The following is a 144,179-nucleotide window of genomic DNA, read 5'->3' on the forward strand; positions in this document are numbered from 1 at the left end:
TCTATTGTAATTACATGTATGTAATGAATCAGATAACGGCTCCCTATAGTCCCAATAATAGTTCATGTATTGCAGTGTTAAGCCCATTTAAAATCTGCCATCATTGTACACATTCATACCTAGAATATATGTATTTGAGCTCAACTGTGCTAAATACATCAATGGCTCTAAGAGTTATAATCTGAAGATTCTGTATTGGTAAAATAAAGCCAGAAAGACTAGCAGTATGCAAGTCCCAGAGTCAAGCTGGCTCTTGTACATTACACTTGTACATGTAAATACATAGAATAAACTTTATCAGAGACTAAGATACTTTGGGAATTATGTAATGTGCATGTGTTTGTTTTCATAATGGTTTTCATAGAGAAAATTTGACAAAATAAATGAGTACTGTTAAATGTTGCCTGCCTGGCAGAAGGGCCCTAGCATGAAATTTAAACCCTTAAATCAAATTTTGGTTTGTGACATAATTCAACAGGTCATGAAAGCTTTTTCATACGATGATACCACAATTTCTTTTTATTTTTTGAGCAAGCAAGCCTTAGGGCCCTTCTGCAGGGCATGCGACAAATTATATCCAAGTCATTCTCACTGTGAAACTTTTACTACCGTATATATGCCTTTGTATGTGGGCATTAGTGCTTTCTTTGTACATGTAAAGTTCCTAGCTGTTGTGTACAGTTGAAAAGGATACATATGACATAGGTTTGTACGCACAAATTTCACTTGTCCTTGTACCTTGGGTCAGTGCATTTCATAAAATAATGGTTGTACTGCATGCTTGTCTGTCTTTCTGTACTACATAAGTCAACTACTGCTTCCACTAGACATGCGAGTTATCACTTCAGTATGGTATCCGACATGCTCAGCATTTTATAAGTTGATCTCTTTCTCTATAGAAATGCCAAGGCATTGCGTTGTAAAAATCGGCCCAATTGTCAAGATATGACTTTTCACGATCTATACCATGTGCATTAATATCCCAACATGCCAATATTGGATGCATTTTAAGACAGCTGTAGTATTTATCTCATGAATCATTATCCTTGGATATACATTGTATAATTATATTATTGAAATGTAAATGGTGTATTACCATCGTATAATCAATTCACAGCATAAATAATGTATGAGCAGTGAGGGGTTTCTATTATACATAAAAATGCCTGCAGTGACGAGTACAATGTACAGGGAGAGGAGAAAATAAACCTTATTTTAAATTCATCAATCCCCTTGCCCAACCGCCATTTAAAATACATACACATTGACTAGCCTGATTTAAGGTATCCACATGAAGCCTTGTTGTTGAGTGTGTTTATCTCTGTTGTTTCAGGAAACTGACGAAGAATGTGTCATTTGTTACCATCGTACAAATCACACTACTTATATTTACATGTATTGCACTAACGGAATACCACGGCAAACATTTTCCCGTAATGTCATTTTTGGATACATGTGTGACATGTTACAAGTGCAGTACTATGAACAAAATCCATTTCTGCTACCATCTGGGAGTTGGGAAACAGTAGTTGACATTAGAATGCTGTAGGTTGTTGCAGTTACGTTTGAGGTTAGACAGGCCAGCTAAAGCCTTAGGTGATTACTTGTCCAGCCAGATACGCACTGTAAAAGCATTCACAAACACAGAGGACTACCTGATTTATGTTACTATGGCAGTTTACATCAGGGCCCCATTTCATAAAAAGTTGATATGATAGCAACTCTTGCTGGAATGGCAATTGTCATAGTAACGACAAGAATCCAACATCCTGATTGGCTGTTGCTATTGGAAGTTGCCATTCCAGCAAGAGTTGCCACCCTAAGATCTTTCATGAAATGGCCCCCTGATCTTCATTTCTTTTCAGCAGCTAAGTGGCAATCTTAATATTGAAACAAAAATAGAAGCAAGTGGTTTTGTGTTGGTAAACCAGAAGTTAATTTGAATGAAAAGTTGGTTCTGAGTATCAAGATATTAATTAGTACTAATGGATAAAACTTGAGTGGAAAAAGAGATGTGAAGCACAGGGTGATGTTATCTTTTTTTTTTTTTTTTTTTTGGGTTATCATAAATCGGCCATCTTGCTAGCCCACCAGTGGCCTGTGATCAGCTGGAGAAAGTGTGTGTGTGTGTGTGTGTGTGTATGCATGTGTGTCTGTGTGTGTGTACAGCTGTATGTGTGTGTTCAGACAAATCAGCAGCACTAATTGCTGTCCAATAAATAAAGTGTACCTTGGTATCTGCATCTATCCAAACGATCATAAATCGGCCATCTTGCTAGCCCACCATTGGCCAGTGATCAGCCGGAGAAAGTGTGTGTGCGTGTGTTCAGACAAATCAATCAGCAGCATTAAAGTGAATGCTATTGTAGATCCAATACATCCAATATTCAAAGTATACCTACATCTGTCCAAATGATATTTTCCCAGAGTATAACACCATGGTTACAAATTGTACAGACGTGTACTGGAAGATAACATTTAATGTAGTTTGAAAGTCCTATGAATAGGACAGTAAAGAAAATTGTGTTTGTTTGTTTGTTCATTTCACTGTAGCTGCAGTCACCAGCTGGTCCAGCAATACTGTCACTCTAATTCATGGATGGACATTTTTGTGTTTTTTTTTTACCTGATAGTTGAAAGACGATAAGGGCACAAATTCAGTGATACATTGCAGTTACAAACGTCACAAGTTGAGTATGACAAACCACTGCATTGTTTATAATCATCTCCATGTATCACTGTAGAAGAACAAGATCCAAAGCAGTGTTTGAAATTCCTGATGCTCTCACCAAAACTGTACTAGCGCACTGATTTAACTTTTGTCATGAAATAAACACGTCTGTTGTATATGTGAAATGTTCTAGAATTCCAATGCACTTTTTTCAAGCAGTGATACAGAATCTGATTACCATGGAAATGATGTCTATGCTATTGGATAGAATGGGTAACCTTTGTACAGCTCACAATTAACACACCCGGCACACACAGAAAAAAATGTGTTTGAATATTTGATCTTTATACATATTTACTGCTGAGATTTACATGAATACATTAATTTGTACGTGAACAAGTATGCATTTCTGTACAAGATTAGAAAAATGTACATGATAGGACAGTGATGATAGAGGCACACGTGACACACTGCTTGCCCTTACGACGTCCATGCCCATAAACACATTATTAATGATATCTGGCCATTGGGACTTGGTTTCATAGCCCTGAATAAAAAAGAAAACCTTCATTCATTACAAGAAAACTGCACATTCATGGTGGTTAGTGAGGGTTGGGTACAAGTAGTACAGTGCACTTCAAAGTGAAATATACACATGTAATCCAAGAGTTCGTCCATGGTCAGGCTCTTGGTGCTGGAGTAATGATCAAGACTAATGGTGGGACCATAACTGAAACAAGGTCATATATAGCAAGATAACTGATAGAACAAGGTAAAATTTCAGTTTTCATGTCCCTTTTATATTCTTTTGTTTTCATCCCTGCCAAAATGAAATACCTGATACGAGGAACTTTCACTGGTCCGTAGCAGTTCATTATAACAAGGTTCTACCCAAACTAAAAACACTTGTCTGTCTTTGATCGAATCACTGTGTACTGTTCTTTATAGCAAGCTGGAACTGGAATTATCATCTATATAGGACGTTTTAGCTGCGCATTGAAAATGTTTTTTTTGTATTGTTGTCCGCGCAATTTTTACCGTTCAATATCAGAGCATATTGAACGAAACGCATAGGCCAATGTATTAATTCCCCATTGGCTACCGTTGTTACTTGCCGTTCAAGATCATACCATATTCAATACGTATTCTGTCTCATCTATTGCGCGAGCGCTTGCTGAATGCGCAAACGCTTGCTACTAGTGCGCGTCGTTTTTGTTACAATTCACAAGCGCGCAAGCATCTTCCTAGTTGTTTGTTTCATGTACGTAGTTTTAGGGGCTTCCCCTTTTCAGCGCTGGGATGTGACTGGCAGTCAACTTCCAAGACGAGTAGAAGCCGGGTAATTTTGTGCAGTTTATGCTTGCTGTACTTGATTGTATAGATGATAATAATTATATTGGATGGCCTTGATTCATGGAATACCAGGGAATATTGCACTCGTTAGGGCCAATATTGCACTCATCTTCGATTCGTGCAATATTGGCCCTAACTCGTGCAATATTCACTGGTATCCCATTCATAGCCATCCAATATAATATAAATGTTCCACTGCTTTTGAGCATTGCACGAGAAAATCACATTTCTGATTTATTTATTTCATTACTTCGGGGGGGGGGGGGGGGTCATTGTGGACCATCTTTACAGACTGTTGTAACATGAAGGCTAACCATGTACATGCTGTATTGACATTGAACACATAATCATAATTACGCACATATCAAACTATGACTGCCTTCTGTTTTTGAATTTGTTTTTTTTTTTAAACACATGAATAAGATCTATAAATCAAAGCGCTTACATTATGTATTCAAAAACTGAGGCCAAAAATATTTTGGCTTCAGTTTTTGAAAAACATGTACAGTAATATAGTCTCAACAATGATAGTGAGAAGTGGCTTCAGAATAGCCATTCTTGACCCTGTAAACTTGTTTGCTTGTTTTATAATTTCAATAATGGCAAGTTTATAGTCTGTGTGTTATCTAACAAATAAAAGAGCACATATTTGCCACTGTAAGAATGAACACATTAACAATCATAACAATCATATTACAGGCATCATATGAAAAATAACAAAGATGACTAAAGTAGCTGAGAAAACTACAATGAACAATGATTACAATTTAATCACTGCAGTACAAAAACATTTGTACAGTAGTGTATACTATGCAAGATATACAAAGTTATTTCATTATTCACAAAGGCCTCCAATTTTTAGATGAGACTCGTTTCAAGGTATTCATTGAACAATTTTAAAACAAGGACTCCATTTACAAAATATCAACTTCTATATACAAATCTATATCAATCAGCCTCTATAGCAATGCCAAAATTTCAGTAAAATCATTTTCATAATACATTATCATAATTGCTATGACAGCTAGACTAAAATCTATTTGAAAACTATAAACACAGACTTCTTTTGTATAAAATGTTCTACAGTAACTGTAACGTACGAAGTAAGATATCACTACAGGATATGTACATACATGTACCTTTGTACGGGTAACTATAATTATGTACAATATGCATTCAGATAAAGAAAACTAGTTTCCGTGTACCATGTATGCATATTGACACATCTTACATTATCTAATCATCTCAATTCTACGTTTATTCAATTTCACACATGATTTAATTTCATTTCAACACTACAGTGTATCGTAATTAATAATACTCCTGAAATACTTGCTTTGACACAGCACTCACAAGAGTAAAAACATAAATAGTAAAAAAAAAGAAATCAGTTATAAAACATTTCATGAGAATCATCTTTCATAAAAAATCTACAGAGATGAATTATGTGTTACAGCAAGGCTATCAGTTGAAAATGCAAAAACACTAATATTCTGTCACAGTTCTTCAAAATCTGCTCTTCTTATTTCTACCGATTAAACTGTGACAAATGCGATAAAAAGGTTGCATGGTGCCACTCATCTGCACCTTACAACCCCATGTCACGTTGGAAGTTGGACACGTTTAACTTTGAGTTCAAGTACAAGGGCCTTCCGTACCAATGCCTTTGTAAAAATTTCAGTATCAACCTCAGAAGTATACTTTTTGCATGTTAGAGATGTTTATATGAGAGAGGTACTGTATCAGGAAGTCACAGCTCCGGCTAAAAACGATTCGTCACGACATGGTCCAGACACCCCTACTAAAACCTTCACACCACCTCTCCTCTTTAGTACTGTTCGTTCGAACTCAACCAAATTACCCGGGTAAATCTTGCACGACAAGCACCTCTTTGGTAGCATGTGAAAGGAGACAAATGGCTATTAAAGTACACTACCGTGGAAGTCAAAACATTTGTCATTATTTGCTTTCATCACCATATCCCCTCTGGAAGCTGAATATTCACACAATAATAATGATAATAAATCATTCCTAAAAGAGGATATTTGCATGTAAATTACTTGACATGCTGCAATTGAAGAATTTGACCACAAAATGAGTTAAGCGCCATTTTTAAACATTTTAAAGTAAGTCCATCATCAGATAGAGAAGAATAAAATATTTCCAGCAATACCTCACTTGTTACATAACAAGAAATAATCTCGAAGTAATGATTTAAAATATCCCATATTTTCTCATTAGTTTCTCTGTTTTTGAGCTGCTATAAGTGCTTTAATCGCAAATATCTCAAATTAACAGGAATGGAGTTCAGTCATATTGCAATCGAACTCAATCAATTGATTGAGCAGAATGGCTAGGTATCCATCCGGCAAGATAGTAAGGTGTCTCAATGAATAAGATACGGAATGCTGACTAGGTTATAACATAGCACATTGATTACACTGCATTAAAAAAGAAATGTTATGCACCTTCATGTAGTTCAATAAAAAATTCAACATGAATATAAATTTAGGAATGCAATTGAAAACACCAGACTTCATGTTCAACAGACCAAGTGGCCATGATTTACTCAAAGACCACGCACTTGTCAACATTTATGTGAGGGAGAAATGTGTATTTCGATCAAGATACAACCAAATACACCACAGGGGTAACTAGGTAGGCACTCGCATTTGGCAATATTGAACCATATTCTACAAGCTGACAGGATGCCAACATGGGCCTCATAAGGTCACTTGTGCCAGGTGGAAGAAATGCATCTCATTATGGAGGAGTTTATTCTTTAAATAGTAATGCACTGTGCCTGAACTTAAAACTCTCACTCTAACATTCCTGATGGAATTAAAAACAACAACATCTACCACCTGACAAGCTTAAACCACTTCCCACAGGGTTGGAGAATCACTGCTGTTGTTTGCTTTGTTTTGTTTTGTTTTGGATTTTTGTTTCCATGCTTTCAGCATCTGACTATCACAGTACAGTCTTGAGGGCCTCCAGTGCGGCCTTGTAGCAGAATACATACTGGTCCTGTAATACAACAAAGGTATGTGACAGGAGAAAAATTAATGAGTTACTTTTCTTGGACATCTCCATACATGTACAACTGTAAGTCCATTTCATTTTTCTGAACAGTAGTCATGACTGTTAGGTCTTTGACCACTTCTGAAACTAAGGAAGGAGATGATATAAGGGAAGAACCTACAAACTACAAATTCGATAGGCACACTGAGTACATTGGTACAGAAGTGGGTGTATTCACTTGTGCGTCTCATAATTTTTTGTCTATCCACTTACATTTAATGTATGACAGTGTTTTAATTGGTATCCAAGGACTAAAAATTGAATGTTACTCATGATTCCTTTCACATGAATACCAAGGAAGAAATTAATGCTTGTAAGCAAGCAGCCTTAACAACTACAACTTTAACAGGCAGGGAGAATAAAGTGCCACGCCCAGATGGCCCATGGTCCAGAAAATGCTAATATCTCGATTTTGGTTTTGTTCTAAGCCACCACATTTTGACAGTGGGTGGAAAAAAAAGAAAATACTCTCTCAAGTACGACATATGTTTAAATTTGGGTTGGTCAACCCAAAAGAAAGTTTTCGTCCATTACAGATAATCCTAATTTGCAACTTTTTGTGGGTTCCAAGCTGGACGGTAACACCTATGATTTTATTATTATTCAATAAATGTTTCCTGCCAACTGCATTTTCCTGCCAACTGCATTTTCCTCTCACCTTGGTCTGGATCATGCCTTGGCGCTGTTTCCTCAGACTCTTCACAATGTCCATGACCTTAAACTGCAAGAATGAAGTAAAGGAGAAAAACAAAATCAGTGTCTTGGTCAACATCCCTTGAAAAACTCTGGCAACACCTTTTTGCAAGTCCTCACAGCAGCTGACAAATTTTATTAGAGGATGACATTGACAATGGTATTAATTGGACTTGTAATCGTCTGTCTGATACTACCTAAGGGCTTCACAGTGAGATATGGATGTACACTTTTAATTTCTTGTGGATGTTTGAGGAGTATGTGAATCATCATTGGATGTGTGCTCTGCACAAAAAGGACACAACCTGACATGCTTCCGTTTTACCTCAAACAAGAAGTAACTTCATGTAAATCAGACGAGTGGTCATCATTAGCTCATTGATGTATCCCAAATGCGAACTAACACATGCAGAGGGTATGTCATGTCAATGAATGTTTTCTATTGGCCATCTCACCTCTTCGTCTCGGTCGATCAAGCCAAGGATGTTGTCGATGGTGATGAGGGTGCCGGTGCGCCCGATGCCAGCACTGCAGTGCACCACTATCGGAAGGCTGGGGTCGTGGATGCGCCTCATGTAGCGGGCAAAGCGGAGGAGGGGCAGGGCGGAAGGGGGCACGCTGTGGTCGGGCCAGGTGGTGAAGTTCAGCTGGGTTACATGGTGGACTTCATTGGTCTGGAAGAAGATGTGGAAGATGTCGAAAAAGATAAGTTTATTTACCAGTATATGCTTTGATTCAGTTGTTGACAGGTGCAACAACATATTGTGGAACAGACATACAGGAGACAGCATATCATGGTGCTAAAAGTTTTTATTACAACACGCCTTCCTTTTGGATGACTGGGTCGACCAGGTGAAGCAAAACAGTCATTAGCAAAGTATCTGGTCTCTGTAATTATAACCCGAGTATAGTTTCCTTTGATTCAATCATATCTTTGTTATTCGGATAGCTGACTCTTGACATCTCTTGCAACCACAATAACTCTCTGAATTAGATTAATTGACAGATTACGCTTTGTGCAAGACTGATGACAAGTCGGACTGATCTTAATTTGAAAGTTTTTCTTGAGATTAGAACAGTCATATTTGAATTTTTCAAGGTAAGATTCCCACTAGATGAATGACAAAAGCTGGACAGGCATGCATTATGAATCTGTCTCTTTAAAACATATTTATCTTCTAATATATTACTTAACACAAGGGCAAAAACCAGCCTTTGAATTACACCTTTCTACCTCCAATTCAAAGCACTTTGTTCCAATTATTTTATTGGTCTTTGGCTTGGAATGTCTTACGTTTAGCTGGCAAGCACTAAAACTCTGTCTACCACCTTTCCTTTTCTAAAGATGTTCATCTAAAATGAAACCTAACACAGCAATGACGACACTGATCACAAATTATCGGACATCTCATTACCGTCGCAATTATACACGGGAAACATCTGCTTATTCTGACTCCCCAATATTGCCTCTCAAAGTATGACTATCCACCAGTCAGACATCACATACTCACCTCAGTGTCGATCATCAGTATCCTGCGGACGCCAAAGTTCTCCAGGATCTGGTGACCCTCGAGGCGAACCTCAATCCTGCCGTACACCATGAGGGAAGACTTGGCAGATTCTGGCCAGTAGCGATGGCACTTCACCTGGTGGAGATGTGGAAGACAGTGGACAGGTTTAAACCACCCGTAAATACTTATACAACATCCTCAAATCTTATGCAACATCCTTCAAAAGCCAGCACCATGTTGTGCAACATCCTCAAGAATTTGCAACAAGCTCAAAATAAAATGTATTAAAACATGTGAAAAACATGCGCAAAACATAAGAAACATCAAACTACCTGGTACTTGGATATTTGTGTGCAAAACATGAGAGAGAACATTGAATGTAAGCAGCACAAAGAGAGATAAGCTGCAAAATATTGCTTACTACGTTCTCATGATGTGCGCGGAGCGCACCTACAATTTCTGCAATATTCTCAGATTCTCAGCTTGCAAACATACTCAAATTTCAAGTTGTGGGCCACCCTGCATACTCCTTTTTGTCTCTTTTCCCAGACAAACCTGCTAAGGGCAAACATACTGCTATTTCCATCTGTCTTCTTCAGATACATGTATCCAGCGAGAAATTAAGTGTTTCCTAGTCTCAAAGTTTGCTATTTTCTCTCTTTCTCTCACTGCACTAATGTAATCAGAACAAACTCCACCTTTCTATTTCTTTAAAGTATATAAAGAGCATTGCACAAAATATATACTCGGAGAGTTATAATGTGCACAACAACGACTCTACTGTCACATTTATCTTGTCTTTCGTGAACAATTTGATCTCCTAAAATATGGAATATTATTTCAAGCAGCAAAAACCACCACGAACCTTTCCGCTCTCCATGTCCATGGTAACCATGGCAATGACATCCGACCTCTGCTCCCAGACCATGAGCCAGAAGTCTTCAGTGGTGTTGGGTAGGGGTCCCTGGCAGGCGACGTACTCGTACGTGTCCTTGCCCACCCTTGTCTTGATGTGGCTGGCATTGATGTAGTCGGACGGACCACTGTCCTCCAGAATGACTCTGGTCTTGTCATCTGCAATGTTGAACGAAGGAATGCATCGCAAAATTTCATGGGATAACGAGTTTGTATGAACACCACATCAACAGATTCCCTAATGTACTAAAAATTGATATTATATAGTGGCATTTTGTGAAAATTTCATGCTGCGAAAAAGGCCATCGGCTCCAATTCTGGAGAATTTCATGCTGTGAAAATTTCTTGCTTTACAGTATATGACCAGCCACAGTATCAGAAACTTACGCATTTCTTCCTTTTGTGAAATGTGCAAGAGAAACCATTCAAAAAAGAAATAATCTACCCATCGTTTTGCTTTGTAATGCTGTGTGCTAAAACATCAACCTCTAAAAGAATTTGGTAAACAGCATCTTGATAAAGTACAGTGTTTGCAATCAATCAGCTGTTGACTGTGGAAAGGATATGACCAATGCTCTGAATGAGATATACAATTAATCCATTTACTTGGATATCAACATGAATTCTACAAATGCACTGCAAATATGAGCTGTCAGGTTCCACAGAGCAGCTTTCTTGTTGGTGGGATGGAAAATGTCAACTTACAAGGCAAGACGTTGCGAAATCTGTTTTTGTCCTTGTTCTCTGCCTTCTTGGCCTCCTCACAGTTGTCAATTGCCTTCACCTGGCGAAGAGTCTGTTACAATCAATGGACAAGAATAAAGAAAGAGTTGTGTCACATGTCTACCATCAATTCTTAAGTGACACTGCCATGACACCATAAGGTGTCACAGCACTTTGTCAAACTCATTGCCTACGCCTTAGGATTTGTTGATTCCTCTGCAGTACATACACCTCTTTGGTTTGTGTGACATTGTCACAAAGCACAGGGTCCCTTTTTTGTCATTGTTGTCACAGTAAATTACAATTATTGCAATTGTATAGCGCTCTCACAAACTGTAACTTGTTTCACAGTGCTTTACATCGAATCATAATCTAAAGAGCAGCTGTTTGTTGTTGACTGTGCAATTTATTTGTGTCTGATGATCATCTGTCTAAACATTGGGAAAGAATGAGGTGTGTTTGGGGTCTAGCCATGCAATATGTGGGCATGTGAACATGCAGCCATGTAATCAAGTAATGGATCAAGTGTCATGATATGATTTTAAATGAGGGTAAAACCAGCTTAGATGTGGCCATGCTTCTACATGATGACAAGCTATGTAAGCGAAACTTCGCGAAACTTTAATGTCGCAAATACATCATGTTTTACAGTATGTAAAAATCTGTCAGGACAGTGGTCCGTCAGTCAGTAAATCTGTCCCACCTTGAACTCCTCGGCGGGATCTTGCTTGTCGATCTGCTTCTGGATCTTGGCGATGCAGTTTCTCAGTCCCTTCCCAGCGTACCGCCCACCGGCGGCAGGACGCACCACCGAGAGTCTGGACAGCTCCGCTTCCGTGATGTCCTCCAGAATCTTGGTGCTTGGCGTGCCGCGGAGGGCGCTGTTGGCACCGCCCTCGCTGACGTCCCTGTCCGCATCGTCCAGTGGCAGGCTGTCATCACTTCCCCACGAGAGGGAGTCGTCATCACTCTCCTGTAGCCCACTCTTGCGATTCTGAACAAAGTCAATTAACCAGTCAAGGAATGAAAGTCAGTCACAAACTTCAAGAATGAAATATATTTTCAATCCTACAAGATTACCTGGGTTGGTTTGCTTCCTGGAATGTACTGCAGAAGAACATTGCATTATAAGATAAAGTTAAAGTAGGCAAAAGAAAATCACACAAATGGTAATGTTTTAAAAAAGAGCTCCAGTTATAGCGTTATGTCACGTCCATCCCATTTTGTCCACGGTGGCCTGAAATGTGACTGCCATGGCCATCCGGACCATGGTGTACACACCGCATACAATGTAGCAATTCTTAAAACTAATCAAGAAGACAATTCTTAAGATAATAGGTAATACATAGGACAATCAATGCAAATTTTTTTTTTTTCACAATTCAAATTCTCACCTGCAAAGCTTGTCCCACTTTCTGAGCTGCAAGAAGACTGGCCGATACTCCCCTTGCTGCACCTTGACCGCTGGGCGACACAGGTCCGTCGAGGTCGTCGGGAAGGTCAGCCGTGGAATCAATGTCACTGTCTGTATCTTGCTCTGTGTGGTGATGGGCATTTGCCAGGCATGCATTTTTACAATTGAGAAATGAGAGTAGGCAAGTGAGTGCCTTGCATATGTGGATGGAATCAAAATTGGCTGAACTTCTATTGGAATCACTCATCGCATGCAGAATATACAAGAATAGACAAAGGTGAATATATGTGCTGCTTCATAATATGTACTTGCGATACACTGCAAGGATTTGATAACTACAATGCAATTATAATCAGGCTCACTTAGAGGGTGCCAGTGCCAAGCATACATATATATATTAATTGTATATAATTATATCTGTCAGTGATTGGGTCATCAGAATACTACAAGCAGGTATCAGGTACTTGTATTTCACACACTTTTGGAAGTTTTGAGTATGAATTAAAGAATTTAGAAAAATACTCTTGCTGCATGCATACTGCAGAGAGAAGTTAAGAATCGTCACTGCAGGCATAAATGAATAAGCACTCAAGTTCTCCATTTACCGAGGAAGAACATGTCAACAGGAAGAATGATGATCTTGTCCCCTTCACAATAATTACAGTCAATGTGGCAGAAATGGAAATGGTGAGGAAACACCTGATATGGTTTCACTCTTCTATCAAGATCATGAGAATTTTCTTTTAAAAACACTGTTTCGAGCTTTTGTTGAGGGTGCAAGGCCACTCAAAGTTGAGGAAGTGATAATGTTTTCCTTCACCCATTTCTTGAGACATAAAATGATTTTTAAAAAATCATGTTTTTGCTCAATAATGCACCATTTACCAATCTCTTTCCTTTTAAAGTCATCACTGTGAAGTTATCACATGATTTGATCTATTCTAAGGATACAATTTGTTTTCACATCATTGCAAGAATGGAAATTTAGGGATATGTGAGCATGCATGTGAGTTGGAAACTTTTGAGGCCAAGGCAACTTCATTTAAGCTAATCTGCATATGCAGTGGTAACCAACTCGTACATGGAAGAGCCTTGCACTTAAAATAAGCCCTACACGTCACCCCAGTCTCTGGAAGGAGCAAATCACAATGGTCTGACTTTTCTCCCTCAAAATCTTGAATCTGTCTTATCCAGATTTACATGTATGCACTGACAGATGGAGACAGAAGAAGTGTCATCTGTATCTCAAGGAATGATAACAAGTTTGCAGATTTCAAATCTTGTATTCAATTATTTTGTTTCTCGAGTAGGTCTGGGCCCTGTTTTCGGAAGAGTTATAATTGATTACTTAGTTGATTTCTATGGTAAGTCTATGACAGCCTGTGTGGCAAGGAAATTTAATATCGATTATATCTTTTGAAAAAATGAGGCAAGAGTTTGATACTTCATCAGTATTTATAAACAACCATAACAACTCAAACATTTGTTGTTGTTTTTCTGCAAAATTGAATGTCATGTCAAAGTAAGCTTGTGATACAGTACACTTTGCTTCAAGTTTAAGGGAAACAAAATGCATCTCTGACTTTGTTTTCATTCTATGTAGAAATAGGATATGTCACAAGATTGCAAGAAGATTCATAGATACAAACGATCAAGTTTCTTTTGAGGCTATTACATAATGAAAGTGAAACACAGCATGACCATGATAATTGCTTTCATGCATAAAATAATGAAACAGCTCAAAACCAGATATAACGTAACAGCCATTCCAAGATTGCAAAAACTGTACATACATCCACACGGATTAATAGTAATTGTAGACTGTAGATAAAGTCATAGAACAGCTGTAGACATACATGTTTAGTAGAAGTAGTAGTAGCGGCAGTGGTAGAAAAAGTAGAAGTAGCACTCTGTGTCAATTTGTGCAATTACCTGTGTAGCCAGCCCTGAACTCGGGTGGCGGTGGGGTTATCGCCATGCTCCCGTAGTTACGGGAGCTCGGTAGCCCCGCCAGGCTAATGGGGAGGGTGAAGGACAGGGAGGAGTCAAAGGTCACGCTACCGGTCAGGTCCTCGCGGTCAGACACGTCAAAGTCTGTTCCATTTGGATTTTGTGATTTGGATATTTTTATGTTTGTTCCAGTTTTGGGTGGTTTTGTTGTTTTTTGAAAAAGAGATTTGATCAATGCAATTTGTGCATGAAGAAGCATTGAATAATCATTCATTTGTTATGAACACAAAAATCACAGTTTGGATCGTGAATGCATAGTTTGATGTTTGAAGGGATAAAATGAGCTTGGCATAGCGTTTGATTGTATCAGTATTTTCCCACAAGTTTGACATCATTTTCAGTCAAAAACCAGTCAATACAGTGTATAGATTGAGCAGTCCAGATTGCAAAAATACAAAACAAAATGCCCAGCTCAATGGGTGTAGTTATCGTATTGGGGAATAGAGGTCAAGGTACAGTTTTTAAACAGCTTTATCAAAATGTGGTCAAAGTTGTAAGGGTCAAGTTTAGAGCGTCCAAACAGATGCAGGGTGATGGTGGACAAGAGGTTTTGTGATGGTGAACATGCAAACATAAAGCCAAAAAGGAAGTGAACATCACAGGGCAGTGGAGGAAAGGTGAATGGTGTGAGGTGTGAATGTGTAAAGAAGAAGAAGAAAAACAAGATCAACAAAATTAACAATCAAATTAAAAATAACACAAAGTAGTAAAATGTGTGGGAGGCAGGTAAATTCTGTCTCCACTGTGAGTCAAAAAAAAGAATAGCGAAAAGATGTGATGTGACAAATCATGCAAACAACTTGTACTGTGCTGGCAACAACAACAACAAAAAATCATATCGTATCACAATGGCCTTATGATCGAGTCTATTAGCCCAGGACTCTCCCTGGTTGGCCCTAACAATTTGCTGTTTTACATATCTTAAAGAGCATAGTCTGAAAAGTGTAGAAATAAATGGAACAACTCTATTCTATGCAAAGATATGGAAGAAATTGTACGCACTGATCACTGTCTCCATAAAGTGGGATGAAAAGTGTCTCTAATGACATGGAAAAGGCAAACTAATCTAATTTGAAAGAAACTAAACTACTGAATAAACATTTTGAGCACTACAGATGGATGGAGATCAATAAAAAGAAAACTGGTAACACGTATACCAGTTGGAAACTGCCCTAAAAATTTTTGAGGCCATCATAAAAGAAAAGACATCAATTTTCCAATTGACATTCTACTGCACTGAATTTGCACTTCCGTGTGTCTTCTGGGTGCAGGATGTAGTTTCCAAAAGTTTACTGTAACATTGCAAAAATTCTGGGGACACCAAGGTTGTTTATGTCGTGAGAGAAGCAAACTTATCACAAAGCCATCAAACAAATAAGAAGCGATCTCTATCCACACAATAGCGCAAATCACACAGTGCAAATGAAACGGCATTATCACAAAGCTAGAAACAGAATCCACATGCAAACAAAAATTTGTTTGGAATAACCTGACGAGTCCATCATCACAGTGCAAAAGTGAGAACAAGAAAGCACACCAAATGGCATGGGTCAACATCAAGAGACAATCCAAACTCATTTCAACAAATTTTCCACTTAAAGATGAAAGTTGGCATCAAAATGGCTTGTATCACATTTCAGATCCTAACCTCCTGTGTTTGTCCTCAAATCATGTACAATTCATTTCAAACCCCCTTCTTTTCCTCCTTAAGAAAGCAGATTATCAAACAGAACCAAGGTGAGTTCTACCAAATCAGTTTTCTACACATCATGGGCCGGGTCAAGATCATTTTACACACGACTTTCTCACTCTAGTATGTTCCCATAAATACACCTTGAAAGAAAATGAGATGCTAAAAGATATTTTGCTAAAAGGCACAATTGTTATGCAAGATCTACAAATCAGCACCTTCATATGCCAAGCCAAGTCTACAAATAAAAAACAAAACAAAACAAACAAAAGAACAACTTAAAATCAGAAATATCTCATTTCTAACTCCCTAGTGTTTTATGTACTAAATATATTCTAGAACATTTGACCCATGTTTGATGTTTTTTCATGAGAAATTTGGACAAAATTTGAAGAGACTAATCTTGATTCAGTCGGACACAACAGGAGGAACTCAGATCTAAGGTGTGCGACACAGCCATGTTCTCAAACCAAAAACCATCTACAAAACTGGTGAAATTCCATCAAAGAAGTGAGGGTTAGCACTCCAAAGGAGCAAAAGAGAAAATATGGACCGTTCTGTCCATCAATGACCACTAACCCTGAGGTTGCCTGTAGCCCGCATCCCTGGCAGATTCGGTGTAGGACTCGGCTACCGACAGCTCCACATCGCTCCCAGCTCCCTCCGTGCCTTCCTCCACGTCCGTGGCGGTCAGCCGGTCGTTGACGTCCGAGGACGCTCTCCGCTCCTCCGTACCCACACGGCTAGCGGGCCTGGACAATTGCCTGGGAGGGAAGTGCATGCAATTACACTATCATGGTCCATCCAAACACTTCAGTAAATCATACATTCATCCATGATACTAGTTTTATTTGCCAGGTGTGTTTTCACAGAAATTCACTTTCTTTATCATCAGGCAGCAAAATATGATGTCTGGAAAATTACTAGATATAACACAACAACAACAACAAAAACAACAACAACAACAACAACAACAACAACAGCTAGAATCATCTCCAGCTTGGTACATGTATATATACACTTGTATATGGGGTATACAAGTACAGGTACCTCAAAAATATTGTTTTGATAATTTTTGTTATAAACACACAAATTTGCTTGATCTAACCATCATTGTGCATACTCAATAAGGTACATGTACATATAAGAGAAAGTAACTGGACACAAGGCTAATATGCAAATAAAGGAGATACAAATATGTCGACTGCAGACATCTTGTCTCATGTCATTCTATTACAAAGCGTGAACTAGAAAGATATTACGATACCAGAAGAAAATGAAATTAACAGATCAAAACAAAACACTTTCCTAGAATACATGTAATTCATTTCAGACAGAATTTTGCACAATCTATCTTGCCATTAAATACTCTCTCAGATATCAGCTGCATAGATCATGAAAGAATGTATTCCAAGTTTCCACTGCTGGGAATGGACAAGAGATGTGTAAACATGCAAGGCATGAGCCAAGCTTGAGTGGTAGCTTAAACCACGTTGTAATCTTACCCTGTCACTGCCAGTCTCACCAGCCCTTTGCATTTCCTCAGAATGGTGATGACTTTGTTCTGGGTCATACCCACAAGGCTCTGACCATTCACCTAGAATGTCAATTGAGAAAATGGTAACATGTAAACTATATTATAGCATAGACTACGGCATCTTGGTCTTTTACATACAAACTATTATTAACATGTTGTGACTATACAGCACTTCTTCTTTTTTTTCCATATGTGACTTTCTGTCAATGAAATGCAATGCAACACAACTGCAACAAAGAAGACTTCCCATTCTGCATTATTGGCAAACTTTAGATGAGCATTTTGTCTACGTGAGTACAGTATCGAAGTTCATAATACTTGGTTGGAGTCATCACTACTTTCATCATCACTATTACCATCACCCTCATCACCATCCTACCATCATTACTATCATCATCATCACCACCACACTTTATCTTCATCATCATCATCATCATCATCATATCACAGCAGCATTATTAATTTCAATATCACAAATTTCATCATAATCATCATCATCGATTCTCATCTCTTCAATACATGTCACATCTTCACTCGGCTTCTACAATCCGTATATCTCACCTGCAGCAGCCTGTCTCCAACTTTCAGCCTCCCGTCTCTTCCAGCCACACCGTCGGGGGTGACAGTCTTAATAAAGATGCTCGTCTTGCCCCCCTTCTCTGCCCCGATGACACTGAATCCGAGTCCTCCTCCTTCCGGTTTCTCAAGCTCTATCCACACAATTCCACTCTGTAATAAAGGAAGTCATCATGGGTACAGATAAACAAGTTAACAATTACTAAATATGAAATAACATTGAAGTAAAGTACTAAGTAGACAACACTGGTCTTGCAGATCTACTGATTTATTGTTGCTGTTTTGTTTTTTCTTAATAGCGGTCAATGTCGAGGTTCTGAGAAACGTAAAATTGAGTTGTTATTCACAGCTGCTTTGAGCTTTATTTCAAGTGGAATCACATGTTTCAATGACAACCACACGTGCATCAATGCAGCAAATATTAGCTGTTTCTTAAATGGTAACAAGTTTTGCATACATGTGTATGGTGATGGAATTTGAACTTTTATTGCTGTGTAGGATTGAACGTGCACATAATTTCATGTCATACACTGTATTTCTTAATGTAAAATCTTCTCTGTATCAAGAAGTGAATGATGTATTGGAACGTTGATCATCTAAAGAGACAAATGAAGCTGGTCCTCACTTCACCGATGCTGAGGTTTCCGGCTTCGCTTCCCTGCGCTGAAGGGGGTCTGCCGGTGGGGGTGCCTATCCTCACAGAGGTGGAGAATTCGCTCCCTATGGGCGAGTCTCGGGTCAAACTCTGCCTCTTCAGGGCATCAGCTGCCGGTCTCGATCCCGTGGGCGTCGGGGGCAGCGCGTCTGCCCCGTACGCCTTTCCGGTCGGCGACGGGGGCAGACTGCCGAGGTCGGAGTCCAGTTCCCGCTCCAGGGAGTCGGGCCGCGAGCGCTGAGGCGAGCTGTCGAGCTTGCTTGGGCTGGACGAGTCCCACGGGGTGGTGGAGGGGGAGAGAGCCTCCTCTTCCTCCTCGCTGGCATCTTGGGCGATGGACGGGGAGGTGGGTGGCTCGGCGAAGGAGAACCGCGACTTGACGGTGGAGGGCAGGGTTTGCGGGGATAGTGGACTGAGGGGTGAGGAATTCATGGAGGTAGGAGATGTTGGGGACTGGACTGAACGGGGACTGGTCACGGATTGCTGTAATGAGACAAAGAACAAAATCCCAATCATTCACATATCCATCCCAACACCTTGATGCATCCTATGTTCATCAATTCATAGATATTACAATCAACTCGTGGTCAATGCTTGTGGTACAGAAAGCAATGATCATACTGCTAACAGTTAACCACTTTGGTGAGGATTTGTGTATTTCCTTACAAACCTAGCCAGTAGCTTATGACAGGTGGTATGTCGCAGTAAAACACAATCATGAATGCCACTACCAATAAGAATATTTTACTCTTCACTGCAAGTAATGATTAGTTACTTTCACAGAAAATGAAGCTTAAGATATCAATGATGAATTACACTGCCAAAAAACATAAAATTGTTATGTTCTCAATATTTACTTTGAATGAGAAGTTTCTTGTCAATTTTCATCATACATATGTAGCCATATGCACTCAAAATCTATGTGATACATACAAATTTGTATAAAGTGCTTTTGCATAATGAGGAAACAAACCAACAAGACACTGATTACAACTTTGTCTTAAATCACTATAAAATCACTTTGTTGTGTGCATAACCCAACACTTTCATACATTGTATGTAAACAGATAAAAAAAAATTCTGTCTCGTTCCATTGCTTGTTTGCTTTTTTAACCTCAAAGAAGTGTAGGGAATGTGCAAAAAAAGGGTCATATTTACCGCCTTTTCTGCCTCCGACATCTGAGGGGTGTACCCTCCATGGTGCTTCTGGAGATCCTTCATGATGTCGCCCACCTCGTCCAGACGGCTGGGCTCCTCTTCGCTCACCGACAGGTCCTGCAGAGCAGAGAGGACAAAAAAAGTCAAGTTATGCTATTATCTCAGTCAAATCTTCTACATATTCAACTACCATACACCACATCTAGTGTGGCTGACTGGCATATTAGTAGCATTAAATTCAGTTATTTGAATTCTGTGGAGTGCAGAAATCATCTTAAGCCTATTTCCTACATGTACAGGAGGGGGTGGGGTGGTGGTGATAGGGGTGGGGTGGTGGTGATAGGGGTGGGGTGATAGTGTTAGGGGTGGGGAGGTGGTGATAGGTTAAGGGTGGTGGTGTTAGGAGTGGGGTGGTGGTGATAGGGTGGGGATGGTGGTGTTAGGGGTGGAGTGGTGGTGATAGGGTGGGGGTGGTGGTGTTAGGGATGGGGTGGTGGTGTAAGGGGTGGGGATTCCCCTCATCTGTCTGTTTCTCTGATTCTAATTCTAATTCTACTGTCCAACATAAAACAATATATCATGGTGGGCAGAATCATTCCTCCCTTCCACATTACCATTCTTTTTTTATGGTTTGTCTGAAACCAAAAGCAGACCTCCCAAACTTTCTGACTGAAAAATATGGATGATTTGGCTCATACAAAGGGAAATAAAGAGCAATTCCCATAGGAGTGTGTAGTAAAATTACCACACAAAACAGAAACTCCTATCAAAACAAGAGCTGTAAATAGTCAAAATTCAGATTCTTTCCTCTAAATTCAGAATGGTTTGGAGGTCTGCAAAAGATATTTTGTGGCTTGTTATTCTTTTCATAGCTACTGTTTTGTTGGGCTTTGTTTGTTTGTTTAGTTATTGGTCCATTTTTCTTTTATCTCTTTCCTGCCTACCTCCCAATCAGAGTCTTCCTGTGAGACATCGCCAAGGTCCAGATCAAAGCCTGCCACCTCCGGAGATGACTTCTTCCCCCTCTCCACCTTGGGCGGAGGAGGCTCTGGGGTAGCTACCACCTGCTCGCTGGAATCCGACACCCACTCGTCATCATCTTCCTCTGCATCGTCGGCTATGAGATGACCAGCTTCCGTCTCTGCCTCTGTCCCCATCTGCGTCGACGTCGGCGTTTGAGCTGAGGATGCCCTCTGGACCACAGGTCTTCTATATCTGAAAATTTTGTGCACCCAAACAAAACAGGTGTAACTCCATGGCACTGCTTGACAGCAGCAATGATGGCAAGTTTGTGAATTAAGATCATCATGGATATACACATACGTGAACAAAAATCTTCGAGCACGTTTAAACTATGCTTGATGATTGCAAACATTAAGCACTCTGAAATATTCTTGGAGAAAAAAAAATTAGCTGAGAAATAAAACAACAAAACTAAGGAAAATTTTCATTAACTTCTGATTTATGAAATGTGGGTTGGTTGTACCATCTATTGGTGGCAAATATTCACCTTCAAGCTGCCATTTTGACACTTACATGTATTGATCTCTGTACTACAACATCTTAGCACGATCAATACATCTGACTGCCCTTACCAAAAAAAACAACAAACAAACAAAAACAATAATATGAAAACCACAATGTCTAGACATCAAATACCTTAGGTATCTTGTTTTGAAACATTCTTTGACAGCAACACCTTTTTGGTTCCAGAACCTCAGAAATGAGGGTTGGTACCTGGAACAGAGAACACTAACTTACCTGGTTGCCTTGATTTCAACAAGAGAGGGCACCCTTCCCAGCAAGGTCTTTGCCTCCTCCATACCAATCCCACTGGTGGACTGGTTGTTGATGGCGTGGATTTGATCGCCCGGCTGTATGCTGCCATCTAGAGCTGTCGGCAGGCCAGACACCACGTCCTTGACAAACAGCCCTGTGCCATGGCCCCTGTCCTCTACGCATAGGAGGAGGCCAAGTCGACCCTCAACGTTCTTCTTGATGGAGATCACTGGAAGATCTTCCGATTCAGAGGTATCCTGATTGGCACTCGTTTTGCTGCTCTTTGACACTTGACCCTGGACAGTGACCCCTTCATCTGGTTCATCCAGGGCAAAATTTGGTTTGGACTGGACGGTCAGCACAGTCTTGGGGATGATGTGTTCATCGTCATCCAGCACAGTCTTGGGGATGATGTGTTCATCATCATCCAGCACTGGTGAGGTAGCAATGGCGGTGTTTGCGACAGACTTCACTGGCGATGGCGTCGGAAGACTGGACTTGGCTGAGGGGTGAACGACCTTGAGTGACACCTCCCTCGGAGTCATGCGCAGAAACGAGACAGCATCGAAGTGGCTCATGCCTTGCATGCTGCGACCATTTACCTGGATTTGAAATAAAACGTAACAAAATTAAACATTGTTCCTTAAATCAATCATTTCTTTCTGCCTAGTACGTGAACCAATCATACTGATAATGTATTCTCGACTGTTTTCTAATGTTCTAGTCGAGACGGATGGTGTGGTACCTGGAAGATATCAAACAAATGCCCTGCCTATTTCTACTTTGAATTAAGTGAATACTGACAAGTTTAGCTGTCACATTCTCTATCAAAGATATAAGAGCATATTTGAAATTTCACAGAGATACCACTGATGTTATTCAGTTTTCTTTTTCTATTTTACTGAACAACACACTTCTATGGTACAGATTTGTTAGGTTATTTTTTTTTTCCTGGTTAAGAAAATATATATGTTATTATCATCAAATAATCAATTGAAACTGATTACACTTTACTAAAAAAAATAAATCAATGAAACCTATGTATTACCCCATCCACTGGACAGTACAGTGACCTTTGACCTAGATTCAGATTACGCTACCTCCAGAATCTTGTCGCCCTTTCTCAGTCTGCCGTCGGACAGGGCGGGGTCTTGCAGTATGTCCTTCACGTAGCATCCACCGGTGTTGGCTCCGCCCGCCACAGTGAACCCCAGTCCCCCACGGGCCGGCTTCACTAGATGAACTTCAATCACTTCATCCTAGTAGAGCAAAAAATTTGATTTACTACCACTCTCTTAGAATTGATGTATAGAAAGGAAATTCCAGATTTCTTTTTCATTTTGGTCTTTATCAAATTTTGTTCTGAAATTGTCGCTTTCACATGAAATGATATATCATACATTGTGTTTCACATAAAAGTATTGTGTTCATAATTCTTCTTTTTTCATCTCGTGCATCCATATAAAATTATGGGATTGCCTTTTACGATTACTGTACAGTACATCAGGCTACTTCTGTACAGATGTTGCTTACCTACATGAATATATCTTTTTAGAATAGAATCCCATCTGCAATCTTAAATCTGCTTCCTCAACAACACACATCCAAGCTTCACAAATTGATTTTGATGTCTAGCTTTCTACAATTATTGCATACAGCAAAACACCTACGAGTCAATGTGTAAAACAAATTGAATAATTGCTTAATTAGATTAGGTGCATAAATTCCATAATTCAAGTAACATGACACTTGCATTCGCAACATTATACTTGTCCATATTTCCATGAGTGGTTTTTGTTTTCAGACTAAAACTGTGGGAAAGGAACTTATGATATTCACTTTAATCTCTTAAAATCTGCAATATTCGCGTGAGAGTATTTCATATGACATTCAATACCAAATTACAGCTCTTGAACATCTGAGGTTTTTCCCGATAGCATGTGACTGAAATATAGCTGGAAATAGATTAAAGAGTAAAACAATTTTTCAGAAATGGACACAAGCAAGATAATTGAGAGAAAGAAAGACAGAGAAGTATAAATGTAACAAAATGCACCATAGCATTTTCAATCAGTGTTGTACGTGCAGAGTTGTCATAATTTATTGTTGGCTGTGAACCAAAAGGATATAAAACACACTGCAATATTAATGGAGGTAATGACCTTCTCCTTCTGAACTAATGAAATACAGTGTAATGATTGCAGGATGCTCACCAAAAGAAACCTTTACCAATCCTAAACTTACAAGTATTATTGTCTTGTCCGATGGCTGCTAAATACAGAGTAATTACGCAGTCTCACCTCGTCAAAGTCAACTGATGTCTCCGTGTTCAGCTGTCTCCTCCGTGGAGAGTCTTCAGCGCTTGGTGTTGGGGCGGGAACCGGGTTTGCCCCCACCCCCAAATCCTGCGACTTGCACTTCGAGCTGACAGGAATCTTCGACTTCACCTCCACTGCAGTCAGCTTGGGCAATGCGGCCGACTTGGGTGAGGACAGCATCCCTGCCACCTCCTCCTCCTCCTCCTCCTTTCTCACATCCTCCCCACCATCTTCTGCCCCGGATGACGGGGGCGACTCGAGGGGCAGGGGAGGCGGAGGAGGAGGAAGCTCCTCCGAGAAGGGGAGGGTGCTCTGGGAGGGGTCCCGGTTGTCCGGAGAGAGGGGCGGGGAGCTGAACGGGCTGGACAGGATGGAGTGCTGCTGGCTGGTGTTGGGGATCTCCTGAGATGAGAGAGCATCGTCCGTCTTGCTGGGGGACTCCTCCACCTCATTTTTGGCTGCATCTCCCTGTCATTTCAATACAGGAATCATACAAATCTCTTCAATCTTGCTACTCTTATATCATAACATTTATTTTCAAAGAATCCTTTTCTCACCCAGCTATTGTTGAAGAGTCCACTCCCTCCCCCCCCCCCCCCCCCCCCCCGCCCAACAATCAAAACCCAATTAAGTAATTTTATGTGTTCTTTGGGAATGTTAATGAATGAATGAATGAATTAATCAATTAATTAATTAATTAATCAAAATAATTAATCAAAATTTACCAACTCAGATGTTTCATCAAAATACAACTTTGTAAATGAGAATGTACATAGCAAAATGTGGGGAAATATATGAGTTCTTTAAACATCGTTTGATTTATGAAGGAAGCACATGTAGGATCTCACTTGACATTCATACATGCTCCCACAAACTGTACATACAACTGTACACACAAACAAATAAATCAAGGAAAAAAATATACTGTATACTACAAATACAATATACTATAAACATGATATAATGAAGAGCGTAACACCATACTTGCTTACAATTCTGATTGTTATGATGTTTTTCTATATATATATACTCTTTGCATGCTCAGAACTACCATGGCAGCTATTGAACACACACACAGCTATTAATAACAGGATCATGTCACATAAACATTGGATCATTCAAGTACATTGTTTGTTTGGTTTTTTTTTTACTGGGCCAAATTTAGAAAACCTGGAGCAACATTCCCTGTTAATAATAGTGTCATAGTACAAATGACACTGTGCAATGTACAAAGCCATTGTTTGCAAAACCAACAGCAACACTCCCTACTGAGGTGCCAATTAGAGCTATAATTTGCAAGAGATATTTCCGGACCAGATCCTTGGCATAATTCCTCTTCTGAATAACAACCACAAAGCCATACAGTTTGCTGTCTATCATTTTAAAAAAACAACAACAAGCAAAAGAAAAACAAACAAACACAATGAAAAACAGATTTGTTTCAAATGTTCAGCAGCACATGACATGGCTTAATCATGTGCTGTTTCGGAGGAAACTCGATCACCAACAACCTTGCATTTAGTTTATTAATAACTGGTGTTATATTTCAGTACCTAAATTCAGTCTTCCTGATATCAGACACTCATATGGTGATGCTGTAACATATATCTAATATTGTTCTCTTTATGGGAAATGTAAGAGGGAAGTTTTATTTCCCTTCACGCCGATTTTTATTCTCAAACAAGAAGGAATTGAACTGACTTGAAATGACCTTTTTCTAAATTGTGGTTATGGAGGGCATAGTGTATTAATTCATCATTGTAATGAAATGCCCTTTTTTTTCTATCTTCTTGAAACATAAGAAGATAAAACAGTAACTGTCTTGTACACACCTCAAAAAGTCATTAGAGGAATGATTTCCATTTACAATGCACACTTATGCCTCAAAAGATTGAAACTTCTCCAACTGGATAATAAACTTTGTTTTAGGACCCTTTTAATCAAATTTTGCACAGCGCCACATACCACTTCAAGAGTGCTCTTAGCATTGAGCACTGTTTTTTCAGAGTTTAGAATGCTTCAAGAGCACTCCAAAAACTAGCCTCGAGAGGGGCGTAACTTTCGAGCACTTCAGAGCCACTTTGTCTATTCTTTCAAAGTTTAGAGTTCTTCAGGAATGCTCCTGGAACCCTCTAAATGCCCTGTATAGATGAGATGACTGCATTCATATGAGTGTTACCTGTGTCAGGAGCCTCTTCAGCTCTTCCTCACTGGGTCGGCACAACAGCAGCTTCACATTTTGTTGGGCACCTCGTAACTTGGCAACCGTTTCCTGTTTCAGGGCAACAGAGTTATATATATTTATTGCATGTAGTGGATAAAATTTACCAAATGACGATAAACAAATATACACACAAGGAAGATCAAAAATTGCTATTACTTAAAGCCCAAACAAAGTTCTGGTACGCCTGCAAAAGTTGTCAAATTTCGCTCCCAAATGTGAACGTATGCTTAGGAAATGTGCAGGATAACGATGTTATTGCAAGATATTCGATGGGTAACGACGAAAATGCGAAATATTAGCCAAAAAGGTTCAGTCTCAGTACTTACCCGAACGGGGTCAGGCTAAACTCGGACTCGGGGATAACTCGGCTTCGCTTTTGACGGCGGGATGAGTTTTAATGGTTGTCCCTCTGATTGTACAGTGTTGTCCTATGGGAGCGGCCTGTATAAACTGTGTTCTGGCTACTCGCAGTAATGGTCCGAGTTGTTACAACGCGCGCATCAAAAACCTCTTTTGCGCGCACGCAAAATTAGTGTGCGCCTATCAAGCACCTCTAAAACAATCAAAGGCGCTTGATAAACAACAACAAAAACTCCAAAGACCGCGCGTCTCAGCAACTGAGGACCGCGCGCTGTCATTTTTGTTTTGTTTTGTACAGGATTACGTTAGCACCTGTGGTTAGCACGCACTTTCCTGTCCATTCAGTTAGGCCGCATTTGGTATTATGCAGTGGCCGGTAGAATGTGGCGATCACTAACTGCGTGTGAATTGTCTGAAGTAGGGTCGAATTTTTCCCGAGACCGAGTTAGTCTGGAGCCTTCTGGAATAAAAGTCGGTTTTCCTACTATTATTATTTTTCTCAAAATACTCCAAACCGACTCATCATTCCGGCAAACCGCATCAGCCAGGTAAGTTTCTTAGTGGACTCTTTCGATATATTGCAAGCAAAAATGAAATGGTGCTAGACGGGTTCTCAAGCACTTACCGAAACTTAGTTTTCACTTTAAGAAAGGTTAGTCCATTGTGCCCTTGGCAGCTTTCAAATACTGATGATGTTGCTACACGTACATTATGGTTGATATCACTTGATGTGAACTGAATAGAATGCACACTAAATATTCACACACAAAAGACATAAGCTTTCATGGAAAAGAAACATCATTTTGGGCTGCTCTGTTTTTTGTTTTTGTTTTTTTCAAATGGCAATGATAATGTGAGGGCACATTTTAGTGCTGATATAATGCATGCTCACTGGCAGTAAAAAAAGTGACTGCTGTCAGTGCTTACCTATGCATACAATATGACTTAAATACGTGTCATATCACCACTTGGCACTGACATATTACACTTTATCCTACGAATTCCACAATGATATCTCTATCATAACCTTAAAAAGTTAAAGACATTCTGTTATCAAATTTTGTAATTTTAGATTAAAAGCATCACAACCATCAAATTCTATCACTCAGACATATTTAAAGTAAATATAAAGCAGTTTCAGTGATATCATTTGTAGATTTTTTCTCTCACCTCTTCTCTGTCATACGGTGATGAGTTGCGCATTCATATACTTTATTCTTATGTTTTATTTTTGCAATGAATGATAATATATCTGAATATATGTTCTCTGTCCCATTCACAAACACACAACACATTGGCGAGTATGTCTCAGTTGTATGTAAATTCCTACACATAGCTGTTGTTTTGGTATTTATCAGAACACATGTATGGGAAAATTTCTTTAATATCTCCTGTCTCAAGATATTAGTTGACTATAAGATGATTGCTGACACATTTACAGTCAATCTTTATTCAAAAAAAAAATGAGAAGAACAACAGCAGCAACAAAAGCAACAACACACACCCTAAACAGATAATCCCTCTAGTTGTTCCCCCATTTTCACATAGTAAAATATGGCAGATGGGATGAAACAAACACTTACTCACACCTTTGAGGTCAATCAAACTACCCTTACAGGGAAAGGCAGGTGTTATGATTCAAAGCAGATCATGAATACTAGTAATCCCAAGATCGTTAAATTACAGACAAAGCCTTGTATCAAGGGGCATGCAGTTCCTACATGTACCTTCTGCCTCCAAAAACGAACCAGCAATTCCACTGACTTCATTGAGAACGGCTCTCAGGTCACGTCAACCAAGACGGGACAGTATTCAGGAATAGCTAGCATGCACAGTTACACAATGCACAAATACACAGCTACACAAAGTGTAGCTAGTCCTCTAGAAAGTTTGCAAAAGCAATGCCGTCCTCTCGTACAAAAGTCCCAACCCAGAATCCAGACGACCATCCCTTGATAGATGCTTTGTTCAGAAGCCTTGACTGATATTATCCATGGAAATCCAGTGGAAACAAGTGTAGATGATAATCTTGAGCCTCCAAAGCTCTCGTCTGAAGGATACTAAACACTACAGAGATTTGCATCAAAATATCATCTGCGGTACGTCATCTGAGAGAAAAAGCGGACAGTCAATTGCAAGATCCCATTTGATGGCCACTGACCATCTCTCAGTGATCTTGAAGCAGTTGCAGATATCAGCATGCATCAGAGCTCCAACACGATCCTCAAACTTGGTTTCCACGCACGACAAGGCCACAGCCGCACGAGAAAAATCAGCAATTTTCTCGTTCATCACAGTCACTATGTCCTACCCGAGGAATTCCTGTACGTGGCCATCCTGTGTTTGGTCTGCTGCAGGCAGCACAATTACACGACCAAGGAAGCTGTATTCACTGGACTATTCGACAAGACACATATGAAATCATCACATTTCATCTGAACTACTTTCTGATATCTCTCCCGGTGCATCAAGGACTTGTTCTCTGGGAGCAGTGGATGTCGCTTGTTCCGATCAACTCAGAAAAGTCTCGGTGCGGCAGAATTCACATGAAGCATGGATGGATGACACACAAGACAATGTAGACTTCCTGCCCCCTCGCATTATGAAGCACGCCTCAAATCAACAATTTGATCCAGAATATCCCATAAAACCACAAGATTCCCGTACACCTCAGCAGTGATTCCTCCCCCTAAGAATGGTGAAGGTTCGTGTGGAGGGTGGGGCTACTAGGAATATTCCTCTTTTCTGATGTCGCCTTATACAAAATCTTTTTCATTAAAATCTACATGTACAAGGACAAGGTGAATGTGCAGTGTACCACATACATGTACATCTTCTCTTGTGTTTCTGATGGCAGCCAAGACTACAACTGCCAAGTTGTGGAATATTCTGTTCTGTCTCCTGTCTCTGATTGACAATTAATTTGTTTGACTTTTCAATGCATTGCTTGAATTGGCCTTCATTTTAATCAGTCTCTCACAGCAGTTTCTCAAAATAATGCTGTCTGCAGTTGGAGTTAAAATGTTAGATGGTACTTGCAAAAGAGGCAACACACACATATAATCCTGATTCATATTACTTCTCTTCCAAGATATGTCAAAATTGTAAAACCACCCCAGAAATGTCAGAATCTCTGAAACGGCGAAAGCTTTGGGGCGCTAAAAATATCTCGAGCAAAATCCCCCCTCATAATCTCCCCTTACACACTAAGGCAAAGTTCCCCCCTCCCCACCCTACCAGCGCACGTCTGGACGGTAGGGCGCTAGCCGTGTCAAGAGAGGAGAGACGGTATCACTCTCTCTCGCTCTAATCCTCCTTCAGACATCCAACGGTCTCGACTTCCAGCTCCAAAAACCCAGCGATAGGGTGCAAGTTATAGCCTCATACAAGACTTTGGAATGTCAAGTGAAACAACATATATGATGATTTGAACCAAAAGAGGAGGTCAACGTGCACACAATTTTCTCCTTTAGGCATCCCCCCCCCCCCCCCCCGAAAAAAAAAAAAAAAAATCTATGTGAATACTAAGCAACATCTTCATTGGTGTACAGAGTAGTTAAAAAATATCAGACACATGATGTCTAACCAAAACAGTCTCACAAACTTCACTAGACAGAAATGAAGAAACAACACACAAAAAAAAAAAACAGTACACCTCATCTTGCATTGAATAGGGTCTGAATATCACTTCTATCAATGCCTTTAATTACCGCAAACAAGGACAGGTTCAGAGATGTATGAGGAATAAGATTGTGGGAGGGGTTGTTAACAAGCAGATACTTCCAAGGATCTATCAATTATCAACTTAATGGGGGGAAAACGAGGGCCCACATTGTGAAGAAGTGTAATTCTGAACATGAAATTGATACTTTGTTCCAGTTTGAGTAAACAGGAAATGTATCATAATTGATTGTGTACGTTGCCTCCGCTGTGTCCCCATTCTACTACTGGTGTTCCTTCACACAGTCAGGTATCAAGTGTGCGGCGACTGCCAACATGTAGTCTTCACACCTAGACCCTTCCAACTTTAGAAATGGCAAGCTCAAAGGAGATTTCATAAAGAATGGAAAATCATTTTTTATAAAATATCATCAATAAAATTTGAGCAGGCATACGACATGCTTGTTTACAAAGTCATTTTACTCCTATTAGATAAGACATGACATCACAGCATCTGAAAGCATCCCAACATCACATGTGCCCTCGACAGCACATGATAAACATCTTCATTTGAATTTCAACACTGCATGACAGAAATTACCAATTTTTACCATGTGCTCTGCACGAATTCCCCACCCCCATCCCCCCCCCCCCCAAAAAAAAAAACTTGAATAACAGAGATGTACAGTGTACATAATATAAAACAATTAATCATGAGCTACAGTAGGTTATGAAGAGGCAACAAGACATACTTTTAAGACTACAGTACATTTGTGCACTACATGGCATAATTGCCATGCTTGTACATACTTTTCCTTCTAACACTTTATGTAATAAGACGTGCATCAACTATGTACTTCTGTAACAATGAAAAATACCAGATATCATGTTAGGTATTCCCATATGCGTTTTTATTCCAAATGCACCACAATATTTCATATGTATGGTTCATCAATATGGGTATGAGAGTATGTAGAAAAAACATCCAAGAAATATCTATAATAACTACAAGATAGATGAATTGATTAAATCGCATCTTCATCAGAGACACTGAAAGTTGTCAAATCCACTGACTCCCCTCCTGCCCCCCCCCCCCCCCCCCCCCCAACAGGATGAAGTGATGTCCTTCCCCTCTCTATCTATGTTTATCAAAATGCTCTAGTTGCTCCAAACCACATTACGGTTCTGAACAAAAATACAAACAGGCACATTCTCACATTACAAAACATCATCTGGATGTGATATGCACATGAAAACGTCCCCTTCCCCCCCCCCCCCCACACACACACAAAAAAGAGAGAACAACTTTATCTTGGAATGCACACACACAAGCTTCTCGCCACTCCCTCTCAGCTAATCTGTGTTTTTCGCTTGATTCACTACAAACAGGAAAGGGAGGATATGATCGTCCCTAATGCTGCCTTCTCTCTAAAGTCGCTTCATTGAATTCTATCCTAAACGGTTCTCTGCTGAGAGCGTTTCAGAGGTAAAGCAAACGTGATGACAAATATCGGCATCTTTAACAAACACACTACATTGAAAAACCCACTATGTTCTTGTGTCACACCATTACACAGTAGTTTAGGATGTCGGTATAGCAAACATTCAGTGCAATTTCCCAACAAGACAGCAAAGGGAACTGGTAGGCATGAATGAATTTTGTAGCAATTCTTGCTTTCTCATAAGCATACCAAATTATCAAAACCATTCAAATAAAATGACATTACTCCATGACTGTGAATGTGATATCCCAATGCCAAAAATACTAAATCTTTTTCTCTGTCTTTATAAACATGGTTATTAAAATGCAAAAGTATGACATCATAAGGTACTTTCCAAACTTTACCAACAACACGGGCTATATTATTCATTACCATTAAGATTACTTGGTGGGTTAAAAAAAAAAAAAGATCAAATTTTCATCTAGTTTGAATTAACGCAGACTTTTTTCACAGTTAGATTTCTGTAATCATACACAATGTTGCACAACACATTGCTCAAACAAAACAATTCATACTGCCTGACAGAATGACATCACACAAGAAAACATACACACAGACAAGCTAACAAGAGAGTCTGACAAAACATAGTCACACATTAACTCTGTCATCACCACTGCTAATCTGCAGGCATACAATGTCTATAGCCTTTCAGGATCATGGTCCTTAAAGGGTTTACAAGATACCCAAATATCAAAAACATATGCAGCATGAAACTCTTGCGAATTGGAGCCGACGGCCTTTTTTGCAGCATGAACCTTTTAAACACTGCCACTGCCATTCAATGCATTCTGTAGAAATAAACTTTCATGAGCATTTTATTTTTGCAAATCTTGGTTCCTCACAAAATTCGCAAAAGTTTCGCGCACGCCAAAATTTCCGGTTTTACAGTAAAAATATGCAAGTAAATAAAGGAAACTGTCACTCACTGGATGTGTGGCATTGTGCACTAATTCCCCGTTGACAGCTAGGATGATATCCCCTTCCTCCACTAGGCCACTCTGGGAAGCGGCCTGGCCCGCAAACAGCTTCTTGATGCGGATGAGGCACTTTCTGGGGTCGTCATGGCTACCACGGCCCCCCATCACGCTGAAGCCCAGACCCTGACTTCCCTTTGTGAGGTCCACTTCAAATGTGTTTTCTGCAGTCGCAAAATACAACACTTGGTAAGCTTATTCAACTTATCTCTTTTGAGTGCATACACCCATTATCGTATGTTAAAATCTTCATTCTTTATCCGTTTGTTGTGTAGATTTACTGGATATAATGTCTCCATGTTCCTTTTCAGCTTACTATGCAAGTGTAGATCAAATGTACCAATATTTTCATATTTGTTTCTGTGTTTGTTTGTTTGTTTGGGGTTTTTTTGGGGGGGATGCTAGCACTGGATATCATGGATAAAGGTGATATCAAAGAGCGCCTCTGATTTCCACCTGTATTCTCTGCCATCCACAGTTATCTCATTACAATCTGATAAAACAGCAAATCAGAAGAAAACACACCAATAATAACTGTACAGATACACGCTCTTTTTTTCTTGAATCTCAAAGAAGTTGGGACAGGTACCAATACTTAATATGGTCTGCACTCTGCTATTAAATCGCAACAATAAATGCATTCTTGGGCATAGAAGTAAATATTTCAAAGTATTCCCTGCTTTCATTTAAACAATTGCAGATACTTAAACCTAGTACACTTCACTGGAACTTTTTAGGATCAATATGAGATAAACCGAACATACAGTGTTGAGAGAGTACAATGCCCTGTTAAGTCACTGGCAGAAAGAGTGAGAGGTTACCTGGTGTGACGTAAGGCACGTTGGGCATGTCAATGTCACTCAGGTAGCCTGTGGACAGCATAGTCTGGGTCAGTGTCAGAGCACCGGCACTCTCAAACGTTCCTTCCAGTGGCATGGCGCCATCTTGTGGCAGCGATGGGACAGAGCTGGCCATGGACACCTGGCTTGCCCCCGACGGTGTTGGGGAAGGAGTGGCAGAACGGGAGGAGTGGGGCGGCGATGACATGGGGATTGGAGGAGGACTGTCGACGGAAAGGGCGGGTCCCGGAGAGGCCTGGCCATCGGGCGCATCATTCTGCATGCTTTCCGACGTTGGTTCTGGGCTCAGGGGAGATTGCACATCAAGTCTGGGTTTGGAGTTTGCCACTATCGGCGTACTCTCCGCAGGAGCTTTGGATTTGACGATCATCTTGTCCTCATCGTCCGACCAATGTCCTGCAATTTCGTTTTCACTGAATGACAGGGATCCCGACTCGTCGCTGTCAGATTCGGGCGTGTCCGAGCCATGGTCCTGGCGGCTGGAGGTAGGGGATCGCCGGCTGGAGGTAGGCGAGGTGGTAGTGAGGGCAAACTCGGTGCTCTGCGTTGGGGCCGGAGAGTGACTGCTTGCAACGCTCACCCATGACTTTCTCTTGCCACTCATTTTCCTCATTCCTGTCAGGTGAGCAGTTGGCGTCAACGTATCCGCCTCGCGTGTGCTCAAGGTGGGCGATGCAATCTCGGCAAGGTAATCATCCACCTCGTCGGAGAATCCTTCAGATGCTATTGGTGACTCACTGATGGAGCCCCGCGATTCCGGCCTGTCCTCATCCTCGTCCTCATCGTCTGGGACACCACGGTGACTGTCATCGCTTCCAAAGTCATCTTGGGAGAGGGGCGGAGTACCAAAGGAATCGTCATCTTGGAGAGCTTCTATTGTGGGCGTGGTCGCATGGGATGCTATGGATGGGAGCATCAGGCTCTCACCTTCATCGGTGTCGGAGTGAAGGGGTAAGGACACAGATGGCGACCTCCGAAACAGCCCTGCTGTGTTGTCTGAGATGTCATTGTGGAAGATCACGCCGAGGCTGTTCTTGCGCTGCCTGTTCATGAAGCGAGGATCCTCCATTCGGTGGAGATCAGTGGGCGACAGAGGTCCGTCCTCAGAAGAGGGACTGAGTGGCGGCTCCGTTTCATCAACATCATCATCATCATCATCAAGCTCAACTGTGGGAGAAGACAGTAAGGGGACAATGAACATATGTATGTGTTTTACATGAAGACTAGTTTGAAATAAATGTATGTAGCAAATCTCTAGGAAGTCAATGAGCTTATCTCTACTTCTTACAGAGTATCATTCAGTTTTATAGAAATATGAAATAATACAGGAGTGTATATCCATAATATTCTCCTTCCCTTTCTCTCTGCTGTGAAGAAATCACAGATGGGCTGGAGCAAAGCATAATAAACTACTTAATACTACTACTACCTGATGCTAACTTTGATCTAATTTAGGCTAATCTATCTGCTTTTGTTGCATACTTTATCATATTTTGACATAGAAAGAGATATCATCTTGCAACAATGAACAGCTCAAGTTTTGGAGGTTAAAAATTATGCTACACCTATGTAGCATACGATATTAAGAAATCATACTTTAATGATTTCAGAGGAAGATCAAGAAAAAACACTAATAAATCTGTAAACACAAGTTTTAAATAACATATATTTCATTGATTGCACATACACAGTGAGTAATCTGTACTGATCATCATTTCTCAGCACATATCATGCAATGTGATATCCCAGTACATGTAGCATAACGACACAACATGCAGAACGTGCAAAGAATACATAATTCAAGTTTTACGAACATTAAGAATTTTCAAGAATAGAAAGACCATTTCCACTGAAGAGGAAGAAAATAAAGAGGTGAGAGGTTGATCAAGATTGTACAAGACTGAAATCAGTGGTAAGAACTGTTTAACAAACTAATAATCTACAGCTTGCAATAATCAAGTATGATGTCTATAGATGTAAAGTTTACCTTTTAACACTTTTAAAGTGGAAAAGCAATTTAAGTGACATCATTGTTTCTCTTTGACAACAGAATGTGCTGAATGATCACTTCAGACTCAATATATAGCATTATGATACCACAGTAACCTTTGAATCACCAATAAATCAACTGATCATCAATTGGCTGAACTTCAAGAATGACACAATTGGTTGTGCAAGTCAGAAACATGGGAGCCCAGTGACCTCAGGAAAAACAAAACAAAACTGGAAGCCAATTGTTCTGTGACCACACCAACTAAATCAACAAGAGACCCGCGGGTCACGCGCTCACCTGAGTATCGCAATTTCACCTTCCATGCATTCTTGCACACTCTTACCTGAGAACATTGGAAACTTTAGGTCTGCATATGGATACCTCCCCCCCCCCCCCCTCAACTCGGGGGGGGGGGGGGGGGGGGGGGGGCAGGCAGTCCTGAATCTGAATCTGCAATTAACAAACTTCGAACTAAAGTCACAATGTACAAACTCATGGACATGGTGCCCATTTGAAGGAATTGAGATTCTATCCCCCTAGGGATGCTACCTGCTAAGTTTGGTCAAAATTCATCTTGAGGTTTTCAAGAAGAAGATGAACATGTACAATTCAGGCTCCATTACAACTGTATTGTAGGACTTCTCCCCAGCCCTCTCCTGGGTCCTAGGGGCAGGGGGGGGGGGGGGGGGGCACCCCTGATTCCGCCAACCCCATGAACAAACTTGAAACTACAGTCATCAATGTACTAACTCATAGTGCATAGAGACACCACGGTAGTGATATGCGCTATATAAGCACTGTGTTATATATATATATATATATAGTATCATCTAAGCCCTATCACTTCTGGTTCTAGAGAAGATTTTTAAAGGTTCCTTAATTTTAGGGGGTTTGGCCCCCTAGGGACCCCCCAGGTGGGCAATGGAGCCCATTTGAATAAATTGAGATCCTATCCCCCTAGGGATGCTACCTACCAAGTTTGGTGAAAATCAGACATGGCGATCTCAAAGTGAAGATGAAAATGTACAATTTAGGCCCCATTAGGACCCCTCCCCACCCCCCTCCCCTGGGTCCCAAGGGGGGCACCCCTGATTCCCCCATGAACAAACTTGAAACTACAGTCATCAATGTACTTACTCATAGTATCAATTAAGCCCTATCACTTCTGGTTCTAGAGAAGAAGATTTTTAAAGATTCCTTAATTTTAGGGTGTTTGGGCCCCCCTGGGGCCCCCCAGGTGGGCCATGGTGCCCATTTGAACAAATTGAGATCCTATCCCCCTAGGGATGCTACCTGCCAAGTTTGGTGAAAATCGGTCATGGGGTTCTCAAGAAGAAGATGAAAATGTAAAAAGTTTACGCACGACGGACGACGCACGACGCACGACGCACGACGCACGACGCACGACGCACGACGCACGCCGGACGAAGAGCGATCGCAATAGCTCACTTGAGCCTTCGGCTCAGGTGAGCTAAAAATGGATTGCCAAGATCGTGAAAACATAAAACAGACAAAAGATAAAAGTGGGAAGGAGGGAGGGCAGAGTGTCATAGACCATGCCCAGTGAGTGTGATGCACAAGCATTTCACAAAAAAACCTCAAAGAAGGAAGCTGGTGAAATGTGTGCAATATGCCCATAGACAGGTTTTTCTCTTGAAAATCAAGAAGAAAAACGATACAATCCTTCTGGCAAAAGTATGACATGCCCAACCACTATAAAACCCTTTATTGCACAAGATGAAAATATATCTGTCATGGTGATACACAAGATTGAAGTGTGCACATATTCTGTGATTTCCAGTGAAGAAAGTTCAAAAAATTTGATATCATGCATTTAATATGCCTGTCAAATCATTACCATTAAGGCATTAACAAAAAAAAAAAAATGGAAATTCCATGCAGCATATCTTTGAAATTAATTCCACAAGCATCAATTTTATGATAATTTACTATCACTAACATCATCATTATAAGTATCACTATGTTTATTGTGATTGTTACTTCTACATCTACTGCTTCTACAACTATTACTATCTACATTACCATCATCATTTGTCATTAATCACAACAAAACTTGAGAAAAATAGAAAGAATTATCTTCAGAAAAACATGCGAGTCTTGTTATGCAGAGATCAGATTGAAAGTATGATTATCTATTTAATCAATTATCATTTCAAATATCTCACTTTGGAGTACAGTACATTTTGATGAATCTGCAGTAATGGGTGCTATCTAAAGAATTGATCCAAATTGATTTATTGAAACTAAATCCCTGTTATAATTTGAAGGAATGTTCATGTTACCATAATCTTTACTGAATAGAAACATAGCTATTAAAAGCAAAGTGCATGTTTTCTGAGACTTTCATCACAGCATAGAGAAAGGAAAAGTGGTTCCTGGTAATTTTATGTCAAGGGAGAGCAAAAACAGATCCTATCCATGAAAGGAAGAGATACACAGCATCCTGTGTAGAGCTACAGAATACGTTACCGTGCTACGAGTGACAGAGCCATGCAAGAGACTTCACTGCAGGAACACCACACGGTTTCACAAAAGTAAAAAGAGATCAAGATTTACTTTTTTTGCCCGACGGATCACCTGTAATTGCTGGCGGTATGAGTGACAGGACGGGTGGAGCCGCTGCTTTCACCGCCGTGACCTGGGTCGGCTGGATCGGCTGTTCCACCGTAATGATGTCACTTCTACTGAATCCGGCGTCATGGTCTCTAGCCATTGAGTTGTCCAAGTCATCATCAGCTGTGGCGAGGTCTTCATCGGCCACACCGAAGTCTTCATCCTCCAGCTTGGCGGTGCTTGGGTCTGCATCGGTGGTACCGGCATCCTTCTCGCTGGCACCTTCTGCTTCCTTGGTTGCTGGTGCCTCGGCAGAAGGGGGCGGTACCTCGGTGCCCTGCTGCTGGAAGTGCACTGGGGTGGGAGGTAGGGCACTGGTGGCAGCTGGGGGGATCCCCCGCTCGATGACGAGGGTGCTGACTTCGGTGGCACGGCGCAGGATCTCCACCGCCTGCTTGTGGGTCACTTGGGTCAGCGAGGTACCGTTGACCTCCAAGAGCCGGTCACCTGTGAGAGAGTGAAAGCAACAGAAAGGTCATGACATGTCATCAACCTGTGACTGCTGCAATGAAGACCATGCAGTAAAAGCTCCTTTATCAACCATTCCTATCAGCGACCACCTACAAATCCATAATTACAACTTTGTTCCCTTTAAGCATTTTACAAATGCTTGAACCAGCCTATACATATAAATACAATCTGCCTATGAAGACTTTGTTTGTTTTGTTTTATTCCTTAGGTGGTCTTTGAAAATAGGTTTCACCGATTTTTTATATATATTTTTTTTTTCTAATGAAATCACTCTGTATTCATGCACAAAAGTCAACTTAAATCACATTTGAGATAATGAAAATACAAAACAATGAATGTTGTCGGAAAACTTACACCGTTTACAGTAGACTAATACAGAGTCATGAACAGGCACTTACCAGACTTGATTCTGCCATCTGCATAAGCGGCCCCACCCGCTACCATGGTCTTGATGTAGATGCCCCCGTGCTTAACACTGGTGTTCACGCCACCCTGTGACAAGACATTAACAAAAACTCACATATGAACACAGCATTTTCTTCTCGAGGATTGAGAATCTGAAACTGCAGTTAATGAATGATATAGCAAAGGAGGTCAGAGTGGACAGAAAATCAGCATGACTGGAAGATGAAAAAACAAATTAAAACATGCAAATTCATTAAAAATAGAACAGATTTTCTATAGGAGCAGCTGGAGAATGAGGATAAGTTTGACCAGAGAAGCTAATCTTTCAGTTTATAGACACAGATATTTCTGCTGCTGGCGTATTTAATAAGCAATTTTTCTGTTAGGACCTCATGCTAGTACACAAATGTACTGTATAATATGTATTCAGAGGCCCATCGTACAATCGTAATGGAATATCACCATCAACTGAAAAGTAGCATGATTGTTCAAATTGTGCACTATTTGCCTACACTGCTTTCAAACAAATCGGCTCTTTAAATCAGCATGGTTGAATTAGCTTGGATCGTCACTGATTCAAATATTTTTTCAATGTCTTGCCACTTTTTTTTCACTCAATATTTCTAACATTGCTAACATCATTCTTGCGCATACAACACAGACACGGAATCTCGCAGGTATCGCAGTCTCACCGTTACACTAATGCCGAGGGAGCCCTTCACTTTCTTCAGTTTCACAGTGTACTTGTCTCCCGGGAGGAGGTCCATCCCCTCACTCGCCTCCTTCACCTCCTCGTTCAAGTCCTCTTCATCATCCTCCTCCTCCTCCTCTTTCTGCGTTCTGTCGACCTCCGACTCTAGCCCCACGGGCGACATCGGCTGAGAAGGCCCCTTGTCGCTGGTGGGCGACAGGGCGGTCAGCGAGGAGGCGGTGGCAGTTATCGGGGGCGAGTCGGCGGTCACGAGCGACCGGTTGAAGATGAGCTTTGGCCCTTTCTTCTTCTCATCCATGTCGCCGAAGAGATCTTCCATGTCTGAGCTCTCCGGCGTCGTGACCTTGGAGTCTTTGTCGTCATCATCGTCAAAGTCGTCCCAGTCATCTGCGGAATTGTCATCCAGGATTTCAGCGCTAAGTGGCTCATCTTCTTGCTTTGCTGGTTTAGGCTGCTCCTCCTTCTAAGATTCACACAAACATTTTAAAGGGATACCAGAAGAAACATTGAAGATCACAATATTTGCATTTCATTTGCACATGCAACTCACTTGTGTTACGTAGAAGCAGTCAATGTAATTATGAATGGTGTTTTCTTTAGCAGACAAATCTGGCATACATGTACATGTCAGTATAATAGTAAAATGTGAGAAAGCAGATGTATGCCATATTTAAGTAATGTACAAGTGGACCTCTTCTTTGTCATTTCACGGATGAATTAAGATATGAATCTTTGCTAATCTTTAAGGTGACAGCAGAGTAAGTCATTCCATGTGCTTCAGTCAGCCATTGCAACCACATCAGCAGCGTGGCAAATACTTGGAAATGTCCACTCAATAAAAAAAAAATAAAGAAATGAATAAAACAACAACTCTTGTTCTGCACAGCTGCAAAATATGGAAATTAGCATAAAACTTTTACTCTAGTACTAACCTTAGTACTCTGCTTGGTTACTTCGGGTCCTCTTTCCTTGGTCTGGTCTGACTTTTTGCCATCTCCAGCATCCTTCTCCTTCTCATCCCTATCTTTCCTCCTGCCGTCCATCACTGGCTTCTCCACCGTCAGATATTTGCCGTGGGGCGTGGCCCCCAGACTGGTCCTCTCGTGGTCAGAGTTCAGGCTGTACACCGACCCGAAGCTCTCCGGTCGCCGCCGTGGCTTCATCGGAGGAAAGTGCTTGTGCCGCAGCTTGGGCGTGTCATCGCTTAGCGACGATTCGTTGGGCAGGTCCTGGACGTTGTCCAACGAGCCCTGCAGTTGGCCATTTGAAGTTGTAGGCGTAGCTCCATTGGAAGGCTGGTGGACATTGGCGTACACGATTTCCGAGCTTTGGCTACCAGCCAGATTTGATCTTTTGCCTGACAGGAAGAGAAAGAAATCAATTGATCATCTTTTTTAAAAAGCATGAAAAGTTATTTTTCTACACTGTATGTTATGATCATCAATCTGGATATAACATTTTTTTTTACTGCAATGAATAAAAACCTCATATATGAGGAGGGACCTCAGAACAGCTTGACAAATCAGACAGTTTAAGACTAAACAGACATCAGTGTGTTCAATCAATCACAAAATTATTGCTATTGTGCAAAATGTTTGTCTTCACGTTATTCCACAATGCAATGCATAGAATATTTTGACAGTAAATTCTTAGTTCGCTCTTTTTGATTAGGAAACATTTTCCTTTTACATTTTCACAAATAATAGTCATGGGGCATCCAGCAACACTATTGCGGGTGCAGTGAATTATGAAATTTTGCAACGTCTGCAAATTCTTACTTTGTCATTCAAAAAAAGCCGATAACTAAAGTGCGTTGAAACAGTTATACTGGTATGTGATACAGCCAGATTGTTTGTGTGCTTGTGAGTGTGAGTTCTTTCGAGTAAATCTTTTCCATACGCTGGGAAAATTAAATTTAGGGGAAAGAACAAAATTGCAACCACTAACCAGATGCCGACTTCGGCTGTGAGACGATTAGCTGCACAACTTCCGGTGCATTCTTGATGATGTCCACGGCGACACGATGCCCCACCCCTTCCAGACTTTGCCCGTTGATGGAGATGATGCGGTCGCCCACGCGTAGTCTTCCGTCTCGTTCAGCCGGGCCCTGGGGCTCAATGGACCGGACGAAAACACCGAGGTCCAGGCTCCTCGAGTTCTCCCCTCCAACAATAGTGAGACCTGTTCAAAGAACATCATTCGAGGGTCACTGTGTCCAACTCAAAATATATCACTTTTTCCTGGATTGAAATCTTCAACTCTAAGTACTAACCTAGAAAATTCATCGCTGAAAAATGCTGCAATTAGGAGTGCATCAAGAGATTTCCAGCTACTTTGTATGGAACACTGCTTTAATTTACAAAATAAAAATTACTTTAATATGAAGACCCCGTAAATTCACTCAGTCATGGACAAAAAAAAACAAGGAATAACAAGTTTAAAAGGGTCAACAGATATTGATTTTACCCTGATCAATATTTGTTGATTTCACTTATCATACTGATGTGAAAAGCTGTGGTTTCCCTAGGTTTGCAAGATGCTCACGATGCTATGTCAAGCATGTGCACACAAGTGCATATGCTAGTGCAGGTATACTTGCTGCTCTTGTCCGCCATCTTAAAGCTATGGATCTACAACAACAAACTTTGAAACCTATGACGTCCCACTTCATCAAAGAGAAGGATGAGTGAGAGATCCATACCTCACACATTCTGTTACAATGCATTAAAGGCAGTTCATCGACAACTTCAACATTCATTCGCTCACCTAGGCCCTTTTGTGGCTCTTTCTTGAGCGTTACTATGACGATGTCCCTTTCGGGCTGGTCCGGAGGAGGGAGGTCCTCCAGTCTCTCCCTCAGGGAGTCACTGATAGACTCATCCTGGTCCATGGAGGGTGCCTGGAGGTGGGAGTGGTTCTCTGCCTGGCTTTTGTTCCCACTGCTGGTATCTGCAATATTGAAATTCATATATATATCATAGATAAAAGTATCACAATATAGTCCCTAGGGTGACAAGATCTCAACTATAAAAAAATCCTGAATGTTTATGTAGGCATCAAAAAAAAAACCTTCTTTTACTTACACAATATTTTTGAAGGAAAAAAAAAATCAACATTGACATCAAATAACGTAGAAATATTAGTTTAGATTACATTAATAATTGTAATGTTTCAAAACTCAAATCAATATTTTGATATTCAAAATTGAGTGATGAGGTTTCTTTGATATATGCCCCTTGACATATGAAGTCCTGTCATCCCAGGGACGTTATGTTTAAACGTCACACATCAATACACTCGGAGATAAAGAAAATGGATGAAATATCCAACCATAATGACTCAGATGCAGTATGCCAAGAACTGATGCTATTGGTCTTTCTTACCCATGACATACGCCCTGTCCTGCTCCCTGGGTTTGATTTCTTCATAGCCTCCGTCATACTTTGTTGAATCCACTTCTCTGCAAAAGAGATGAGTCAATCCTCTGTCAGTATTCATATGCTACATCAAAATTACAATCATGGCAATAATTTTGCCTGAGGTTAGGATAGAACAAACTTAACATACTTAGTTTAATGCTCTCATACACGATTAATATTTCACCGTGGACTGAGCTTCAGCTGTTATAGATTCTGAATTTCTTACGCATTTCTTAGTACAAAATTGACCTGAAATGTTAATCAGGAGTATACTTTCTCCTGCACATATTTGTCATACAAAAAAAGTTGATTGCAATGGTGTTCAAGGCTAGAAAATGCTACTTGTTTTTAGAACACAACCGTGTAATCATAATGACAAAAAGAAAAAATAAACATAAGATACTATCATATACTGCATACAGATACAAGGTATAAATGTAACAGATACTTAAGCCAATGATAGCATGTGCAGGACACCAGAATGTCCAGCAAACTCTCGCCTGAACATGATTTGATTTTTTTTTTACTTATATCTTTTCATGTGACGTGGTATATGATACTGTAATATTTTTCACTTTTGCAAACACACCTTCTGCCATGTCTTGATCTCTCCTTGTTCCGTCTGATGCTGTCTACTGTTGCATATGCTGACTCATCCTGAACCTCCCCGGATACGACCCTCGACCCACGACCCGCGTCCGGCCCCAGCTGTCTGCTATTCCGGTCAACCTCCACGTACTCATGCTCCAAATGCCGGCTGCCGTTCACTTCACCCCTCGGCAGAGTCGGCAACTTGTCCGGTCTTCTTCGCTCTGTGTGCAATCTCCTACTTCTGTCGTCTGTTCTCGAGTTGCCATGATCGTACTCATCATACGGACGACTCGACCTTTCACCCCTGGCATCTACCCTTAGCGGCTGTGGCCTTCTCTCATTGGTCTGAGTGGGAAGGTGAACACATTGAGAATTCAGAGGAAATTATTAGAAAGATTATTTGAGTATTCAGATTTTATATTACAAGATCTGTACACCACAACTTCATTCATCTCGTACATGTATGCATCTTAGACCCCTGTTTCACATACGAAAAAGCCGACCTGAGGCCGGCGTCAGGCCAGTCCCAGGTTGGCTTTTTTGTATATGTAAACGGTCACACAAAAGTGGGGCCGCCCTCAGGCCGACTCCACTTCAGGCCACCTCTGGAGGTGGTCTGAGGTCAGCCGTGGCCGGCCTCAGGCCAGCCCAGCCATATGTGTAAACGGTATCAGGCCCGAGGCCGGCTTTTGGACCTGCGGTTGACTGGTCACATGACCTTCCGCAGAGGCGAGAGCAGGGTAGAGTATTGAAACCAAATTCACCGAGCGAAATATTTGTTTACTTAACCCTAACTAGGCCGGGCTATTTAGGTAGATGATAGAGCCGGGGGGGGGGGCCTCCCAGGCCCCCCCTCCAGATCTCGGCCGTCGACCGCGCGATCGCGACAAAAATTGACATACACATTGCCTATGGTGTAATCTATAGTACCATGAAGTTAATTTTTTCAAAAATTATCATTTACACTAAATTATGCTAATTTATGCATAATGATGCATGAAATCAGACAATTTGGTATAAATCACTAAATAAAGCTCAAAACAGGCACATTTTTTTGTGTAAATACTCTTTTTAGTGTCCTTAGCAAATGTAAGAGAAAAAACTTGCGCAATCAGAAAAAATTTCCTAAGTATTTTATTGTTTTTTGAATTTCTTATGTATTTCTATGTTTTTTCGACTTTATGTTTTTCATTGTTTTTTCGATGAAATTTGTCCGCGACATTGTTCCGAACAAGAAAATATGTTATTAATTGATTTTAACCAATAAAACCCCAAAATAACCTAGCTTTTATGAAATTTGCCTGTAAACACAGTTTGCATTGAAATTGTACACGAATTCACGTTTTTGAGCAATTTTTGGTCTGACATGCACGTGCATATTTATGCGCAACTTTGGAACCGCGCGTCCGGGCATCGCAAATTTGGTGTCAAAAGATGCGGGAGACTCGAAAGAAAAAAGTCATGAAACATTGCGGCGATAGCTTCTCGCGATAGCGATACATTGCGCGAAACGTCAAGGGGGGGCCTCGGAGCCCCCCCCCCCCCCCCCCCCCCGGCCTAGTTAGGGTTAAAGGGCGCTCCTACGGCAGAGCAGGGAAAGGCGACGCGAGGCCGGCCCATGTGTACACAGGGTCCATGAGGAGCGTCATTGCCTGAGCCGGCTCTGAAATGGTGACAATGGTCCACAAAGCGGCCTGAGGCCGCCTTTCATGTGTAACAGGGGTCTTATAAAATGAATTTTGAAGCACTGGGTGCCCGACATGAACACTGTATAGCCAGGCCTGGTATAGCACACAAATAGTTTCTACTATGCATCCTGAAATTAAAGAATAAAGGTCTTATTTCATGTGACCTTTTCACACATTTTCCTGTAGTGTTTTTTCGAGGATAATTTCAGTGTCATTTTGTTCACTTTTAAATCCACACATTTCATCGGTCATATTCTATTTGTAATGCATGTGCTGATACATTATAGGAGTCACTACAAAATCAGCGATACATGCTAAGAGCACTGTGATAACATACACATACACACACACACACACACAAGCAGACAGACAGACACACATACAATACTTTAGACAGTTGAAAAGTGAGGTGAGATCAGGAGTTGTATTCTTAATTAGTAAATGCATGTGACCCAAGAGGAAGAAAAAAACATCTGACTTGAGTATAGTATTCAAGACACAAGCCTGACTCTGTAAGGTCATCTAAACAACAGCCAAACAGCTGGGGGAAAACCTAAAAACAGTTGTATCCTCCGTCATCATTAGGCATTCACGATGACAATATGCCTACTGGGGGAAAACAAGCTCATGTCACTCCACCGTGTACTTGCAAACATGAACATGCATCACTTTGTTTGAGACGAGCACAATATGTGAATGTGGTATGCTACAATTCAAACTACATGATCATGATAAGACTAGATTTACCTGTTGTCTCTGGGGAGGGGGGCGTATCCTGATTTCCTCGTATTCCGAGCTCGCCCTCTTCATCTCCGGCCCACGATGCCGCATGCTATCGATGGTGTACGACGATGCCCCAATGTCGCTGGGAACCGAGCCCAGCACGCTGGGCTCATTGCGCCCGTTGTCATCGCTGTAGTCGAGCTCATCGTCGAGTTCGTAGTGGTTGGTGAAGCGGGTGGACCCGCTGACCATGCTGTAGGATTCTGTGTCCACTGGGTACTCTGTGGGATGAATGTTGGTAGGCAGACGGGTTACTTTACAGGACAGACCAATTAGCTTGACATGATAACAATGATGATGATAATCCAATCTGGCCTGGCAGTCCCTTCGGTGTTTCCACTACCCTTCCAGAGGTCCTGCCTACCCTTCCAGAGGTCCTGCCTCTATTAGCCTAGCATTGCTGAGCAGTCAATTTTGCACCTGAGCTACTGGTAATAAAAGACAGAATGGGTGACACATCTTGTTAAAAGACACATCGTGCACAGGATTGTGGGCAGGATCGTGGGCAGGATTTGGACTCAGGACCTCCCGTTTAGGAAACCACAGCCTCATCCACATTACCAAAAAGCTCCCCTTTCTTCTGTCCTCAAAATCTTCCTGAAATAAGGGAGGGCCTCACAGTCTACGTAGAGGCAAAATACAACCAGGATTTGGGTGCATTCTGAGGACTGCAGCCTCCCTTTGATAGCTGCTGAAACTCTACAAACATTCACATTAACAAACAACAGCCCTATGTCTACAGATTTAAAATGACACTAGTACATTTTATTTTTTGTTCTATTCATACCAACAAAAAAAAGGGAAAAAATGCACATACTGGGCACGCTCAATGAAATTTTGGAAGAGGCACGATAAATATCATGTAGACATACCAATTAAAAGCTATCATATAAACAGCAATAAGCACTTTAACTGCTCCATACTACAATGTACCTTTTTTTCAATATCAATGCTTCCATGTAGGGAGATTCAAGATGAACTTGGGAATATGTCCTTACCTGACTGAAACTGATGAGTCACAGCTGTCTTAGACCTCATGGCCATGTGGAACCTGTGTTGGCCTTTACACAGCTGGACCAGGTAATGACCCCTGTGGAACCAAAGTCAGAAGGCTCTTAAATGGCGTTACAGTTAGACGGTGCAGCAATCCATTTATATCCGAGTAGTACATATAGGAAGTGACAGCCAATCAAAAAATTTTCAAGCGAAACTGCACTTAATACTAATAAAATGTACAGACTTTGACTGATTGAAAGATCGAGTGATGTGATCAGTCCAGCACTGCAATAGTTTGAGCACACAATCAAACACATCAAGCAAGCACAACTGAATAGCACTGGTCTAGGTTATTCTTGTTCTGAGTACAAAGAGCTCAATCAATGTCATAAATGTGAGATATGGTATATTCCAGAGCAAGATCTGTCAAAGGAAAACTCAAGTGCATTACATCAGTTCCTCCAAATGCCCCATTTTCGATTAAAAGGTTATTGCAGGAAGGTGAACCTCTGAATGCGAGACACAAAATCAAGAACCCTAACTTATAATCCTTGAAAATATCAACACATCTCACTCACTTTTTGTAGCTCTCGGTGAAGTGCACAAACTTGGTTCCAGTCTCATCAAATGGCTCAACAACAAATTTCTTTCTCTGCAAACATAGAGGAAGTTAACATTATGAATTCATAACACTCTGCAGCATACGTCAGACTGTTAACAATGTGCACAATTAATTGAAATAGCTGCTTCATCTAATCAGAAAGTATGTCACGTAACAAGATCAGATTATTCCATGGCAAGGTGTACTGTGAACATTAAACCCACTGCTTTCCTCGAACTACATCAAAAACATCCTGAATATTGCAAAAACAACTGGTATTTCAATTCATCCATATGATATATTTAAATAGTATTTTTTAAAATGATCTTCATATACATGTATGTATCACTTGGTTGGTATGCATCCAAAGCTGGGTTTAATTATAACCATTTCACAGGCATTGTAGCCCATGCTCATGGTGGTCAACAGAGGACTTCTTGAAGGGAGCGACAGTACCACTTCTTTCTGCTATAAACTTGGCTTTTGGGGCAACCCATCTTTCTCTTGCAGAGCACATGTTATCTTCATTTTATCTTACTTCCTCCAAACATTTCTCTTCCTACATTCTATTCTTACACAACAATAATGCCCATTACAATGATTTGGGCTAGTCTTTGCTAGACTTACGTTGAAGGCAATCTTTTTGGTCTTGTGCCAGGGATGGGCGTGCACCTGCTTGCGGTTGTTTCCCCGTTTCTCGTACACGATGATCCCCCTCGTACACACCCCAAGCCACACTGCGCGGGACGCCTCCTTCTTGTTCTGAGTGACCCGGTGAAAATGGATGCCATACTCTGGCAGTTTTCTTGCTTCCTGCATTGTGAAAAACATGAAATGTTGTGGGAACTATCATTAAGAGGTACACACTTTTGGTAACAACACTCATAATCATAGATTGTAATTACAATGCCAATCAATCTACAAATTCAACAAGGTGCACTGTGATTTTTACATATCATAATGTACAGTGTACTAGCAGAAGACTCAAAACACAAAGCAAATCTGAAACAAGGACTGGATTAAAACAGTGTTTCCAAATAGTTTTCTTTTTGCATATGCATGATTCAGTTGCCTTATAATCAATGCATGGTACAGTTTCACTAAAACCTGCTCTTTAGAAACATTTCTTGCTTAAGAAATGATTCAAGATCTATACCATGACAAACTCTTGACACCGGATGTATCTCGCATCTGTGAAGAAAATGAGTGCATTTGTTGGCTGACATTTTTCGGATGCCTTGAAAAACAATCAACTGATACGGACTCGCAAGTTTGCCAATTAGTAAAGAGTTAGCTAACGATGGAAAGGTGAGATTTCAAAAAGTCAAGCTCTTACACATACAACATTAAAAAGGAAGGTTCTAAAGAAAAGGGTAATGCTTCAAAACTCTGCCCCCCCCCCCCTTCACAACAAAAGATCAGATATGGGAAGTTACGTCCAGCGTACCATCAGATATTCGAACTCTGCCTCAACATCTGACAGGCCTCGCTGGCTGTCGTGCATCAAGGGTAGCCTCTCCCGGATGTTGGCCACGCCCAGCGCTTCTATCGTCTCTGCCGCCAGGTAGTGCTCCGGCAGAAAGTAGTTCCGGGAGGCGCCAGCGTCGTAGTCTCCCATCTCCGCCTGCAGTGCCAGGGCGGCCAGCTGCAGTGCAGCCCGCTCGTCGCTCTTTGTTCGTTCCTCCAGAATGTCCCTCCTGAGCTGCAAATAGTACTGGTGTCTGGTGATTTGATCTCTGTATTCAGAGCAGAAGAAAAAGGAGAAGATGACATCACAATTAGGCCATGAAAAATGATAGGTAAGTTTGATCACATGACCTTCGTTTGTGACAAATGACCTATGTCAGGGTAACATGGACAAAAATAAATGCCTAATCTTTTAAACTTGGTGACTATGATGTGGAATGTCAAAGCAAAATTGGTTAGTTTGTATCTACATAACAAGTAGCAGAGATACAGCGAAACAGGACGGCCACCAAAGCTGCTTTCATGCAGTTTTCATTGACACAAATTCCATATAAGACATCAACACATTCAGACATTGAGACATACAACGTCATTTGCTGCTAATACAGACTTGAAAATCAACTCAATTCACCAGGATGGCAGTCAAATTATTAAGAACAAAAAATTCATAGACATCAGTCCATACTGACACATAACACATGTGACAATAATGTATTGCTCAGGAATTCAAATAAGCAGTGGAAAAAAATGTGAATTACCTTTAAGATATTAATATTACTGCACCAGAGCTGATTATTCTGGCCGCATCAACCATATTCCTCGCAAGTTGTAATGAAGTATGACATTTAAAGGATGTGCATGTGTACACACACACACAGGCAATGTTTATTTCCTCATTCCAGCACTAGATTTTAAGTTCCTGAAAGGACTGAAGGATTGTTTGATTGCTGGCCCATGAAGCACAAAATAAGTGTAACTATGCGGTGTACAGTGTATACACAGCCAGACACACACATACAAACACACAGTTATCAAACTGAGCTTCTTATTGAGTACCAAAGTGTGACATCATAGTCATTCATTGCCATGGAAACTGGTTCTAAACAACCTCATGTAGCCCATAGCAAATATCTGTGAACACAATTGTTGCTAACCATGCTCGAACAAAACACTGCAACATCATCACTGTACAAAGAAGAAAATAAAAGCTCTTCTTGTTAAAAATCTAAAAGTGCGAGTTTGTCCTGCAGCAAATATGCAAATGTTTTCTGTTAGTGTTTCAGTAAAACCTTTTGATGATGGGGAATTAATCACCAACATTGAACAATGTAGTTGCTGATGTACACTTACAGAACATTGGTGTAATCTACTGACTCTCCCTGCCTCTCCTGTTCAAATATATAATCTTTTCACACAAATAATCAAGATATGAAAATATTTCTATTGTTTGTCATAATATTCACTCATCACATGTGTATGACAGATTTACTTCCTTGCATCATGGCTTACCAAAGGTAAAACTATTACACATACACTGTATGGATGTTTTAATGGCTTTCTTTTATGTCTACTGTGCTTCACTTTGCTGGTCAGTTTTCTTACCTGAGTAATGCAACATTCCCAACATAGTACTTGACCCGAAAGAAGACGGTGAACTTTTCCTTGGACCCGACCTTCTTTGACCCCTTCCTGGCTTCATCCTTCCAAGCCTCTGGCCCAACTTTGTAGAGCTTGGTGTCCGCATCAAGGAAGAGGTACTCTCCATCTGTGGGTGAGAATCCGATTTTGAAGAGAATCAGAATGCACTCTCAGAACTCTTAGGGGAGAAAGAGTTCTCCCATTGACCTGTTAAGGAGAGCCTTAACAGGTCAATGGCCTTTGTTTCTTCCTCCACACGTGTAGCATATGGTTTTCATCATCGATGCTGTTCTGTATTGTTTTATTCTTTTACTAAAGTTGTGAAAGTCAATGAAATGAAATGAAATGAAATGACTACCATGCGTAGACATCTAAGATGGACCAATAGACACAATCACCTTTCATACATTGACCTGAAACTCTTACTATAGTTAAATGTACTAAGAGAATTGCACATGCAAAAACACATACACACACACACACACACACACACGCACACATACGATTACCCTCAAACATTGACAGCACTCACATGCACACAGCACACACATACATATGAACACTCCCATTCAAATATTTTTACACGTCAGAATTATGTTTCATCATTGTCGTGGGGCTGCCAATATTGACACCCCAAAATCGGACAGGTTCCAACAACCAATCAGGGAGATAACTGCTTAATACTTAACATGACATCCAAATCAGAGAGATTTTCAAAAAGGGATATATTTCAGTGTTCAGGGAGCCTCCTTACAAATCAGGGAGACTTGGCAGCTCTGTTGTCATAGATCATGACAGAGTTACTGTAAATTTAAGATTGATGCATACTCAATACTTTTCTGAACAGACAGTGTATGTTGGAGGCATAAAACACATACACTCACAAAAGGTGAAAGCAACTCTGATACACAATGCATGCTGCAAACATACCAAAACACTTTAGAATAATCTATCACTGATGTAAGATAAAATTAATTTTACAGTTTAATACACTGTACATAATGAACTTCCACAACACTTACAGACATTGATCTACAACCTTTGTCTCACGCACACATGCTGTTACTTCTCCTTTATCAGATTTTGGGCTACTGTAAAACATGATATATTCGCGGCATGAATTTTTCGCGAACTGCCACTGGCATTTAATGCACATAGTGGAGACAAGATCTTTCGCGTGCACTTTAATTTCGCGAATCTTGGCACTCGCGAAATTCGCGAAATTAAAATGCACGCGAACATTCCTCGTTTTACAGTATATTGCGTCCAATAGGGAAGTTATTAATTCACTAATGTAATGCAGGGGTTTATAAGAAGTATACACAATTAACTGATGAGGGGGTAAAGACAGAATAGTGGATATTTACCTCTGATGTAAGCTAGTCCAAAGTATGATCGCTCATTCAGGCCAACGTGTGATGCAATGAGGTCAAATAATTCTTGACCTGACGTTCCAAGGTCACACAAGAGGTCAAGCCTGCGACCGTTCAGCATGACGGCAGTGACACGCTTCTTCTCGGGAGGGATTCGTCCTGCTTTGCTCTAAATCAGATTGACAGGGGACAGATTATCAATGAGGCTAGTTCAGTGATTCATTTTGTATGAGACTGCCCACTAATCCAGATTGTACATCAGGCTATTCCAAGTCATTGTGAGGTATTGACTCCAAATTTGATTCCAATAGTCTGAACTGAGCAAACTACATTTCAATGAGCTACAAGTTGAAATGAATATACACGATGAAAGAGCTCAGGGACAAAACTGTTGCAACTACATCCTCTCTATGTACAACATAATTACTGCAAAGATTGATAAAATTACATAAAAATTACATAACAAAGATTAATAAAATTACTTTAAGTAAAAAAAGAGGGAGTGAATAAGAGAAGAGTGTATGAGACTGTCAGTGTGTTGTGATATCAGTGAGTAAAAAAATTACACTATAATGTACTGGTGAAATTTCCCTGACAGAATATAACCTTTAGCAACAAGGAAGAGAAGACACAGGCAGTAAAATCAGCAACATCTCATGTTAAACCATAAAATGCAAATGTACAGAATACAACCTATATTTGATTTCACCTTGATCTAAGACAACAGAATACTGCATGCATAACTTCAGAGAGGACACAGTATGCCTATCATCCAAATACTGACAACAACAGTAGATATCTGTCACTTACTCTCCATGTTGAAGAAATGGAGATAGATTATGGTATGCAGTGTATGTCTGTCTCATGTTCTTTAATCAACATCTGCTCAGATTGTAAAATACCAAGTAAATTGGTGGATTTATTCATAACATAGTTATAAATCTTGGCAGGTACTGAGTTACGTTAAAGTTATTCTCCGTATGTAGAGAGTACAATTTATACCATGCTGTAGACTCTGAATGAAAAGGTTCGGCAGCACAAATATAAATATATAATACATATCAAAGCATATCAACAGGAAAAGCAATCTTTCTCTTTCTTCAAGGCATTCATCAAAATGGATGTGTCATATTGAATAAACAAGAGATCTAAAGTTTCAAGACAGCTTGTGGACCATCCTAAATAATGCTTACAGCGATTCCTTGTGAAACACAGTGAAAAAAAAAATGTCTCCAGTAATTTTGATTCAAAAAAAAAAAAAAAGCAGTGCGATTTCTTACCATGAATGACAGTGGCATGGTGATAGATTCATTAGGTTCACTGCTCATCACAACAAACTCTGGCCCGAAGAATTTCTGCAGAGAGAAAACAGAGAAACACTTGAAGAGACATGGAACATCTTACCAAGCAGGCACAAAGGAATCATTATCAGACATTTTGATCAAATAAAAGAGATACCATTTGAAAGCAATCTGCAATCTGCAATCTGCAAAAAAAAAGAAAGGTTTGTTGAATGGATACTACACAGCTACTAAACTAGCCACGGATGCCTGCAATACTTATAAATGCATGATTATACATGTACTTCACACAATGTTCCTTACCTTGAGCTTCTTTCGGGAATGTACAGAATTTCTCCTTCCATCGTGGCTGGATGTCCCACGTAGTCTCCTCTCCAGAGATGCATCTCTGCTGTTTATGCCATCGTATTGCTCATGCCTTGCCCTCTGGTGAACGTCTGGGACGCTCTGGCTTGAGCGCTGCGGGGACGAGTGAGGTCGGGGACGACCAAACTCCAGCGACGCTACCGATGAATACTGTGAGTACTGGTCTGGGTGGTAGCTCCCTTGAAATGGACAATGGGACCAAGATTTGAAGAAGCGGCGTAGCCCGAGGTTAGTGGGTACACTTACTGAACTGTACATTATCACTCTGGCTTCCGTTTTCCGTTTCGTTATTAAAAGGAAAACTTTAAACCAGTCCTTTACAGGTATATCAAATAATTATGTGATGGCCAATATACATCCAAAACATGAATGTTGCAGTGGCATCAGTATTTTTTTGGCAGCTAAAGTTCATGAAGTTGCCGAAACAAAGGAGGAAAAATATGGTGCAGCATGATCGATCAGTACTGTTCGCTTGACTATGATACATTGGACTTTGAGAAGATATTTTGGGCTATGTCAGTGTCCACCGCACACGCATCCATGAAGCATATTCCCACTTCCTTAGAGTGTTACTCATGAATTTCTTGACAGTTCACTTTGTGACTCATGGTGAATAAACTAAGATTGTGTAGGAAAGCCTGACATGGTTGAGCCAGCCAGACAGTAATAACAAGAATAAAGGGAATACAGGCAGTATGATTTTTTTTTTTTGTCGGGGGGGGGGGGGGGGGAAATAAACATCCGTCTATACATCTTCATTCTCTTTGGGGACATACTCTAATCAAAAGTTTACACAGTATCTTTGTTGCTATTTTTATTGTTGCGTTTTATGCAAATAAGTCTCTGCACATGATGAGCAATTCACAAAACATTTTGAAGTTTAAACTTGATCAAAAAGCATGACATACACAATTCATCACACTGAATATTTAGGAAACAAATTGCTCCCTGTTGAATCTGCTTCTTATGCTCTCATAGATTATAAGAGTTTGGGGGCTATGCTGCTATAAGCATCCTAAAGAACACTAGAGGATATCAAACGATGCATACACGAGGCCTATGATGAAGAAGAACAATACCAGTTGGGGGGGGGGGGGGGGGGGAGGGGGGCACTTCATAGCATTGTTTCAACACACTGCACAGCACATGATGTCCAGGTCACGTAGAAGATCACATTTACCTGGATGCCAGTCTGGGAGGTTGAATGTATGAGACCACAAGCCAATAAGAGCACAGCTGGCAAAGCCATCATTGGATAAGGTTACAAGAGTTGATATGACTGAGAATTATGTCACTACCTTGTTGTGCAGACTCCACCGATGCTAGGGACTTGTAGGACCTGGATTCTGACCTGCGACCCCCATAATCGCTGGCATCCCCACTTATCGTCTCACTCTCGCTCTCGTAGTCGGACACTGATCGAGTGAACTCCCGGTGATACCTTGGCCCAAGGCCAAGCTGGTCCCGCAGACGGCCTAGCCTCTCCCGCCTCTCCCGCAGCCGTTCGTACACCAGGTTCGTTCGCAGCGATTTGCTGCGGTGCGTGGGCGACCGCTGCTTCGAGCGGTCACCGTGCCGATCCGGTATGGGCTCATAGCCCCGTGACAACGAGGAATGCCACTTCCTGTTGGCTTCTGATGATCGCCCTAAACTTCCACTTTTTTCACGAAGGGGCTCGTAGCCATTTGTTTTTGAGGATGTGCCATTTTGTGGTGAGAAAATGTCTGACATGTGATATGAGCGACCTTCTGAGTGAACGGTGCCATGACTGCGGTTCCCCTTCCGTGATGCTTCCCTCTTGTCACTAGGTATTTCTCGCGACACACGGTTCGACCTGCTGCGGGCCATGGGGTCTTTGTGGGAATGTAGATCGTCGCAGCTGTCCTGAGAATCCATGGTGCTGCTGCTCATGTTGGAGTAACCCCCACGGCGGTGTTTTGACTTGTGAGAAGAACTCTTCCGCACGTCTGGCTCATCATAGTCGTATCTCGTGCGGTTTCGCTTGGGGTCGGTGGAATCACTGGAGTTGAGCTGCTGATGGTTGCGCTTTCCTGGGCTGATTCGGCCTTCACAATGTAGAAACAAAACATTCACAATTATGACTCTCAGCTGTAAAGAACAAGTCTATATTCAGCTCCAAAGTAGACTTTGGCTCTGAAATGGCATGTCATTAGCAGCAACCAGATCACATGAATATACTCTAATTGCAGAGATACTACTTTACCAGTGGGTTGAGTTATTTTGTTTTTGTTTTTATTTGAAAGTCAGAAAATACTACAAAATCAAGTAAAAAGCAATTAAAAAGAAAAAGATCCTATCTGTAGATAGGATTTTTTACTTTTAAAGTATAACATATCTACATAGAGCTTACATAAGCAAGTCCATGCATAGACAGAAAAATAGCTTGAGAAAAAAAGCTTGAGAGAAAATGTTTCTGCACATGAAGCAAAACACACACAAACATACAAAAACAAAAACAAAAAAGGCAAGGACAAAGAAAATAATGCACAGTTCAGGCAATATACATTGTGAGTTGTTTCAATACCATGAACATGCAATCACTTTGTGAGAGTTTTCTTATGCAAACACATGATATGAAGCCTAAGGTATATATTTTTTTTTCTAGCTGAACACAACATCTGTGTGTTGCATCAAATCATTACACACGAAATATTTCTGACAATGAATACACATACACAAAAACAAACACACACTACAAGGTACCATGTATGAGAGTGCATGCAGCAAACAACAACAACAACAACAACAAACATCCAATTCAGAAAAAAAAAATCACAATTTTCATCTTGATGTAAACTATGAAAATGTCTTCCCCTACACATAAGAGTTCTGGATTTGCCTCTACCAATAATACTTTCATCAGTGCCTGCATTAGGACTGTTCCACTGCTACTTTGTAAGAAGGAAACTGAAGTGCTTGGATACAGTACCCTAGTATCAATGTATAGGAGCAATTATGTGAAATGAGAAGCAGTCGGGCGTTATATGACCTGGGAGGAGTGAATAGGGGCAATTCACCATCCACCCCACAAAGAGTTAATCCGTGGTAATATTGAGGTTGTGAGCACAATAGACACACCCAGTCAGTCTTTTCTCTTTTCTATTCAACACTGGCTTCATCCAGCCACCTTCCTGTTACATAGGCAGGTTACCTATGAAAGCTCAATAACATCACTACAATGTAGCCAAACCCCTTGGACACTTTAAAACCCAGGCACATTTGCTGACCCTGTACATTATACACATGATATCAAGCTAGGCATTATTACTGTACACATCATTGATACTCGGGTGTACCACAAGACTTTATGGGCTTAAGAAGCCTTGCTAGTAAATTCATTCATAATCTCACGTTAAGCATCTTTACTTCAAAGGATGAAGCACACCAGTCTACAGAATATTTCACAGCTACACTTGCTGTATCATCAACACATTTTACTGCCCTTTTCCTTGGCAATTTTTGTGTTATACCTACATTGTGTACATGTATCTCTTGAACAGTTCCACTTCGACTTCAAGCACAATTTGTTCAACCATGTGTAATCCATTTTCATAATATATTTCTTCCTTTTACTAACAAAGAACTAGCTTGGCATGCTCTCTGGCATTCTAGATTTTTACACAAATTTGATCTCCAATGTAAACACACACACACATGCAAACACACATTCTCGTAAGATGCTTCAACTTGGGAAATGATACTTTACTTGAGGTAACCAGTCATATTCCATTATTCCTGTTTCTGAACAAGTTGTTTTTCTTTATTCAAATAAATTGACTAATTGAAATTGAAAACCAGCAAAATATCTCAATTCAGTTACGGTAAATAAGTAAAAAAATAGGCTTCATGTAGTGTGTATGTGCATACACTATACACAACAATGGAGGATACATATGTAAAATGTTTTGAATTTCCCCATTTAAATAGCGTAAAGTACAATTGTACTTTCACCTACATACATGTCCTAAATATTTTGAACGGGCAGATGCATTACATACACCTAAGCTACCCCTGTAGGGCCTTAAGAGGGTGCTTTTTCATTTGAATACTTTGAACAAACAAGCATATGCCCAGTGTGAAATGTATCCCTGGTTGCCTGCAGTGAAACACTACAATGCCCCCCCCCCCCCCCCCCAATTGAAGCCATTTATGAGACCACACACGCACACACAAAAATACCTGACAATTCATAATCTGAAAGAGTTATGATAAACTGTTTGACTTATAATCAACCTACTGTACCTCATTTCATCTGAACTTCATCCAAATCATGAAGTCTCACATTAGCTATTAAATATCCATCCCACAGCCACCACTGACAAAAGACTGCCATATATTCTTACTTCCAAGCTCACAAACCTGATCTTTTCTGTTCAGCCGATCGGCTGCCAAACCCCGGAGCCCCCGTCACCGTGGAAACGCTGTTGTTTGTATTGCTGTTGAAGCTATCCGTCATCTGATCCAGCTGCACCAACAGAGAGAGTGTGCACAATCAATGAAAGGGAGCATTCCATGAGAAGGGCTCTAAATGGGAATCTACCTAGCCTTCATTTGTACAATTTACAGCCATGTTTAACAAAACTATCAAGTGTTTTCTATACGTACATTTCTAATAAAATGAAGTCCTTTTCTCCTAGGTAAATGAGAGCTTGTACCAAATAAATTGACCAGCAGTTTCTTATTACGATAAGCAAGGATTCCTATGTATCACCAGTATGGTTTGTCTACGATTTCTAGGCACTGCTGACACAGAATGGCCAGCTATGTCATTGGTATGGTGTGTCTAGGACTTCTAGAACGAATGACACAGAATGAATATGGCTTCACACGCTGAACACCTCATGAAATGACATATCTTTGACAGTACATTGCAACGTCACAACCCTCCCATTATCAATACACATACAGCACACATTATGCAGAAATCCAGATTCATCACACAATATGTTTGCATTTTTGCAGAGAACAAATGAGTGTACACAGATTAATGCATAAGATTGTAATAAATTCCTACATGTAGTCGGGTTTCATTCTTTTTCTTACAAATAATACATTATGTTACACAGATGTGAATGTTTTGAAATATCTGTAGAAATATGTGGTGAAACTGGCAAGAAACACAAATCAACAGAAATAACAAATATAAGCAGCATTTCCTAGATCAAAGGAAAACTAGAAATGTCGCTATGGCGACTGATGCCTCCGCCATAATGCATGATTCTCCCAATAGGGGTATAGTACAATGTCTTCACAATGTGTGATCCATGACAGTTTCACATAACTGGCTAAAAAATAAAAATATGACAGGTTTGTCAGAAATGACTTGAATGTTCACTTTCCTTGAACTGGGTTTGCTATAATTGTCGAAGAGTGCAGGTACACATATTTGGGGAATTGAGAATTTTTACTTGAATTCTGACAGACCCTTTTATAAGTTTATGCATTGAGTAATTTCCAAGGTATGAAGAAAGAGTGCAATTACAGTACAAAATAGATTTTTTTTTTTTTTTTTTTTTTTTGGGGGGGGGGGGGCATTGAAACCTGGCCTTTGACCCTTAACCTTTGACAACCTTTGACATTCTGGCTGGAAATTTCCTGGAGAATCTCCATTAGGTAATGCATGTATATATTAAGTTAGCAAACTAATAATGCAAGCATTTTATATACTAGTGTATGAGGGAAATAGTAAAATATTGAGGAGTTGACCTTGACCTTTGACCCCATGACTATTGACCTATGACCCCTAAATTCCCTAGATAATCTCTGCCAGTCAGTACATGCGTATGTACCAAGTTCCATGAAGATACATTGAACCATTTGTGAGAAAAGTGATATTACAACATTTTCACCTAACCTTTGACCTTTTGACCTTTGACCTTATGACATGAAACTCTTTTAGAATCTTTATGCAGTAGTACATGTCTACACCAAGTTTCAAGAAAATACCTTTGGGCATTGCATAGATATGGGGGAAAAAGCAACATTTTCAGCATTTGACCTTGACCTTTTGACCTTTGACCTCTTGCCAATGTCACTAAAATCTACTCAACTAATTGCCCCATTATACATCATCCTTGGACCTAGTTTGGTGAAAGCTGCTTCATCCAGTTTTGAGTTATCACGTAAACAGATAAATTTCAGGATTTGACCTTGATCTTTGACCTTTGACCTCAGTCCGATTTCACTAAAAAACTAATCAAGTAATTGCCCCATCACACATCATCCTCCGACAAAGTTTGGTGAAATTTGCTCGATCCAGTCTTGAGTTATCGCGTAAACGGATACAATTTCATGATTTGACCTTGACCTTTGACCTTTGACCTTCGGCGGATTTCACCCAAAATCTAATCAACTAATTGCCCCATCATACTTTATACTTGGACCAAGTTTGGTAGAATTCAAGTCAATATTACTCAAGTTATCGCGTAAACGAAAGCGGACGGACGTACGGACGTACGGACGTACGTACGGACGGACGGACAACCCGAAAACATAATGCCTCCGGCACCACTTCGTGGCGGAGGCATAAAAATGTAAAAGAGAAAGAAATAAAAGAACTTACTGCAAATATGCTGCCAAGAACAATCTTGCTGAGCTGTATGATCTGCCTGGCATACGGCATGCCATAACCAAGACTGTTGGCATGGATCGTGCAAGCCTGTTTTTAAAAAGGGAAAGTTAGGGGCACTCAATGTAAGCATAACTACCTCAGAATATGAACTTAACACTGACCTGAAGATATGATTTGATTCACTGACAAGACAATACACAAGCTAAACCAAATTCTTGACTCTTTGTCTTCAAATATATGTGAGTGATAAGACTATTTCCATGAATATGATATCCACCTATAAACCACTGAAGAATACAGTGAAGTGAAAATCTTCAAAACATTATTTCATGATCTTGACATATACAGAGCTCAACATGCTAAACTTCCCATATCTAAGCTCATGCATACCATATCTTTTTGAGTACAATACAAACACTCTTAGGCAGCTTTATCATAACCTATTTTTAATATACATTGTACCAAGGACTAGACTCTATAACAGTCATAGTAGTGTGAATTTCATACAGTGAATATCATAAATCTTTTTAATAGATGTTGAATTGAAACTTTGTGACACCCTTACTGTGCCCTGGCACTTAAAGGCATAATTTACCATTTGCAGATGAAACTAAAACCCAACAGTAGTGCTTTTAAATAGTTTCAGAATGAGAGTTTGGGATAGAAACAACCATTGTAAAAATTTGAATCCGTATAATCAATGTTAGGTACTGTTAAATAGACAAAATGTGAACAATAGTTATAATAAAAATGTTGCAAGACTAAACCGTCTACAGTTATGGTTTAATGAGAAAAATACTGATATCTCCTTATATTCTAAGCTTTATTGCAAAAATGTTGGCAGGATGTTTTGTGATACAACAGACCTACATATATGCATCAAATGTGATATCTTGAACATTTTTTAAATCACTGTTCCCAGGTAAACAGGACCTTTAATGCTACTAGCCAAGCTTGTGTTTATCAGCATTTAGTAAACCATTCAAACTTGACCTAGTTGTACACAGTTAGCCAGCCCCACTCAGATGTAGTGATGGGCAACAGTCCAAGGAGAAGACCATGGCAACACAATAGGGATTAACGGGGATTTGGTAATCTCTATTCATGGGCAATTAGTTTCTAGATATCTGTGCCAATCGGGGAAGGAAGCGTTCCAGCTTGCATGCCAATCAAAGAAGAAAGCACAGTAACCACAGTATACCAGTAGTAAATGGTCACGAGTGCAATGGCACAAGATTTTGCACAAGGTGGAAGATACAATAGAGCTGTTATATTCAACGAGGTGAAACCAAGTTGAACAGTGTGTCTCATCTTTCATCTGTGTGAAATCTTGTTCCATTGCACAAATAAAGACCACATACAAATTGTATGCTATTTGTTCTGTACAACATCTCACACGTCAACAGATGTGGTCCACACCAATTCTTGAAATTTGTACAGAAATGGCAACCATTTACTAGTGAAAGGCGAATGGAGGGCAGAGTACTGTCAGTCCTATGCGACAGCGTTCAGTGGAAGTTGTTGACAGTTAAATGATGAGTGAATGAATACTTTACATTATCATTAGACAGTAAATTGGTGACGCCAGCTGTGCACTATCCATTTTTGCTCAAACAATATTGTACACCTCAACAGCATGCAATGGTACAGATTGTACTTTTACATAGTGTAACTGCATGTCACGTGATGAGCAATTGACCAATAAGAAAAAGCTACAGTAGATACTTTAAATGTGTTGTATAATAAGGGTTAATACCACCCTTTGGCACATGGAGACAAAGCCATGATCAATCACATCACACACACGCTTAAGTATGAAGCACCATACCTCAAGTATCTGCATGAGGGCCATGCGAGTCGCGGGGTTGTTGTCCGACATCGCCATTAGGAGGGACCGCAGGGCTGGGCTAATGACGGAGCTGCTGAAGGGCACACGCATGTAGTCTGAGGCCCAGAGGAGGGACTTCCCCAGGGCATAGATGTACATCTAAAGACACAATAGCCATGATACAGAAATGCATCTGAACCCATCCCACTAAAGTCACAACTTGCTATGCTATCTCATTTGTATTTGACTGGGGTTTTTTCTCCCAACATTGACAAGTTGTAGGCTACACAACTCACTCAAAGACCATTGTACTGCCACATATATATGTATAAAATTACAATTACTGGTACATGATCCTTATTCACAGATGATTATACAATGTAAGCTCAAAACATTAGCTGAGAAAGCAAGATAGTGGTTCTGCTGATTGATACTGGTTACATGATTACTTTGCACCATACAGTGATATGATTCTGTGTTGAACTATAGCATCAACTTTTTGCAAGCTATGTACAGTATATTAAATACACACATTGCTATACCCTCTTCATTTAGCAATGTATCATGCCCATTCGAGTCTGTACACATGTAACCTGTAACTGCTAACAAAAATGTAAATCATGGCCGGCGGAACCGTGGGGGCCTTGGGGGTTTGGGCCCCCACACTTTTTGTGCACCATACAAAGGAATACAAAGGAATACAAAGGAATACATAAGGTGTTATCACTTTGGGTCCCCACACTTTTTTTAACCCGGAAGTACGTACACGTAAGTGGCACTAAACAGAAATAGATAGAGATCTTGAAGTGTGAGCGCGGTAAGGTTATGTTTTTCCACTAAAGACCTTTTTTTGTTTTTTTTTGTGGGTTTTTTCTTTTTGCTTGTCAGCTGAACAAACCCGGAAATGGAAGGGGAGAGATGAGCTGAGGACCTTTTTTTTTCTTTTCTTTTCTGTTTTCTTGTGAGCTGAAGAAACCCAGAAATGGAAGGGGAGAGATGAGCTGAGGACCCCTCTTTTTTTTTTTTTTTTTCTTGTTAGCTCATGAAACCCGGAAGTGGGGCCCCACTTTTGAAAACGCTCCTGTAAATATATGAAATATAACAGCAATGCATATTGCATAGGAAAATGTTAGATCATTGACCAAAAATCTTAAGAGTAAACAAAAAATGTACATTTGTGATATTATTAGACAAGCATCAGTGCATAAAAAAAAACAACAACTGTAATTTATGACTGCAAAGAAAAAATTCAGTAAGCTTGTCCACTCAGTACTGTTTTCACTGGTGGATGAAAGTTTACCTTTTCTACGACTGCATTGGAGAATGAGGTGTGCCCGCCAATCCCCTCAGGGGGAAGGTAGTTGGCAATATTGGGAAGGGTCACGTCGATGCTCTCGGCAAACTTGACCGTGCCACTGGGGTTAAAGAGGATTGTGTACGGACTGACCACAAAACTCGGGCCGTCTGCTGCCACCGCATGACCTGCAGAGAACATCACACCATGTTGCATCAAATCAACTTCTATTTTTTTTGGGGGGGGGGATGGAAGTGGGGGTGATCACACAAATAGTGCACAGGTAATATTGTGCTCGTACATGGAATGCAAGTTCCGATTCAAATCATTCTTAAACTTTTATCTCCATCACAATCTAAAACAGAGAAACACTGCAGGACACAATATTCTCCTTTTAAGTATGTCTGATGTCACCTGTAAAAAGTGATGTACTGGTACTCTTACAAGTATTTCTGCACAGTTACTGATGCTTCTCTGTAAAAGTTACAATTTGTATAGAATGTCAACTCAACAACTGAAAATGTCACATTTAAATGAAGTAAAGTATCCTTTCATTTCTACAATGAACCACAGAGAACTGAATTTGACTGTCCCTGTCATTCATTCATATGCCTATATCACCACATTCTCGCTGAAATTAGATGCATGTACAACCACTGCTCTCCAGTGTCCTTTTTTTTCTTTTTTTTTTCTTTTTTTACCAACTACCCTTGACTGTATCAATTTGCAAGTGAGAGGGCGTACAGAACATGAACAGTGTCAACATTTGTCTAACATGCCCACACTATCTGTTAGGCAAAGTCAAGCTCCTTACAACTGACCTCGGATGAAGATGTCCTGAATGGCCTTACAGCTCTGACACAGGATGCTCCATAGCTCCTCCTCCTCCAGGGGAGCACCCCTCACCTGGAGCACCTCGCTCAGGGAGACCTGGATGCTACTGGACACTGGCATGGTGGAATCTAGAATGCACAAGCCAGAGGAACAGGTAGAAGAGATACAATATATCTTTAGCATGTGTTTGAGAAAGATCACTAATGGCGGACATACACAAAGTGCATTTTTGAAAAGAAAGAAAAGGGAACATACAGTAAAATAAACAAGAAAGAAAAGAAATATGAAAAGAAAAGAAAAATGAGACATTTCAACACCTGTAAGAAACATCCTTGCAGAGTACACATTCGCACCATTTGATCTCAACTACACGTGTAAGTCTAAACAGGATATCCAAAGAGTCTACAACATATTGATTTCACATCAGTCTACAATCTCTGAGCTAAAGAAGGAGGAAGACATTTACACATTACTCCATGAGTTTGAGAAAGATCACAGCACTTGTCAACTACAGAGTGGAACATTCACATGTCAAAAAATAGAGAGAGATATACAATATAACAATTTCATTAGTAAGAAAAGGTTTGCTTACAGAGGGTACAATCATATCTGGTATATTAAACAGCTTATGAAAGAACTTTAAATCATAAACTATTATCTATGATACATACATGTATAATACTGAACACTAATCACATTTTGCATTTTTTTTAAAATAGCGCTTATAGTGTGGACTTACTGTACACACACTTCTGTACATAAAATATAAGTGCTACAAACACAAACCTGCATTTTGCACTCTTAAAGATTGAGAGCACATCACACAAAAAGTCAGGAACAGAATAAACATATCATCACAATTCTCTACTTGTGCTACTCACAAAGGGGGGGGGGGGGGGGGACTCGCACACTTTTAATGACACTGTCACTTGATATTTATATCTTAAATCAAAACAATAAAATTGAAACATTTCAATTACGACAGATAGAGGGTAAATGTGAGATATTCATAAAGTCTAAGTACAGTTGGCCTATAGTGTGTGTGTTATGCTCTCTGTGGATTGGGATGTTTACAGGCAGATGCACGTTCAACGGATGAAGCCTCACAAAATCACTTTTGGTACATACTGTACATGTACAACGTTGTATGCACGATATGATGGCTAACAAACCTTGCAATTTCGCTACACACCTGGACTCACTCAGACACGCACACGAACATGAGCCACTCCACAAGACCAGCTCAACACCGAGGCAGCCATCCTTCATCTACACACATGTGTACAATGTACACTAAAAAGTCAATAAGTCTCACTAAAGAGGCACTAGAGTCGGCAGCAGCTGTCTGTGATTAATTATGGGCACACTCTGGCTATGCTTACTCGGTTTCTTTTTATGCCACATTTGTGTCATGTGTGCCTCATCGATTGAATACACTGAGTGATGATGAAAGAAAATAAACAGAAAAAATCTAGCTGGGCAACTAGTCAGTATGCATTTGGAAATACATTGTATTGATGCAAACTGCAGCTGGCCTATGCATCAATTGTTGACCACTGCATTCATAGCCACATGAAAGGGACTAGAGAAGTCTTGATACCTGAATCATTGTGTTTGAAATGGCATAAAAAATACGGTTACACACAGTGTAAATCTTCAATGACACATGATTTGCAATTCTAATAAACTATTCATTTCAAAATTAAAGCACACAAAGATTTAACTTTTATTGATTTACAAAATATTCATGAATCTGAATGATCTCATGATCTGCGAAATCATTAATAAACAATTAAATTCACAGAAAAAAAATAAAAATATGAGTTTTGGAAACCAGCTTTTTGCAAACCCAGAAGTTGATTACCGAAGGTCATCACCGGCTAACATCGTAAACAAACCAGCCGTTGTGACAGACTGCCACTAATAAAAGACTGCACACAACTTGCACACCTTCAATCTCAATCATGTACTGTAACTTGCGATTTTAGAAGAAATTCAAAAGCCCATGTATGCCTTTTATTACATGGGAACTACATTTATGTTATGGAAATGGAGCCAGTCAGGGCCTGCTTTTGGGCTGGTGGCTCCAGCAGTAAACAGTTTTGAATGCACATGCTGCATTGGATTATTCAATTCAATTTAATTCAATTCATTTATTTCCATTCTTTTTGCTTTCTTTCATTCATTATTCTTACATTTGAATTATAAAAATCTTTCTTTCTCTCTTCTCTGCCATGGACATCACTGTTACACTGCCCACAATGCACCGTGACTGGCAATCGCAGGGTGACAGCATTGTGGATGTTCTTTCGCTAGTTCTCTCAGCCATTACAGATGAGGAACCTTTATTACTCCTTTTAAATAGAAAATTTGTGTTTCACTGCTTTCTTACACAGCATAATGAACCATAGACTAAATAGATATTCCTTGGTAATGTACGAACGAGAGTGGGTCGTATCACCGTACACTTTTCATACTGAGACAATGAAATTTCAGCCAAAAATAACAAGTAATATTTACATACTATGTACTGTACATTTGATGAGTGAAATTACACTCAAAAGTGTCATGGTGTTATTGTGGAATTGCCCCACTTTTAAATTCACAAAGTCCTGGAAATTATGAATTTTGCAAATGATTTACACTTTTTATTCACTCCAATTTTTGGAAAGCGTAGACTTCAAGTTAACCCCTGGAGCTACAAAAAGTTATCTTTTAGCGCAGTGTAAAATCGCATAATAATTCCGCACACAATTTTCATAATTTAATAATTGATGTCCTTCACATCTTGTCCATGCACCAGAATCCCAATTCATTCCCACGATTTATCGAACACATTCATACCGGTACTGAGTGGACGACAAAGATTAAAATCAATCTTCAAATGAGGCTGAAATTTCGTATTGTAGGGTAAATAAAGGTCAGAATATGAACATTTCGAAAAATTTACACAACAAAATCTTGTGATACATGTATATTGACATCTTCTTCTAAATCTGAAGTAAAATGTGAATTTCTTAGTGTTGCTACATTTTTTTTTTTGGCAATTTCGGCTCATACAGTACAACACTACGCTCAGTATAAAAGTCTAGTAGACCTACATTACAGTCCCACGCATATTTAAAGTGAAAACAAAGTTCTGGCAAGGGCTTGAGAACCCGTCTGGCACCATTTCATATTTGCTTGCAATATATCGAAAGAGTCTACAGAGAAACTTACCTGGCTGACGCGGTTCGCCGCAATGATGAGTCGTTTTGGAGTATTTTGAGAAATATAATAAAAGTAGGAAGACCGACTTTTATTCCAGAAGGCTCCAGACTAACTCGGTCTCGGGGAAAACTCGACCCTTTTTCAGACAATACACGCATCATCGCCATATTCTACTGTATGATACCCAACGAGGCCTAACTGAACAGACAGGAAAGTGCGTGCTAATCCTGTACAAAACAAAATAGACAGCGCGCGGTCCTCAAACCTATACGCACATCACCTCAGTTGCTGAGACGCGCGGTCTTTAAAGTTTTTGTTGTTGTTTGTCAAGCATCTTTGATTGTTTTTAGAGGTGCTTGATAGGCGCACACTAATTTTGCATGCGCGCCAAAGAGGTTTTTGATGCGCGCGTTGTAACAATTCGAACCATTACTGCGAGTAGTCGGAACGCGAAGCGCTAAATTGTAGTTTATACAGGCCGCTCCCATAAAATAGTACTAACACTGTACAATCCAGAGGAACAACCAATACAACTCATCCCGCCGTCAAAGCGAGGCCGAGATATCCCCGAGTCCGAGTTTAGCGTGACCCCGTTCAGGTTTCACGTTCAAGTTCTGAGACTGAACCTTTTTGGTTAAAATTTTGCATTTTCATCGTTACCCATCGAATATCTTGTTATTACAGCGTTATTCCGCACATTTCCTAGACATACGTTCACATTTGGGAGCGGAATTTGACCAGAACTTTGTTTGGGCTTTTGATGTCTACGCAGTGATGTGTACGGCCAGAATTTTGCTATGCTGCCCTGTCCGGTATACCATGTCTGACTGTATCTACTACCACATTGGTGAAGTGACTAGACGAGACCTACAATGTAGTACTTTCAAGCAACTACCGGGGAACTGAACAGTGATGTACATGTACCCCAGCCAGGATCCAGTAAACTGTCAGCTGTCAGGTCAATAGATCCACAGCACAGACCACAGGCAGGCAGCCAGTAGAATACTACTGAATTTTCTGTAGGGACCTACTGTAGTCAGTAGAACAGAGATCAGTTATAGGACCTACAGCCTTTACCATGTTTACAGGAAGGCAAGGCAAGTTACATCCTGATTCCGAGCTTGTTTAAAAATGTTGTAGACCTAGTTTGCATACATATATTGTGCAGGTGTCCCACCACGAATATCGGTACAGCAAAGCCTTTAAAGTGAGCTAAAACGTGAAAATTTCTTAGTAGCTTCAAGTCAAGATTAGCGTCTTTCGCTTACTCTTCTGCTCTTGTTGGAGAATCTAAATAACTCAACTGATGAGAAGATTGTCAATAGACTAGACGATACTCACATAATATAGATCAGCACCTCCAGTAGTTCTGGTCAGTTCTGACGTAAGCTATACGAAACATTCGTCAAAATTAAGCCATCTTTCTTGGGTCAATATTTTAACTTTTGCGATGTAAACAACATCTGGAACAGTGTAGACTGTAGTATTCGAATTTCAGCTACATGCCATCACCGCTGCTGCTGACTGCTGGTTGAATTGTACGCGAACGTGGACGGAGTACGTTTAGCACGAATTCTTACGGCTGGCATAGGCTGCTTGATCCCCGGCCCCCACACGGCTACCACTCGGTCGTTCGCGTCAGCCGTGCAGTTCAACGCCTTCCTATTCACAACGCATTCCATTTCAAAGACTCACAGCGTTATTGACAACGGTGGACGCGTCCATTAAGGAAACCTACAAGCGCACAAATATTCTTAAAAAAATATATCAGTTTTGACCTTTTTACCGCCAACATATCATCATTTCCTTAGATGGGTCACACTGGATTAATGTTTCGAGTTGTATTTCTCTCTTCCGGCTAGTAATTACGAGCCTGAATATTGAAATTGTGAAATTGTCCCTCTCCATGAAGCTACGTTTCATACCCCCTTCCAATTTGGAATTGCCTTCCTATGAACATACAGCATACACCTGTACCGAGAAACACCTGTGACAAGGCAAGGTTCTCAGAGCTGTGGAGAACGCTGTTTGGAGAAAGATGGAAAGACTGATACAGATAGAAAATAAGGTAGATAGAGATAGATAGATAGATGGATAGATAGATAGATAGATAGATAGATAGATAGATAGATAGATAGATAGATAGATAGATAGATAGATAGATAGATAGATAGATAGATAGATAGATAGATAGATAGATAGATAGATAGATAGAAAGATATGGATGGATAGATGGATGGATGGATGGATGGATAGATAGATAGATAGATAGATAGATAAATAAATATATAAATGAATAGAGACAGATAGAGATAGATGGATAGATAAATAAATAAAGAAATAAATACTTACACACATACATGATACAAACATACATATATAAATAAATGAATAAATACATAAATACATAAATGAATAAATAGATTAATTAATTAATCAATTAAATTACTAATACAGGTAGATAGATTGGTAGATGGAATACTAGGCAAATGGATAGTTGGATGAATAGATAGATAGATACATACATACAGGTAAATACACACATACATAGATGTACAGATAGATAGATGATAAGACAGGTCTGTTGTGGTGAAAGGAACAGGTGATTAATATCAGTACTGATCTAGTTCATGATTAATTGGATCCAAGATGTTTTAAAGGATGCTTGGAAAGTTCTATGGCGTCAGCGTCCCTACAAGACCTTGGAGAAGTTTGTGCTCCATGAATGCTTCTCGTGAGATGATTATTTTTTTTTAATGTTAGATGTTCAATTAAAGATCCACTGACAAATAGGTCAGATTTAAAATCACTTGCTAAAAATGTTTCCGCTTCCTCTTTTTTTGGAATAGCAGATTAACATAATATATCTCAACTCTTCATTCGTTACTATTACAGCCTATATTACTTTGTGTTTGTGTGTCTGAAAGATTCGTCTGTTGGGACAGATGTCACATTCATTGTTTGCTTCAATATCCCTGTTTGTTCATTAATATTTCTTGAGAGAAATTCTCTACACGACTGATTTATTGAGCAGAGCACTACCAATTTCCACACACTGTGAAGTCCTCCATTCCTGATAAGGTATCAAGTGCATGGATGTGCAGATCATTTCTTGAGTGACATTATTTCTAGCTTATAATGTCATAAACAGGAAAAGTGTACTTTGGTTTCTAAAAGAAAAAAAAAACTTTTAGAAAGAAACCAATCTATAGACAAGATACAAGACAAGCCATATCAATTTGAATGAGAGACATTGAAAAAAAAAAGACTCAGATAGACTTTAAGCACAAAATGATAGATAGACTTTAAGCACAAAATGATAAACACCCGGGTATTTTCTTGTGTTTGAAGCAAACACAGTTTCCTTTTTTTTCAGAAGACTTACTAATGTTTGCCTTGGTCATGTGATGTTTTATGTATTCAGTTTCTTCTTTTTTTTCTTAAAGACTCAAACATCTTAAGTTTTTTTTTTTTTAGTTTGCAAGAATGGATCAACTGCCATTGTTTAAAGATGTGTTTTTACTTGGTATCATTCAAAATCTTCAATACATTGTATGGCAATGAAGAAAGTAGAATGTCCAAATAAGTTCTCTGCTGACATATCAAAATCAAAACTAATGAACTTTATGCAAACTGAATTAAACTGACACTGAACAAGAAAGTTCTTTCCAGGTGTTTATTGAATGCCAAAGTTTGAGATGTCTGAGAAACACAAATTGTGTGTTTCTTGTCTGTTTTATTTTCATCTGATATGGCTGGGTAGCCCATATTATTCTGCACTAGCTGGTCTTCCATAGGGTCCAGTTGGATGTGAGGCGGGACCACTTCACTGGGTTATGCACCCTGCTCTATGCGATGAATGAATGAAGCAGGACCTACATATTGTATTAACATACGAGTTGTGACTCTCTCACACATGGGACCACCACTTTATGTCCCATCTGGGGGACAGAGTGTTTTGCCTCTTACTAGAGGGGATGGTATGATTACACACAACATTGCTTAGTTAGACTCAGTAATCAATCCCGGGTCCTTTGGATCTGGAGGCAGATGCGCTACAGACTAAGCCAAATCACCACCCTGTAATCACCGTAAATGGTCTAACCTTTCATGATTTTGTTGAAATTCACTCTCAATTTCACTGATATGTTGTTGCTTTGGTCTCGCTTTGTTCAACAAGGTACAAATACATTCTGTTGGCCCTTTCACAGATTTTTCTTCTTTTTTTTTAATAAATCTTACCTCCTCACTGCATGTCATCCAAATTCCTTCTTCCTCCTTTTGGATTATCACAAATTAAAGACAAACTTTGCAGTATATGCTTGTATTTCTCATGGTGACTGAGAATAAACACAAAAATCAATCAGATCATCAGCACACCATATCACATCTATTTCTTCCCATGTCCTGTGACACTGCATCTCCCTCTCTCCATTGCCCCCTCCCCCCCCCCCCCCAATCTCTCTATCTCTGTCCATCTCCATCTCACTTTCTTCCCCTTCTTACACTCTTCTGCTCATTCCAGATCATTACAGTACACAACTACAGGTTTTCTCTGTGCATGTTCATGTAAAGTCCGACCTCTCCTGTCCGGACATGTCAGGCCTGGTGCTCATCCTGATAAAGGATTTGGCCAGATATGGGAGACTCAATGATTAAAACACACAGCTGCCTACCTAGCGGTAGCTGCATGTACTGTACATGTATGAATTTTGCGCGAACATGTCACGCCCTTGCCAGCTGGTCTGCGTTCATAATTCTCTGATAATTTAGTCAATGAACGATTGCCTGCACCATGGTGCCCTGATTTAATGAAGAGTTTCTGTCCATGTTCTTGTGGTGATTTTGGGGTAATGAATATCTAATGGCATGTTATTAACATGAAAATTAGATGTAAATGTATGTTAATCATGTTGGGAATTTCATGTAATTCATGTGAGTTTGTGTAGGAGTTTTGTTTGAGTTTGAAATCCCCATTTCCCTATAATCCTTGGACAAAAAAAAACACTTGCACAAACCGAGATTGCATCCAGATAATAAAGAAACCCGGATAAAGGGAGGCCAGACAGGAGAGGTCTGACTGTAATGATGATAAAGATGAAAACAGATACACACAGTGTCAGCAAGCAGTCTAATTGATGTAAATTATCTCCCAAGATGATAATCTGGCATAAATTTCATCATTGCTTTATTCATGCTCTGTATTGATTTCATCAACACATTAACACCATAAAATTTTTTATCACATTCACATTCCATCAAATTCTCCATTTTGATGTCTTAACTAATTCAACATCGTACAATCCAACTAATCTCAACATATCAATCACTTTCATTTCTGTAATGAAGACATAACATTACATGTGGTCAATTTGGTAAAGTCATACAATGTACAAGTAAATCAAATTGCAAAATTAAGTTTGCCAATCTATGACAAATTGGCTGGTGACATACACTATGAAAAAACAACAACACTTTTTTGGGTCAATAAGATATAAAAACAGTCATTTACAGGTACACACACCTTTCGCTAGAGTAATCCTGGCTGCAGAGAAAGCATGCCAAATTTTTACATTCAACCACTACTGTGATCATAACCTTTCATATTTGTGAGGAAAATAGACACTATAACTTAAGGCGAAGAGTTGAATGCCTCTGCACACAAGTTTCAGCATTTGAATAAACACACACATAAAGAACTGATTGCTCTTTTGCGCTTGTTCGACAGCCAAATGGAGCTTTTTTGAGAGAGAGAAGTAAAAACAAATGGAGTTTTGTAAAAGTATGCTACATCCAAGACCAGTTCACACCAAAGGCATGCCAAGTCACCGAGAAAGAGATAAAACAATTCATAATTCAAATTGAACAATGATAGTACGTAACTGCAATCGTGTAAGAATCAATACATACACATGAAATAAGAACTCTCTTGAACAAGGGAAATAATACTCTCTCTGGTGGACAATGTGTGAATGGATCCTGATATCAAGAAAATAAAATCAATTATCAAAAATTATCTAATACATATTTCAAACATTATTGCAATTTGTTTCTTCAATTGAATACCACTCCTTCGTTTGCTTGGTGATGCCACATATTTCATGATTGAAACATGTGGATGCATTAAACTTAAAAGCACAGATGCCATCTCTCCTGGAAGTGAAACATGACCCTCCCTGACCCTACAACAGCCACTGCATATCATGTCAATTTCATCATATTATGTGTTTCAGTCAGGATCCATATTCTTACACTGCAAGCCCTGCAAAGTCTAGACCAGCCATAGTACAATTTTTTCCCTTTCCATTCACCAGGAAGCAACTCATTAGACCAATACGGAGCACTTGCTGTTGTTGTTGTTGTTGTTGTTGTTGTTGTTGCTGCTGCTGCTGTTGTTGTTGTTGTTGTTGGTGGTGGTGGTGGTGGTGGTGGTGGTGTTTATGTTAGATATTTTCTGTGTTCATGACTAGGGATTGCCTGTGCACCTATTTACCCCCCTTGAAATCTTCAATGCATCAAATACAGTGGTCTTAGTCTACAGTGGTCTTAGTCTCGCTGACTAGCAAAATGAAAAATGGAGGGGAAAATCATTCAAATGGATTTCCCAAATACAATACCTGTGTAGGCTGCGACTGCCAGACAATATCAACATCCTGAAGAATGCTATGACATTGGTACTAAAGAGAGCTCACAAGTGCATACTCTGTGAACTCATCAAGGCTGAGCATGAGAAGTACAGCTAATGAATACATTGCCAAAATAAACTTACATGACAACAACAACAACAAAACTATTCTGTAAGTTTTCTCATCACCAATAAACATTCAATGAGGTAGCAACAGCTGCTATACCTTGACAACAAAAATCACACTGTGAAATCAGCAAATGGTGGTACAGATTACTGAGGTTTGCAAAACAAGAGAACAACCAATTTTTATGGTAAAAGAAACAAAATTAAAGACTAATATTCGATCCACATCATGCTCTTCAGTGAGATTCCAATTCAAAATGAATTGCTCGAGATCATCGCTGATCATGATCCCCAGATCCAGGAATATTGAGAATATGGAAGCTGTCTTTACTATTTGTCATTTGCCCATTTAATTTTCTTCTTCACTGAGAAACATTAGTGAAGAGACCTTTTGTCATAACACAGGTGGTATCTGGACTCAGTCCGACATTAACAGTAAGTGTTAATGAGCTGTATTCCTCACACATACGACCGTGGCTCCCCAGAGGGGCAGCACGGGATGGAATGTCAGGCGCAGCTCTTGGGGGGGTGGGGGGGGATTACTTCTTGTAGCTGTAGAAGCCTTCACCCGTCTTAATACCAAGCTTTCCCTCAGCAACCAGCTTGTTGATGGTGGGGCTGGGCTTGAAGAGATCTTCATCAGGGTAGTTCTCATGCCATCCTATCAGTGGAAGGAAGTAGCACATGCAAGATTCATAATTAATAACCAACAAATTTTCAGAATCAATAACCAACAATTTTTTTTTTTAAATAAAAAAGTTATGAAGGGTTATTCACAGCCATTTCAAGCCTCCAAATCCCGTTTAAAAGAGATCCCATCTCTCTGGCATATAATGGTACTGTTTATGGATACCACAAGGGCAAAGGTAACATACTCAATCGAGAAATTGGTCTTTACATTCGACAAGCTTCCCCTACAACAGTACATTTGTGTAGGTTACATTACCTCCAAGATGGAATTGATATCAAGCAGCAGATAAGATCTATCACGTAATACATTGTAAGCATGCTGCATATTACATCAAAATCATTCTACTTTGGGGCTATTCTAAAAACCCTTTTCTGCCCCATTTCATGACAGCAGGCTTGTTCTTCATTTTATTTCACAACACTTATAACAAGTTTTCCCTTGTCCCAGGTAATCATACTGGTTACTAAGAGAGATATAATGAAGATGATTTTGAAAAAAAAGAAAATGCAATTTCACTGCAAAATAGAATATCTCTGTAGAAAACCTCTGTGGAAAAAACAAAGCCAATGAGACCAGATCTATAAAAAATTTTTAACATGCTTCCTCATTTTTATCAAACTACTCAACATCCAAATGTCACAACACCAGCTACCACACAACTTGAACCTACCATCAAGGATGAACTTGATGACATCAATTCCTACGTAGTCGGTCAGTTCAAAAGGTCCCATAGGATAACCAGCACCTAGCTTCATCCCGGTATCAATGTCTCTAGGTGTGGCATCCCCTGTGATGGAAAGAGGTGGTAGGAATATGAATGGTCACTTGTACACAGTAATGGCATGGCCATCCTTATTCCCGTACAGGAAACAACAAGGAACACAAGTTGACAGCATGTCTATTAACCCTGACTAGCTAAATAGGCCGGAAGGGGGGAGGGGGGGCCTCAGAGGCCCCCCATCGAAATTCCGCGCAATGTGTCGCCATCATGAAAAGCCATCGCCGCGATATTTCATGACTCTTTTCTTGCGAGTATCCCCGCATCTTTTGACACCAAATTTGTGATAGATACGCGGTTCCAAAGTTACACATAATGTGCATGTCTGACCAAAAATTGCTCAAAAACGTGAATGCGTGCACAATTTCAATGCAAATTGTGCTTACACTCAAATTTCATAAATGCCTGATTATCTTTTGGTTTTATTGATAAAAATCAACCAATAACATACTTTCATGCTTTGATCAATGTCATGGAAAAAAGTTGAAAAACAAAGAAATACATAAGAAATTAAAAAAACAATAAAATACCTAAGAACTTTTTTTTGATGGCCCAGTTTTTTTTTCACTTACATTTGCTAAGGACACTAGAAAGAATATTGACACAAAAATGTGCCTGTTTGGAGTTTCATTTAGTTATTCATAGCAAATAGTCTGATTTCATGCATAAATTATGCATAAATTAGCATAAATTAGCAAAAAATGAATATATATATATATTTTTTTTAAATCAACTTTACCGTCTCGAGATTGTGTCACAGGCAATGTATGTGTCCATTTTCACTACGATCGCACAGTCGACGGCCAAGATCGGGGGGGGGGGGGGGGGGGGGGGGGGGCCCTCGGAGGCTCCCCCAAGGTTCTATCACCTACTTAAATAGCCCGGCCTAGTTAGGGTTAAGTCACTTAATGAATGTCTAAATAATGTAGCTACAACTGTGTAAAACAGTGACTACAAGCTATCTCACCATCTCTCCACTAGTATGACATTTAGAGGTAGTAGACTGTACAAACAAGTCATCGAACCATTCAGAATGGTAAGAAAAAATGGATGAACTACAGATGTCATTTCTTGCTGAGTACATCAACTACATGTATCTATTTTACTCCACCTCTACTTTGAGACAATGGCACTGAGGGATAGGATTATCATTTTAAATGAAGGATGGGATTTTGGATTGTGGTGTAGTTCGGTCACAATATGACATCACTTGACATCATGCAAAAGAAGTAGGCAGAAAAACAACAACAACCCCTCCTATATCCCCCTCCAGATTCTACAACTACATTACCTCTCTCCAGCATCCTTACGGCCTCACACATGTATGGCACAAGAAGTCTGTTGACAACAAACCCTGGGGTATCCTATGTGAAGGGGATAAGATGGGACCACAATCAGATTACACAACGATAATATGGCAAATTTATGCAATCTTCCAAAGATTACAGTGTAAAGACCGGTCAAGTCGAACCTCTCCTGACATGGTACACTAATATATATGGTACATATGGTACTAGAACGTATGGTACTTATAAATTGCCAAAATGGACTATCTTGTAAAAATGTAATCAAATAAACACATCACTTTGCCATCTTGTTGAATGCCAACAGAAAAACAGTGTCTGCATTGTAAGGCTTTAATTATTCTCATCTACATGAATTAAGTCAAAGTTTTAGCTGGGATTAAAACTTGACATCTCAGTCTTCTAAGAAAAAAAAAGCCACAGAGTTCACAACAATTTCACTATCCATGCTATGTATGTAACGCAAAATTTTTCTACACATAAAATTGTGAAATTTGATTAAGACTCCCTGTGATTCTTTAAATGGAGGCAGGGGGTCTTATCGGATCAGCTATGCCTTTTGAAGACAAATGAATACATGAAAACTTGAAAAATCAACAATCCATTCTAAAACATAATAATTTTTTTATTTTTTTGCATCAGGAGAATTTGTACCTTTGGTTCCTAATCCATCATTCTGAAATCTGCATTAACAATTTTTGGCCTTGATGAGGTGATGTTTGCAGTTATGCATTTATTTTTTTTTCTGATCTATGCAATCAACACTGGAAATCTGTATCAAAAAAGTCTGTGACAAATCATACATATATTCATTTTTTTTCCAGTCTTGATATAATGGTTTGAGAGTGGAACAATATTAGCATTCCATTTGAGAGCATATTTTGCTCTCATAAGTTCTTCGTTTTGCATAGACAGGTCTAATTGTCATCTTCCTCACTGACACGATGACCTACTCATCCACGGGAAATACCACTTAGGAGAGGGGTGCATACATACTTTGCATGTGATGGGGACTTTTCCCATGGCCTTTGAAAACTCCATCAGGCTCTCGTACGTTTCGTCACTCGTTTGGTTAATCCTTACAACCTGGAAAAAAAAGAGAGCATAAATTGATAACACAGGAAATGTCACTCTTTCATATTTGTGAGTTGTACAGTAAGAATAAGTGTTCAGTCATCATTTTGAGACATCTGAACTCCCACATTCAATCTCTACTCCATTGCTGTGCATGAAGTTAATGCCTATTTCTCACTTTTTGTAAATTACATGGACACGTCCCTCAAACATTTAAAATAAATGTCTTTCATTTCATCATTTATTTGCCTATGAGTTCAGCTGAGCTGACAGTGGCGTATGCAAGCCTTATATCTACATTTGTACCTGGTGGCATTTTCTTGTCTCCACACTCCTGCATCTTGTCTGCTGAAATGCTCTAATTGTACTCAAATGTATTAGGATTAAATCCCTGCACTAAAACAGGACATAGTCTGAGAACTTGATATTGACCTGTGACCCCTAACCTCCATAACATCGCAGCGAAGACTAACTCAGTTCACTGCTCTGTCCTAGTCTATACCTGTAACAAATATGATTATAATTATTCCATTCAATATTTCAACAGTTTCTGCTGACACTTGCATGAGTCCAACATATCTTGAACTTTGACCTTTGGCTTTGATCAAATATATCTTTACCAGTTAGACAAAATAAAAATCAGTTGTTTGAAGCATCAAGGCTGATGTGTGTGAGAGATAAAAGAAGAGTATTTTATAAGATATAGGGGATTGCTTGTCATAGACTGACCAACAGATGGCAGCAGACTGTGTGTCAAAACATTACAGGCAGGCATGAAGATATCAATGTCACCTGGTATCACACTATGATACACACACTTCTATCATAGCCCCTCCCTCTAAAACACTTCTCATGGATATTAATGAGCATTTAATCATAAGAGTCCGAAATAATTCAGTAAGGGTCAATTGCAAAGCACTAATATTTTTTTGTAGACCAGGGCCTTGTTTTATGAAGAGTTATAATTGATTATATAGTTGATTTCAATCATAAGTCTATGGCAGCCTGTGTGTTAAGGAAATTTAAAATCGATTATATCATTTGATAAAATGGGGCCCTGGAGCAAGTTGGCCAAATTGTTATTACCTCAACCAGCTTCATCATAGGCACTGGATTAAAGAAGTGAAGGCCACCAAACTTCTCTTGTCGTGATGTCGCACTTGCAATGGCAGTGATTGAAAGTGATGATGTATTGCTCGCAAATATTGTGCTCCTACAGGATGAAAAGAAAAAATTAAAATGTCGCTGGACTGGTCACAGACAAACGTAACTGAAAAACTGTTAGAAAAAACTGTTTACATAATTCAATAAAACAATGTTTTTAAACACATTTAGTGCTAGTTAAAAGAAAAAAAAATGCTTGGTAAGGCTCCCTATCTTGGTCATATTTTATAAAACAATTTCATTTGCAGCTCCCTGATGTAATACATTTGATGGTCACTGAAATAGAGCACCTGGGGGGCATTTCATGAAGCGTTTTGGTCGGATATTTTCCTGACAACTGTTACAAGCTGCTGAAATCCTTGCATCTGATTGGCTGAGAGCAAAATTTGTCTGACAACTTTGTCGGACAAAATGCTTCATGAAATGCCCCCCTGGCCTTGTGTGGCCGGGTGATTGACCAGCTGTGCTGACCTTGTCATATAACAACAACATCTCTGAAAAATCAAGCTATCAAAACAGTAATTTTAATCATGGAATAACTCAGACTGATACCAGTAGACTCCCACTGAACATGGAACAAAAGCTGCAACAGACCTACTGTACACACACGTACAATTGTATGGTACCAGATGCCTCCATTAACAATTGTAGAAGGGACATACAAATAAAGCAATTTGAGTACATGTGCCACATTACACACACTTCTGAAACACAAGACCATTTACCTTGTGTTGCAAAGTAGTTAGTGATGGATGAGTTCACTCTAAGTGGTTCATTACATAATGGCATCATTTTCCGCTCTTTGATCTTTGCTACAGTCACTGCACTTTTCTGAGAAGCATGCAATCATCCTGTGGTATCATTTCTTTTCTTTTTTTTTCATACAGCATACAACCCTACAATAATAATACAGTGCTCACTTGTTAATGAGGAACTGCTTTAGCAGGAACCCCATTCTATTCATAAATAACTAGAAATGTCGCTACGGCGACTGGTGTATGCCTCCGCAATAATGCTTGGTTCTCCTAATAGGTCTATAGTACAATGTCTTGACAATGTGTGATGACAGTTTCACACAATTGGCAAAACATTAAAATGACAGGTTTGCCACAAATGTGCTGAATGTTCACTTTCCTAGAACTAGGTTCAATTGGATGAATGATTAAAACGTCAGAGTGCAGGTATTGGGGGGAACTGATCATTTTTACTTGACTTTTGCCCCTTTTATTGGTTTATGCATTGAGTAATTTTCAACGTATTGAGAAAAAGTATAATTTCAGTACCAAATGGTAAAATAGTATTATCTAAACCTGGCCTTTGACCTTTGACCTCACAGTTCCAAAGAGAATCACTGTTAGGTAGAACATGCTTAAATATGTAAGTTTCATGATAATACCTTGAGTTACTTTTGAGATATGGAGGAAGAAGTGCAATTTAGCACTTTCACTTGATCTTTGACCTTTTGGCAAGAAACTTCCCACAGAATATATATTGGGTTATACATGCATACATCAAGTTTTTACAAAAAATCCTTCAGGCATTGCATAAATATAAGGAAAGTAGTGATATTTTGAGGAGTTGACCTTGACCTTTGACCCCCTGACCTTTGACCCATGACCCCCAACTTCCCTAGATAATCACTGCCCATCGGTACATGCATATATACTAAGTTCCATGAAGATACCTTGAACCATTTGCGAGATATGGAGAAAAACATGAAATTTCAACCTTTTTTTCACAAAATAACCTGTGACCTTTGACCTTTGACCCCGTGACCCTAAAATCTAAGCAAAGTATTATCCCCCAGGTTATACCCTCATACCAAGTTTGATGTAAAACCACCACACGGTTCTTGAGATATCGACAAAAACAAAACGGGACGGACGGACGGACGGATGGACGACCCGAAAACATAATGCCTCCGGCCACTTCGTTGGCGGAGGCATAAAAAATGCTGTTGAGGTGTCACAGTGTGATGTACAATTGTCCTATTCCCAGTTTAAAGTTATACAACGTGGGTTTGGGAACATTTTCTAATGTGTGTGTGTGGGGGGGGGGGGGGGGGGAGGAGATCACTGACCCATAAACACCCCCCCCCCCCTCCCACTCACATTAGAAAACATTTCACAGTCCCTTTAATATACATTATTATTATTATTACAGTACTACTATTTTATTCAGCATTTCAGACATATGATATGCACATATATATGTACATGGGTAAACACAATACAGATTTGAATCAGCATAACAAAAATGTAAGATTAAATTATAACACAGAGACAAAGCACAAATGAGAGAGGAGAAAAAAAAACCAAAAACAAACCTAGATTGTGAGGTATGGAAAACAGGGCTGCCAGGGGCAAGAAAAGGTAAACATAACTCTAAACTCGGAATAGTGTGTCCTACATCACACTGTGGCACCTCAACAGTGCTTTAATTTTTCTATTTATAAGCCTGTAATAAATTCAACCACCTCCATGTTTCAAATGCTTTGTTGAATACAGAATTCAAGATTGGTTTCATGCTTTCAGTTCCATGAAAAATCAAAAAAATTACAACAAATCTGAATCTCTTTCTTGTTACTATGCTAGGTGTACCTCATAGATACATAAATACTTAGTTACTTTCGCGGCATGAAACTATCGCGAATAGGAGCCACTCCCACAACATTGTGCCCCTGGGGGGCAGCCGGGGACCCAAGTGGGCAATGGTGTCCACTATATTAGTAACAATTCTACTCTCTAGCAATAATATCTGTCAAGTTTGGTGAAAATTTGACCGCATGTTTACAAGGAAAAAAAAAAATCAAAATTTGAAAACTGGGACACAATTTGAGTACCCCTTCTTGCCACCTCTGGATCTGCTATGAACAAACTTGATATTATAGTCACCTACTCATCGCACTATTTTTCTAAGCTCTATCACTTCTGTTCTAGAGACGAAATTTAAAGATTCCTTAATTTTCTAAGTTATGCACAGGCTCAGAGAGAAAGCCTCTACTGCACAAACCATGCCCAAACCTGATACTGTAAGTTCAGCTTTTAAGCAATACGCACCCCTCTCCCCCTTTAAAAAGAAAAAGAAATGAACAAATAAATGGAAAATAATTACAGCAATGCTTTTTGTAATTGAGACACAGACACCCGGCAATTATCCCTCTCAAGTGTTCAGTCCTCATACATTGAGTCATAAAGCTAAAAAAGTGCTGATTTATGCAATGCTGGTGTCAGTATGTTGCTGATGTGTCCAAAGTGAAACAGTTGAGTGTGTACGGTAGTGGTTCAGACTGACTCACATACATGTAGTCATTGGCTCATGACATGATTGACAGAAGAGTGTGTAAATCCTCAACTCCCACTACGTTTTGTTCAAGGATCATGGGGAAGGTGTCTGAAAAGGAATTGCCATTGAACAGAGATCAGTACCTAATCCCCCTAATCCCTATTGTGTTACCATGACCATCCTGTTGGAATGAGGCACCTTGCTACACCTGAGTAGGCTTGCTGACTTCATAACTTGTAGTCTGAGTTTTTATGGATTACAAAATGCTGATGAAAAGTGCAGGAAATTATTAAAGCTAACATTATGCCTCAGCCTGGGCATGAAAAGGGTTAGGCAATATACAGTACACAGCAGGCAGTCTCATTCATACTGAATGATACAAGACCAGATCAGTTTGGGTGGTATTTTTTTTTTTAAAGTTATAATACATATTTTGGCTATAATTGGGGGGGGGGGGGGGGGGGGGGGGGGGGCTTTAGTATGTCTACCAATAGTTAATGTATGCACTGACATAGCAATGCAATGCACCTGACATATTGCAAAATCTATTGAATCATTTCTGCTAATTTTATAAGCCCCCCCCCCCCCCCCCCCCCCAGTTACAGCCGACATAAGTTACAGCATTTAAACTCAATATGATGCCTACAGATACCAGTAAATGTAGTTGCTAGAGAAGGCAAGTGCTTATCAATATATCATTCACACTCCCAATACATGCGCCATAATTCAGTCAGATCATTTGATTCGCTTTATCCCGAGTGGTTCCCAATTGACGTGTTCTCTTATTCTTTTCTTAAATTTGTACATGTATATAGATCTCAGTTATGTTTGGATGTTCACACTGTATGTTTTACTGTCTTGGAAACAGACAGAAATGACTGTATTTCATTTGTAATATATGTTCAATGCGGAAAATTCCCCATAAATTCATCTGAATTTGAATTGAATATAATTTGATATCATGCAAGTAAGTGATGTAGGCATGATTAAGTGCAGCTCAAGACTCTCTCACGTGCCTCTCTGCAGAGTGCATACCAATGTGTGACTAGCACCTTGCACTTTCATGGAGATTTGTATGTACATGGCCAAATTACATCCACATGCTGATGGCAGCAGCTGGTATGGGACTAAGGGAGAAAATATGCTGGCAGCCCTCAAGAGTTTCACCTCACAAAGATATAAATTACATTTTCTCCTACTCAGAGAGAAGATTATAATCTGAGGAGGAAATGAATTCACACTCAATATGTATCTGACATAAATTGCAGTGCACCAAGTTAGTCAAAAAAAATGCAGTGAGTGTAGCTTATGGATATTGCAATGAATCTGCATAATGCTGGCAATCTTCTTCTTTTTTTCTTTTTTTTGTAAGAGTAACAACTGACATCTAGCACACAGCACCTGCTAAAATGTAATGTGAATTTTAGCTGGATGTGCACAATAAAGGAAGCTATCACTACCACACATTGCAATACCATTTCACACCACGCGTCTTTAAACACAAAACCTACATTTGTGGGTTGGGAAGAGCTGCTTTACAAATTTCGCAGAACTGGTGTTACTAATAGATTTGCACGATTCTAGAGTAATGCTGATGGAAGTGATGTTTTGAGAGAAATTGTCTTCATTTTATCTGACCTTTATATACAGTTAGTAATAATCATACTGTTGGATAGCATGGACATCCAAAAACTCAATATTTAATGACAGAATAGGTTTGCTAATGACCTGTTGAAAGCTAAAAACCACCGTCATAGAAAAAGGAAAGAAAGCGGGAGTAGTTATTACATATGATTACAAGTCCTGTCTGAAAAATCTTGTAAATTCTACTTCAGGACTATCAAAATGTTGAATATCAGAGGTGGTATTTCTTGTCTGTTTCCCATATGAAATGAACACCAATCATATGTCTTGTGAGCTTGTGTCACATTATTGCAAAACAAATAGAGATCATTGCTTACTGCTACACATTTTTCCCCTTTTTTTCCCCTCTTTTTCTTTTTTACTGTGATCATGCAAAGTATCATAGGACTGCAGGAATTATGTACTTCAGATTACAACATTTCTTTCAATAGCATGGTATAATACCATGTAATATTCACATCAATTGAATTACACTCTTTTGAAATTTTGCACGATTGAAGAATAATGTCTCCAAATGTTGTGTTTGAAATCTTAAAGGGACTGTACAGTACTGGTTGAGGTGAGGATTCCGGTTTGTAACATTTTTTGGTGAGATAATGAGAAACCTCTTATGAAATATAAAAGAAGTATGTAATTTCAAGAAGGATTCAACATTTATTTGAAGAAAATTTGTCTTGAAATGATTGAGATATCCAAAAAAGTGATCCTAATAAAATTGACAGATCTTGACTTTTATTAGGACCTCTGTTTTACCTTGTTTTTAGATATCTCAGTCATTTCAAAACCGATTTTCATCAAATAAACTTTTGATTCCCTTTAGAATTGTACGCTCTTTAACATGTCATAGAGTGGGTTCTAAATATCTCACAAAACGTTACAAGCTGAATCCTCACCTCAACCAGTACTGTACAGTCCCTTTAATGGTAACATGCCGTAGAGTTTTTTTTTTTAAGAAATGAAAAGTTAACCCCATGTCACTTGAGAATACACTCTCTTTCTGTACCAAAATAAGGATTGGAATTTTTATGGGGTCCAGATAAATTTAATGGAAATATATAGCACTGCTTAACGCTCCATCACAAAGAAGTTTCCAGTTTTGTCATTTTGGGGAAAGGTCTGTATCACCAGCTTTTACAAACTTGAGATAGGAAAATCTAATTGTAAGGGTTGCAAAGGGGACACATAACTTTAAATCAAGCCAAATCATCTGGTTAATGCTCTTGCTGGTACAAAAAATAAAATAAAATAAAATAAAATAAAATGAAAAAGGCAATGGAATTCATCTCCCATACTAGTGGACACTTCTGCTGATGTTGTGATCCCACAGATACACATACTAATCTGCAAACCATCTTACCTGTACAACCCCTATACCTGTGACTACACCATTGTGCATTCAACCTTTGATCATTGCCTTCCTTATCTTAAGCTGGCAAGGAGATTTAACTCCAGCTATAACTACATTGATCATCACTGAGGTGCAACAGCATAAGGTTTACTGAGCAGTAATTTTGCCAGCAAGAAACAAAAAGGACTATGGCAAAGAATGGTGCACTTAAAATTATGTAATTACATCTAGGGAGATGCAGCAAGGAAGAGTGAGAAATGGTACCTAAATGTCAAGAATTTACACTGTGGTTTACAATATTCAGTGTTATTGTGCAAGTCTTTAAGAGCAAGCGTTTTTCAAGTCTACTATATAATCAAAGGATTTTTTTTTCTTCTTCTTTTCCTCAATTCATTCCAGTTAAGTTGACCATGGAAGATGTTTAATGTGATAAAAACTGATCAAAAAAGGTAATAGACATCTGAATGGTGATGGAATGGCCGACTTACGCTGGGGCTGCCCTGTCCAGTCTGGCAAACAGGTCTTTCTTGATCCCGATGTTCTCGATGATGGCCTCGATGACCAGATCGGTATTCGTCACTGCCTCCTCGGCATTGGTCTCCATCTTTATCTGGCCCAGGGTGGAGTTCACAAACTCTGTACCCCCCTAAACGCATTACATTAGTGAGTGAGAGACGGAGTAGAGAATCAACATCACCCTTGATGACTGGACAACTATTAAACCACACCACAAAATACTGCCTTCATTTTTACACTTCTCATATTTGCACATATTTCCCCACAGACCCTTCACTGCAATGAGAAAATATAGCCTTTTGTAACCTCTAGCATATTATGTCTTACACTGTAACTTTGCCACAACAAAATTAGCCAGTTATTATGAAATAATCACAAGCATCATTTGTGTGAGAGTTGCATCAGCAAGTTGGGTTAAACAATCTCTCATGTGCATATTGAATGATCAAGAATGAAATATCCTTGTGCGCCCTAGCTGGAGAGAAATGATGTAATACACTCCCCTTTCAATAATGCTCTGTTACTTCTGTGGTACATTAACCATTGAAATGTATGTGTATATGTAATAATTAGACAAATTTGTATAGCGCAGCTACTATGTAAATATACTCTACTGCGCTGTGATGTAACAGAGCTCCTGTCACTGATTAGACACACGAAAATAAATAACAAATTAATCAAAGGCTTCTGAAAAAAGATAAGTCTTCAATAAAGATTTGAAGACAACAAGTGATGATGCCTTCCTCAGTTTCTCAGGTAATTTATTCCAAAGTTTTGGAGCAGCACAGCTGAAGGCACAGTCCCCTAAAGTTACTTTCGTTTTTAAGTGAGATTGCTTTAGAAGCAACTTATCCTGTGTACTTTGTAAATTATGAGAATATGAGTGTGATTTCATTGATATCAATTCTGATAGATAACCAGGTGCTTGACCATACAATACTTTATAAACGAGTATCAAAATTTTAAATACAATTCTCTGTCTTACTGGCAACCAATGTAACTTCTTCAAAACGGGTGTAATATGTGAAAATTTTGACGAACTGAACACAAGTCTTGCACATGCATTCTGTACACGCTGAAGCTTGTACAGAATGTACACGATGTACTTTGGTATCAATATTTTGTGTGTGTTTCAGTCACAAAATACCCCCCCCCCCCCCGACCTCCACCACCACTGCCCAAATTACAATTTATAACAAACATTGTTATACGGGGTGTCCCAAAAAAAGCGGAACGATGGATTTTCAGTACCTTGCTTTCTAAAAGTGATATATTTTTTGACATCATTAGAAAGAACATCTTCCGCAGAAGACCATGATACCAAAATCATTAAAGTTGGTTCAGTACTCTTTATTCTACGCCAATTTCTGTAAATGCAGTCATTTTCAATTTTTTGCGACTTATGAGATAATAATTTGGGCGCGACACGCGTTCCATACGGTGAATTGTGTAAGCTCGTTGATCCATGTCAACAAAAGATAACGCTTTCATATTGGGAGCGCGCACACACACACACACACACTGTTTTTTCCTGGCCCGTGCCCAATGTGAAAGTTGTATCTTTTGTTGACATGGATCACCGAGCTTACACAATATTCACCGTATGGATCGCGTGTCGCACTCAAATTATTATCTCATAAGTAGCAAAAATCCGGCGAAATTTGACAATGACTGCATTTTCAGAAATTGGCGTAGAATAAAAACTACAGAACTAAATCTAATGATTTTGGTATCATAGTCTTCTGCGGAAAATGCTCTTTCTAATGATGTCAAAAGATATATAACTTTTAGACCGCAAGGTACTGAAAATCCACCGTTCCGCTTTTTTTGGGACACCCGGTATACATCAAAGTCAACATTCTATTAAAACATCTGAGGTTTACAATTGATTACTGCAAATGCAAAATGTGCAAAATGAAATCTGTTCTTGTGCCAAACTTGGATGAAATATGGTTAAGACTGATGTTCTTGTAATGTCCATCTATATATCTGGATGATCAGACCAGAGCCTTCCTTCTATCATTGGTGCTTAAAAGGAAATTGAGATGGTACAGAGTATGGCAAGTCACAATATCCAATGGACTCATATGAGCTGTTCCGCAGGGAACAGTGGAGGGGAAGAGAAAGATGGGAGAGCATGGACAGGGGAAAAGATGAGGACATTGAATTTCTGGGAATGGGCTCAAAAACATGTGCAGGGACCCAAGGCCTGGCACAGCAGTGCAATGAAAGGAGTACCGATGCGTCATTGGTGCAATGATCGTCGAGGTTGCACCCTGATGGCGCCATCTGGAGCTACGGCCAGAAGATGATAGTTGTGTGTGATTTTGTGTCATGTGTGTGTGTGTGTGTGTGTGTGTGTATGACATGTTATGGCAAACATGCCTAAACACAACAATGGTTCAGTGCAGATGGAGCTTCTTTTTACAATAACAATTATATTTCTTAATAATCTTTTCTTGTTTTACTCTGTTTTGTTTTTCTTTTGTTGTTTTTCTCCACTCACATCTGGATCATCGGCATACTTTTTCTTGGCGACACGGGCCAGGCTCTTCTGGATGTAAGCCTTGGACTTGTCCAGGATCTCTGCAGTTGTGTCCACCACTGTAACACTGTGGCCCGTTTGGGCAGCAACCTGTCAATTATTGAACAGAGTAACATCACTTTGGATTGTAATTTGATCAAATTGCAAAGTCATCGTCTGAAGAAATGCCTGTGAGCTCTTCTGCTGACATTTCCTATTCCATGCTAAAAATAAATGGGCAGATGTCATGCAGATATATTGCTTCATCAACACTGACAGATTTTAATCAATAATATGTTATTGTTTAACAGTATTATGTGACAGCAATTTTTCTTCTTTTTTTTTCATTAACAATGTTATTGTTACAGCGTTAGGCATAGCCCAACCAGATGCTGTGCTTTGACAGATGGGGCCTCACCATCAAAGTGGGGAACCACAACACAACTACAAAACTTATAATTCATGTTGTAGACATTTGTACATTACTCACATAACATGCATGCTTCAGGGAATAATTTTCAAACTCAAATTTGATTAGCAATTTCAGCTGGTGAAAAATATCTTCAATGATATCCTGTACACTTCTATGTAAGAAAACTGCTACACAAAAGTTAGCTTGTGTAGTGCAAGTGGTGTAAAAATGCATAGCAAATTGCGATGCGGTACCAGGAAAATTATTCCCTGTGCTTATATTACAGAAGGCACATAAGTCCATCTAGAGAGCCCTCAAGATAAGTCCATTGAACAAAAAAAATGGCACTTTCTGGTGCAATTCCCGACCAACCATCGGGGTTCATCGTTGCAGAATTCAAAATGGAGCGTTGACCACTGCATGCAGCAAATGCAAATTATGCGTGCACATGTGTGGCTGGAAGTGCAGCGATCTACTGCGTGCGTGCGCTCTTTGGTAGCAGCACGGTCGACAGCATGACCTCTTGAAAAGTGCATTCCCGATCGCATGAACTCCCTATTATCAGATGTACCGTTCACACATGCTGCATATAATCTTCATTTTCGGTAAGTTGTGAAATGTGTATATGTCAATATCGACAACATAGCTAATATTCAAGCTATGTAGTGTCATTAATGAAGATTACATTTGATGAGTTTGAGGTGACAAAAAATGATGTCAAGTATCAAAACTCAAAGCAATCGTAAAGCGATCGCTGAGCTCTCTTTGTGTTGTGGGCCATTCCAGGACAGCCCTGTCACTATTTAAATACAGCGGCTGGGCTGTGTATACTGTAGTTACATTAGGCAGTAAAGTTGTAGGTTCCGATTAGAGGGAGGCTGGTGATAAAAAGAAGAGGCCAACTAATGATACACAGCATTTACCCAGGCTCATTCAATTCAGGATAAATTTGGTTAAACTAAAATGAAAAAATATATAAATGAACAAACCAACCAATCAACCAATCAATCAAATTCTTACAAGACACAAGTCATCAAAACTTTAACTCACTGTTCATTAGGGTTCTACTTCTACACTAACTATTGAGCCAACTATTGCATTGTCTGTATTGACATGGTACAGTTGAACCTCTCGTATCCGGACAAGTCGGGACCGGGGCTCATCCGGATAAGGGATTTGGCCGGATACGGGAGACTCAATGCTTAATATACATTATACATGAACATATACATACACATGTACTGATGTAGCCCATCATTGTAGTACCACATGTAGTAATGTGTATACTGCAACCTTTTCATTGTTACACTCAGTAACAGACCCCAAAATAGAGGTTCATGTTTGCAAGAATGAAATCATTTTCTTTTATAAATTCTTGGGATGATTTCCCTAAATAATTATTAAGAAATGTATGAAGTAGGTCTTGAAAATAAACAGTACGATTCGACGAAACTACGCTTCAAAATGCGATGATTTGGGGATGTTTGGGGATGTTAAAATGTCTGAAGGTAAGCAATTTGGAAGGAAACTTGATCTGAGTTGATGTAATGTATGTTAATCATGTTGGAAGTAATATGTAATTCATGTGTGTTTGTGTAGGAGTTCTCAAGGAGTTGGGAATCCCCCTTTCCTCCCGTAATTATTAAAAAAAAAAAAATCACGGCGAGATTGCGTCCGTATAATAGAGAGATCCGGATAAAGGGAGGCCGGATAAGAGAGGTTCAACTGTATAGCTGTATTGCAACAAATTGGTAATTTGCTTCAGCACTCCATCCTCTAACTAGACTAGGCGTCTAGCTCTAGCTAGCTCCAGTAAGTAGCTTTGATGAAAGTCAAACCATAATGTGATATCCACATGAATCAATTTCTTTGTCATTTATAAAAGCAATTTAATTGAGTTTCACTGTTAGAAATCTATTTCTAGTCGACCCTGAACAATCCCATCTCATCCTTGCCAACGTCAATTCAAACGGTATGGGACTAAGGGGAGTACCGGCAAGTTACCTGAGCAATTCCAGCTCCCATTTGTCCTCCTCCAATGACTGTTACATGTTTTATGGCAGCCATTCTTGCTGCAGACGTGGCCATACTTCTAGAGATTGCGTTCGTAGTAAATGCCATGTTGAATATGTTCTTTCTGCGCTAAAAATGACGGCCGAAGTGAGCAAAATGCCGAACGTAGAGTTCTTGATTCCCGCACGTGCGTTGAATGACGAGTGCGCCGCCGCCCCAGCAGCCCGGGGGACGATGCGGCGAGCTAGACGGGGCCGAAGCTGGACCGACGCAAGCTAGTAGTACGTGGCTGGCTCGCTGTCGAGGTACGCGAAAGAACGACGTGAAAATGATCTTCACAAGTGGGCGCTTTCAAGTACTGTAGCTTTCTATTTACGTGGTGCGATCGATTGCCTGTGGTGGGTGTCACAGGGGACTTTCCTCTGAATGTGGGGAACGAAAGTCCTCCCTGCGACTGGGATCTTTTCTATAGTCAAAGGTTGACTTTCTCTAAATGCAGCAGATTGTTAGCAGACCATTCACTCATTCAACTCTTTCGACTTGTGCAACTACAGTGCCTCGAAATAAGTAGTCAATCACACAGTGTTCTTACAATGTAACAATCAATAAGATTTATTATACTGGTCTCAAATTGTGGTAGTTTACAACAATAACATAGTACAAACTTGAATACAGATATCCAATTCCACTTGATCTTGAGCTTGGTTACTCTGCTCGGTGGTTTGTCCTAGAAGCTCCCGTGCTTGGTTGCTCTAGGTTGTCGACGATGCCCTGCCTGAAGTAGCGGCTCGTCTCCCCTTTCTTCTGGTCCTCTCTGGAACCGCAAACTGTGGCTCTCTCTGGAACCCTAAACGGTGGCTCTCTCCCTGGAACCCTAAACGGTGGCTCTCTCCCTGGTACCCTAAACGATGGCTCTCTCCCTGGAACCCTAAACGATGGCTCTCTCCCTGGAACCCTAAACGATGGCTCTCTCCCTGGAACCCTAAACGATGGCTCTCTCCCTGGAACCCTAAACACCCTGTTAATTTGATAACATGATACCTCCCTTATAATTTGTGGTCTTTGGTTATTCCTGATTCTATTCATATAACTTAAACAAAACATATCATTACATATTCCATCATATTAACATTGATTAGCCACACATGATTTCCATAATAATGTCTCACCATGGATCATTATCTTTCAATGTTGAATAGGGGTGATTAGTCAGCCCATTAAAATCTAAGCGTTGTTCTAATTCTCTATTTCTTTCACAATGCAATTAAAATTCGGTTTGACATTACAACCATCACACATACAATGCAATATCGGGAATTACATAGGAACTTACAAGGCATAAACAACTTCAATTAAATGATCGTGTACTTACAACAGTTGTTGGTGTTTACACTCGAATCCTCCTAGATTCTCTGCTGGACGGTCAGGCTGTCCAAGCCGAAATGCAACAATCCCTGAATCACACTGATTCCAAATAACACTCGGCTACTCTCTAACTTCGCAATCTCGAAGTAACGTAGCCTGGTCCTGAGTGTTCCGCAAATAATGTGGCATCTGAATTTTATGCCCAAACACTGCATATTTATACATTTGTTGGACCATAGGTCTCCATGTAAAATTAATTAAATGAAGTCAAGTGACTTCCTAGAAAGTTTTCATAGAAGTCCTGCCCCCTTTTCTTATTGGTTGGCGTTTTCTGTCTGTCAAAACTTTCCTGAGTATCTCATTTTGCATTGGTCAAGCCTCTGCTTGACGTCATCACTTCCTGTCCACGGAAACCAAAATTCTTTGAAGTGGTCCTGTTTTGACCTAGCTAGAAACTTGTGTCTGACGTCGTGAATGACGTCTACATACCAGATAGTATGAGGCATACTACCAGGGATACCCTTTCCTCGTGTTTTGACGTCATGTAGGGTTTACTCATCCCCAAAACATTTAATTCCAAATCACTCTCTTTTACTTTGATTGTGCATCGCAACATCTCCTTATATGGTTATTTTGATGCAAGCTTTTGTCTTTAAAGCTGCACTTCTTTTGTAACCATTGCGATAACATCAATTTCTTACATGAGCTACATAATAAACAGTAGTACAATGAGACAAATTATTACGTGACAAATACAAAATATGTCATATCATGACAGTGGGTATACTTTATATGTTCGTTATTCCAAACGTTTATTAATCCGAAAATTAGAAATAAAGTAAGGAATGAATTTAAAAAGGCTCAACGTGCATATCAAGAAAAAAAAAACACGCTCGGTTTTGGAGTATGGAGCATGTGTGTGGGACCCACATCTTCAAAAGGACATCGAAAACCTTGAACAGGTACAACGCAGGGCTCTCCGATTCATCACAGGAGACTACACATCTAGGACCCCTGGCTGCATCACCAGCATGAGGCAGAGGCTAAACCTACCCACCCTAGCATCAAGAAGGCAGGTACTTAAATTATCATCCTTCTTCAAAGCGGTCGAGGAGTTGGTCCCGGGTCTACCCATTGAAAATTTCCTGACCAGAACAAGACCTAAAAGAAATATCAAAATTAAACAGTTCAAAGATTACAAAACTCAGAATATTCTTGAAAGACAAGTGATAAACCACGATAAAGGGTTTAAAGTTCATCATTGCAACACAGAGCAATATAAACATTCATTTTTTGTGAGCACCCCCCTCGCTTGGAATCACCTCCCAGCAACAGTGATCAACAGCCCATCTCCGGAAGTATTCAGAAGCAAGATAGAAAAAAAGCCACCTTCGTTACGATTAATTTAGTTCGCGCCCTCTCTCCCCGCTGCACTATACCACACGGTCCGGCAGCGTATTGATCCAGATCCAGAGAAGAAATTTGGTGGTAACAGGAGTTATACAGTTAACATGGAAAGTTATCAATGATGCAAAGAAGATGTTATGAAAATTAATATTCACGGGGCAACAACTGAAAGACATGGCTGTTATTTGTTGCTGTATACTAGTATGTTTTACGAACAGTACGCAATATTCAAATCATGATTATAGTTCACAATTGACAATAAAAATATATCAAACGGCATATTTTCCTCCAATGCATAGAATATGCAAAGAAATGATCGATATTGTGAACGATTCAAAAAGTGCAACCATGCAGTGTAGGATACGATACAACTGCTGATGTTATTAAAAAGAGTGATTCATGTAATTTGTTCACCTCTTTAATTCAGTTTATGTATTTTCGATGACATATTTCCAGATCAAGTGAAGATTGCAAAGGTAATTCCTGTTTTTAAAAACGGTGATATAATTTGACGAATTGCCGTCCGATAGCAGTTTTGCCGTTTTAGTTTAAAAACTTGTAAACAGCTTTACATTTTTATTTTCATTTAATGTATTTTACCAAAGTATGATATATGAATTTCGTTCGGGATACTCAGTCCTACATCCATTATAGCTCTGCTTGGTTGCACAGTAATGTACTCGATCATAACACCTGTCATGCCAATGATTATTATTTACGTTATGTTAGAACCATAATTATCTGTAAGATTATTTATTTTTTGAAATGTCCATTCATATGGAATGATGTAACGATTGATTTGAGAATGAAACCGTCTCTGAATAGTTTTAAAAGAGATTTCAAAGTTTTACTTTTGACTCATGATATTCTCAATTGAACTGTTTATCAGGTAATTATTGTACTTTGATATTTCTTTAGATCTGTTCAGTTCGTGTGTTTCTTTTTTCCTCTCCATCTCTCTCTCTATCTCTCTCTCTCCCTCTCTCTCTCTCTCTCTTTCTCTCTCTCTTTGCTCTTTACTTTTCTATGCTTCCGAGCTGATATTATGTAGGGCCTGAATTTAGGGTTTAGCGTTTCACAAGGCTTATGGATCTTCCCTGTTAAAGCCCCAAATTCACACAAATTCATGCATTATTATTATTTTTTTTTTTTTTGGTGTTCATCTACTCATTTCTGAATGAAATCAGTATTATTGTTTTATTTTAACTCACTTTTAATTGCTTCCATTGGTTCCACAATTGTTGTATCATAGTCTTTTCATTTTACAATGTTTTGTTTACCTTATTCTCAGTTACCAAAAAAGTGAAATATATATTATGATTCTTGTCGAAAAATGAAATACACTTTGAATTGAATTGAATTGAATTGAATTAAGAATGTTGCTGTAAAAAAGGGGAAAGTATACTTCAAATAGTACGTGATCCCGCAATGCTGCAGTAATATGTTAAACAGGGAGTGATGATGGGTGATGGGAAATGGAAACTGATTGTCTTATCATGCATTTTTTTTTAAAGAATTAGGTGGTATATACACTGGGCAATCTTGCTGCGGGGCCGAGTGTGGAAGCTGTCCCATCCAGCCGTGATGAAACATGACCCGAGAAAGATGTTTTTTCTGTATGATAGTCTAAGCACAAAGAGAGTTGCCGCCTTTTGTTTTCCTTTGGCACTTGCTCTTGTCTTCTATGCATATATACACGGTTGTGCTGTGATGAGGATTCCATACTCATTTGTAAACATATACTCTATAGCTGGAGGCGATAAGAAAGTATACAGACCCTGAGTTTGACCTTTTTCACATTGAAAAGCCGTGGGGTTTCCGAAGAAAAGCAAGAGGCAAGTTGACTTTCTGTTTGATGGTTTGACAATGTCCATTCCACAAGCCTAAAGGAAGATCATGGAAGCAACAGCGACACCCATGAGATATTGAGGTGATGTTCGTTATTCCGAAGGTTCGTAGTTCCGAAGCGCACAAATTCTGTATATAACTAGATTTTTCTTAATCCGAAAATAACGAAGGGTTCGTCATATTATTGTAATCCAAATTTGAGGCGTCATTCCGAAGGTCCTTCAGTCCGAAAGTGAAATGGTTCATTTTTCCGAATGTTCGCTATTCCGAAGGTTCATTAATCCAAAAATGAAAATAAAAGTTTTAAAAAAGGTGTGTACTATTTAGTATGAACGAACCTTCGGAATTACGAGCCTCATTTCGAGGCCCGGGAGGAGGCTCGTCACAGCATTATAGCGTCGTGAATCGAAAACTCGCTATCGATGCCTTAATGATTGATTTAAGTCTCTATAACATGGCCACATAAATCCATGCCTGGCAGTAAATCTAAGACGTCGTGTTTTAGATAAAGTGTAAGAACTTTGTGGCATGTCAAGTCTTCCTGGTACCTGGTATAGGAATGTATTACGCCAAGTATAAAATACAAAGACGTGACTTCAGTTTTCTGAAAAAAAAAAACCCATGTTATAGGCACTATAATATTATGTCCATCTTTCGGGGGGGGGGGGGGGATAAAATCAATACAAATAAGAACGGCTGTTCTTATACGATCCTATGATATGTATCACAAATGAGGAAATCTGTGTGTTTCCGTTTGGTGGCCGAGTTGTTTATTTCCTGCAAAGCTGTATGCATCCACACGAACCAGTCATCAAAGGTGACAGGTATATGAGAAATAGCTCCATTGTATGCCAGGCTCCATGCTGAATTCTACGTGCCGTTCGGAGAATGATAAGGGTAAAGAAAAAAAAAATCAACAACAGAGCAGATCGTTAAGTCCTCAGTTTATTCACGCGGCAAGGTGAGTCAGGCTGTATAACTCTGGTTAGATTTCAAATTGCGTTTCGTTTTTACAATGCACTTGGTTAGTCGACCTCTGACGCTCACACACAGAGAACACATTTTATACATCTGATGTTATTGCTACCACCCCCCCCCCCCCCCATTACCCAGCAGCTTGTTTGCTCGTTGTATAGCGCATTATACAGCACACCTCCATCCATTTCTGCGCTACAACAATAATAAATTGGTAACTCGTATCGCAGTTGGTGCATGACACAACAAAGCCATCACTTTGGATGCGCATGAAACTTAATATTGATTAGTTCTGCAGCAAGCACAAGGTTCTCTCTATGAAAAGCTGAGGGCTGACTATGAGATACAAAGCATAGAGGTCAGTACATGTATTTTGACTTACTCAGTTCCTCGCTTTTCGTTTTTGTTTTTTTTTTGTTAAGACCGACGTTTCTAGTGACTTCATTGATCGCTGATGAAGTTCATGTTTTCTCTTCATTTACGTCAGCAACTGCATACAAAGGCCTACTTTTTATTCTGTAGAACTTCCAGAGAAATTTCCTTCTCTATTTTATTCTTCGAGACGTATTATCATGCGTTACACTTAGATTGTGTGTGGATGATGGAAAAAAAAACCCGTCGAACTATATTATCGATCGCAACCAGGTTGCAGAGTTGCCGAGTAAGATAGATCTTGGATAGTATCCTTGCTTGCTCTTGTGTCAATATCACATTTAATATACAGCACGGTGAAAGTAACTTCTCGTTCTCATCCTTTCAAAGTACTGTTTTGTATCAGAATTTCATTCAATAAAATGCAGGAATACGCAAGAATTCACTATTCCACTCAGAAATTTTGCTTGATCAATTGACAACTACCACACTACAATTAAAAGCATGAAGAAAAAATCTAACCAACATCTACAACGGTCCTAATATTTGGAATCCCTAATCGAATACAACAGTGTACTAGTAACTCACTTCTAGTTTGTTCCTCACTATATCTATGTATTGGATATACAAGTCTTTACAAGTACTTTGGGGGTATGTATTCTTGGTTGGTTGGTTGGTTGGTTGGTTGGTTGGTTGGTTGGTTGGTTGGTTGTTTGTTTGTTTGTTTGTTTGTTTGTTTGTTTGTTTGTTTGTTTGATTTTTGCATTTTGTCGCGAAAAGTGCAGTGAGGTGGTCACTCCATCTCCACCTAGCCGCAGGCCGGCCTGCTGGTGTGCCCACATGCAGCCGTTGATCATGAGCATTAAACATAATTGACGTGCCATTTACCGCTCTATCCGCGAAGGTGAGAGGAGCTGAAAAGGGTTTTAGATGCAGATATCAGCTACATAAGTGAATGGCATTGGGAACGATTTAGAAGTGTTATTGAGAGAGGAATGACATTTCGATGAAAATATTTCATTACCATTGAGGTGCTTTCAGAATGTGTGTCAAGGTTTGCATATGACTACACATAAATACCATGCTTGAAAAAAACGACACCTTTCATGACTTCATCGAAAGACGAAATTTTCGCAGGAATATTGTAATCAATTCATTGTTGCCTTCAGTTTAAAGTCCGTGTTATATTTTCTGCAATTAATCAATCACCTATATTATGTGACATGAGATGTCACGTGCAAATCAAACCGCCCTTCGGCTGGTAGCCAGGGTGCTGTTCGTTATTCCGAAGGTTCGCTATTCCGAAGATTCGTTATTCCGAAGGTTCGTTAATCCGAAACAGACAAATTCCCTTTACCTAGAGGTTCGTTAATCCGAAAATGAAAAAGGGTTCGTTAATCCGAACATTATTTTGTGGCGTTATTCCGAAGGTTCGTTATTCCGAAGATTTGTTGATCTGAAAATGAAATTCGGAATAAGTGACGAACCTTCGGAATAACGAATCTTCGGACTGAAGAGCCTTCGGAATAACGAACCTTCGGAATAACGAGCTGTAACCGGTAGCCATTGGGAGAATGAGAAGAGGATAAAAACTGTAACAAATGGAAATAATACTACATGGTTTTGTGTAAATTTGGACATTGTTTCGTCACTACAGAATTTACGTCTCCTGTAGATGAATCTCATTATTTGGTCATTCTCTAGACTTAAATGTACGGTTTACCCCATTCATCTTATTTGCACTAAGACCTCATTGAATAGCCCACCCTCAGGCAGGATGAACAACAATGATGGAGGGGAGAGGGATACAAAATTAGTATATTTCTCTTAAAACATACATACACACACACACACACACACATACACACACATACTAGCCTCTGACATCATCAACACAAAGACAATAGATTTATAAAAGAAACGCATTGAACCAACATGAATATTCCTACATTACGAGCTATAACCGTATATAATTATAAGTACAATTTTAAATCATTCTGCTTCTTCAGATTTTATCTTTCAGTATAGTAAACGCATCCCTTTAAATTATATTGTTACATTGATGAAAAGACGGAAATCTCCTTGAAGAAGAATCGTATGTTTCACTCCTCCAACAAAAAAAGAAGATAATTAATTAAGATTGAGGAGAAACGACAAATACATAAAGAGTGTGTTACATCAACTTCAGTAAACTTTTCATAATTAACTGTGTAATATGATAATAATGTTGTCCGAGGGATATTACATGCAGGAATGCGCTTAACCCGATTTACCGGTATGTAATTTTCCAGTTCCATTGAATGCTTGTTGTTGCTTTTGTTGTTGCTTTTGTTGTTGATTGTTATTCTAACCAATAAACACGATTAAGGAGGTATCGATACCTCCATGCATGCTCTTGCTGATCTTGTCCATTGAATGCGAGCGTATTCCCCATGGTAGTGACTGTGCGTGAGGTTAAAGAAGCATGCTGCCCTAGGTAATTTTGTAAGGTATCTGATTGGAAAAAAGAACAATTCAAACCAATACTGAATAGCATGCCTTTTATGCCATTGTTCGTTATCAATCGAGTGGTATCCGTGGATAATTCACTTTGTTTATAGAATGAAAAGAAGGAAAATATAACTTGATTATGATATCGAAAAATGCATGATGGTCTGTCTGGTAATCATAATCATTGCTGGATTATAATCAGACATTCTTGACAAAGCAGTTGTAGATCACAGTGATGTTTAAGACTAGCGTTCACATATCAGGCAGCCGCGAAATATACGGGTTGTTCACAAGACTGAGCGTATTTAATTGTTTTCTTATAGGTTTGCCTCATAAAAATGAGCCAAGCCAACTATTGTGAGTTGTCAACGTCGGTGACTGAACTCCCGTTGTACTTTCAAACTAAGAACGCTATAAAAGTTTATGATGCGAATGTCTTTTATTGTTTGAGCGAGTGTAGATGTTCACCATCGTGTTCTCAGGCAACCCCAACAGGAGTTGAAGTTTAGAGTCGATAGTTTTTATGGGACTCAATTGGGTGTGAGTAAAGGAAAAACAACTTCAGTTGCTGTTTTCTGTTCTCCAAATTGCAATGTATCTGAAATGCAAACTGAATTATGCATGAAACTACAGGTGAGATGGGTAACATGTTAGTTATTTAAAATCAATATTTAGCCAGATTTTTAAATGTCAAGAATCAGACATCACAGAATATAAATACATATAAGCTGTGGATTATTTTTATCTCACAATTATAAATAGACAAACATAGCATATACTATACCCTGTGTGGACTGTTTCTAATCACGTTTTCGATGTATTTAAATGATATAGTAGCATCAGAAATAGAAATTTATTAAGTGCACACCAAATGCAAATATTGACGAATTAAGTCAATTTCCAAGGGAATTAAGGTACGTAATATGTAGCTCAATGTATTTATAGCTCTTCGTAAGCAAAATTACATTGATTGTTCTGTAGTAGAAAGAGACGAAGAGAAGGACACATTGCATCCATTCGAGACTTCTTTTTTTATAGCAGCTTGATCTGTCACCACAAATCGATGAATGCATGCTCTCTTATACTCGCGGAAATCAGTGCCAATATCACTGTAAGTGCAAAACTCAGATTATGATAAGCCAGCACAAAATGTTATATATTTCCGTATCCGGAGTCAGCGGAAAAATCATAGTTTATACTTTAGTTCAGTCTTCACGCCTTTATGTCTCTTGTTCTGAGTATACAGCCATGTGTAAGTCAACCGATATTTCGCATAATCAAGCCACGTATACGTAACTGTTCCCTCGTATACAAATCAATCGTGCTTATCAAGTTCCAGAGCAGGGTTTGATTATATTGTTTGCAGCAATTCTATATTCAGCTAGCTTTCGATGGCTACGCATTTTTTTTCATGTAATCTTAACAAAAATAGTTGTTTGTGTAAATGACCTAGCAGCTGTTTTTTATCCGTCAACTATAGTTCATCTCAAGAACTTTGCTCTTGTGCTGTGTGAGTATACAGTACATTTTAATTTCTTTACTTGTTTCAACATTGTGAACAAACCTCTAATTTAAAGATGGCTGAAAAGCTGATCAAAACCCCTTCAAACATACACTACGCGAGATGACGAGTTTTATACATTTTCAAGAAGCTTTAATTGTATAGTTAGACAGATGGAATAGATAAATTGGTTATGTAAGATCAGGGAGGTGAGACAAAATCTCTCACCTCCCTGGTAAGATAGATTAGTGAATGAATCTGTTAAATGTAAATGTAATTTGAACGGTACACAACAATCATGTACACTGTAGGTTTAACGAATGTTTTTCGTACTTGATCGTCGCTTTTCTTTTTTTCTTTCTTTTTCTTTCGCTTGGTACAACGTACAATAATATTATTAGTTTCCCCAAGTCCACTGTTTAGAAAAAGACATGGCTATAGCGCCCTCTACGACAAACTCACCATTCAGAATATCGTGCCATTTCGCGAAAGTGTCTGAAAATACTTCTACTTGGGGCGTGCTGAACATAATTATGACAACTACAGTCAGACATTGTACTCAGGTTGTCATGGGAAAGATTTATATCACTCCGGTTTTTGTGTGCTTTTTCAACTTACGAAAAAAATGAAAATTATAGTGGTGGGGGACCACTGGGCGTAATTGGACATAATCTATTATCTATCTAAACGGTTGTCATTGAAAGCGCATAGTCAATTAATAGGGCCTATCACTGGAACGTGACGTCAAATCAGAAAATACAGTATGATAATAAAGAGCTTCAACAACTTTTTTTTTTTTATTTGACTGGCTAGCTTTCGTTTACTTATACGGATTTTCTAAAGCAGAATGAATCTTGTTACGCCTTCATCGCCTGTCCGGTGATGCTTTTTTGATCACTGGAGCATAATATTATAATGATATTGTGCATGTGTCAGTGCGTACTGAGTAATTAAAGTTATATTCAAGTGTAGAAAGTGAATCAAACAATATGACTCATGTAAACATACATGGCTAAGTCGAATACCAATATCACAATTGCAGAGAGAAGACATCCTGATATCCTCCATGCACTCAACAAATTTAAAAAAAAATGAAAAAGGAAACGTGAAAACCACGCGCACTCATTGAATGCAGACAGATGTCCGTATTTCCTTCCGCTCATTCAATAGCTTTGCAATATTTTTGTTGTTGAACGTATAGAGGGACGTGCAATTCTGAACAGTATACAGGGGGTGCATTGAACAAGATAGCGGCAGCGTATGTAATGTAATGAGTTTCTTTTATATCTCGTCCTTGAATGAGGTATTTGGAACGGGCACTCAATTGATTACCGCGTTCTGTATAGTTTGTATGACGTGTGTTCCTCTGTGCTTAAAATCCTTGCTACGAAATAGCAAGTTCAATAAGCTGTCCATTACGTTATACATTAATTTCCCCCTTTGATGTAGTGCAGAGAGAAATTAAGGTCGGTGCGGCTTAGCGTTCGATCAACTCAGCTCTGAAAAAAAAAAAAATGACCGGCTAATGTGAAAATGTTCGCTTCCGACTCCGAGAGAAGGTCTCACCCCGATGTAAACGCACTCAGTTCGACATTCGTCGCTGAGCTCAGTCTGCGCTCAGTGGCGTGAGAGTCCTCTACATGCTCGCGTGGCGTACACGTCCGACTCCACTTTTATCACGGTGGCCGTACAAAAGACACGTCGGCTGCAATCCATCGCACAGCGGGATGCAAATGCATTGAATCACGATAAGATTTTACGAACACTCTGTTCCACAGAACTGCTCGTCTTTACTGTTTACGACCAGTGGAAGCTAGCGTAACTTTTTTTCCCTACAGTACTTTGCAGTAAGCTCTTTTGTGTGCAACATTTATGATGACGCATGCTTAGCGAAAGTACTCCGTGTAGAACTGAAAAGACAAGTTCGACTCGCCTGGCGAATTTTCATGGTACCCAAGATCTCTTGTCAAACGTATTGTTATTGAGTGTTTTGGACAGGCGTCAGGACCAGACGAAACCATATACCCGTATCTCGCGGCGGTGTGTCATTCACCTCCCTTATCCAGTTAAGCTTACACGTACAATCGGACAATTCCAAGTTCTATCTGTCTTTATTGCTGACATCTTATTAGCAACTTATATTCATTCCATCAGACGCTGACACCCAGATGCCGTTCGTTCCAATTGATGATACCTACGGTGAACTGTGAGACCATCTGCCAAGAGCATTTTGCATCGAGAGAGGTGGTAAGTTCATTGAGTTTTACTTGAGGCATAGATCGAATAGTCTTGATTCGTAAATTTGAGAATGACTGGAGTGACGTGTGAGACAATAGACTGTATGGATGACGAGTTTGGTTTGTATCGCTCTCATGTACTGAATATGAATGCCTTTACATGAGGAACAATATGAAGAAGGTTACACGAAATCTCCACCTTGTATAGGTCTATAGGATAAGAATGAGACACGAAAGGTCTAGTGTTTTTATTCAGCATCTCAGCTCATTGTACCAATCAACCTCGTGGAGGTCACGACCTTGTGTTTGTTTGTTTGTTTGTTTTTTGTTTGTTTGTTTCGATCATGTGGAGATTCCCTCCGAGAGAGACTAGACTGGATTACCTCGCAACGACAGAACCAAAACAGGATGATGCTGCTGCCCAAAGTTTCTTGCGTTTCAGACCAACATGCGATCGGTGTTGAATTGAGCTGATGTAAACACACCATTGCTCTCACGACCTCCCCGTTCTCACCCATGTCGTGTTTTATGGCCATGTCGTAATAATAAAATTCTCAGAAGGGTTCATTCGGTGTAAGTTGTAGTTCGTCATTTCGTTCAAGCATGACGCTATGTGTTGTTGTTGCTCCATGGTTTGAGCAGGGAGGTGGAGAGGTAGGTAAAAGCTTGCCAGAAGCGTATTTCCTCAAACACCGTCAAGCCGTGATTGGCCTTGATGACACGTTCGAGACAGTTATTGTTTTCTCATCATTTCTATGCCAGCAAAGGGACTAACTAAGTAGTAATAACTTATTCATTGAGTGAATCACTAGTCATTAAAGTGATTCAACACGGACATCGGGATCATAATCTCTAATGTTCTCTCACTTCGATGTGGAAGGGTTTATCATCTCTAGGAGGTTTTATATCTAGGCCTTTTATAGTGATTGTCGTTTCTCAGAAGGGAAATATTGCGGGGGAACTCTTCTTTTTCGTTGGTTAGCCTGGATGAGATTTGTTGTAAATAAGTGTTTACTTCTTGCTTTACAAGGAAATCAGTGGCAAATGTCCTGTCATAAGCACGCCATGTATGGTTGTGTGAATGATCGTCTAGATTCAGAATACCTTATATGCTTTGGTGAACGTTTTGTTTGTGTGTGCTTTGCAGACACGATCGCATGACTGTCAAACCGTCTTTACCGTGCTTAGTCCATGCATACTCACACAAATCTGTCGAAATATTTCACTTTTTATCTCACAAAACACGAAATGCACTCAACAGAGTCATAAACGACTGTCTACCGCACGGCGTATTTCCATCTAGTTTTCCCGTCTATCTATCTCTCTGTTTTATTTTGACTGTTCATTAAAGCTTTTAGTGGTTATAAGTTAGTTTGTGAACATTTAAGCAAACACATCTCATAACGGTTGATGTGAAAGATTTTACAGTAATGTAGCCTTGTTTTCAGACATGGTGGATAGACTGGAAGCCATCGATTACCATCATGGACTAATCAACCTCTCAGCAAACCTAAAGCGAATAAGTAAGCGGTAGAACCTAGCACCAACAACCCCGAAATAGAATGGAGAGATATCAGAACTTACTGCGCAAATGATGTTATTGTAATGGGGCGTGTGGACATCGTTTTTAGCTCATGCTTTTAGGCTTAGCTATATAGGTAATCACGGTCGTTATTAGTCTTAAAATATGGAGTCTCGCGGTTGGGTTAATGATGGGATTTTACACAATTATGCTCCACTTCTTAGCACCGAACCGACAAGGTTAAATATTGTCATCAGCGATGCGGGTGCTCACGTTCGCACACCAGTTAATGGTATAGTCAAGGGTATATTATAGTGTACATCGCTTCTATGTGCAATAGTCACCCTGATTCCGACGGGAATTATGTAACGGGAGATTAAACTCCGTCGCAGGGCGCTGTTCAAACACCCACGCCTTTTCATTCACCAGACTAAAAGAAGCACCCAGAGTGCAAGGAAGGGGGTTAAAAAGTCTTGCCACGCATCGATTGACTTCTATTGACATTGCAAAGCCTGTTTGGCTCTTGCAGAAGAGTATATGCACTTATAGCACCTATAAGCGGGCCTGTTGTCAGTTTTACAGCATCATAGGCATGTTATGTATCCCAGAGCAAAATTGTTTTATCATAAATTATAAAGAAACGCAACTGTTTTTCACACACCAAGATGTATGTTTAACATCAGCGAGTAAATGTTGAACGGAACCACAAAGACTTGAAGAATGACAAAATTATTGGCTATTTCTCTTAACCAAACTCACAAAGACGACGACGACGACAAAACAACACTGCAGATCATACACAGACACCATAGTTAATCATGTTTCTTCTGTCAAAGTAAAACAATAATATCATAATTATATATATATATATATATATATATATATATATATATATATATATATATATATATATATTATATATATGACAACGACACTGTCATTATAACGAGTGGAGAGAAGGCCCCAATTGTCTGTTTTGAAAGCAATTAAGATAAATTGATCATACCCAGGTTACTAGTATGGACTTAATCACGAAAGAGAGTCGGAGAAAGGAGGGGGGTCAGGAAAAGAGAAGGAGAGAGACTGCCGGTGGAATGGCTGATAAAAGGAGGTTAATCAGCGCCGTGGGAATGAACATAATAATAATAATAATAATAATAGTGGCCTCTTATAAAGCGCTGAAAGTCCATCAATGATGATGCTCATGGCGCTCTTACATATTATGAAATAGCGAATGAAAAACAAACAAAAACAAGATGCTTACTATACATAACGAAATCAATCTCAGAACATAAGAAAAACCCTTCATGTACAAATTATACAGTAACTTATACAGTGTACAAAACGACTCAATTATAACAATCACGTTCATTCACGATTTGGAATTAAACAGATGTGTTTTGTATCAAACGATATCAAACAATAGAATAGAGAATGATAACACAATTTTATATATTCTATATATGTAATTCTATCCAACATCACATGGGTATAGGTTGACATCGCTCTCGATATTGGCTCAATTATTTTCTAGTGAAACGTTCAGAAACTATGTCTCCCTGGACCACTGAAAAATTATGTCGGGCCACCAAATTGATATCCAAAAAGGCTCTATTTGGTTGGTCTCTTAAGATTCAACATGGATTGTTATATTTCTATTATTCATTTTTTTTTTCAGTGGCCCGATCCACCAGAGAAAAGCGTGAATATCTAGCCCGATATATTCCTTCTGCTTCCCTTGTATATTCAGCGTCCTCAGCATCTTCCTCAGCGTGTGGCGTGGCTTAGTCTAGTATATGAAACAGCCGTGAAGTGCCCGGGCATTCAAACTCTTTCGACTCGAATCGTCTTTCCAACAGACAGACAAAATAGTAGGAACCAACGCAATCATTTAAGCTCGTATATCGTGAAAGGCATTTTTTTCTTCGTTGTGCTTTGAGGGAATCAAATGGCGTATACCTTCCGTCGGAAAGGTAATAATTGCTCTTACTTCAGCAATTGGACCACGACTCAATGCGTTTTGAAATCCACACAAGGATGCACATGCATTGTATCCATGACTTTGATGGGAAGACCTTGCGAAGATAATCCGTAATTTTGTCAATTGAAATTGATTCTACTAAAGGCAAATTATATAGTTCTAGAGGTTTATACGCTCTGTGCCTCAGTATTATACCTCATATATACCAAGACCGTATTCAGCTCCGGTGCGCCTATTATGTCTTTGGGAAAGAAAAAGAGGGCAGATGAAAGAGTATTATATACGCTGTTGATGAAACCATCTAAGATATCAACATCGCACACTGTGCTGTTGTTGTTGCTGCTGCTGCTGTTGCTGCGGTGGAGATGATATTGAGCAAACAACAACCACAACAACAAAAACAGCAAACCAATGTGAGATGGCGTACCTATATCTTCTATAGCGTTTCCTATACAAGACTCCGCGAGGTCGTACTGCGATGAAACGTTATCCTCACGCCAGAGATGAACAAAGATGTTTTTCACAAACATTTTCAATCGTCACTGACGTATACCTTTGCGAACTTGATTATCCGAGGAAAACAAGTTTTGAGTGGTTAGATATATTTTAGTCGCAAATATTGCTATTTGACCTTTTTTTTTCACCGTGAAAATGCCATCACAAAATATATTCAGTCTTCATTGAACACATAGAAAAACTTTTAAATACCTCAAATTTTAAAAATATATCACAAACATTACTGGATGAGCAGACTGTGATCAAACTGATCAAGGCCATTATGAGCTCGAAGAGAATTTCTTGTAAGATCATTCAACTCGTGGTTGTTAAGGAAAATGAAAGAAAATCTCATAAAAATTTCCCCACAACACTATCATATCGTCTCATAGCCAGCAAATGCTTCTACAATGATTTATACAATGAAATTATCATGCATGTTTTAATATCCATCCGGTTGAATTTTTCTTCAACTTAGCAAAGTTGTCGACTTGTGCGAGGTTGACTGGGCAAGTTTGACTGTAATCAGTTTGGATGAAGGATAACAGACAAACTTGCATCTCCGTATAACAATGAAATACGTTGATCTGCGTGAAAAAAAACAACCAAAAAAACATGTTAATATTGGTGAGTACGTATACTGCCTTGCTCCTTACTGGGAACCAGAAGGGGAGGTTGACTTCACTCTCGAAGATGATGCGATCTTTACAGTATTCGATCCAGTCGTCCCTGCGAATGCACGATGCTTCTAACCAGTCCTATCGAAATGTGTGTTTTATTCTGATCATTTGAAGACATGATTGTGTAAAACGTATCGAAAATGATATTCACTTCCGAACAATACCGCTCTATATTTACAGCGTGATTATAATAATTCGTTATAGTGCACCGAGAGGCTTTCGTGAGATATTTGCCACGCCGGCAGCATTTGAATAATCCTTTTAATTAATTAGCCTAAGAGCTCGTCTCTTCTCCTACCATCAGTGTCGCATGGCTTGATGTATACGCCCCCAAGATGAATAAAATACATCGTATTAATTAACCTTCTCACGCGAACTGAGCCTTGGAGACTATTATTGTCTCTCACTATCTATACTTGTTGCTGTTGTTGTTGTTGTTGTTGTTGTTGTTGTTGTTTTTCCTTGGGTTAAGGTGATGATGAGAGAACACAAAATATCGGAATATATGTTTGGACTGGGCCTTCAAGACCAAAGGTCACTAACAACTCTTTGTCAAAATGAATTCATATACTTTATACATGTATTTGCAAGTTATATCGTACACATTATTGTTATATCAGGGAGGTGGAATCTCTTTCTCACCTCCCTGGTTATATACGTGTACATGATATATTATGATATGAACAGACACTTAATACCTCCGATATTATGTGTAGATAACATATTTATCATAGATTAGTAGATAATATTTCAACATTTCAGATATAGGCCCTACTGTATAAAAATTAATAAACAGATAGATAGATAGACTGACAGACAGACAGACAGATTGATAGATAGATAGAGAGGGGGAGTCTTGTATATAAATGCATAGAAGTGTGTGGCACTCGTGACCTGTGCGCCAATTAAAGTAAGATAGATAGATAGATAGATTGATTGATTGATTGATTGATTGATTGATTGATAGATAGAGAGGGTGAGTCTAACATATAAATGTTAGATAGATAATGTATGGCACTTTTGTTACCTTTACGCCAATTAAAGTACTAAATCAACAGCAGAGCCTAAGTCAAGGATACGACTGGGGAAGGATCTCCACAGTATCGTTACTTGCCGTCACACTCAGATTAGGTCAGAACGGCAAATGTGTGTTTGTGTTTGTGTTTGTATCTTGTCAGTTTATGTGCTATAAGTGCTCTTGGCTATCAGTGTATGTGTTTAAGCTGTAGTGCAAGTGTGCGTTTCCATATAGGTGGTCTTACAAAATTATACCCAAAATAACGTGATGATAGTCATCGCCTTATAGCTAGTATTGGGTTATTTTGCAGTGAATCACCAAAATGGCGAGTGATAGCACGATAGCGAAAGAGATCCAAATCCTATACTTTGCAGCGAGACTCACAAGCAGCACTTCTCACACTCACAACATGTCTGCACGCTTTGTCCGCGCGACTGTTTTGTAACTATTAAAAAATTTTCATAATTGACGGTATTTACGTCAAATTTTCCACCGACTATATATACCAATAACGATAAAGAGGATCTATACTCATCCAGTCATATATACAGAGTAGAGTGCATGTGATTATAGCCTGCCGCCACTTTGATATTCGACCAGATATCTGTCGAGGTCCACACAAGTTTTTACATTTAATATAGATATTCGTCTCTTTAAATGACCAAGGTACAATTTGTTTGTCTGTTTGTTTTTTCTTATAGTTAGGTAGTTCATTCCAAGAGCTTTGCCCTTTGCTTTTAAACTGTCTTGTGCTTTCTTTGCGTTTTTGGAAAAAAATATATACACAAACTTAGGATTTCAATGGCTAATAAACTGATTTACAAACCTTTAAAACATCGATCACGTCAAATGAAGAGTTTTACACTTTATCAAGTTATAAGACTCACTGTTTTCAATAAACATGGAATTGAAAGTACATTGTGGGTTTAATTTTGGATGACGAAACCCAACTGCAGAAGTTTGCATGATTTCTGCAGAAGGCAGCATAACAAGACATCACTTGCCACAATTAAGTTACTGCATTGTCCAAACACGTGGATCCATGTCCATCCCGATCAATAGAGCGGCCTAGGACGTGAGGGGAGTCATTGATCGCAGTGAAATAGTCATGTTTACTGCAATGGATGACTGACCATACCTCTTAAAGCACTGCAGCTACAATGTACATGAAGGCTGCTGCAAGGTTAGATACGTGTCCATGCAGATCAGAATGGATCAGAGGAGCTAATCGGGTTTTGTCAGGGAGAGCTCATGTCAACTTACACGATGCATTGATCCTTCTGTCTTTGTGAAATTGTTTTCCTTCCCAAGGTGAGAGCAAGACTAAATAAGGAATAGTCTTCTCCCGTCAATAACTTGTCAAACGATTCTCATCAAGATTATGAAATCAGTGACCATCAATACAATATTGAATTGAAACTTTCATATATTGATTATGTCTAAAGATATTACTATTAACTATCTTGCGCTTGACGGAGCTAGCAACCGAGTAATTTCCTGTGATTCCTTAATTAAGCTGAGTTGATGGTCAAAGTATTGTCCGACGGTCAAAGTCCTGAACGTGCAGGCAGTACAATTAGAAATAAGAAGATGACACTCATAGTGGACAGCCAAATCAAATATGGTTATTAACAAAACTGTCACTCTGGAATGGACAAGCCGAGTGCGCTACAAACGTTGCATTGGTTGCGAGAAGCAGTTTTCTATTCTCCCGCATGTGTTTGTGTGTGTGTGTCTGTGTGTATGTGTGTGTGTGTGGGTGTGTGTGTGTGTGTGTGCGTGTGTGTGCGGTTGTGTGTGTGTGTGTGTGTATGTGTGATGGTGCGTGTGTGCCTTATGTGACACAAGAGGAAGGAAATTGCCATTTTATCTATGGAGAGCCCCTTGAGAAAAACGTTTTCAAGTATTAGACACAAACATGATGGCTCGTGTTCAGTACTCAAAACATAGTTCATTATTTTGATGAGCTATGTTCTGAGTACAAATTTTATTGAACACGATTATCAAATTTTGCCAACGTTTACCAAAATTTACCAATTCGAACACGTGAAAATGAATACGTTTACCGATTTTAACATATTTGCCAGCATTTACCAAATTTTCGTTTTCTTAACAAAATTTTCCTAATTTTGGTAAACACTATTTACAAAAAAAAAAGTATGTAAACACACGACGAAGGAGATGTTAAAACAAAATCCATTTGTGTTACGTTATCACTCTCACTGGGAAGGTGAATGTACACATAATGCCTTTCGTGATGATTTTGTTCATTCAATCCATACTCAGAGTTTTGGTGCATTTCGCCAGAAAGTGGATCTCTGAATGGATTCAAATGTGACCATATCTGAGGAACTCCCCGTTACATCAACACCTCATTTTGTATTGAAACGAATCTGTTTATAGTGAATTAACGCATCCAGGGATTGCAGTTACTGCGGCTTATTGATCTGGGCCAAGATGTTCATTTAAGACCGATGACGCCAATTTGCATGAAATTGGGGAAATCATCATTCTAAATTCTGGAAGATTGTGAAACATTTGTGACCGTTTAGTTTGTAACCATGTGATGACTAACACTAATGGGATAATATGTTAATCCCACGTAATCATAGAGTCGGACACACAGATGGAATGCACTGTCCTTGCATTGGTTGCAATCGGCTCCTCACGTTTCAACGAACAGATTTGCTATAAAAGTCAAGCAGAATTGCGCGTGGTAAACCTAATTACGGCTCGTGGTATGACATCCACGTCCTTGGTATGGTGTAATCATTAATCCCAATCATGTTTTCCTCGTCAGACATGCTCGGGTGCGATCATGTGCCAAATAACGCATCGATGACACGTCAGAGAATTAGAACGTCAGGTGGAATGCCCCAGGGAACATTGTATCTCTGTGAAGATTCCGGTTTAAGTGACTCTCTTGCTTCCTATAGTCCACACCCCACCCCATACGTCCCCTCGCCAAACAGACTTATTTCCCTATATGAAGCCAAGAGCTATTTACCTACCTCTAAATCCATAAGTGTCCGTGCTTAGCGGTGCGGAAGAGAACTTCGACGCTCAGAAAAGCAACCCTACCGCCTGAAGAGATATCGGCATTCAATTTTCTCGAGAAATCGATCATCAAGGTCCACTTTCTGATCCCCTCGTAAACTTCTTTCGATTGATGGAGCGCCTGAATTGCTATTATATCAGTTCAGTGCGCTGCCGCCTTTAGGATCAATGTATGCAAAGTGGGAACGTTGTGCTCTCTGCTAGGTATTCTAGATCAGGGAAGTAGGAGAGCCCGCACCTCCATGTCAAAACCACATCTAAAACCAGAGCAAAAGATAGATGAGATTTCAACACGCAGATAGCGGAAGAATGATGCGAATACGTTATGTTAGCTCAGTCTATACAGCACATGACAGAACACAGCATGAAGCAAGTTAGGTATATTGCGTCAATTTATTAATAACCACATGACGGCTTTACAGCAAAAACTTGGTTGCTGTGCGGACCATTTCTGTATACCAATATTTCTGTCTACCAATATCGTCCATTGTATTTAGACAGGCAAGTAATTTGACTGAATACGAAAAGCTCAAAAATGGCTCTAAATACATATGCAATAACGGCCCAATTTGTCATCAAAAATCAATGCTTTTGATGAATAAAATAAAGTACAGGGGGCATCTGAGAATAAAACTAGAGGACTTTGCCAATCCTTTACCAATATCCATCCACAATCCTTGATGACCGAGGTCCAACACCAGTAGCTCCATGCATGATCTTACAATGAGTTGCTCTTCAGACCCAGCCTCGAAGCATAGAGCCTATAACATGTAAATAACTTTAAGACCCCAAAAAGCAGGGGCCGCGAAACGTTACTCATTTTTTTTTTTTGGGGGGGGGGGGGAGGGGGTTGAGAGTCAAAAAGGTACACCCTGACTTGAGGAAGTTCACTCTGAGACCCGTTAGGGCTCTCGATAGTTTATTATTGTTTTGTTTTTATTTGAAATCAGTGTATCAACTGCTTTGTGAAAATACACTACAAGGCAGGACAAAATATATCTATATAGCTCGTCTGACTAAATGACAACCATTAAAGGTATATGATTATGTAGGCCTACTTAACAATGCCATAAGAAATACGTACAGAGTGGTAACCATGGTCTGACTGCCTTCGTTACGTAAAAAAAAAAGCGAAATCAAAAGCGGTGTTTACAGAGCTGACCTCACCATACCACACACACACATTTATTATAGCTGTGGTCGAAAAACAACAAGTACACCAGCCAAATTATGGTTAAAGGTGTTAGCTTAACCCCCTTGCAAATCCTGGTTACATCCGAAGTGCAAGGTGCTGGTCTGACCTCAAAGTGGGATATCAGCCAGCCGGACCCCTAACACCTAAATATGGTGTCTTACCACCGATGAGTAAGCCCAGATACTCTTCTGAATTGCATTCTTGAAGGGAATCCCCGCAACCGTGTTTATTTGAAGGCACGCCCGTTAGGTTCACATCATCAGTAGAGCAACACGATAAGACCTGGTTACCTGCACGAGTGTCATGTGCGATTGTTCCAACTCGGAAGTGATCAATTCTTGTCTTTGCACTCTAGTCGTTGCTATGGCGACACTGCGATTGTGAAGGATTGTTTCCCGCGGTCGCGCCAATCCATTTTAGGAAGAGAACAATGACGTGGTGCTCTATATGTAGTATATTGATGGAAAGGGCCTATTATTATGTGCTCTTGTTTTTAATGCGTGGCGTTTTTAATAAGTGAGTGCGAAAGCGAGATTGGAGAGGGGAGGGGGTTGCATGTCCACGCAAAATCACCGAGCAGACATCAAGGATATCGTATGCAAATAACAAGACCGCGCAATGTCCAATATTATGCGTGAAATGCTTTTAAAAAAGTGTACACGGCTTTCCGGTTTCGTTCACTCACTATTACTGACCTTGTGAAATCAAGGAGGTCCTAGGTGAGCCTCGCGTATTACCTTTCCTGGTGAAGGCACGTTCAGACTGTGTGGATGTTGGAGGTCAGGATATTGTCAACATTGCTCTACATCTTCTTGACGATGACGGTCGTAATGTGTGTATAGTTGTCATCGTTACTGTTTCGAAGGTTTTTTGGTTTTTTTGTGGCTACGATAACACTGTTGACAGTACAGTGACGATATTGATGATGTTGGTGACTGCGTTTGTGGTAGCCATTTTGTTGACGGTGGCAAGTATGATAGGTCCTTGGAGGTGAAAGTGGGGCGATGGTGTCAGTGCATCATAAGTGGTGTCGCCATTGGCGTCACATACGAAATATAGGCCTATTTCTTGATGGGCGTGTGTGTATGCTTCTGCGTGTGTGCGTGTGTGTATGTGTGTGTGTGTGTGTGTGTGTATGTGTGTGTGTGTGTGTGTAAGTGTGTGTGTGTGTTTGTGTTTGTGTTTGTAAAATGCGACAGGGCAATTGAACTAAATTACGCACAGTCGTGCGTAAATGATGCCCCCTTTTCTCTATAATAGACCACGTACGGCCGATCCAATTTCCATACTGCTGAATAATGGACTCCTTTCTCAGGTTCCGACATTAAGAGAAACATTTTTCGAACATGAGTTCACTGTGCAGCCAAAAAAAAAGATTAATCAGATAATATTCATTATAATATGGCTGGTCTGAATTGAATTACCATTGTATTATGCGTGATAACATGCAGTCTCTCTCTCTCTCTCCCTCTCTCTCTCCATCTCTCTCTCCCTCTCTCTCTCTCTCTCTCTCTCCCTCCCTCTCTCTCTCTCTCTCTCTCTCTCTGCCACGTTTGGCAACATTTCTCCGAAAAGTTCAACCTATGCAACAGAAGTGAAATCAAGAAGAAATTGCTTCCTCCCACATATCTTACACTGGATAGAAAAGAGGAGGTTTGTCTGTTTTGGCTTCGAAACTGGTGGAGTGGTGTTTGTTTGCCAGCACTTGTTGGTGCCTTTGCCTCTGACTGGAGTTGAAAGCGAGGTAATATCCTTGACATTCCATAAAAACTATAACAATTCCAGAGATATGATATCTTCTCTGATGCTTTGACCATTCGATACTGGAGCCTTGTATCGTTCATACACATCAAAATTACAGTCTCTGTACGATGAGTTTGCTCATGTGTGGACCTATGCTCTTTGTGAGAATAGCCGTGCTCTTTTTCCTCCTGGTCGTCATGGAAACAATATTCCATGGATGCACTCAGCTCTTTATCAAGAGGGAAGAGAAGAAAGTTAAGATGCAAATCTCACGGGAGAATGTTCGCGACCATGGCGACCGGAAGATTTTTTAACCCAAACTGCAGTGAATGACTATAATCGTGGGGGGGGGGGGGGGGGGGGGGGCGTCGACAAAACGTCGACATCGCATCCAGCCGTTAACAGTGAACGTTGGGCGCTTTCCACATGCGCCATGTTGCCAAGGTAGACAATACGATTTCACCCCGATTCGGGATGATGCCAGTAGAAATTGATACGGCATTCATATTGTGGCACAATGCAATCGGGCGTCAAATGAAACACTGGCGGCTGGGATAATGGCAATTCCCCTGGGAATCACAAACAAAGGCAAACTAAACAAAAAATAGATGCATGAAAACACGAACTCAACTCAACCCAAGTCTTGATTTATCAAGCCACAATGCGTTGCCATAGCAACCTATACAGCTCATCTCTCATCTGATAGTAACGAATATATGCCTTGATGAACTCGCTTCATGAAAATCAGCAGTGGATCGTCTACACTTATAGTGTCTTCCACCGCTTGGCCATAGTTGGACTGTCAAAGCTTTTGGTCAATATGTCTCAACCCAAGCGTAATTAACTCTTCCCGTTTATCGGTGATGTTTCTAATTCTGTTGCAATGAAATACGGCGATTTGTGGTAGAAAAGAAGAACTAATGGCGAACTGACATGCTGTGTATGTACTGCAATATATATTAATCTTCTTTCGATGAAATGTTATTTACCGGTAGATTGTCAAATCTATTATCAAAGACAAATTCACTGACATTTTGTGAAATAACAATTATTATAAAAACAGTTTTGTTTCTGTAGTGTACGTGAACAATATTGAAAGATCACTGTTTTCTTAAAGGTATCATTCATGCATCTTTTATGTGTACGTCAGTCGATGTCGAAAGCAAGTATGCTGTAACGCAATCGATAAATCTCACATTCACCTTTCAAAACACAGTCTTCTACGGCATTACTCGTCTTTAAACATATTGCAATATTGCATGGTGCGATGCTAAACCACTTTAAAGTGGTATAAATAAAGAATAATACCTGCAAGTGTTCCGAGAGAGATCATGAATTCTCTTGGGATAAAAATATATAGATATTATATTTGGATATGTATACGATCGTTTGTTTGCGCACTGTATCTACGGAGAGAAATACAACAAGGCACTAATTGCATCTTTATTACGTTGTATTGACATGAACATTGTGATAACCGTTCTTTGCATGAGACCGTACAAAACTACAATGTCTCAAACTGACCGTAAAACACATTTCGATTCAACATTCACATTGGCATGATGAGATTATTTACAGCTTTCCGCTTTTTAGGCACAGCAAAGAAAACAGGGTCGCGTGGACCAGACGAAGCCCCAAGTAAGCGACCCGGTACACATCTTCTCCCTTCGTGGCAGTCTCGTTCAAGGACACAGAAGGCTATATTCGCTGCCTGACATGGAAATGAATAGAACAATATGGCATTGATTTCATGTCGATAACAGGAGCGATGCAATATGGTACAATCTCACCTCGTTAAATACATGATTCTTCCATGACACGATTCCATTATTATGAAGGACTAATAGTAATAACCCCCAACGTTTAGTTTGGAATTGCTACTATACATTATTTTGATTGCTATGGTAGCGACTGAATGGCCTATCTTTTATTTCATTTTCTGATTTTTGTCATAAAACAAAATGAAAAGAAGAATATCAAACACTTCATTTTAAGTGTCTCGCTAATTACTTGATTGTGGTGGCATTGAGTGCAGTATGTGATTACCTTGATGTCATGTCAAATTAGGATTTTATGTTTGAAGAATTCATATATTCGGATAGTAGATGTGGAAGTGTGCCAGTGAGCCGAATGAAACGATACATCCCCCAATCCAAACTGGCGCCAAATCTGTATACTGTGTTTAGTACCTGGAGGGGAGGGATTCCAAATCACAGTGGTATTAGTAGTAGAATCGTGTGTGTAGCTCGCTCTGTTTTTTTACCTGTTCTGTCTGCTAAAACCTTGAGTGACTATGTAAATGGTTATAATCTAATTTGTTCTCACCTGTAAAGCATGAGGTATGTTGTTATCATTTATCTTTTTCCTCTTTTTTTTTTTTAAATTCCAGAAGGGTTCTAGCTTCTCTTGATTTATCGTGAGGATAAATTCGTTGTCAGAGTAAGATTTGCCAATGTATCAATTCTATATAGTCACGCTGTGTTCACACACACACACACACACACACACACACACACACACACACACACACACACACACACACACAGGATTATCGCATTACATCCTGTAATGTATTTACTAACCCCCCTTTTATGATTTGTTGACACAGTGCGTCATCGAAAAATATTATTGTTGTCTGAATAGAAGATGTATTATCAGTTATCAATCCAAGATCGCCTTGAATAAAAAAGGATTAGGAATTGAAAGTTTATGAACAGGTAAAAAAAAATTGTAAGTGACTACATTGACACGTCGGAAAAGCATCAATGACAGATGAATTAATAACTAAACGAGAGATTCATGCACAGAACGAGAGAGGGGGGTGAGAGAGAGAGAAGAAGGAGAGAAGTTGATATAGTCGGCCAATATTTGCATATAATTATTTTGATAAATTATCATGTTTTGGTTTCTGAGCCATTTTATAATACAAACAACAGAGTTGAATAGTGCGAGTAATTCCTGAACTCATGCATGTATATATATACGTATGGCATTTATGCGTTTTCGTGTGAAAATGCAGTGCGTGTATGTAAATAGATATAAAAAGAACTGAGCAAAACATTTAGTCACGCTGTCTTCCTCACACTGGTCATGGTGATTCACGATGTACTGCACATTGTACACTTACTATAATGGACAGAGAAGCCCGACTTATACCTTTCAAGCGATGACATTGCAGTTAAAGGATATGTTGACTCCCCCGAACTGTAGCGAGTGTAGTGGGTAGGGAGATGATGTTAGCCTGAGATGTTAATCATGACTGTGAGTTATTATATTTCTTTGTTGTTCTTCTCCTCATAAACCTACGTGAAGGAGATGTTTAATCACTTCACCCTTTTTACATCAGCTCTGGAACGAGCTGTACAAACAAATATTTCCTCGTTAAAAAAAAGATGAAAACGTTCCTACTGACCTCTTATAAGTCGTGGCTTTCTAGGGTGAGGACTGGAAGCTCGCTCGGTATATAGGACATGTTTTCATTAGATACTCATTAAGTGTTCAAATCGACCCAGGGATAAATCATTATTCATTGAAAGCGAGCTAATGTTTGAATCGCAGATTGTCGAAATATATACCTCTACCTCGTTCAGTCTAGCCTAAGGAATGATTCTCATGGAGAATATTTTATTTTACCTTCTAAAGCATGTAAAGGAAGGTTGTGTAAAACAGGTGCAACGAATTCAAGCCGAGAGTTAGTAAATCTTGAGTAAAGTGGCAAAAATAAAACGCAAATATCGTCTTTAATGTTTGTTCAAGGAAACGCAAACTTCTTTTTGCAATGGTATATAACATTAATAAAACGCTTATTCTTCATGTGTCTTAAGCTGTTGTAAGGGTTTTGTTTTCATTGAAATGCGTTGCAGTATGTGCCCAAAGTATAAGGTGACCATGATGTGTACTTTACAAATCTATTTTCATGCACCGCCGACGTTTGACTAGCGTTTATGAATGAAGCTGGAATCTTCCCTAATTTGTATGTATGATTTCGCTGATGTTTTCGCTGATGCATTGATTTGGTTCCCCTGGTTTCATTTCCTGGTTATCTTCACACCTCTCACAGTCTAAAACAGATCGTTCGACACGAAATAAAAGATAAATAAGGCATATATATATATATATATATATATATATATATATAATATATATATATATATATATGTGTGTGTGTGTGTGTGTGTGTGTGTGTGTGTTATTTCTAATTTAATCGAAACCGACTCTGTGAAAACAGGAAGAAGATGTCATGATTATAAACAGACGTAATTCATTTTGTAGAGAGATAGAAAGATATAGATATTTTCCTATATTTAAACAGGTAGGGTAAGTGGGAATAAGCCCGTAACGATCATGCCCTTGTGCAATTTATCATAAGAATTATTGAGACTACATTAATGACAATTCTAAAACGATGTGGTTGAAGAAAGAGATGTGAAACCAGACAGTGATTCTTGGCCACCCGATGTAGCGTATGCAACAGTCAGTGCGTCTGCAGAGCCAGATTGGGGCACGCCGGCTGCAGGATCGTCGTGTAGATATTCAGCATTAAAAATTGCCATGATTGAGGAAGCAAGTGACAGCTGCATGTCAGCAGTAATTGAAAAACGGCGGAAAATCCGCTTGACCATGCAGTATCTTCAGCCAGACCTATATACCTCCATCTCCGCGACGGACTGCGGTTATAATATAGCAAAGCATTGTGGGAGTGTGAAAGAATTAGGGACTCTTAGGGCTAAAGACATTATGACCCACACATATTACAATTAAGATTAAAGTACCGGTAGATGGGCAAACGTTTGTCTGACAAGATTAATAGCAAGGGGGTATTTCATGAAGGTCGGACAAATTTTCTCTCATCCAGTCAGATGCAAGGATTTCTGTAGCTTATAGCAGTTTGTCAGAAAAAAAATCTGACAAAACTCTTCATTAAGCTCCCAGATTTCTCTCATAGGATACAATGAGAAAATGATATCGTTAGCATATAATAAACTCGCTATGGTTCCATTGGGAGGTATGTCCACAACATAGGTAAAAGCATAATACGAAACGTTAGTGTTATAGAGCCAGTCATTTCTGTGTATCGTTTTGCATTGACGTTTGGCCCCTCGAAAATGACCTATCGACGGTCTCGACTTTTCTGTCTAAGTGGACATTGGACCAAACATTTGACGCACCATCCACATAGGTGACGAGGCAGCATCAATCTTTGTTGGTTTTAGAAGGGGGAAAAGAGGGACTATTTTAGAGAGGCTCGAAATTTCACACGTCCACGCCGAAAACGGCCTTCGGAGTATACGGACACCCCGTGTCTTGAGTGTGTAGTCGTCATCCCTCCATATACTGTATACCTTTTGAATTGTGTGGGGGGGGGGGGGTGGGGCGAGGGGTTGAATACCTGAATCTTACACAACTCAAACAGGACGAAACTTCGCTTGGCTCTGCTTGTCAGAGTATCAGCCAGTGCCTTCATTTTCCCAGTGAACGAATGTCTTGATTTCATTTCTAGATCTTGTGAAATTACATTGATTTAATTGAATTATGATTATTGTTTTACGTGGCCGCTACGCCGGAGCAATGAATGCTTTTAAGCAAGCAAACACGGGATCGACGGCTTTAGTCCCCTTTATACTAAACCCAAAACCTTGTGATTAATAGTCAGTGGTCTTATCCACGGAGTCACGCGACAGCTCCTTATTTCGCATGTGCTGGAGGGAGGGGGTCATCTCAAGAAGATTATATGTTTGTGTTATTTTGGGGTTTGCGGAAATTTTATCGCGTTCTTCACATGATATACAACAACCACTATGGAATTAATGTGTGCTCTCAACCGTTTCCAGGTCAGGCTGTGAAGATACAGTCATCGTTCAAAGGACAATTCCAATGAATTTGTAAGACGATCTTGTACATGTCATCGCCAATCAAAGCAGTTTTCCGTGATTTTGACCTGTACGAGAGGATTAAAGTGATAGGCGAAGTGCGCTCGAATGGAAGGGGGGGGGGGGGTGGAGGTGGGCTGGCGGTCATGGTCCGTTCACTCCTTGTTTTGATTCAATAATCATAAAGCTGTCCTTTGTTTACTTTTACGACTGACTGTGTGGTTTGGTAGGTCCGTCAAAGCGATTTCATGCACCATCGCCTTTTTCGCTTGACGCATGTCGAATTCTCCATGACACTAGATCAAGTAGTGAGTTCAATCTATGGCAAACGTAGTGCAGATCGGTACGTGTGCTTTCCAACCAGAATCTATTTCGTCTTCAGTTTTTCTTTTTCTACCATATTTAATGGTCTTTCTTGTTGAGAGGATTACATTGTATACTTGTAAAATGTGTGCGGGACAGAATGTTTGTGCATTTCGAGCGTAAACGTATAGGGCCTACTATTATACTCTATCATTTCGAGCAAACTCATCAAGAAAAATACCTTTAGTTCAGTGCGTCTTGATCTTTACCGACTTTGTCTACAGAAGAAATTTTGCAGCAGAAATTATCATCTTGTCGTCATCAAATTAACACCTCTGACTTTACCGCATGTTTCATGTTACCAAAAAATGAAAGAAAATAGATTGAAGTGTCTAATTTCATTGGTGGTAAGTATTGTATGTTTGCAGACAGTCAGAAAAGAATCACCAATTTTACAGAGAAACTAAAAGTTTTGCTTCTTAATGTGTTGCCAATTTAAGAATCAGTTTTGAATTTAGCGCTCATGAGGCTTTTGAAATTTCTACTCCCGAAACATACAATTATAGGTACGAGGATTAAATGGGTAAAAAAAAAAATACGAAAGAGATTTTTCCACGCTACCATACATGAGTAACTATACAAATTAGTAAATACTGGTAATAAAAGTTGTAAATAAAAGACACAACACCAAAACACATGAATGGTGCCTTCTGAGATTTTGTGCTTTTAATCAATTCCTGAATTTCTCAGCAGAGATTATTGGTACATGACGAAGAAACATTACGTAATTTGCTCAAATTGAGGCATCAAGCAAAAATCGATTTGTCGTTGGGTCGTCATGAAACATGTTCTGTGTGCTGTCAATTAATCAAAAATATTATTATCATATTGTTCTGTCACCGCTTTATTGTCTAATCTTATCAATGCCAATATCAATTATCTTTCTATCCACAGAAGAATGCGATAAAAATCAGATAGTTTTAGCGTCTTAAGTAAAGCAGTGTGGCAATTTAGCTTTCTTAATTGCGCGGGAGAATTAAGGCCCATCGGTAATGCACAAATTGCAATCGTTCATTACAGAAGTCCAGCACGGATGTAGGTCTTACGTAATCGAGAATTTTCCTTTACGACGCCCCGTTGACTTTCCACTGATGCTCCGTGGGTGTGTCTTAATCGGAAGGGGGAAGGTAGAGATGAGCAGAATGTATTTGCGTTCCGCTTTCTCTATTAGATCCATCAGCGTTTTGTCAGTTTCGCGGGTACGTAACAGATACATGCATTTGATATCGCTTACCAATCGCAGGAGAAGAAAGAAGCGTATTATACAAAGCAACGCAATTCAGAATACATTTGTATGTGCATTTTTGTGTGTGTTTTGCAACCTTTAAATCAGTGTAAATGTATACATGTTTATGCATGTGTACAATATGGTTGCTGAGTCTTTGTTTCAAAGTATTGCACGGATAAACAAAAACGATGGGAATTGATATAGCATGACAATATACGTCTGGCTGAATACCAGCCCTGCTACATGGTTTTGTGTATAAACTTTCACAAGAAATTGTACATGACAGCCGACAGTAATGTTTTAATTCCCATAGGGTTTAGTGACTGATTTCATGTGCATGTAACAGTAAATAAGTAAAGCTCTATTTCCCACGTTCACGGATAAATGAACAAATTGGAGGAAATTACAGTGATCTGTTGTGCACACAGTCATGTCTGCATGCACATATATCTTCAGCTTGATGCATATTTATTATACTGAAGTATAAAGTGTTCCTAAGGAACAGTACGTGAAGAAAGTAAAGCCCGAACGTATGAAATTGTTCAGTCTTTTGAACAAGCTGGATTCAGCTAAGACAAATCTGTGTCTAATGAGCGTGTAGATACACAAGAAAAAAAACCGAGCACAGTGACATCTAGAAGTAAACACTTACTGAAAGAGAGGGAGAGAGAGAGGGGGGAGAGGAAAGGGAAGAGTGTGTGCGTGAGAGAAAGCGTGAGAAGGGGAGTGGGGAGGGGGAGGGGGTGGTGGAGAGGAAGAACGAGTTTCATGCCAGAACCACGATTGATCAAATATGCAGACGACATTCCTTGTACAGTAGCTCGGTACTTCCACATCTTCGGTAGATTTTAACGACGCCAGCAGATGTCAGACCTACCTATCGTTCCTTCATCAATCTAACCTCATGCTTAATCAAGATAGCCTAGATTAGTAAATTTGATTCCCTGATTTGCATTTTAACTCGAGAGAATCTTAGCTTAAATTCAAGAACAAGTTGCTTCTACCCAATTAGTGAATATCCCCAACGTAAGTCAATTTATGCGACTCTTAAGTGGACCTCTGCCAAACCTAAATCAAATTAAGTGTAGATGTGCATTTCTTAACTTCAATTTGCATTTAAACTTAGGCCAGCATCTAATTACTATGAGTGCACTAATTTGTATATCGTCGTGTATATTTTGGACAGGAATGGCCTCACTTCAGCTCAAATTAACAACCAGCTAAAGGTAATACATCACGAAATCTAAGTCTGCACCAGTAAATCTGAGAGGGGAGATCAGCGAATGCATGTATCGTGTGAAAAAGTGAAATAGGAATGGAAGTTGTTTCTCGCATTCAAATTGAGAGGTAAAACGGTCTTTAATCGAGTGTCTGATATTTGCTTTTCTAATTTCATGTCACCTCTATATGTGCTGGTGTGTCTTAAAGGGAATGGCTAGTAACTGATCAGTGAGAATCAGTGGGAATGTTCGGGGATGATTGTTCAAATTCTTGTGGGATTCATTTAAGAGTACATTATATATCTATTGTTGTGTGAAAATTATTTGCTTCAGAACGGTCTCATATTCAAGTAATGTGCAGTTTAATGCCCCGTCACTGTACAGGCATGCTAGCCTGGAACTATTAAACTGCACATATACCTGAATATGAGACCATTCTGAAGCAAATAATTTTCACACAACAATAGATATATAATGTACTCTTAAATGAATCCCACAAGAATTTGAGCAATCATCCCCCAGCATTCCCACTGATTCCCACTGATCAGTTACTAGCCATCCCCTTTAAGGCTTATATAATCTGAAGACATATCATGTGTGCATTGGTGCTACTGACTACTACTACGATGGGTCGATGTATACCCCCCCCCCCCTCCTGTATTGCTCGTAGGTGCACTGTCCTGCATTCAGCATTTCTGACCTTGAGTGTTTGTCTTTGTTTGGGGGGTTTCATGGGGGTGGGGCTAGGAATCTTAAAAGACTGGAGCACCCGGCCCTCCTTTCTGCCCGACTTGCAGTCCCCGAGTGCCAAACTTGAGGGCCTATAATAGCTCCCCTCTACGCCATGCAATCTCCTCGTGGCGCAGAGCTCTGCGACCATGGAACGCTGAGTGCTTTACAGAGTGATTATCAGTGGGATATATAGTGGGGGGGGGGGGGGGGAGGGTGAGAAAAAAAGAAAGAGAAACTCGAGTTTTAGCTCGTTCAATGAATATTAGGTAACCGTTGGCTCAATTGCAATAATCCAGGTATTTTCCTATAAAATTATTAATTATTTTGATAATTTTTCTTTGACATTCGATCCAATGTTTATGTCTCACAAGGAATATAATAATTGTGTGTCATTTAAGATGAGTGCGTTTTGTATGAGTGCAATATAATGTGTCCATTTCAGGTAATGCCAGCAATGTGAAAGGAAATGAGATATAATTCCCTCGTTATGTAACACCTCACACAATGTGGTATAACGCAGGTGCTTGTCTAAAATAACTCTCAGAAGGGTGGACCACTGCAAATCCATTGCTGCTGCTGATCAGAATATTCGTATCTATCAGAGTAAGAATTCAAAAAGTATAATGATAGGAATAATGATCATGGTAACGATGGTAATAATTGATGATAATGTTGATGAATGTGGTGGACACACACACACACACACACACACACACACACACACACAAATGACTCGTATTCATAATATTGAGCTTTGCCTTCTGTGCCGTTGTGTGCAGTATAAATAATAGCCGTCATAATGGGCATGATGTCACTTAACATACGATTAAAATAGAGTACGTCTCTTGAATTTTATTGCAACTATTTGCGGACAATGACGAAACCTGAAATTCGCTACGTTCGGAAATATTCACCGCTAAGGGAGATACCCCCTTGACAACAGAAACCAATGAAGTATCGGCGTATCCAGGGTGGGAGAGTTAAGACGACTATACATTGCCAGCCACAGCCAGGCATCTTGGTGGTTGAATGGCTTCTAATTACTTTGTTTTTTGCTTTGTCTTTTATATTGCATTGACTACAAGTATGTGATGGAGACAAAAGAAAAAACAACAACAATATTCCAGCCATATGTTGACTTGTCGAGCGCGTAGTGTAACTTCTATAAAATTAGCGTAAAGCACAAGCAAGCAGATTTGCCTATACACGAGTTCTCGACATGCAGCGGGAATTTGGATATTAATCCCATATACGTGCGTGAGAAGATACAATCAAATTACCTTTCTTATAGGCCAGCATGGGTACTTTTCATGGTACTTTTGATCTTAAACATACCGCAGAGAATTATCAATCCTCCTGACATGCCTGAAGCAATTAGCAACCACGCAAGGGTAACAATATCAAATTTCGACGACGTGTTATGTACAAGATGGCATGCACAACTTTGCTCCTCCAAAACGCGTTAATAGCGACATCATTACAAGTTTATAGTGCCAGCCATTATGCTCTCTCCCATTTCAACAACAATAGTCAAATAAATATAATGACAGGACCCTCTGGAAGAACAGCATTTATGCTGAAGAGTTATACGATGAGGTATGAGGTAAATGAGGCTAGGTTATGAGCATAATTACTGTTATTATGATATTGATGATTGTAATGATAATGATAACAACAATAACAATTATCATTATTAGTATTATTATCATATTATAGATATTTTATCATTATCATTGTGATAATGATAATGATTATCATCATAATTATGAAAGGTGTCTACTTTACAGTTTTTATCCATTTATGGGCAATAAACAAATGAAATGAAATTTGCAGTAGGCCTGCATCTAGCCGGAGTATCATCACTTCATATAATACTATGCTTGTGTCATATCAAATGGTTTGAACGTGACCCAAATATATGCAGCAATATATTCATCCCCATTGTTGTAGCCATTGTGATCAGTGGGAATATTCTCCGCCAGAAATGATGCGATTATCGATTCTACATTCACTGTAAAATCCTCGCTCTCCCTATAGTTGGCCATCTGTACTCTGCACCATGAAAGAACACTACTCGCTCTTTCGACAACTATAGTTAACGCTCACCACGCACTCTTTTTTATGCTTTTTGTGTTTTCTTGAGATATGCCCAATTCTTTTTTTAATTATAGGGTTGTGCATCATGAATTGCAAATAGGATGAATTTGTATAATTGCCGTATATCACACGCAAAATTCGCGCTTTGATGAAAAGTTGAAGGCAGAAGGTGTTAGATGGATAGACAGTATATACAGACAGATAGATACATAATATAGAACATGGATAGGACATAGATATAGATATATGGATAGCGATAGAGATAGATGGGTAGATAGGTAGATACGTAGATACATAGATAGATAGATAGATAGATAGATACATACATACATACATACATACATACATACATACATACATACATACATAGATGGATGAATTAGATAGATGAATAGATAGATAGATAGATAGATAGAGAGATAGATGGACAGATGGATAGATGGATAGATAGATGGATGAATTAGATAGATGAATAGATATATAGATAGATAGAAAGATAGATAGATAGATAGATAGATAGATAGATAGATAGATAGATGGATGCATTAGATAGATGAATAGATAGATAGATAGATAGATGGATGGACAGATGGATAGATGGATAGATAGATGGATGAATTAGATAGATGAATAGATAGATAGATAGATAGATAGAAAGATATATATATATATATAGATAGATAGATAGATAGATAGATAGATAGATAGATAGATAGATAGATGGATGCATTAGATAGATGAATAGATAGATAGATAGATAGATAGATAGATAGATGGATGGACAGATGGATAGATGGATAGATAGATGGATGAATTAGATAGATGAATAGATAGATAGATAGATAGATAGATAGATAGAAAGATATATATATATATAGATAGATAGATAGATAGATAGATAGATAGATAGATAGATAGATAGACTGAGAGAAACAGAAAGAGAGGGGGGCAGACGTTAGATGTCCCATTGATAATGATGTCACTTGCATTATGAATCGAAACCAGGTAAATGCTGACTGCATAAAAGGCGCTAAAGCTGGTGGCGCAAAATGATATTGTTGTTATATGAATGTAATTGTAAATCATTTGTATGATCTATAGGTAGAATTTACAGTTATCCACTGCTTTTTTACAACACCCAGAAAATACGTCTAAACAACATTAAACTCGCATACAGAGACTTGCCAAGAATCATCCTTTCAAAGCGTGCTTTATACATCATTTTCTTTTAATTTCGTATTTTGTTGATATATTATGGATAACATACATATAATATGTAAATATATATTTACACATACACACGTGCAAACACATGAAAACGTTACCTTTTTGCAACACACACACACCTACACACACACATATACACGGGTTATTAAGATATATACATACATAAGTATATGTATGTCCTTTCACTTTACATGTTTATTGTTTATCACTAGGAACTTGGTACTAATTAGTACAGGAAGAGTGTTGGAGATTGTGAGGTATCTCCCATACTAATTGGCCATCATTTCCTTTCTACCCTTCATGCATGAACTCTTCTTCGCCAGACCATCACTGCAGCACTAAGTGGGTGATCTCTATAAGCACCGTACATAATATAGGGACTGATGAGTAATCGACACATGCTTCAAAACACGCCAACTCTCTGTCAATTCTTGCCGCAATGGTAGCTATCAGCGGGCAATTAGTACTAGAAGTTGGCGATATTCCATCATTAGAGAGTGATAAAAAGGTGCCTTGTCGCTCATTTAGGCGTGCTCCGCTAGATATCTATCTTTCTAAATGACGATGTTTTGATTACTCAGAGGATTGGGGGTGGGGAGTATGTGTTCATGGATGACATTTTCTTGTTAATGTCCGATCCTTCGTAGAACGGGTTATGGCCAATCGCTTTAACGCCCTCATAACCACCATCAGACAGGCTGTCAGACCATTTCAAAATTATGACGTTGAACTCGAACAGGTTGCTGGCAATCGATAGTACTGGCAGTATTACGTGAGACGGTGATGGTGCCCTTGACTGCAACGAAACATTCAACTATACATGTATTTACAAAGAAAAAAAAAACACGGTGACAACCACAGTTGTAAAACTGTCTTGCAGTCATGGTAATATACGGACGTCCCGATATCTGTACGGATTGTCCCGGAATGAGTATGGAGGCAACACGGAGAAGCCGGTGCCTACAAGGAAGGAATACGGAGGCAACACGGAGTAGACGGTGCCAACAAGGAAGAGTTCGTATTGATTTTTCTTCCGTGATGTCCGGGGTGAAAAATTAAGCAAGATTAATTTTTCCCACGGACATAACGGATGATCAAGGATGACTTCACGGAGTCAACACGGTCATGCCGGAAACAGTACGGATGATCCCGGATCGACGATCCGTGGTCATCCGTGAAGCAATCCGTGAAATTGTAAAAGGGGCTTTGGTAACTGTAATACAAAGCGTGCCTGCGTTTGTGTGTATGGTGTGGTTGTACGATGTATTCGAAAGATTATAAAGTGTTACATTATGATAATGTTATAATGGTCGCAACTTCTCTTAACACATGCTTAAAAAATATAGTGATAGCATCGCAATCATATTTCAAAAAAAACCCAACAACAATCATTTCCAGAGTTTGTCTTAGCAGAATGCGAACGACCAAGAACACAAAAAGTGACCATGGTAAAGTTCATGACGTTCAAGTTTTATAAGTACAATGCAGCGAAACATCATGTTGATTTGTGAACCTGTTACCATAATTATTGTAGCAAACAAGAAAGGAACAAAGTTATGATTGTCGATAGAACGTTTGGTCGAAATCAAACGAATATTTTCTGCAAGAAATCCTTTCCACTATACTTTTCTCTGAAAGACCGAAGTTGGCATTAATTGTCTTCTGAATAAACTTGACTGGATGTATCGTAGAAAAGATGCAGTGAGCTCTAAACGTATGCAGTCCAGTATAGAATTCAATAAGCGATATTTTGTTGCAACTATCTCGCCGTTCCGAATAATGTCAAATCGTCACTTCTCCTGTTACACCGCTTTCAAAACATCGCAGTGCTCTGGGCCTGATTACGTTCTGATGGGGACGTAATCATTTTTCATTTTTTGTTCTCATTTTGAGAATTGCAGAAATTTGAGCTGTTACAGCAAACTTGAGCTAGAGGCTATTTTACGTGCTAAATGCAGAAGAATATGTTTGTACTGGATGGTTCCTCGAAGGAGTGTTTTAAGATGGATTACTTTCGAAGCAAAAGGGAACCCTGCACCTATATATATATCTATATCTGTGTATCTATATCTATATATCTCTGTCTCTATTTACCTACCTATTATACCTACCTATCTATCTATCTATTAAAGAGATAGAAAGATAGATAGATATAGATAGATAAATAGATAGATAGATAGATAGATAGATAGATAGATAGATAGATAGATAGATAGATAGACAGATGGATATGAATATTGGTTCATAAGTTAGCACTTCTAGACAAGTCATTCACAGCTTATTTTCAATGAACCATCTGCCGGTATGGGTCATAGTGCTATAGGGCAGGGCACTTGCGGCACAAGATTAAGGACTCTGAGAGCGTATAGTCGTATTTTGAACGTGTTGGGAGCAATTTGAAAAAATATGTATGTATATTTATATCGATTGATATGTCATTACAAATGCTTGCTTTTACGCAAATTAGATAGAAAAATATTGAGGCATCTTTACAAAATACTGCAACTTTCCAACTCACCTGTCGAAAAATGCCCGCTTTCTTCAAGTTGTACTGATGAGTGAAATGCCTTTAACGCTTTGAGAGGTGGGTGCTATCAGGTCTAAACCTAACTCTTTCTGATTACACTGCATGATGGTGATTGGAATGAGCAATGAGGAACAAGAGTGATCTATTATCCCATTCCTTATGTTCAGAAGATATCCCGGGGTTGCAGACATGAACAAACACACCTTTTTTTTCTTTTTTTTTTCTTTTTTTTTTTGGGGGGGGGGGGGGGGCAAAAGTGCCCATTATCTCATTTTGTTTTCGCCCGTTGATACGTATTCCAGTCTCATAATTTGGCACTTCATGGCATGGCGGAGCTAATTCGTCTCTAAAAACAAAAGCGAGGCCTTCGATAATGAAAAAAAAAATACTCTATGGAAGTAGCGGTTGCCGCTAATGCACTTTCGCATCCATCATTAATGCTCCACTTTTTCACATGAACGATTATCTTTTTGTCAATTTTTGCCACAATGTAAAGTAACACGTCACAGATCACTCATCAAATTTTGACCAAAATTGGTCTATGGTGGAAGGCTTGATATCAGCTTCGATTTTTAATTAATGTCGTCGCCACATAACGCACGTTCAGTAAGATGCATACTCGGTAACCCAAACGAAATACCCTGAAACAAACACTCCTTCTAAACCCATAATTCTATCTTTCCAATTAAAACAAACAAACAAACAAAAACAAAATCAAACAAACAAACAAATAAACAAGTAAAACTTGACCTAAAACTAAGGCACAAAATTATATTTTGGATGATACGAAAGTGCAATAGCGCCGAAGCAGCCATAAAAATACGTTTAATTCAACAAGGAACCCACAATATATACAGGTATGCTTATAACGTGCTGACTTGCGACACGGAGCTCTTCGTAGCTTTATGCTTTTGAGCCACAAACAAATCACCTCTAAAGAAAACATGCCTTATTTTCTGTCTGTTTGCCTCTTTCTCTCCTCTTTCCTCCCCCCACCCCCCTCTCTCTCTCCCTCTCTCTCATCATTTCTTTATTATCTCTCTTTGCGTTAGGTGTTTTTCTGGGGGTGGGAAATAACGGATTGTGCTTTATTTATTTCATTTATTCATTTACCATCGTGTGCTGCTTTCGATGGACAATAAAGGCAGGCGGCAGGGGGGGGGGGGAGGGGGATATCGCATCTGAAGAAAAAAAGAGTTATATTTGGCACTGCTTCCACTGACAGAGTGAACGCACAACAAGACCGGGAAGAAATATGGAGTGAAATGCGAGGGGACGGGAATTGAGTTAAATGCCAGGACGTCACTGCTTCCTCAGCAGATCTGTTGTCAGGTTGTGGATTCGATGAAAACAAGTTTAACTGGCTGGTTATGAAACAGAAAACCGGCATCATAGCCCGCTCAATTAAAGTATAATTGTAATCATGTTTTTTCACAACAATATTCCTGAGATCACAATAGGGGGAACGATGCCTGTATGGCCGCTTCAGTAAAGTGATTTCGCCAGATGACATTCGCACGATTTACTTCCGTGATTCTATTCGATTTTCTTCTGTGTGACTTCTTAAACGGCAGCCATCAAAATCTGTGTAGATTTTACGAGGTGGGCATAGAAATGATTACTTGGTTATTCTCAGCTTGAGTCCACATAATGATCTCAGAGTATTCAACACAGCGGCTGATTGGACGCATCTGGCTTCTCATTTCTACAGCTCGTTGTGAAATCCATGGTGGTGTGCCTCATATGATTATGTTTTCGTCATGCTTTTTCTTGATTATTTCGAAACCTCAGATTCTCATTCTATCAGATGAAAACGTATGTGTGTATTTTTTGTCCTCTTCATGTGTTCAGGTAACTATCTCCATTTTATGTCCTATCCGAGGGACAGAGTGTTTTGCCTCTTACTAGAGGAGACACGGTATGATGACACGCAACATTGCTCAGTTAGACTCGGGAATCGAATCCGGGTCCTTTGGATCGTGAGGCAGACGCGCTACCGACTGAGCCAACTCATCGCCATTTCTTCGCTTTCCTAGCCATCAAGTGGGCTGTGGCTTCAAACATTATAAGCAGTCGATTGATTGTTTTCATGCTATATCCAGGAACTACTGAGTCCAGAAAAAATAGAGAACGGCCATGACTGTTATAAAAGGAATTTTTATTTCATATCGTATTCATTGGCGGGAAAATTCGGGGCTTGTCTTTTCTTCAGACGTCTTTTCTTCAGACATATTTTGACATCTGTTAATCTTCCGAAGTGGCGACTGATTAATAGTAGCCGGAATAGAAGCAATAGATATAAATAGATTATCATTCTTTGTGGGCTTCACTTCAAACTAACTAATTTTTCTTGTTGTCCCTGAGAGCGGGATTTCTCGGGGAAGAGCAGCGACTGAACTCATTTGCGCGTGTGTGCTTGGTTAGGTAGTTTGAAAGGGGCAAGGACATTTTCATTTTATTCGTAGGTGCGAGAACTTCGCATATAAGCAACACAATAAGCACAGGAGAGAACATTATATTTAAAACGCGCACATATATAGCGTTATATAGCATACAACATTAACCACGTCATATGTCTACACGTTGTAGTCATTTGGTGCCGGGAGGTGAGACTGCTCATCTCTTTGTTTGATGCATTAATCGACATTACAAGAGAGAGAGAGAGAGAGATAGAGAAGAAAATAGAATACGTCGTCTCTTTTGCCGATTAATATTATTTCAACATAATCTTACAGTGGTATCTGACAGAGCTATGGCCACAAGCCACACCGACATTTGAAATGCGAGACCTGGGCCCCATTTCATAAAAAGTTGATATGATAGCAACTCTTGCTGAAATGGCAAATGTCATCGTAACGAAAAGAATCCAGCTTCCTGACTGGCTGTTGCTATATGAAGTTACCATTCCAGCAAGAATTGCAATCCTAACATCTTTTATGAAACGGGGCCTTGGGTTCCATTTCATTATCAACAGAAATGCTATGATAGCAACTCTGGCTGGAATGGCAATTGTCATGGTAACGATAAAGAATCCAGCTTTCTGATTGGCTGTTGCCACGGGAAGTTGCTTTTCTAGCACGAGTTGCTATCCTAACATCTTTTATGAAACGGGGCCGTGATCAGCGCCAGTTAGCAGGCAACAGTGTAGTGCTGCAGTTCGTCAACTTATCAGGTGCACACCGATCATTTCACAATTCCGGTAGGGTTTCCGTGCTGAGACCGCGCCTGCGCACTATAATAATCCTATACTATAATACTCGAAGTTGTTGTTGTTGTCGCGGCCTTATGTATTTCCTGTTTTATTTCGGCGTTGCTGGTTTCTCTATCTCCTCCCGAGCCGTCGGCTCCGGGCAGTTGCGACCGGTGCCGTCGGCCGCAGGAGAGTATCCTACATCGAATGGCGCGGGTTTCGTCCCCTCTCCGCCTCCGTGTCGACGTCGAGGACGAAAAAGAAAAATTAATTAGCTACATGCATAATGCATTTTTGTGCGTGACGAAAGAGCCGAGCGTTTCAATATTCACGGAACCTGCGCTGGCCTCCTGCTTTCTCGATCTTCCATCTTTTAGCTTGCAGAGACACTGGGGGATACTAAAGATGATGGTGCAGCGAAATCTCTGACATCGCCGCGACGCGCACGCACACACACAATGTACCTCGCAGAACTCTATACACACTCTACACTGTGTGTATATAGTTCTGTGATGTACCTTTGCCTCCGCCTGTTACGTGTACTGAATGTATTGACGATGGTTACACGAATCTGTGTGTGCGTGATATGGACTACAAGGGCATTTACGTACAGTTCGCCATTATTGGCGTCCCCAAATGAAAACAACGAACGTTGGTTATGTAATTGTATTTTGCACAACTGCAGAATACTATATGCAGCTCAGGTACGTCATTTAGTTTGCTCGCCGTTTGCTCTCAAGTCCGGTGTCATTGTACGCAGACTGTTTAGGACGCGGCTAAATATATTTGCCGATCGTACCCTTACATATCAGATTACACGCGCAGCTGTGTCCATTCGTTTACTGCAGAGCTGCTGTAATCATACATATTCATAAGATGAGCGGACGTAGAGGAAAACCTCGCTTTGCCGACCGCCCATTTTTAAAATTGCAAGTGGAAATAAAATGTGTGGTTCTATTTTGGTGACAAAAAAAGAGGGAGCAAATGAAGACGAATGCAGTGATGTATATATTCTTCTTTCTTCCATAACATGGGAAAAATATTAAAGAAAAAAAATACGAGGTCGTGAGAACCTACTCACACGGGTGCCTATCAAACCTGATGACTATGATCTCCCCCTCCCCAAATAATAACAATGATGATGATGATAATAATAATGATAATAATAATAATAATGATAAAGATAATGATAATAATGATATAATAATAACAATAATAGGAGCAATAATTGTAGGCCTAATATTAATTGTGATAATGTACAATCTGAAGCAGATGTAGTTCTATATTAATATGATATATCAAGCCAAGTTTTGGTGATTAAAAACAAAAAGGAGGGAGCAAAATTATGAAGACGAAAATATCTTATTTTTCTCTCATAACGTGGGGAAAAGAAACATGAAAAAAAAAACACACAAAACAAACCGAGGCCTTGAGACCAGCCGTGGATTCCCGCGGGTGCCCGCGTGGATGCAAGAGCAGGGGGTAATCAAAGTCATAGTGTTAATATCTTCCCGTTTCGACGGGAACAACCTGTGGGCAGAACTTTCGGGGAATCTCATTCCCTGAATGTTTTTGTTTTTTTTTTTTGCCCTGCGGAGGTGGAAATGTGTGTGTGCGTGAGGGGGGGGGGAGGGGTGAGGGGCAACAAGACAACTGTTGGACTTCAACGGGTGCAAATAACCCCTCGAAACTCAAGTTCTATGATAAAAGCAAGTAGTGGCGGGAATGATCCCTACCAATGGACCGGATCGCCTGGCATATACTACAAAAATGTATTATAAAATTTCTTGGAAGGGTGGTCATTTAGAAGACAGCACAATTAACGAAAGAATGAGAAGACTTTTCTTCTTATTTCTTCAATAAAAATGTGCAAAATCGTATTATGAGAAAAAAAAAATTAAACCCCTCAGACCCGTGGATTTCCACGGGTGCTGCTAGTCCTATACTATAATACTCGAAGTTGTTGTTGTTGTCGCGGCCTTATGTATTTCCTGTTTTATTTCGGCGTTGCTGGTTTCTCTATCTCCTCACGAGCCGTCGGCTCCGGGCAGTTGCGACCGGTGCCGTCGGCCGCAGGAGAGTATCCTACATCGAATGGCGTGGGTTTCGTCCCCTCTCCGCCTCCGTGTCGACGTCGAGGACGAAAAAGAAAAATTAATTAGCTACATGCATAATGCATTTTTGTGCGTGACGAAAGAGCCAAGCGTTTCAATATTCACGGAACCTGCGCTGGCCTCCTGCTTTCTCGATCTTCCATCTTTTAGCTTGCAGAGACACTGGGGGATACTAAAGATGATGGTGCAGCGAAATCTCTGACATCTTCCGGCGGACGCGCACGCACACACACAATGTACCTCGCAGAACTCTATACACACTCTACACTGTGTATATATAGTTCTGTGATGTACCTTTGCCTCCGCCTGTTACGTGTACTGAATGTATTGACGATGGTTTCACGAATCTGTGTGTGCGTGACATGGACTACAAGGGCATTTACGTACAGTTCGCCATTATTGGCGTCCCCAAATGAAAACAACGAACGTTGGTTATGTAATTGTATTTTGCACAACTGCAGAATACTATATGCAGCTCAGGTACGTCATTTAGTTTGCTCGCCGTTTGCTCTCAAGTCCGGTGTCATTGTACGCAGACTGTTTAGGACGCGGCTAAATATATTTGCCGATCGTACCCTTACATATCAGATTACACGCGCAGCTGTGTCCATTCGTTTACTGCAGAGCTGCTGTAATCATACATATTCATAAGATGAGCGGACGTAGAGGAAAACCTCGCTTTGCCGACCGCCTATTTTTAAAATTGCAAGTGGAAATAGAATGTGTGGTTCTATGGTCTATCAAACCAAGTTTTGGTGACAAAAAAAGAGGGAGCAAATGAAGACGAATGCAGTGATGTATATATTCTTCTTTCTTCCATAACATGGGAAAAATATTAAAGAAAAAAATACGAGGTCGTGAGAACCTACTCCCACGGGTGCCTATTAAACCTGATGACTATGATCTCCCCCTCCCCAAATAATAACAATGATGATGATAATAATAATAATAATAATAATAATAATAATAATAATAATGATAAGGATAATGATAATAATGATATAATAACAATAATAGGAGCAATAATTATTGTAGGCCTAATATTAATTATGATAATGTACAATCTGAAGCAGATGTAGTTCTATATTGATATGATATATCAAGCCAAGTTTTGGTGATTAAAAACAACAAGGAGGGAGCAAAATTATGAAGACGAAAATATCTGATTTTTCTCTCATAACGTGGGGAAAAGAAACATAAAAAAAACCCACAAAACAAACCGAGGCCTTGAGACCAGCCGTGGATTCCCGCGGGTGCCCGCGTGGATGCAAGAGCAGGGGGTAATCAAAGTCATAGTGTTAATATCTTCCCGTTTCAACGGGAACAACCTGTGGGCAGAACTTTCGGGGAATCTCATTTGCGTTTTTGGTAATTTTTCCCTGAATGTTTTTGTTTTTTGCCCTGCGGAGGTGGAAATGTGTGTGTGCGTGAGGGGGGGGGGATGGGTGAGGGGCAACAAGACAACTGTTGGACTTCAACGGGTGCAAATAACCCCTCGAAACTCAAGTTCTATAATAAAAGCAAGTAGTGGCGGGAATGATCCCTACCAATGGACCGGATCGCCTGGCATATACTACAAAAATGTATTATAAAATTTCTGGGAAGGGTGGTCATTTAGAAGACAGCACAATTAACGAAAGAATGAGAAGACTTTTCTTTTTATTTCTTCAATAAAAATGTGCAAAATCGTATTATGAGAAAAAAAAATAAAACCCCTCAGACCCGTGGATTTCCACGGGTGCTGCTAGTGTATGTAAGAGTTCTGAATGCATTCGAATCGTTCCGCAGTGTCGTCTTTGTTTACTAGGAATTGTTTACAGTATGTCCACTTGGGCGCTGAGCCCTTTCGAGAGTGAATATATATATAGATGGTGTATTGTTATGTCTTGTTTTTCCATGCTCAGACAGGTTGATTGCCGTGATTCAGAATACTGAGACTTGTTTACTTCTTTTACAGCTACGTCAACTTAGCGTTGTTTTAAATGATGTGGATGACCCCGGCAATGAAACCGAGATCATCTGACATAAAACTAAGAGAAAGAAAACAAAAGCAAAGACAAACAACAAGACAAATGATAATCTATTTGAAGTCAGCAGCACCACGAAATAAGTTGAGGTGGAGAAATCAAAAGCTGAGTTGTGACTAAAATAGGCATAGGATAGGTATATCTATGTACAACACAAACACTAGCATTTTCTTTAGGTCGTACTCGAGGCAGAGACAGCCTTGCGTTTTGAAGAAACTGATGTTTTCAGTATTCTCCTCTAAATCTCCTCATGCTGGCTAGGTTATTGTCGATACGATATCATGCTGAGCAAGGTTTCTCTGATCTTGCTGAACATCAAAAGCTGAGTTGACGAGTGCTTTTTGACTGTAAAACGACGTCGTTTACACTTTCTTTCTTTCTTTCTTTCTTTCTTTCTTTCATTCATTCATTCTTTCTTTCTACACAATCTGTAGGAATCTAACAGGGATTTTCAATGGGTGGTTAATTAAAAAGATCAATTAGACCCTTTAAAGGCGAAGTCAATTTGTCGGTCTGCCTTTCAAAATTAATGGAACGATGCAGTTTCACACAAAAACTCAAGCTTTACCCTTCCACTAAAAACATGTACCCTTTATGAACGAGACAACTCTTAAGTTCGCAAGGGAGGAGAGCAGCTGAAGATTGTAATGGTTCTCCATGTCGTAGTATTCTTCCTTGCCTCATGGTGATGACGTGGAATTGTATATCGTTGAAGTACTGACAGTCCTTCTCGATATTCATTCTCGGTTGCATGCATACTGACCCGAATAAGTACCGAATTGACCATCAGAGATTGATAAAAAACAAGGAGCTTCAATGTGTTTGAAGCTCCTTGATAAAAATGTGTCAATGTGTATAGTCGGAAATCCCAACCTCAAGCAAGTTCACGTCTCCCCCCCCCCCCATCCTTCCATCCTGTTTTCTATATATACACCCCCATCCTCACCCATTGATTCCTCCCCGCCGTACACCCCTCACCTTCCCAGCTGTTCATGTCTTCCACAACTGGTGCTGGAGCGTCAACTGTTGACGAGAATGGTAGGGCAGAACGGTTACAGTTCGTTATTCCGAAGGTTCGTTATTCCGAAGGTTCTTTAGTCCGAAGGTTCGTTATTCCGAAGACTCGTTATTCCGAAGGTTCGTTAATCCGAAAATTAAACAAAGCTCGTTATTCCGAAGGTTCGTTACGGACCCTATTTCAATTTCGGATCAACGAACCTTCGGAATAACGAACCCTATTTCGTTTTCCGTTTAACGAACCTTCGGAATAACGAACCCTATTTCATTTTCGGATAAACGAGCCTTCGGAATAGCGAACCCTATTTCATTTTCGGTTTAACGAACCTTCGGAATAACGAACCTTCGGAATAACGAACCTTCGGAATAACGCCACAAATGTTCGGATTAACGAACCCTTTTTCATTTTCGGATTAACGAACCTCTAGGCCGGTATAGGGAATTTGTGTGTTTCGGATTAACGAACCTTCAGAATAACGAACCTTCGGAATAACGAACAGCACCCGGGCAGAAGCGTAGCTGAGAGATATAATCTGTATGGAGACATCATTCTCCTTTTCATTTCATTCAATTTCTTTATATTTCATTTCCGACCAAAGTATACAATGTGACAATTGCGTATAAGCAAAGTTAAGTACAATGTTACATTTACATATCCAAATGAGATTCAAATGCACGTCATTTGTTTACAATGAGACAATAAACATACTTTAAATGAAGAAATGCATGGACAAAATGTAACTGAATCATAACAAAGAAAAAGTCGGAAATGTTTTCTGTTGTTTTGATTTGCCATCTCGTCCTGAATGTTTTTTTTTTCCTGCATAATTAACCTTTTGCAGATGAAACAAAAACCAAGCTTTATAGCTTCAAAATAATGTTAAAATGTGAGTTAGGGAAAGAAACAACCGATGTAAAAATGTTCATCAATGTAAAATGTGAACAATAGTTACAACAAAATTGTTTCTACAATAAACCGTCTACAGTTATGCTTTATTGAGAAATTTAGTGATATCTCCTTACATTTTATGCTTTATTTCGAAATTTAGTGATATCTCCTTACATTTTATGCTTTATTTCGAAATTTTCGTATGGTAGGATGTTTGTGATACAGCTGACCAACACATAAGCATCAAATGTGATAACTTGATATCTTAAATCAATGCTCCCAATGGTAAACAGTGCCTTTAATCTCCTGTCTTTCTGAGCTTGAATAGTATACCGTTCGACTCATAGCAGCTGTGCTATCATCAGATCGGAAAGGGTCGGGTCTGATTTGGCATTAATTCTCGCTCTGCCAGTCATCCGAAACTCGGGAAGTCGGAATCTTGCTTGAGAGAGTTTTTAGGGCTTTTTACACTTGTGTTTCTTAACCCCGGACTTTCTCTGACCCAGGACTATCGTTAGTCCCGTACCATTTTTTTCAGCTTTTTACACTCGCCAATTAGTCCCGTACTATCTCTTGTCCGGGGCTAAGGAGAAAACTGACCTTTTTACACTCGTATTTCTTAGCCCAGGACTTTCCAAACCACACGAATATTCATAATTACGCTGTGTACTGTACACATACACGCACGCACCGGCAGCACTTGATGACCTCGTTTCTGATTGGTCAGTGAGGGTCGGACTTCGTCTCCGTCGCTTAGCCCAGGATTATTTTTTCGTTCTGTTTACACTCACTTGCTTGGCACCGCAATTGCGGTGCTAACCCCTGCTATTTTGCAGGGCCAGATAGTACCGTACTATCGGTGGGGCTAGCCCACTTTGGCAAAAACGAGTGTAAACAGAAAGTGGGCTAAGGATAGTCCCGTACCAACGGTGGGGCTAAGGCCCCCCCTTAGCCCCACCGTTGGTCCGGGGCTAAGCAAAATTTTACAAGTGTAAAAAGCCCTTTTCTCTCTGTCACTGTCCCTGTCACTGTATAAAACACAATCGTTTTAGTCACCCTCACCCTATGCTTTTTTTAGTCCTTTCCTCTACTTCGCCTCGTCTCTGATCTTATTTTACCACATTTTCTTGCCTTGCTCTCCCTTTCCTTATAGTAGCTGTGGACTGCAAGCGTTAAATGATTTCAACGATAATAGAAGTGGATATGACGAAATCTCCACCAGGAAAAAAGAAAGAAAGGTGAATATAAACAGAAAGTAAGGACATATTTGCGCATTTGAAAAGAAAGGGAAAGAACCTCGGAAAACCGCACTGAAACTGATTATGTCAGACTTATCAATACCAGTGGATTGCAGCCAACCGCTCTCAAGGAAAACAACATTAATCCCTTGATATGTAAACGACTCACATGTATCGGCACACGCCTGTTCACCAATACGAATACCATGATCACATGGCGTCGTACAGCCTTATTCAGCTCCGGCGAAATTTCATACCCCTTGATTATTCCATTGCTATTCATTTCCTTTCGCTCGAGGATGCACATACCGATGATTGTCTTTGCATTATAATAAGCGTGTTATAAGACAAAACACGCACCACAACATATCACATTACGCATGCTATGCTTTTTCGGCAGGCACGACCATGTAGAGTTTGTCGTCTGTTGTATATAGAAATCAACAAAATCGCTCTCACCTTTATTGCAAGAATGCAACGCTGTGTTGTGCGTGAGCTGTTCGCCGACACAAACCAGATCTTAGACAAATATTCATGAGATATCTCCATGTCCAATCTGTCAAATGATTAACAGATGGTAGCGTTCAACCGAGTTCATCTATGCGTACATTTCAAGGATCTATAATAGTCGTTTTCTTCGGGCCATATTTCATGTCTCTCACTCCAACCCCCCCCCCCCCCCCAATCCCTGGTTGAACACGAAAGGTCTATCGGAAGTTTTTGTGACAGGGTGAAAAATTCTCGCGTTTACAACAACAACCATTATACTCCCCGTTATAAAGAAGTCATCGGGATCGGCAGTTTTCTTTCGTTATATCGAAATTTCGTAAGAGCCGAACAAGTAAAGTATTGCAGTTATCTAGTTGAAAATATAGGATCCTGAATTTTACTTCGTTGTATCCAAAATTTTGTTATAACCGTGTTCGTCGTAACGGTAGTTTACTGTTATAATTTGGTGGTTCTACCATCATATCTGTTGCTTGTTTACATTTTGACTTGTGCATTTACAGTCAAGCCCTTCATAAGTGCATCACACATCAAAATTGATCACTCTTCCCAGAAGAGCAAAAAGCGGATCGACTCTCAGGTTCGAAGCTAACGTTGATAATAATTAGTGTTTTCCTTATTGGTGCCAAATAATGATTCGTATCTCTTCTGTTTGTAGTGGTTGGTCGATAAATATTGTCAACTTCCTGTCAGTATAAGCAATGCTCGTAAAAGAGAAATAAAAGAAGAACAAAATCAGATAATGAATGATGAACAAAAGGGTCGTATATAAAGCCTGAATCAGAACTCAACGTGTTGATTGTTGCGGACAGGTGACTTAAATTTCCCATGAATTCTTAGTTACAAATATACAAAACACACACGTATACACACACTCAACTAATCGAATCTTCAAGTGTTAAATTCACGGCTTCAAATCAACTATTGTCCATCAATACCACATTCCCACTCAACTAATCCAATCTTCAAGTGTTAAATTCACGGCTTCAAATCAACTATTGTCCATCAATACCACACTCCCTCAACGGTTCATTGCAAATTACTTCAATGTTGTAATCATCTACTCATTTTCACACGTCACACGGCACCGGACTCAGAAGGTATTTAATTTTATCCATGATAAGACGGGAAAAAGCCTGATTTCGCTTAATACATGTATCTACCAATATCACATTAATTTGCGTTTCGTTTTTGTGTGAGTGTGTTCTGTGCATTCCATCTTTTCATTGTCTACGTTTACTTCTGACAATATGATACTACACCAACTCATACATTTTAACGAAATACACTTTACTGTGGCAGTACCTAAATGACCACAAGTACTCTCTCAAAGTCAACGCAAAGTCACAATTGCCATGGTCATGATGGTTCGAAAAATCAGCCATGCGAAATGAATAACGTAAATAGACAGATAGATAGATAGATAGATAGATTGATAGATAGATAAATAAATAAATTTAATAGATATCGATATAATGGACTGGAGTAAATCTCCCTGACTCTTTCAAACCGTGCATTTTAATTAGGCTGATAAGACAAAGAATGTTGATCTGAAATTAATTTAAGTCTTTTCCGATAAGAATTACGCCTGCCATAAGCTTTGATGAAATACTGACTAGTCAATTATCATCTTCAAAAGAAATAATTCTTCCGTCAATTCTATTATAGCGATCTAGTTAAATGCAACCTTGAATAAGAAAATGAAATCATCTTCCGACTTACGCAGTGCCACGCCCATTTAAACTTCGGAAATGAAGAGCTTCCAATAACGCTCTATGCATTTTCCACGGTTTTGGAGATGTATAGCCTTTCTTCTGTTGATGTAGCTGCCAACAATAAAAGCAGTCAAATAGAGGATTAGCGAAGACCGTGGTAATGCATAAACCGACCATGACTTATATGATGAAGCTAGCTCCACGCTTATATTTTCTTGCCGTACCATCGTAACATCTTTGTTACATCTCGCTTCAAATCGTATATACCTACTCTCTTCATTTATTGAATGGCAAATAATGATTATGCTTTATAATCTTTCCCCATTCAAAAGGTCTGCGTCTTCCAAGGAATTATATCCTGAACAGATAGGTTGGTTTCTAGCACATTGCCAAAGAGAGGGAAAGGGTAGAAAGGAGGGAGGGGGTATATGGAGGGAGAGAGTGAGTGAAGGGATAAAAAAGGTAAGAGAGTTAGCGAGTATTAGAAATAATTCAAAGTGTATTTTCTTCTGACAATAACGATGGTATTAAGAGGCTTTGTGCACCTGTTGCATCGTACAGCCTAAAGTCTGCTAGCTCCCGCTCTTGAGCTCGGTGGTATATCCTTGGGCGTTCTCCGATACGAGATACAATTTCCCCTAATCCTACGCATGTCGTTAGAAGATCACTTTCTATTCAATTACTGCATTTACGTCAGTTATGAAGATGATTTCCCCCCAAACCAGCAGCAAATTTCTCCAAGACCTGTGGGCACAGAGCACGCTCATGCAACCAACACATGCAATTTATTAGAAAAACGATTTTTACTTATCAGCTACTTGTTTATTTCTGTGCTCGGTGTTCGTGTTCTTTGCAATGTGTTCGATTCTCCGGAGGGAGAGCCCCTGTAGCCAGGGTCGTCCCTTTCATCATGATAATGTGCTTCAAAATTCCAGGGCTTGTTGTATATCTCTAGAGATAATCGTCTA

The 144,179-nt window shown here is 39.6% G+C and overlaps 2 protein-coding genes across 2 annotated transcripts; both read right to left on the minus strand.

The window, feature by feature from the left end:
• Window positions 1–6,702: 6,702 nt before the first annotated feature.
• Window positions 6,703–64,770, minus strand: LOC139720738 (tyrosine-protein phosphatase non-receptor type 13-like). The gene is made up of 47 exons (XM_071632093.1): window positions 64,638–64,770; window positions 63,823–64,004; window positions 62,523–62,681; window positions 60,686–60,781; window positions 58,483–58,588; window positions 55,401–56,168; window positions 54,040–54,281; window positions 53,716–53,790; window positions 52,430–52,604; window positions 51,027–51,189; window positions 49,405–49,693; window positions 48,585–48,770; window positions 47,935–48,008; window positions 47,359–47,450; window positions 46,325–46,581; window positions 45,474–45,583; window positions 44,493–44,607; window positions 43,888–44,234; window positions 43,263–43,339; window positions 42,646–42,828; window positions 41,827–42,060; window positions 40,794–41,236; window positions 39,860–40,315; window positions 39,161–39,254; window positions 38,235–38,738; window positions 33,626–34,831; window positions 32,757–32,968; window positions 26,264–26,356; window positions 25,796–25,801; window positions 24,067–24,531; window positions 22,867–23,025; window positions 21,749–22,368; window positions 20,932–21,202; window positions 19,988–20,104; window positions 18,800–19,312; window positions 18,160–18,327; window positions 17,567–17,658; window positions 16,641–16,825; window positions 14,294–14,455; window positions 12,342–12,484; window positions 11,651–11,941; window positions 10,930–11,020; window positions 10,175–10,383; window positions 9,310–9,444; window positions 8,254–8,472; window positions 7,764–7,826; window positions 6,703–7,051 (listed from the first exon to the last, which is right to left on the minus strand). Exons 1-47 carry the CDS (start codon window positions 64,768–64,770, stop codon window positions 6,995–6,997), a joined length of 11,037 nt encoding a protein of 3,678 aa, XP_071488194.1. The 3' UTR covers window positions 6,703–6,994.
• A 10,370-nt stretch (window positions 64,771–75,140) lies between these two features.
• On the minus strand, window positions 75,141–91,542 carry LOC139720701 (hydroxyacyl-coenzyme A dehydrogenase, mitochondrial-like). The gene is made up of 8 exons (XM_071632056.1): window positions 91,356–91,542; window positions 88,922–89,050; window positions 86,388–86,545; window positions 79,545–79,671; window positions 78,381–78,470; window positions 77,372–77,444; window positions 75,973–76,089; window positions 75,141–75,272 (listed from the first exon to the last, which is right to left on the minus strand). Exons 1-8 carry the CDS (start codon window positions 91,470–91,472, stop codon window positions 75,151–75,153), a joined length of 933 nt encoding a protein of 310 aa, XP_071488157.1. The 5' UTR covers window positions 91,473–91,542; the 3' UTR covers window positions 75,141–75,150.
• Between the last annotated feature and the right edge of the window lie 52,637 nt (window positions 91,543–144,179).

The sequence above is a fragment of the Diadema antillarum genome, unplaced genomic scaffold, assembly GCF_040938485.1.
Source record: "Diadema antillarum isolate AM-2024a unplaced genomic scaffold, OU_Dant_1.0 scf00000132, whole genome shotgun sequence".
Lineage (NCBI taxonomy): Eukaryota > Metazoa > Echinodermata > Echinoidea > Diadematoida > Diadematidae > Diadema > Diadema antillarum.

Bases quoted from the DNA above. Each gene is read 5' to 3' on its own strand.
- LOC139720738 (XM_071632093.1), bottom strand. From the start codon at position 64,770: ATGCCAGTGTCCAGTAGCATCCAGGTCTCCCTGAGCGAGGTGCTCCAG. The intron at 51,190-52,429 runs GTAAATATCCAC...TCTCACCCACAG, and splicing joins TGGACTAGCTTACATCAGAG to ATGGAGAGTACCTCTTCCTT. The intron at 23,026-24,066 runs GTGAGACTGCGT...TTGCTCTACTAG, and splicing joins CATCAGTTGACTTTGACGAG to GATGAAGTGATTGAAGTTCA.
- LOC139720701 (XM_071632056.1), bottom strand. From the start codon at position 91,472: ATGGCATTTACTACGAACGCAATCTCTAGAAGTATGGCCACGTCTGCA. The intron at 89,051-91,355 runs GTAACTTGCCGG...AATAATTGACAG, and splicing joins TGGGAGCTGGAATTGCTCAG to GTTGCTGCCCAAACGGGCCA. The intron at 76,090-77,371 runs GTAATGTAGTTG...TTTCCATCACAG, and splicing joins CGTAAGGATGCTGGAGAGAG to GGGATGCCACACCTAGAGAC.